General features: G+C 38.9%; 1 protein-coding gene across 1 annotated transcript; it reads right to left on the minus strand.

Annotated features, from left to right (window-relative positions):
* Window positions 1-14,655: 14,655 nt before the first annotated feature.
* LOC149263017 (uncharacterized) lies at window positions 14,656-117,232 on the minus strand. The gene is made up of 9 exons (XM_089425588.1): window positions 116,673-117,232; window positions 116,450-116,562; window positions 17,546-17,663; window positions 16,977-17,038; window positions 16,760-16,811; window positions 16,454-16,565; window positions 16,255-16,353; window positions 16,024-16,132; window positions 14,656-15,835 (listed from the first exon to the last, which is right to left on the minus strand). The coding sequence occupies exons 1-9, from the start codon at window positions 116,804-116,806 to the stop codon at window positions 15,051-15,053; spliced, it is 1,584 nt and encodes a 527-aa protein (XP_089281714.1). The 5' UTR covers window positions 116,807-117,232; the 3' UTR covers window positions 14,656-15,050.
* Window positions 117,233-144,179: the final 26,947 nt, after the last annotated feature.

Genomic DNA, 144,179 nt, shown 5'->3' on the forward strand with positions numbered 1-144,179 from the left:
ATCACTATGTATTGAAAACAACCCCACTCAATCACAAAGGTGGTCTTACTACAATCCTCCAACACGATCTTGATCTGATGGTACCCTGAGAACCCATCTGTGAACGAGTAGCCTTCCTACCCTTTAACATTCTCCAGTACCTCGTCTGTAAATGGCGTAGGGAATGGATCATGGACGCACACGTCATTCAGCTTCCTCAAGTCTGCGCATATCTGAATTTCATCTTCCTGCTTCTTTTCTTGAACCACCATGGGACTCACCCAGTCTGACTCCATAGGTTCAATGATCCCAGCTTCCAGCATCTTACCCAACTCCTTGCGCACCTTTTCTTTATACTTGGGATTTAATTAGTAGGGGTACTTCTTTACTGGCTTGGCATCTAGCTTCAAAGTGATCTTCATGATGCCCATATCCCCTACTATTCCTTTTAGATCAAAGAACTTGGTGGGAAACAAGTCCTGATATTCGCGCAACAGCTTCGCGACTTTATCAATTGTATCTTCATCCCAATAGTCGCCTATCTTCACAAACTTCGGTTGCGCTTCTGATCCAATATTCACTTGCTTGGTGTTTAAAGGCTATGATATATCAGGGATTTCCACCTTAGGTCCCTCGAATTTGTGTTGTCCTTCAGACTTAGGAATATTTATTGTTTTTGGATCTTCTTCACCCTCCTCTGCAGCCACATTATAACATTCAAGCGCATGGCGCAGCTGCGTACTCCAATCTGGTTGTACCAACTCAACCGGATCTTCAAGCATTTTGAATATCGCAGCTTTGATCTCTTGGAAAGCCTCATCTACACACTCAAACCCATCTTCAAAGATGAAAGTTAATAGAAAGATCTCCTTCAGGATATCCCATTATGTCGTCCTGTGTTGCAGCTCAGTTTCCAAATACTAGTTCATTGGGATGGTGTCCAAAGTATGACAAAATATGTGAACCCACTCTGGCTGTGGTTCTTCTCCCCATGCTTTCGTCCATCACACCAAATTCTTGTGCGGATCGTCCTTCCCTGTGTATTTCTCCACCAAGCAGGTATTGGCGTACCCAAACCTCAACTTCATCATTCTTTGGTACTCCTTCCAATTGGTGAAGTTTTCCTTATGCATACCCCACCAACGGGCAGGCATAGCTCGCAACGCAATATCTAGAGCTTGGAACTAATGTTCCTCTAGTACATCCCTTTCAAACTTATCCAAAAACAAATTAACATCTTCTAAACCATCATAATAAGGTAAATTCCGTACCTCAATAGATATGCATCGAAGCGACTTTGTAAGCCTATTACAGTGCAGCGATGATACTTCATGTAGTTGATTCTGCCAATGCTCAAGCTCCTCATTAGAATCCGAAGTGCAGGAACTATCCCTATCCCACGTGATCCATCCATCTGCAGTGGGGTTGATCCAGTCCTCATCGTACGCAGTGATCTTATAAATCTGATCAAGGTCATCTTCTTCTTCATAATCGCGGATTGGTTCAGTATATCGTGCACCCTCAGTCGGATCCAATGGAACAATAACCCTGAGCTCCTTCCTTTCGAATGTCATTCTGCACTTTTTTAGATTAATGACCACGTCCATATCAAAGGCCCAATCGATTCCAAGTAGTGCAGGGTAATGGTTGTTGTCGTCGACTATCTCGATCACTTCAAAATCAGCTAGAGCGCTTGCTCCTTCAATATCTATCGTTACCCCATATAGGCACCCCATAGGAATGATCTTTTACTGGTTCACCATGCGTATCTAGATAGGAGACCACTATAGCGTAGGTCTCCCCATTCTCTCCCAAGTTTTCTTTGGAAAAACGTTTGCATCAGATCCCAAATCAAGAATTACATGATCCATTTCGTACTCTCCAATTTGCGCAGTCAGTCTCATCTTGTGACCGGTTCGCTTCTTGCTTTTTCCCACTTTGCGTACTATGCATTGTTCTCGAAGAGGTTTATTTTTACCCATACAGTTATCTATTAGTTCCTATAGCCCTTCTACCACCTTCCTATCGCTTAGAAGCTTCATGCAAGTCTTCAAAAATGTCGCTAACAATGAAGGGTCTACGTCCTGCACATTATCTCTTCCTCCGAACTTTCCCTGACTTCCTGATGTATAATGTTCCACGAAGCTCTTCTTAGCCTCTATAAAGGTTTCCTTTGATTTCCTTAAATCGAACCCAACTTTTTTTCAGAATCTTGTGTACCCATCCCTCAACTTTTGGTTGCTTCCCCTTGTCTTCTACAGTGACGATACCACTTTTCCTAACGATATTAACATTAGGCTCATCTTCGCAAGGTTCTGATCGCATCATTTGTATATTCTGCGTAGGTGTTTGGGTCTAAGTCTTCTTTTATTGCATCTTTGCTATAAGTACTGGGCAATCTTTTATGATGTGGTCAAACTGCCTGCAATACTGATAGGACAGGTGCGTCAGATTCTAACAGTCGCGCAAAATGACCTGCTTCCTCACAGTTGTAACAGATAATCTGTTCATGACCCCTTCCAGCTCCTCCTCCTCGCCCTCTTCCTCGGCCTTGAAATCCTCCGCCCGTCATGGTTCCGTCCTGATCTTGAGGCCGATTTTATGCTTGCATCCAATACGTAGGGGTCCGCTCCATCATTAGTTCATAACTTCGATATTTGCGCTCATCATGACCTATAGATTTATAGAAAGTGAAAAAAAAATGTTGCGGGGTCTGTACAAACTTTTGCAGAAGATGACAATTATTCGTCGAGTGCTTCCCAGAAATTTGACAAATAGCGCACCACAATGCTACTCCTGCACTTGGCCCAGCGGTATTTTTTGGCTTCAAAGGGACAGGGCCTCCCCCCATAAGATAATTTTGATAAACCGAACAATGGTCCTTATCGTGGCCATGGCCCTTGCATTTCAAGCACCAAACTTCTACGCGCACCTCCGAATGGACTTCTTTTCCCTTCTTGAGGCTATGTAACTCCATATGTAAGCTAGCCAATTGTGACTGAATCTGTTGCACCCTCAAATTCATATCTTGAACGGGTGAAGCCTCCAATCTCATGGAAATATCCAAGGCTTCATCTTGCGTTCTAATTTTCTGTTGAGATAGTGGCAATCTCAGATGAGGCAATAGCGAAGTAATGTACCAGTCTTTGTGTTGATCATTTGTGATCCTCATATTAGACTTCTGAATCAGACACTTCAGTCTTCGATCAAAGTCCCACGCGGACTCATTTACCCTTTGTTGGATATTTTTGAACTTTGTCACTGATTGGACTTGTGATTTAGGCTTCTTAAACTTATTGTTTAGCACTTTTTGTGTTTCTAGCATAGTCGCATTTCGTTTACCCTAACAAAAATTGATATACCAGCTTAGCACTATGTCCTGTAGCACTGTAACCAACTACGCTTTCTTCATGTCATCATATGTAATTTGTTGTTCCTTCCATACAACATCTGCTACAAACCATAATTGTTCATGGTCTTCAGTACCTAGACCCTTATACACAAGCATCTTCATCGCATTCGCCATGTTGAATGATGGAGGTGGAGGCAGAGATGTAGGTGTGTGAGGCGGAGGTGGAGGTGGAGGTGGAGGTGGAGGTGGAGGTGGAGTGGATGGATGTGGTATCCCTGTGATACCCTGACTCACATTCTGCAGCGCACCTCGTGGCGTCTTCAGAATACATTTTCGCCATCACTATCATACGATCCCAACAGCAGACTATACCCAGCACCCGAATCTAGGTTCCTTCTAAATGCTCTTCCACTTCACGTAGTCCCAAACATCAATTCAAAGGCATAACCCGCTTTTCGCACAATAACATTTTAATCCAGGTCTTCAAGGATTTCAGGTACTTACCTCTTGGCCCCTTAAAAAAAACTTGTAATATGCTTCGCTATAATTGGTGGACGTATCGATCGCGAACTCGGTAATGAATCCTTCCAAAATACTATCGATCCAGTAATCGACAGTCCATGCGATTTTAATTTTTTTCTGAAGCCTCTAAGTGCTTCACCAGTTCTAGGGTCCACATAATAGGGTCGTTAAGTTTCCATGTAACCTGACTATCCGCCAATTTAGACAACCACTCGTGTAATTCGCACAGAAACTAGCAAAAGAATATCTCATGTCGTCTGTGAAGAGGTATCTATTCAGCCACTCTTCCTTTGACAGACGCGAATTCTTTCCTGGGCTGCAAATGCATGTAGTTTTTTATCTATCCACTTTTCAATCTCTTTCTTAGTGGGAAACCACTTATCACACATCCCTCAAATAGATCTCGGTCTCAGCAATAAAACCATTTTTTGGATTAAGGGATTCTGACCCAGGTTCATAGTTAGTTGCGCCAACCAACAAAAACCTAAATTTTTGGCCCTTTCGGAAACAACCCGCATAGCGCACGTTGCAGTCTCATCCTAAGTAGTATTGGGGGATGACAGAACCAGGTTTCTGCATCCAGAGGTCAATGTGATGGGCTTATGTGGTTCCTAGGGCTTATTCCATCCTTCATGAACCATAACCCTTAAAATATAGATCATTGTTGTAACTCGCAGAAACATAATCTAACCCTTCACGAAGAGCTTTAAACATTCATAACATCATTTAAATGAGTTGATCTACTACTTTCACGCATCAATTAAACGTTCATTCATCTAAATTTAGATAACATAGTGAAAATATAGAAACTGCATAAGTAAATACAGATGCACATATACATAATTATAGCTTCAAAAACAGTCATTATTGATATAATCTTTCTATTACAAACTCTTCTTCCCTGCGCACTCAACTGCAGGGGTCCGCGCACTCAGCCTATGTACTTACCAGGTTCTTTGCGCACTCATCAGCAGGAGCCTTCCCCTTCGCCTAAGTACAGGAAACAGACTTCCCTGCCTTAGCTTACTTTCCCATACAATGATCTTCTATTCTAGTTCCTTTCTAGACTCGCTATGACTCCTCTATATATAGCCTTCTCTTTTACAATACCATGGTCCGCGAACCATGGGCGGGTCACAAAACTCCATATCTCCTAAAAAACTAAGGGACTAAAGCCCCTTTTGACTCCTATGACCTTCGTGCTCTGCTCCCTCAAAATGCGGAGACTTTATAAGAATACAAAAATTAATTACAAAATTTTACCCCAGGGGACCTTGTCCCAACAGTACTATCTCAGGGAAGGAATCTATTATATTCAAGGAAGATGTCTAACTCAATCAAGGATGAGAAAAAAACTTGAAGGAGCCTCTAACTTCAGGTCCTGGAAAAAGAGGATTGACATAATCCTCGAAAGGAACAAGGTGTTGGATTTGGTAAAAGGAAATGTAAAGAAGCCTACACAAGAAGCCAGTGGTGCCGACAAAGTGAAATTCAAGGATTTAGAATCGGTGGCTGACTCTGATAGTAAAAGGGATAAAATACAATATTTTCCCATTCATAGCTAACATTGATCATGCTCAGGAAATGTATGAATCCTTGTCGAAGTTGTTCACTATTAAGAACATTGGTCAAGTACCAAGTTTGAAGAATGAGTTGAGGACTATGAAGATGACCAAATAACATAGTGTGGCAACCTTCTTTGTGAAGATAGATAGACTTAAGTATGATCTCTTGTCCATTGATGAGATTGTTTTGGACAAAGAACTGGTGATCACTGCTCTATTAGGATTTCCACCCTCTTGGGGTGCATTTGTTGCAGGTCTCAACAATTGGAAGGTAGCTCCTACCTTTGAATAAGTATGGACCGCCTATAGTCAAGAATAACTCCCAAAGATAAGTATCTCATGTATTTTCAGTTTTGGGTTCATGTACTCATTTAGTTTTGATTATATTAAAATACTAATGACCTTTCTCCCTGTGTTTTCTTGATTAGGAAAACATCTGCAAGAAGGAGGATCTCTGAAGACAAGGTTAGTCAAGAAACAAAGGTATGCTTTGAATACATTAATTGAAAGCATTATTCATTTGATGATCTATTACTAATTTTGTTATGACTAGTTGTATTGAAACTTAGTGATTCTTGTTTGGGTGATTCATCTCTTGATAAATCTACCCACCCGACTCTTAACTGATTTTGTAGAACCCTAGACAAGTTCTGGAAAACCCTAACCGAAGGGTATGCTATTGTCAATATTTGAAACCCTAAACTGCTTAGGGATATTCTGAAATGCTAGTTGAAGTTTTATTGATGATGTCATGTTTGGGATTTTGGTATGATCGAGAAATCCTAACTTGTTAGGGTTGAGTGACAAGGTCTAAAATCTTGGAACCTTTTGAAGTTTTGGCAATGTTGGGTTTGCTATGTTTCTACATTAAAACCCTAGCTCATTAGGTTTTGGTGGAATGTGTGAGCAAGACCCTTATATTGTCTTAGAAATGATTTCCTTTGTATGTGTGTATTTTTCTGATCAAACCCTAAGTGTAATCAAGATGGTTGTGTGTCTAACTCTTATTGATCATTGTGAAGATGGGTTTGCCTATCACATGATATGAAACATATTTAAATAGTGATGAAATCTAGACATGTATAGATGTGTCCTCTTGGTTGAATCCTAGGTTGGTCTAGGTCGGATGTATTCATGTTGTTGGACATATATGCTTATATATGGTTATGAATTCCTATATATATGTGTGGACCTAGTCATTGATGGTCATAAGTCTTAGGATTTAATGTAAGTCCTTGTCTGAGATTCTAGGATGATGATATCTGGAAATCGAGGGTGTTGTGGCTAAACCCTAGTCAAGTTAAATTGTCTAGTATGTGTGATATAACAATATGAAATCTATTAAGTGATTGTTGAAAATAAAAATCTATGGTTTTACAGTTAAATCCTAGTAGTGACATTGTCTAATGTGTGTAATGTAACAATCTGATATCTATGTATATAATGATTGATGAGATGGTGGAATTCTAGGGTTTTGGAGTTAAACCTTAGTCAAAGTAAAATCTCTAAAACATGATGATTTGAGATCTATGTAAGATTGTTGAATTTGTGAAATGGAATTCTAGGGTTTTGGAGTTAAACCTTAGTTGAAGTATAAATCTCTAAGATATGATGACTATATGATAATTTGAGATTTGTGAAGAGATTGTTGAAATTTGAATTTTTGGTTGAATCTGATGATTGCTTGGAAATCTAGGGTTTGCTATATGATGTAGTATGGTATGTCATACCTTTGGAAGACACGTTGAAACTCGAGATGGAATGAAAGTTGTTATGAAGAACTCTAGGGTGTGTGACAAAAGTCCCTAACAAGATGTTGAAGAGTATATGTCTCTTGTTTGAAATTGAGTTTGGCATCTAATATGTATAAAGTTGAAATGCTTATGTGATTTTGATATGGCTAACATAATTTTTTTATAGATTTGGTTGCACTTTCTATTTAAATTGTGCAGGTACACAATCTTCAATATGGTGAAGATTATCATTGATGTGATAAGCATGATGGGGATGATAATAACTCTGATGAAATGGTTGGAAGGCACGAAAGATTATTCGATGATGAAAAGAAGTAGAACTCCCTAAGTTAAGGGGGATTCTAGATGAAATCTCCCTGGGTTAATAGGGAGCTCGAATGGAAGGAATCTCCCTAGAATAAGAGGATGGTTGAGAATATCCCTTGTATAGGAATCATTATATCCTCTTCGTTTAAGAGGGAGTGACAGATATGATTCTCTGCTTCATGTGTCATGCACTAGACCAGGACTAACAGTCGTAAGTCTTAGTGAGGGCCATGAGTAAGAGAAGGAAATTGGAGAATGAATTTTGAGGTGTTGCTGAAAGAAGGAAAGCAAGATCTGATTGAAGAATATGTTGTTGCATATGAAGTAGGAAGAACAATGTATGATTGAGAAATATTCTATCAAAGATTCGGTTGATAGTCCTACTATGGAAAGTTGAGAAGCAACATTTGTTGTTTGGTAGACGTTGGAGGTTTGTATTTGATTATGTACATGTGAAAATATTATTGATTGGGGTTGTGTTTGTATAGGTGAATCTCTCAAAGGTTTTAATAGCATGTTGGTTGCCAATCAGTTTGATTGGGAGAGATTGGTCATTATTGATCTGCTGGATCAAGGGGTTTTGAGGCTTTGTGAGTGAAGCATTGCCTTGGAGGACATTTGGCCGACACGTTATGTTGATGTCTAGAAATTTGAAAGGTGGTGTTGATTATTGAGCTCTATTTTGATACACACCTGGATTTTTTTTGGGTTGATAGTTAGCAAGTAAGCCTCATGGTACCTAAAGGGGCTAAAAGGTTGAGTCCATCTTAGTCCCACTTGGATAGATTGCCCTGGTCAGGAATCTAGTCCATGGCATTGTGGTGCCTAAAATTTCTTCATGTTTTCATATAGTTTGAGATCTTCCATTGTATATGTACATTATGAATACCTCCCTAGTTAAGAGGGGTTTTATAAAATGTAACTATGTTCGGTATTCAATAATGTACTTAAGTCATTATGTAATGTACTTGTCAAAAGAATAAAGAAAAGAATTATTATTATTATTATTGTGACTTATTAAAGCATGGGTTTCATGCTTGGGTCACCATGTTTTAGGTCAAAGTCCCCATTGATGACTTCTATGATTTATTATGAGTCTATAGAGTTATTGTACATTTAAAGAGACCCATCTTAGGCTTTTGAACCATGTAAAAAGGTTAATTATTGAGTCAAATATGAATTATGTAACCTATACACCATGTCAGCCTAGAGAAGATCAAGTTGGCATAAGGACCCTATTCGATCCCACAAGAAGCCTATAAAAGGAAGGTCATCGAATTCATTTGGAGCATCATTCTCTCATCAAGTTCGAATTCTCTTGTAGTTGGGAAGAAGTGCGAAAATCTCTTGTTGTTGGGCAGAAGTGCGAAGTTCTCTTGTAGCTGGAAAAGGTGCGAAGTTTGTTGTCGGGAAGCTGAAGTGAATTCGAGTTTGAGGAAGTCTAAGGAGACAAGGAAAATCAAAATTTTGGTGTTTCTCTCTCTCTGTTTCGTGCCCTAGATTGGGAGATCGAAGTCTTCCAAGTTTCACTATTACCGGAAGTTGCCAGTTGTTGTAAGTTGCTGCATAGTCAAAGTTGCTAGGAAGAGGTCGAAATTCTGGGAGGTTGACTTAGTGTAGAGGGAAGGTCTAGTCTTGGTCTAGGGTGAAGAGTCTCAAAGAATAATATTGAAAGGAAGCATTATCTTGACTGGTTTTCCCCTCAAAGGGGGTTTTTCCTTGGCATGTGCCTACATCTGGTGTCTATTATTTTATGTGATGATGATTTTGGTAATTTCTTGATGAACTAAAGAAAGAAGATATCAAGAATCGTAATAATAAGAAACACCACAAGTAATTATAAAGATCAAGAAAATATACTATTGCCTTTCTGATTTTCTAACATAATCAAGGCCCTCACAGAGAATCCATTAATCATGAACCTGTTGAATCTCCAAAAGCTCTTGTACCTAAAACTAGAAAGAGACCTGCCTGGCTAGAAAATGCATTGAAGGACGTTGAAGGACATGTTGTTGCTCGTGGAACCTTCAGGGAAACCAAAAATCCAAAGATGTATTTTGGTTATACAACCTTGTTGTGCAATATCATTGAATCTAAGCCATCCTCCTATGAAGAGGTTATTGAAGAAAAAGTATGGAAAGATGCAATTACTAAAGAGTATCAATGCATATTAAAGAATGATGTTTGGGAAATTGTGCCAAGACATGAAGGGAAGTTTGTTGTGTCTTCAAAGTGGATCTATGAGATAAAGCATGTTGTTGATGGAAGTGTTGAAAAATACAAGGCTAAATTTGTGGCTCGTGGATTCTCCCAGAAAGAGGGAGAGGATTATGAAGACACCTTTGCTCTCGCTGCTAGGTATGCATCTATTAGATATGCTATTGCTCTTACATTTATTGCAGGTTGGAAATTGCATCAAATGGATGTCAAAAATGCTTTTTTGAATGGGGTCATTGAATACGAAGTCTATATTGAATAACCTCAAGGTTTTTAGGTCCATAATAGAGAGACACATGTTTGTAAAATGAAGAAGGCCATGTATGGCCTAAAGCAGGCCCCTCGTGGATGGTACTCCCGCATTGATGGTTATATGTTGAGCCTTGGCTTCAAGAAGAGTGATGTTGATTCAAACATGTATTTCAAAGTTGTTGAAGGTGAGCCCCTGATATTGTTGTCATATGTAGATGACTTGTTTTTAACAAGAGTCGAAGCACTGATTGTCCAGTGTCAGAGGGAGTTGATTTCCAAATTCAAGATGAAGGATATTTACCTCATGCGTTACTATTTGGGACTGGAAATTTTGCAAAATCCTGGTGGGATTTTTGTAGGCCAAGGAAACTATTTTATTTTGATTCTTCAAATATTTGGTATGATGGACTGCAAGTCCATGGATACTCCTATGGTGACAAATTTGAAGAAGATCTAGGTCAGTGATTCTAACTCGATTGATCCAACAATGTATCGCAAATTGATTGGCTCGCTAAATTATCTTGTGAACTCCAAGTCTGATATTTGTTATGCTATGAATACATTGAGCCAATTCTTGGTTTAGCTTCATCATGTACATTGGGTTGCAGCTAAACACATTTTGAGATACTTGCGAGGTGTATGGTGTGACGTATGCTTCTAATGGTGAATGGAAATTGTATGGTTTCTCTAATGTTGATTGGGTTGATAGCTTTGATGATAGAAAGAGCACCTTTAGATATGGTTTTAGCTTAGGCTCCATTATGGTTTCATGGTCTAGTAGAAATCAAACCTTTATTGCTATGAGTACAGCTGAAGCTGAATACATTGTTGCTAGTTTAACTTATTGTGAAGCTATATGGTTTCGAAAGTTGTTCTATGGTTGTTTGATCAAGTGTTGGATTTGACCATCATATATTGTGATAATCAAAGTTGTGTAAAGCTTTGTGAGAACCTGGTTTTCCATGACAGATCAAAGCACATCGAAATAAAATATCACTACATCAGGAATATTGTTCAAAGAAGATTTCTGAGGCTCGAATATGTCCCTAGGTTATTAATGTGTTTGACAAATTCGTTGTCCTAGATGAAGTTTGGTCATTTCATAGAACAACTAGGTGTTGTTGAGAACCCCTCTTTGAGAGAGAGAGGGAGCACTAATCACACAACATCATGTTATGTACCATCTCATGTAGCATGTGTGTTGTGAGACCTTATGGTTTGGGAGATGTATTGTTAATTCCACCTATAGGTTGTGTTGTGATACCTTGTGGTCTAGGAGATGTATTGATGATTCCTCCTGTAGTCTATGTTGTGAGACCTTGTGGTCTGGGAGATGCAGTGATTTGTTGATTCCTCGCTTAGGTTGTGTGTTGTGAGACCTTGTGGTCGGGGAGATGACTTGAGATATAGTAGATGTTATGTATATTTCCTTATAATGAGACTGATGATCTCTCCCTTAGGCTAAGTGTTGTGAAACCTATGGTTTGGTCGAGGAGATTGGTCTTGACAAAGAGAGAGAGACTTGGATTGTGATCTCTTCCTTAGGCTTTGCGTTATGAGACCTGTGAACTGGTCGGGAATATTGATCTTGAGAGAGAATGAAAAACTATTTCCCTACCTAAGAGGGAGTGTTGAAAATTTGCATAGCAATGGTCGGTATTTTTATTTGGAAACCATGAAGAAAAACCATAATTATAAATTGAACAAGTCTGCCTCACAACTCTACAAGTCGGGCCCACTTAGGGCTAATTAGCCCTCCTCACACTCATTTATATTGGGCATCGTTGAAAGTCATTTGAAGCACAATCACCAAGCAAGTTCGATTTGCAATTCAACGAGAGACACCACACATGCAAAGGACAGAACGAAGACTCTTTCAGTTGCGTTGACATTTCTTCTTGGAGTTACGTTGATCACATTTGACTTGGGCATTTTTGGTATCTATTTAACTTCAATTCACATCATCTTTGGAGGTCAAATACTTCATAAGTACATTGATTATTGTAGACTTTGATTTTGCTCGTACATTAGGATGTTGACTAGATTTGACCACATTCCTTAACTGTGGGTTTGATCAGAGTTTGAAGACCGGTACATTGACTTTTTGTGAAACTATTACAGTGGACCAGACATTGAATTTTCTCTCTCCTATTGACTGGATTTTGACTTAGGACTGTGTTGAGGTCAGATTTGAATTTATTGGAATACTCTCTAATGTATTATTGAACAAAATCTCTCTCATAAGAAAAGACTAATCTCTCTCATAAGAAAAGACTTTGGTTGGGTTTTCCCCTTGTGGGTTTTGCCCTGGTTGTGAACCTAATTCTTGGTGTCTCTTGTATATTGTCCATTGGTTAGTGTGATCTCTATTTACTGCTCTAATTGAAGAATTGTATGGTTGAATTTTTTCATGTATAACTACTTGATGATTGGAAAGTAAAATAAGGACTGTTAATTTCATTAGAAGTAGTTATAAATTGTGAAAAAACTATTCTAGTTTAGACTTTTCTAGAAAATCAACACTCAAAAGGAAAAATTGAATTTTAAATTTTGGTTTATGATTGCACAAGAAGACCAAGTCGACCCTCCTCCCTGTCAAGTCAGTTCAGCGCTAAAGAGGCACCTATTCGGCCTCCAAAGAGACTATATATAAAAGGACACTTGATCTCCCTTGTGGAGCAGCTCACATCTAATCATGATAAAGTATATTTCTACTTCCTTATGCAAAGAAGGACAAAGAAAAGGTTGAAGCTAGAAGAAGAAGAAGAAGAAGAAGATCTCACAAGTGTGGAAAATGATCTCACACGTGTGACAAGACACGGCTAAAGTAGTTGTGATAGTTTCTGTGAAAAAGTATGAATTTACAATGGAAGCGAGAGACTTTAAATTAGCCTTTGAATAAGCTTTCAAGCTATTGTTTTGGAGGGTTGACTTGGCTTCTTGATGGATTGTTGAGGTTGTCTTCTTATTGGTTAGTTTGAAATTCATCATGAATGGATGTCTCTCTTGTTGACTTAATTCTATAAGGAAAAGTTGTTGGGATTTTCCCCATGTGGGTTTTCCTAGGGTAAGTCTTTTTATGATCCTCTAGTATTTTGTTATATTGTTGAAGTTCTTTATGTAATTGTTTTATGCTAGATAATAAATGTAATAAAATATCAATCTAAGATAAACATGAAAAACAATTATCAGTTTAAGACTATTGAAAAATCAACAAACCCTATATAATTCGCAAGAAGCCGTTTGTTTTGAAGCATACTGTATCTCTTTTCACTCTAAAAGCACTTTGCATCTCAAGAGATTTGATCCCTCTCGGCGAGATTTGATCCCTCTCAACACTTGGTAGAACGAGAGTTGAGATGGATCTAGGCTTGTTTTATTATTAATTATCATTATAATTATTAATTTTGCGTTTTTATATTTTATTTTAATTTTAATTTTAATTTTATGTAATTTGACAAGTCAAAATGCTTTATTGAAAATTATCATTATTAATTATTTTTTATAATTTTATTTTATTTTTATTTTTATTTTACAAGTTAATAATATTCATGGTAAATATGGGTGAATATCCATGGTTAAGAATCTTGACATATTGTATGTTTATTGTAAGTATTAAGTTTTAATTTAAAAAAAAAAAATTATAAAATTAAATTAAAATAAGATATTTTATTTTTTTATTTTGAAATGAGTTATGGTCTCCCATTTTAAGCTGTTGTGGTTCATCTTGTTTGAGTTATAGTTTTTGGGTATGTGGTATTGATCAGCCATGATATTGCCCATGGTATTGTAAGAAAGCCTATTTAGAAGCTAATAATATCCATGGTAAAATGGAGTGAACTTTCATGGTTAAAAATCTTCTTATATTGTAAATATTAATTTTTTATGTGCTTATTAATTAAATTTAAATATGATTACGAAACCATTATTTTAATTTATATGTTAAAATAGACGTTATAAATTATGGTTTTGATGTATGTGGTATTGAACAACCTTTATTGCCCATGGTATTGTAAGAAAGCCTAGTTAGAAGCTAATAATATCCATGGTAAAATAAGGTGAATATTTATGGTTAAAAATCTTGTTATATTATAAATATTGAACTTAGGAATCTTATGGTTAAGAATCTTGTTATCTTATTAATTAAATTTAAATAAAATGGATGTTTATTTATAACTACTATATTATATGTTATATATTATATATGTATCATGATGTATCTAAAAATTATTAGTTTTATTAATAAAAACAAAATTACAATACAAAAAATTAAATTTAAAAACAATTTACATCTGAACTCTAACATTTAACATCTCTACACATCTATTTTATACTATGCTATAAACAGCCTCTCAATACACATTTAACATCTCTACACATCTATACACATCTATTTTATACTAGCCTGTAAAAAGCCTCTCAATACAATTACTAATTATTATTATTTATATTATTTATTAATTGTATTATTCCAATAACAACCGCACTTCTTTACCAAGTAAATAATACCACTGTTCTTACATCTTATCTCTCATGAAGCTGTTGATAGACTCATTAGAGTCGCAGCTAGTAAAAAAACAAATAAATTTTGTTTGTTGGTACCCCGAGAACCAAGGGAGCCATGCAGGTATGCCACAGTGCTATTCTTTTATACACATTGCAATATTTGTCTCACAAATATATGACAATAGATGAACATGCATACAGATATAAAAGCAATTTTGGGCAGATGTACTAATTATGGTTGTCATATCGCGACTACTGGACAACAAACGTGGAAAGAGCACAATTTTGGGAAAACGTTGTAATTATGATTGCCATGTTGAATACTAGAAATTGCAGAAAGATCATTCCTACCTAATGATCATATCAATAATCACTAGATTAGCTCAGCAATCTTAACTCGTTAAACATTGATGCAAAGAAATGACAGGCATAAGACTGATATCACTCCGGGAAAATGAAGACTACCAATAAGTTCCCTTACTTGACATTCAACAAGAAGGAAGTTCAAGATTTTTGTGGACTTGTAGAGACAATTTTAAATTCTTGTATCAAGGAATGGTGGCAATGAAAAGACTCAAAATGATATGTAAAGAACACTCATGAAATTCTGTGCCGATTGCATTTTCTTCCAATTCTTCTACAGCACCGAAAACAGGCAGCATTTACACAGTCCTTGGCACCTTTGTCATGACAGCCAGAAGATGAGCAAATAAATGATCCAAAAGGTTGTCCATTAGAAATGTGCATATTTGGCACAGTAGCACGAATATGTGATTGCATTGCTAATGGTGGCATACCGAAGTGACCTTGTGGTGGCAGAAATATCCCAGACCTATGTGTCCACTCTGCCATAGAATTTGAATGAATTGGTAGCAGGAAACAGTTATTTGTAACTGGATTCAATGGCATCCAAACTGAAGATGGGTTTCTATGGTGGTCAAGTGTTGGCCTTCTGATGTTTGAACCAAATTGACAGTTCTCTGCATGATGAAACTGGCCCAACCTCTGTGGCTCCGCATGAGCAAGATACTGATGCGTAATCTGACTTCTAGAGGTCACCTCCATTTGTTCATTATGTACTTGATCACGAGCAAATCTTGGTTTGACATGATCATTACCGGTATTCCTAAATTGAGTCGAATTTCCAGCCACAGATGGATGGGAATCTTCTACAGGCCCTTCACGAGGATGAGGAGGACGAGTAGTGTTTGGGCGTCCACTGTTTTTCTCTCTGTTTTTTTCTTCCAATGGCCGTTGTGTCTTGCAGTTTTCTTTCTTATTCAAAACACGGTGCTGTGGAGTCTTCTGGCTGTCCAATTTCTCAAGTCTGCGCCGTTTCCAAGGTGGTTCAGAGATATAAGAATTTTGAGAATGTTTATTACCTGCCCATTGAAAATAAATCAGCTGTGTTTCATTCCAATGGAAATTAAATGTAAAATAAATGAACATGATAGTTGACTATCAAATACCAGAAATAAATAATCAAACAACTGTACTAACACATAATTACAAGAAGTTCAGAATGGAAAATCACAATTGCCTTATCCATATCACAAGCAGAGTCACAAACCTTTGCTTCCACGTTGTGCCTTTGCAGTAGCTCTAGTACTTCTAGCTTCATCCCCCCTTGCATGCTTCTCTGCCAAAACTTTTGCTCTTTCCGTTTCATTTGGCCAAGGCTACAACAGAAGCACATGAGAGTAATTTATATTGACTTCATACAACATTGACAGAAAGAACAGGGGAAACAACCAGCAATTGTAATTGGAAATTTAGAAGACTGAATAAGCCTGCTAAAAACCTGGCGATAAGTTTGCAAACGGTACAAGTTGCGTCCCTTGATAAGCAGTGGATACAGTGGAGGCAAGGCTTTTACACCTGTGCTCCAGAGGATTTCAACCTTCTCAACCAAAAGAATCACGTGTCACTCCACAGTTGAAAAACTAGCTATGATGTTTATTGACTAACATTTTTAAAATGAAAGCTGAGAATCTTCTTACAGTAAAAGTATGCTGCTGCTTGGCTGCACCATAGCTATCCTTCACAATTTTTCCTGCTATAGTGCGCTTGCCAATAGGAGTTTGTGCTCCACCCCTTGATGCTAGATCATACCTGCTCAAGAAAAGCCAAGGAACTGTAATAGATAAACACGGAGCCATCTAAAAATGATAAGCACTTGCACAATGATTAAGGTTTCCTAACAGAATAGTACTTAAGGAAACACGGCAGGTGCAGCTCAGTTATTCACACAATGAGACTTGCGAAATAAATAAAATATTCACTAGAGTCGGATGGGATGTCAATACTTTTCATAGACCTTCTGTGAGAATAAAACAATATCACCAGTACAAACATCCCCTGCACAGTCAAAGCACCGTCCTGATTAGAATTCTTAGTCAGCTTCACACTAGTCACAACTTGCAAGAAATAATCTCAATCACTCAAATAACTAAACAACATGAGTTTGAAACTTCATAATGCAAAATCTACGTATCATGATAATATCGGACAAAGAGACCATACCCCTGCAATTGATGACAAATGATGACCTTGGATACAAGTTTTGACCACATCCATCTTTCACCCTGCAAAAGTGACAGTTATTAGCAAGTACGCACTGTAAAATAACTGAAGTTGATGAATCAAACAAATCGTTAAGTTATTGAATTATAAGATTCTCAATGTGTAATCGCAGGAAGGAAAATAATGTTTCAGCATTTACAGCTTCGTTTATTTTACACAATATAGTTGCAAAGTTGCAAACTAGTGTGTGACTAAGAATCACTAATATGTGTGTTTCTCCCTAGATCTGTTGATGACAGTTCACCACTTAGAACCGTTTTCCACTGTTGGTTAAGATTAGCCAGGTTTAAATCTGTCTATCATCAAACTTATTTCCAGCTTTGTGAATTGCACTGAACCAATTCCGATAACACTGGATAGTAAATTCATGTTTATTTTGAGCATGTTCAATTGGTTTTTACTTCACCCCTCTTGTTCACCAAAGGAACTAATCAGATAAAAATTTGACTAGCATAGCTATATACTAAAGTAAATCTTCAATACATGGCAGCAGTGATAAAGAGACTTACTTCATATGCTCATGTATGCGCTGTATACAAACTGATTTAGAGCCAGTTATCCTCAGTCCATGCTTTCGTAAATACGCCTTGCATTCATCCAATTTCAATCCATTCAAATCACCCCCCTCTATTGCACATGAAGTCAATAACCAATAAGCCATTCGACAACTTATGATTCACTTATTGCTGAAAAAAACTATACTTAATAATAAATAACTATGACCTATCTTTCAACCATGGAGTCTGGACATAGATTTTCCTTGTTAAGTTAAGACAAAGAACCAAAGCAAAACAGCTCTCCCACAAGGACCCTGACATGTTCCATGGCTAGCATGCCAGCTTGAAGAACACATCTCTTGTTTGATGTTACACAGACCAAATATACTTAAAGCATGTCAAAATTATCTAGAACAAAGAGATAGAACTCCAGATGTTTCTTTGTTATTGGAAGAATAATGTTAATGTACAAATCCATGGTCTCCAAAAGATTCATTTTAGTGAGGTACCAGAGGGAACCTGTCAAAATTAGGGAAAAACAAGCACAGATATTGATAACTAAATAAAGTCAAATGTTGAAAAGATTTCCAAGTGTGCTTTGGAAATATTATTTAACCCTTAACCTCATACATTCACAGATGAAAATGCTTACAAGAACAAGTTCATTCACAGCCATATTTCAAACAAAACTAGAACCTCTATTCCTGCCACATCTGTTGATACTGAGAGTAAAACCTATATAGATATACTGAAGTCTCCGTGGAAAAACCAAAAAATAAAATATAATATTGCATTCTTCGTTGATCATTTGATTTAAGTATGGATATGCTTATGCTTCTGATCTATTTTCATCTTTCTTCATTATTTCTATTCCTCAATTCAGAACTTTTAACTTGATAAATTTAAGTAGTAATATTAGGTTTGAATATTGAACAATAAACCATTTATGCTTTTTGAGGTTTTTAACTTACAAATATTAACTTGTGATGTGAAGCCTGTTGACTAAGTGAGTTTCATGACTACTTGTGAAGTCTTCTCACTCTATGCAAAGGGAGCAAAACCCTCTGAAATCACAAGCTTAGACCATATGTTGCTCTGATACAAATGTACAATGAACGAAGTAAAATTCTCCCTTGTATATGCCAAGCCATTTCTAGAAGGATCTAATATATCCCACATACAGTTGAAGGGGACAACGGGGGCAAAGACAGCTAATAACATCTAATCATGTCTCCTTAAAGGGTACACGAGGAATATTCCACTCCATAATATATATATATATCATAGGTGACATACAATAGGCTTAATATATGATAAACCTATTTAAAATACATAATTAAATCCAATCACTAGTGTAAATACATCATGTGTCCATCGAAGGTAATGGTGACCAAGTCCAAGAACGCATCCTCGATGCCAACAAGAACCATCTATCTGAAGCATAAACAAGTACACCATCAAAAACAGCGAACATATGTCACGCATTGCCTTCCAAGCAACCATGGAAAGCATCATCGACCTCTTGCAATGTGTTCATAAAGCTCATCAACCTCTTGCCAAGCACCGACTAAGCCAATCAATCCCTCACACAACCACGAATCTTGTGCACAATTCCAACCCAGCAGTAACTTTCAAAGTGTGTCAAGAATAGAGAAGCAACTATGCCATAGCCAAAGATCTAAATCAAGCAAAGGATTGAAAGGGTTACTTTCTCTTTCTGAACCTCAAAGACCAACTCATCCTCTATTTTTTATATATGGGATATTCTTTGAAGATGAAGACAAGGCACAACGAGGGTCTCAAAAAACCAAAGCAAATGTTTTTTTTTAATGGGGCAATTAAGATAGGCAAAGAACTTAAAAATCTGTCACTTGGCATCAAAAACCTCAAACTCCATGACATCTATAGCAGTATGAAGACTAAGATCACCACCTATAACCGATCTAAAAAGGCATCTTTTGTTGAAGGAAATGTAACTAGGTTCGGTCTTCATAAATGTACTTTTGATATTTGTATTTATTCAAGAAAAGAAATATCATTTTTATAATATATGTCAATGAGTTTCTTGCTCATTGAAGTAGGTCTAGCACATGTCAAAGTGCTATAGGTGAGTCAAAGAGTCAAAAGAATTATGTTGAAGACCTTAAGGGTATGTTACATTATGTATATTTATGTATAAAAGTCAAAGAAGACACCTCCAAGCAAATTCCAGTCTCCTCCTAGCAAAGACACCATCAAAAGAAGCAATGGCACCAATAAAAGCACCTAACGCAGCAATGAAAGTCAAGTTGGCCTAAAGGAGGGGCAGTCCTCTATATATAGAGGCTGTCCACTCCTCTAAAGATAGCGAAGATGATCTCTGAAATCAGCGAGCAAGTGCAGTCAAATAAAAGGTGGAAAAGTGGAGTTTAAAGGAGCCTCTAGAGCAGCGAAGGAGCAAATATAACCGAAGTGTAAAAGACTGTTTTAGGGTGAATTGCAGCCACACGTGTGAGGAATAGAAGGGCTGACTGCGGTCACTACAGCAGCAACATTAAAGTTGCTCATCTATCATCGTTTGGGCTTCAAACTAGGCCTCCTATACAAGTGAAGAAGGAAGGACCTCAAGCAAAGGAAAAAGGAACCATAGAACATCAGCAAGAACTCTCACATGTGTGAGTATTAGGGCTGTAGTGCTGTCACACTTAGCCTACCGTTATACATCAAGAAGGGACTCACCTGATCAAGAGGAGCAAATAGTATTCTTAGTTAAAGGATATCACTAAAGATAAGTATCTCTTCTAGAAAGACTACTAATAGTGGAAGGAAGAACGAAGTACTGGAAGGAAGACGAAGTTCAAGGAACAAAGTGCTGGAAGAAGGTGGACAAAGTGTTGGGAAGACATCGTGCAGAGAAAAAGGAAGGACTTGACTTGTGCTTGGAGGATCTTCTAGTCAAGGGTCTAGGGTTTGGCATTGATCAAGAAAGAAGCTTCAATAAGAGAAAAGTTACCAAAGGGTTTTCCTCTCAAGAGTAGAGAGGTTTTGGCCCTGGAAGAAAGCCAACTTCTTGTGTTCTTGTTTTATGTTTTGATACCAGTTTGATGAAACACACACACATGCATTAATAAGCAAAGAAGAAGATTAAGCTAACAAAGACAAATTGTAAAAAGATTTCACAAATTGTTATATTGTCACGAAGAATCACTCTACATCTAATTGCCCTAGATTCTTCAACATGGTACGGAGCTAAGGTGAAACATCAAGGAAAGGGCATCTAAAGAACACTCATCAAGGAAGGACATCTACAAAGTTGAAGCATCAAGCCAAGAAGTCTCTATCACATCAAGGACAAGAAGCTCTGTCATCTATCATTCATCAGAGGAGACTACAAAGCTAGAAGAAGAGCCTTATATAAAGGCACCTACAAAGAAGAGCAAATCAAAGAGTGACCTACATCAAAGCCACAAATTATCAAGCAAGTCTCATCATCAAGCAAGCCCACTTGGAGAAGACATCTCGAGGAACATCAAGATTCAAGGAAAGCAAGTCATCAAGACTTCAAGGAGAAAAGAAGTCAACTACATTTCAAAATCTATCAAGTAAGTATATGTCCCCTTCTAAGTATACATCAATGACTTTTTGCAAGGAAAGTAACAAATTGGTAGGTACCAATAACTTTCTTGCATGGAAGAAGAGGATTGATTTGCTTCTCAAGGAGAATGAACTTCTAGAACATGTCAAAGGGAATATCACTATCCATACTAAGGAACAAACCCAAGCCTTAGCCAAGTATAATAAGGATGAGACAAGAGCTCAAAGGATTATAATAGAATCCATCAAAGACTCTCATTCCTTATGTCTCCAAATTTGAGACATCAAAAGAAATTTATGATAAGCTAGTAGAGCTATTCTCGGTATCCATAGTCAGAGAAGTGATATCTCTAAGAAATGAATTGTACAAGATGAAGATATCAAAGGAAGGAATAGCTCCCTAAAAAGATCTTTGAAATGAGAGATCAACTTCAAGAGCTTGGGGAAGTCATGTCTTACACTGACAACTGTAGTACTCAATGCTCTACCTGAGGATTGGGGCAACTTCACATCAAGCATTTATGCCAAGAAGGAAGCAACCACACTCAATGAAATGTGGTCTCTATGCAAGAGAGAGGAAACCAGACTTAAAGCAAAGGAAGATGTGGGATCAAAAGAGCAAGCATTTGCTTCCATGGCCAAGAGAAAGGGAAAATTTGGTCCACAGAGAACAAACAACAAAGATATGTCCAAAATCCAATGCTATGGATGCCAAGAATATGGACACTAGAAAAGGAATTGTCCTAAGCTTACGAAGGACAACAACAACAAAAGAAAGAGGGAAGAAGCTCACATGACTCAAGAGGTGAAAGAAGAAGAAACAAAGCAAAAGAAGGAAGATCCTCCAGATCTCTACTATGATTAAGTCAAACTCTTCACGTCAAGTCTTCTTTCAAGGTTTTGAGTAGGATAGGAGCATGTAGGAATAAAATAAAAAGTGCATGGATAGAAACATCTTCTAGAATCTAGAAGCATGAAGTACATAGAGTTCTAGATACTCATGAAGAAGTAGCATTTATAATGAGAACAAAATGCATGGTTAGAAATATCTTCTAGAATATAGGAGCTTGGTAGATATAGCTCAAGATATTCATGTAAAAGGAGCATACCTAGTATAGGACCTCATTCACGATGAAAGAAAATTGATCATGATTAAGAATCTTAGAAGACCTCCATCATCAAAAGAAAAGAAACATTTGCAAGGCAAGGGTCTTTAAGATCCTATGATGAATCTTCAAAAGAAGGTTCATGAACCAAAGCAGATGTCTCACTCACTGTGAATCCCATTCATGGGATTCAAGAAAAGGATGATTTGCAGGCAAGCTAAGATGAAACAAGGGCCACACCAACGACAACCAAATGAAGCTAAGATGATCACAGGAGAATCAAGATGAGGTATGTATGCATCAAAGTTTAGTCATATTATCATATGTATATTATTGAGTCATGAAAACAGTTCTATAGCATGATCAAGTATGAAAGAATCTCTTTCACCAAGGACATGCTCGAAAGCATGTACTACAATGCAATAAAGGTCAACAAAACGATATGATCACATAAGGAGTGTAAGATTGCTGACTAGAAGCAAGAAGAAATGCTGACTAGTCCAGGAAGCAAGCAATAAAGAAGTGCTCTCACAAGAAGCATAAGGTGGTTGACCAATCTATCCAAGAAGAAGCAGATGAAGAAAGAGATCAAGCATGTGAAGAACACCATGATCACAAAGAATCACTATCTGACAGAGAACCATTGAAGATATCTCCTGAAAGAAGGCAGGACAAAGGAAGAAAGGACCATTAACACCTATGAAGGCCTTGGAGATATGAAAGATGCAGATAACTAATTCTACTCTACAAAGATGTCATGATGAAGAAGCCATCCAGCAATAGCACCATTTAATGTTGAAGCAAGATCAAGATGAAGTCATGATGGGCTACTAGGTCGAAGCATGTAAACAAGCAACTACAACGAAGCATCCATGAGAAGAGTTTTCCGAAGCACAGAGAGATGACAAAGGAGTAGCCAGATGACAAGAAAACCTGATGTATGACAAGAAAACCACTTTCCACGAAGGAAGCAATGACATGACAAACCAAGAAGGAAAGTGATAGATGGATGGTGCCCAACCTAGAAGAAGTTTGAACAAAGACTTCATGACATCAAAGAAAGGAAGGAGATCAAGCAACTAAAGGACCCACGAAGAAGAAGTTGTTGATGAATGAAAGAGTCCCTAGTTAAGAGGGAGCTTTGACAAGTCCCTAATCAAGAGGGAGTTTTGGATCACCCCTGATTACAAAGGAGTGACGATTGTGTTTTTCCTTTTCATGTGTCGTGCACTAGACCAGGACTAACAGCCGTAAGTCTAGATGAAGGCTATGAATGGAAATAGAAACACAAGATAGACACAACATTCTTGTCTTCACTTGGGAAGAAAGAATGGGAGGATTGGGTAATCATCTGGCATCCAATACACTTTGAGGATGTGTAGGGCATCCAAGACAATGACTAAGGTGTCTATAAGTCATTGGTCTCGCCAACATTGTGCTCTAATCCATTGAGAGATAGAGTTGTCAGTCAAGGCCTTGTTGTGGAAACAATGTTGGTTATTATGATGCTATAACAGATGGATTGCAAATTCGGTTTCTCTTATGTGAATTCTTCAAGATTGATAATAGTCAAACACCTTGTAATGTTGTATGAATACCTCCCTAGTTAAGAGGGAGTGTTGAAGGAAATGTAACTAGGTTCGGTCTTCGTAAATGTACTTTTGATATTTGTATTTATTCAAGAAAAGAAATATCATTTTTATAATATATGTCAATGAGTTTCTTGCTCATTGAAGTAGGTCTAGCACATGTCAAAGTGATATAGGTGAGTCAAAGAGTCAAAAGAATTATGTTGAAGACCTGAAGGGTATGTTACATTATGTATATTTATGTATAAAAGTCAAAGAAGACACCTCCAAGCAAAGTCAAGTCTCCTCCTAGCAAAGACACCATCAAAAAAAGCAATGGCACCATTAAAAGCAACTAACGCAGCAAATAAAATCAAGTCGGCTTCAAAGCAGCAAGTCAGCCTAAAGGAGGGACAGTCCTCTATATATAGAGGTTGTCCACTCCTCTAAAGGTAGCAAAGATGATCTCTGAAATCAGCAAGCAAGTGCAGTCAAATAAAAAGGTAGGAAAGTCAAGTTTAAAGGAGACTCTAGAACAGCGAAGAAGGAGGAAATATAACCAAAGTGTAAAAGACTGTTTTAGGGTGAATTGCAGCCACATGTGCAAGGAATAGAAGGGCTGACTATGGTCTCTACAACAGCGACATTAAAGTTGCTCATCTATCACCATTTGGGCTTCAAACTAGGCCTACTAGGCCTCCTATACAAGCGAAGAAGGAAGGACCTCAAGCGAAGGAAAAATGAACCATAGAACATCAGCAAGAACTCTCACATGTGTGAGTATTAGGGCTGTAGTGCTGTCACACTTAGCCTACCGTTATACATCAAGAAGGGACTCGCCTGATCAAGAGGAGGAAATAGTATTCTTAGTTAAAGGATATCACTAAAGATAAGTATCTCTTCTAGAAAGACTACTAATAGTTGAAGGAAGAACGAAGTGCTGGAAGGAAGACGAAGTGTCGAGGAATAAAGTGCCTGAAGAAGGTGGACGAAGTGTCGGGAAGACATAGTGTAGAGAAAAAGGAAGGACTTGACTTGTGCTTGGAGGATCTTCTAGTCAAGGGTCTAAGATTTGGCATTGATCAAGAAAGAAGCTTCAATAAGAGAAAACTTACCGAACGGTTTTCCTCTCAAGAGAAGAGAGGTTTTGGCCTTGGCAGAGAGCCAACATCTTGTGTTCTTCTTTTATGTTTTGATAGCAGTTTGATGAAACACACACACATGCATTAATAAGCAAAGAAGAAGATTAAGCTAACAAAGACAAATTGTAAAAAGACTTCACAAATTGTTATCTTGTCACGAAGAATCACTCTACACCTAATTGCCCTAGATTATTCAACATCTTTGTGGTGGGAGCACTACAAGAAGGTCAAAAATACTAACGAGAAAGGTGAAAATGGGAGAAGTTCCCAAAAGACTTTATGTGAAGTACATGTCACAACACTAGTATGAAAAAAAGATTAATAAATTCCACAATCTAAAATTGTGAATGAGAGAAGACTAGAGAGAGAGAGCTTGAAATAGACATGAAGAATTTCTGGTATAACAAGATCATGTGATCCCCAAATTGTTGGTGGAGACAATGAGAAGAATCATTGGTGTAAATACATCATGATTCCATCAAATTTAATGAACAAGACAAAGAACACATCCACGACACCAACAAGAGCCATGCACCATCTACCAAGAACTAGAAACAATATGTTATGCACCACCTAACAAATACCAACCAAACACCTCAACCTCTTGCCAAGCATCCATTAAGCACATCAACCTCTTTCCAAGCATCCAACAAGCACATCAATTGCACATACAACCACGAAATCTTATGCATAAATCCAACCAGAAAAACATTTCAAAGAGCGTCAAGAATCCAGTAGCAACTATACCATAGCCAAAGCTTTGAATCAAGTGAAGGATGGAGAGGGTTAGTTTGTCTTCCCAAACCTTTAGACACTCATCATCTGATTCCAATATGGGATCCTTTGGGTATGAACCAAGACATCATATCAAGTAGATTTAGAAAGCGTGTCTCGAAAAACCAAAGCAATTGTCTTTTATGGGAAATTAAGATGGGCTAAGAAGTTGAGTATTGGTTTCTTGGAATGAAACATGTGAAACTACGTGACATCTATAACAATATGAAAACAGAGATCACCATTTATAGCATGTCCATAAAAGCATCTTTGCATTGGGTAGATCACAAGAAAATCAAAAAGATTAAGAAGAAAAGACTGAAATAGGAGAAGTTCCAAAAAGACTTTATCAAGAAGCACGTCATAACACTACTATGCGAAAGAGTAACAAATTCCACAATCTAAAGCAAAGGCAGATGTTTCTAAATGAGCATGAATGAATATTTATGAAACTAAAGTACATCACCTATATCCAAGACAAAAATTTTAAGCTAAATCGCTTTCTCAGTATGTTGAAGCCCTCCTACACTAGTCATATCCAAATGATACCACCGGAAACCTTAGCAGCAGCAGTTCAAAAGGCATAACAATATGAAGAACAACACCATAATAGACAAGAGCTCCAAAAGAAATAGAAAGACAAGCAGAAGAGAGAGAGGAGACCTAAAAGGATTACAAGTTATCCTCTAAACAATACCAACAAGGACAGTGGTCATCATCATCAATCAAGAACCTGCAAAGCAACACTAAGCTAAAATTTGGGATCTACTACCATTGCAAAGATTGTTGATTGCAGTAGAGAAGTATGGGTCTTGCTTGCCTAGGCACCAAGGGTAGCAGAGGGACCCACAAGACAACCACTTTGCAAAATATTAATTTATTTAACTATTTCCTAAAGTTAGATTTAGGAAAAATTTAAAATCCTAAAGTCAACTTACGATTTAATCTCAGAGCTTCATCAAGATCTAATTTCAATCGTTGAGAGCGTTTGTGGGGTTTGGGTTGAAATTACATGACGAGATAGAGCAAAGAAGTGGCCAGTTCATTGGGCACAAGCAGTAAGTATCAGATCATCGAAGGGAGAGACTAGAGTTTCAGAAGATCACAGAGTTTCAGCGACCAAGAAGGAGTGATCGAGTGAAGGCCGAATTGCTCTAACTCAGACAGCCTCAGTGCATCCATTCAACTCACACGTGTGTGCAGAGAGACAGGGTTGCGCACAAATAGGCCGAACTGCGCAACCACACAGCAGAACGAGTGCACAGGAGTTTGATTTTCCTTGGGGAGTTAATCAGGATGTTTTTGTGGTGAAAGGGAAGTTTTCCCTTGCTGTAAATTTTCTGAAGAATTACCTTTGACGAAGATAATAAAAGACACACATAGTTTGCAGGTTTTCCCCAGAGTTGGGATTTCTTGGGTATATCTTGTGTTCATGTGTTGAATGTATTTGTCTTCTGATTTATTTATTTTTGTCGTGCATGCTAAGTTAGAAAACTCAGTGTATTTGTAATTTAAGATTTCAGAACAATAGTTGTTTGTATTTCTGGTAGCACACTTAGAAATTTGCAAATCAGTTACTGGGTTTCAAGGAAATCTAACATGGTAGCAGAGCGTAGCCTCTGATTGAAGACCAAACACGGATTTTATCCTCGGGAACAGGTTTTGTGATTCAATGGAAGCAAGTTCACCAATTCGATTTGATTGCTAGGGTTTCTAGGAAGTGCAAATTGGCAGTATGGCATATCAGGGCCTCAGATTCAAGGATAGGTTGGACGGTGCGTCCAACTTCTGTTCTTGGCGTGAGAGGATTGTCGTGGTGCTGGAGGAACAAGGGGTGTGGGAATTTGTTGATAATTTCACAGTTGCACCCCATGATCCTCAACAGTTGATTGTGCGTAACCGACGAGATGCTAAAGCGAGAAGAATCATCTTGGAGGGGGTCAAAGACAACATTATTCCTCACTTGACCGCCAAGAAGACAACCAAAACCATGTGGATTGCCATCATTGGCATCTATCAAGGTTCGAGTGAGGCCAGGAAACTAGTGTTAAAGGATAAATTGAGGACTATCAAAATGTCCAAGTCTGATTCCATTCTGTTTTACCCAATGTTTTAAAACTCCGACTCCAGTTCGGAAACAGTCGAGGGTTAGCTCTAACTCCGACTTTGACTCGATATCGACTTGGCCGATTTGATTTCAATGACTCGATCATTATAAAAAATACATTAAATATTTATTTTTTTATTAAAAACATAATTTTAAAGATTTTCATTCATGTTTCCAAACACAAAGCTTTAGAGTATAGAGAGAAGACAACATATGATCAAACTAGGCTCATGAATATATCCATTAGATCAAAATGGCACCCACTGCATTGTCCAATACATACATAAATGATGATATAGAGATCAAAACAAAAACACATAACCAAGGAGGCTAGAAATGGCCTCTACAGCAAAAGTAAACTGCAAAACATCACTAGTCACCAGTACTACTGGCTACTGCTAGAGGAGCCAACATCATCTAGCTCAGACTCTGAATCAGAGTCAGATAGGGAAACCCATGGCTCCTCCTCATCATCATCTCCAACTGCAACTGTAGCAGTAGTAGTGGTAGCACTAGCAGGCTGCGCAGCAGCTGCACGTTGAGATAGATGAGATATGCACTTCCGTCGTGGCTGGGTAGAGGAAGCGCCTGCAACTGGAGGACTTGGGGCTGGGCCTGAGGCTGGTGTTGTCACTCATTGATTTTTTAGTCACCAGTTGCTTCAAATGCCCAATAGCAGTGAAGTTTGATGCTAATTTTTGGGCCACATAAGCTATCAGAGCCAGATCAGACCCTCTCCATTGCATCGTTCTCGAAAAGAGCTTTCCAGTGGTATATAGAAGTCCAAAAATGGACTCCTGGAGCAGAAGATAAAGCATTTTGAAGGTCTACCTTGGAAAAGCCCAGCAAACCAAGAAAATGGCTAAGTATGGAGGGTAAATCACAATCGGGACCCGGGGACAAATCGCAATCGCTAATCAGGCTTTCTGGTGGGCAAGGAATACTGGCGGGGTGCGAGAACAGCAATCGACCCAGGGACAAATCGCAATCGCTAGTCGGGCTTTCTGGCGGGCAAGGAATACTGGCGGGGTGCGAGAACGGTGATCCGTCGATCGCCGATATCGCATATCGGCTATCAGCGGGTCCGGGCAGCACATTTATCGCAAATCGACTATCGGAGGGTCCCAGGTCCAGGCAGAACGTTTTATCAGCGGGTTTCAAGGTCAAGTGCCAATATCGCAGATCGGCGATCGCAGGCGCAAAGGGGTGCACACCAGCGCAGGGCCAAAATCATCGTCAATCGTCGATATCACGGGAATTGCTGAAGAACTGGGCTTCAGTGTTAAATCATCAAGGGGTCGAGAAAACCAAATACAAAGGAAAAGCTTTACAAAACAAGGGTCTGGCTCTCCCCTTCTCTCTCCTCCACGTGGTGGCCTCTGATTGGTCCACCGAGCTAACATGGCAGCTGACGTCAGCAATGACATGGCACACATAGATGATGACGTGGCGGGTGGACATGTGTCACATGTTTTTGGTGTTTTTAGGGGTCCTATGGGGCTATTGTCGAGTGCCACGTGTCACCACTCACAAGTGACACGTGGCAGTGATGACGTCAGCGTGTTTATTGGCAATCGGCGGTTCCTGATTTCAGGCTTATCAGTGATTGCTATTGCAATAAGGAAAAGCCTCGGATGCGATATATTATGAGATGTGATCTATAAAGACTTCGGGTCCGGGAAATCGACTGATGAGGGACTTCTGCGATATAAAGAAAAAGGCCCCCCGTGTAGTTATTGAGAGCTTTAGCGCCAAACACATGGGCCTTTGGTTCCAGCCCCCGGTCGTATAAGGAAATTCATAAAAGGGGTTGTCTTTAGGAGCCTAAGAGAAAATCAAAAGTGCCCACCTGTTTGTCAGTTTTAAATGATTAAATGACCCGCGGCCGTGGTGCACTGATAGCGTTGTTGCAAAGATTAAATGGGCGAATGGGTCGACAGCGGTGATATTAAATAAGGCATGGCGCGGCTGCAGATCAGTATGCGCAGGATTCAGGAAGTCTTAATGGCACGGCATGGTGCTCCACTCTGTCATTAAAAAAATGACCGCTTGGGCACACGACTCTCACACTCCATCACTTCTCCACTGAACAGCTCACTCAAGCAATTAAGGCATAATAGAGAGAAATCGGTCGAGCAGCAGCGAACCACCTCAACAACAATGAGAAGCATGATGATAGTAGGGACGTGGCTAAATCAAGGGCTTCCACTGAAACAACAAGGGGACACCTCCTCCTTCCCCTCTCCATTTTCTTTCTCTGTGCATTTATCTCTGTTTATTTCCAAGAAAGGGATTTGATCCCAATTGTAATCTTTTTGGGGCAACAGAGCCTAACACTAACCGAGACAACTAGTCTAGCATGACAGCTAGGGCTCAAGCTCAGATATTTTGTAGACTGTAATTCCAGCTCCCCCTCCTCTTATAAATAGGGGGAAGCAATATTATACAGAGGTTCCGGAATTTCTCACCCGAGAGGGCTAAACTCTGTGATACCATATTTTGGCTCATAACTCTGTAAGTGAATGATTGTTATCTTAGATTGTATTACTTTACACAGGCAGATCTTTAGACTATCACAGAAATGGTGGTGATTCCTCCTTCTTAGCATTACAGTATGTTTTTCCTTTTGTTAATTCCATTATGTTCATATTCTTCTCTGCATGTGTGCTACAATAGCTGCTAGAAATTATTTCATGCTTCCTTACAGATCCATGTGTATTGATTTATTAATGCATAATGCATGTATGAAGGGTTGAAGTATATCTTTAAACTGTTCTATAAGAATCATAGCACCCATCTTCTCTCCAGTCCATTAATTTTGCGTGTAACTCAAACAAGTGTAGAATTTCCCATTGCTTATAGCTCTATGTGTTCAATATAGAATTTTGGATGTTTTGGGCTCTATATGATGAGTTATACTTTCTCCTAATCCTCTTTCATTTACTCAACAAAGCCTATTAAGTTGTAATCCCCTTTGAAGTAATCGGCCTTCATTGTTCTATGTGATACTACTAGGAACTGTGTGTGTGAGGGGGTACCTGAAATCCATAGCTCATACCTTTGGAGGAATGAACCAAGCCCCCTCATTATCTTTCAATACGTGACAATTGGAGTGTTGCAAACCCCTCGCATATACCTTACAAGCACTCCTCTATTTAAGATGTCCTAGGCACTGGTCTACAATCAACCCAGAAGCTGTCTCTAGGGAGCTTTCCTTGCCTCTTGCTACACTTGTGCTACATGGTGCAAGATTTAGCTACATCTGGTACAAGTGGATCTGCATTCAACTGAACATTTTCTTCAACTAATGCCTCTGTCTGTAAATCCAAATCAAGATCCTCATCAGAATCAAACTCTGTTGGATGACTCTCCACTACCCAATCTGATGTTGGATGAATATCTTCCAACACAATGGGATCTGAATCAGATCTTTTGTTCAGCAATTGGTTGCATCTGAGCCGGAGGTTGTATTGGACACAGACTAGATCATTTAACCGTTTTTAATTCAAACGGTTTCTCTTCTTCGTGTGAATCCTCTCAAAGACAGACCAATTGCGCTCACAACCAATAGCACTGCAAGTTTGACTCAAAATACGAATTGCAAACTTTTGCAATTGAGGACAATGGCTACCAAATGCCTCCCACCATTGTGCTGCAAAAAACATAGTTGTGTAATGAGTTAGCTCAACAAAATTACAAATTATATCCAACTTTGAAATTATAAACAATTTAACAAAATAAGAATTTGAAAATTGAAATTGTTTGTTTACCTGGCTCATATGCTTCCCTTGCAATCCTTGCTAGGTTCTTGCCAAAGGTACCTGTGGCTTTGCTGAAACAAGTGATCTGTCGATGTATCTCTAGTTGATCACTCTCCATAGGGACCATGCGATCAATGCAGTCAATCAATCCATCTCTAACCTCCCCACCCAAAGCTCCTGCCTCCAGATCTTTATAATGATACCTTGGGTTCAAAAAATACCCAACTACATGTATAAGGCGATGGAGTTGATTGTTCCATCTTTCATCAATGATTACCCAAATGCCCATACTTAGCCACTCTATCCTTGTATGTTGTCTTTATTTGCTCCTTTGCTTGATACATAGCCTCATAAATGAAGCCCATAGCCAATATTTCCCCATCCACCAACCGCAACACCTTAACCAATGGCTCAACAACCTTCACAATCTTTGCTGCCTTTTTCCAAAATATTTCTTCATTAACTTTCTTTTTCAAATCTTTGTCATCCTCTTGGTGAGACCAATGGATTTCATTCCATTCATCACTAGAAAACAACTTTTGCAAGTTTCTATGTTGGGAAAGCAAAGATTGCAATGTCAAAAAATGAGTTGCAAATCTAGTGATGGCAAGCCTAATAATATCCCTGCCCCCTGTGTGTTTCCTCATCAAGCTTAAAATCCATGAATGATTGTAGATACATTTTGTTATGCTTTTGGCATGCTCTATAGTGTTCTTGACCCAATCTAATTTGCCAATATCCTCAAGCATGAGGTCTATGCAATGTGCAACACATGAGGTCCAAAAGATGGTTTTGTGTTTTTCCTCTAACAGTTTAACAGCAAGAACATAATTAGAGGCATTATCTATGATGATTGGAACAACATTAGCCTCCCCCACCTCCTCAAAAACCTCATCCAACAACTGAAACAACAATTGTTCATATTTTACACTATCAAATGCATCAACTGATTTTAGAAACATGGTTCCCTGTGGGCAAAAGATAAGAAAGTTTATGATGGTACGATTCCTTTGATCAGTCCATCCATCTGACATGATGGTACATCTTGATTTTGCCCATGAGCTTTTGAAATCTTTCAAATACTCATCAATGGAGGAAATTTCTTTTCGCAAACAAGACCCCCTTAACTCATGCATACTAGGGCTTTGAAGCCCATTCCAACAACAAATACTGCATCAAACATAGGCTCATAATATGGTGAACGGGAAGCATTGAAGGGGATATAAGCATCATATCATCATCTAGCTATGTAATCACAAGTAGTCTCCCTCAATTCTTTCTTCCAATGGTCATCTCAAGTGGGTTGCATATGACTTCTACTAACTTGAGGACCATGTGCATTTGATGGAGAGGAGGGTGTGATAGTGAAATAACTTTTGATATTCATATCACCCTTCTTATTTATTTTACCCTTACCCTTCTTTTCTTGCATGGACTCCAAAGAGGAACAAACATAGCGGAAGGGGTTGGATGCATTAGTACAAGGGATAGATGAAGAGCCCTCAAAATCAAAATGGGGGTTGGAAGCCATCATTTATTGTATACTCCTCTTCCTCCCAATTTCAGCCTCTATTTCTTTTGGCCTAGTTTTTTCTTCTTGAAACTTCTCAAAGTTATTTAACAACTCCTTCCTAATCTCCCCAATTTGTATTGATAGTGCTTCACATGGAGTAATTTGGCCTCTAATACCAGCCAAGTGTTGTTTCAGCCTATGAATGCCCACAGGACCCTCCTTAATTTTTCTATGACAAAATTTGAAATACATTTGATTATCAACCATTTCAGCATATGCCCAAGGAGCATCTTTCACTCTAGGAGCCATTTTTTGACTTGGAAATGAAAGGAAAAAATATGAAAATGAAAACCAAAAAATAACATTGCTTCAATGTTCATTTATTTTACAAAAAAGACTCTTTTCAATTTCCAGATTTGCACAAAAAAGTAAATAAGCAAAAACAAATTTTAGAAGTGAAAAAAAAAATAGCTCTAGGCACAAACTACCTCCTCAATGTTACTCCAACAAACCAACTCCTCAATGTTGCTCCAATGGCTGCCCAAGAAGCTCCTCACTGTTGCTCCAATGCTTGTCCAAGACTCCTCACTGCTACTCCAAAAACAAACTCCACAACTCTTCACAAACTCCTCACAAATTCTCACACAAATGCATTGAGATAGTTGTGAGGAAATGAGAGAGGTTGGGTAGCTTTTATAGGGTTGGGAGAGGTATATTGACCTCAAAATCACCCTAAAGAAAATTAGAATTGGTCGTGCGGTCCAATGTTTCCCCCAAAAGACCTCGTTGGTCGTGCGTGTGCGTGGGTGACCAAGCCGGCCGATTTGTTACTGAGTCGTTTGAGTTAGTGACCGACTCATCCGACTCGGTAACAAACCGGCCAGTCGTTCCTTCATCCACCGAGCCGACCCGACCAAGCCTTGGCTGGATCTGGCTCGGCCGAATCGGAGTCGGCTCGGCCGTTTCTGAAAACACTGGTTTTACCTCACCAAGTTTACCTAAGTGAGAGAAGAGTTGGTTGATGTGGGTGAGAGTTCCAGGTAAGGATCTGGTGAATTTTTCCCTATTAGGTTTCACCAAATCATGGCAAGCCTTCCCAAATGGGATATGTGCCAAAGAAAAGATTCCATCCTAGGAGTGATTATGAGGTGATTGTGTCTAAGAAGAGATTCATAGACAAGCTCAATCTAGGTCTTTTGCTGAGACCAAAGAAGATGAAGAGAACTTTGCCCTAGCCAGCAAATGGGGAAAGTCAAAGGGCAAAAAGAATTGTTGTGGTGGAGAGTCAAACACCAAGGGTGAGAAGAAGAAAAAGGACCTCAGCAAGATCAAGTGCTTTTCATGCCACCAGTTCGGGCACTATGCTACTAAGTTCATGTAATGTTCCTATATAGGAATACAAGTGATATAAAGCAAATAACCTGTGTAGCAAATTATAAAAATGAAATACACATTGAACATCCATAGAAAAGCTGCAAATATGGAACTGGTGAGCCATTTTATTACTTTTCTGAAGGCTAAATACAATGGAAAACAAGATGGTGCACCTGGGCTTGTCTCAATGGACAAGCATGACCAAACCCAGGTGAGAAAATGGCTGAACTAAAGTTTGTCCAACTGTTGCACCAATCTGCACTACGCTACCCCAGAAAACTACCTTTCTGCTGAAGTTCGAATAGCTGGAAGGTGCACTTCTACTGCCCAGAAAATTATGTGCTTTGAACCCTAGAATCCTTGGCCTAAATCCAGAAAAACCCACAAAGGATTTTGGTTGGTTTAGACTTCTGAAATTCGACCCCCTTGGAGCCCAACTTCCGCTGCAACTGCAAAACTCGGCATGTTGGAAATTCCCTGTAAATCCTCCCGGAAACGGTCCCAAAGGGTTGGGCTAACCTCTGCTATCAAATTCCTGACTTCCCATATGGGCTTTCAACCTATGGCACCTGCTCCTAAGCTTCACGAAAACTGTTGGAATGGCCTCTACGTTGTCCCCTAGCACAGCGATTTGAACTGCTAGAATGTTGGCTCTGCTGGTTGTAAAACCCGGCAAGGATGTTGAGTTATTGCTGCTATCTCAACCATCTAACTCTCCCGGCAAACACCTCATCTCTGATGGCTCCTAGCTCCCTCTGCATATTCTCCAACTGCCCAAAAATACGCACTCCATGCTCTGCACTGAATAATGGTATTGTCTCGCAACCCTGGAACTCCTGAAAAACTTGTGGAACTACCTCTCTAGGGCAAGCACGGATGTTCCCCCAAAGTAGAGGTTGAATCTCTCGCTTGAGAGATTCGTGGCTAAACAGTCGGTTGACTCAACTAAACTGCAGAGCGAACAGTCAAGTAGTTTTGTTTGCAAGATGTAAGAAGGAATCCCAAAATGAGAGTTGCTCCCTCCTTATAACTCCTTGGGTCTCCCTAGCCTCATGTGGGCCCTTCTATCCACCTATTCGACTTTCCCTCCAAGCTATTCGAATGGGCCAATTCGAACTCTCATGTGGGTGCCCCCCACATTCCACTAGCAACCAAATAAAGTCAAATTGCCTCCTAAGTCCCTAAGTCGAAAATGATGGGTTCTCTTCCTTAGCCAAAATTGTGCAAAATTGTGTAGCAGCACCCTGTTAAAAATGTATTTGAGAAGGGACATGACAATCCTCCCCTCCCAAATGTTGCTTGCCCTCAAGCAACCTCAAAGTTGAGTGTTCCAATATGTGCTCACCCTCCCAGGTGGCATCCTCATCCAGCAAGTTCTTCCAATGCAGCAAGAACTCCCTGATGGTCCTGCTCCTTGATTTCCTTTCCCTGCTCTCCAAAATGGCCTTCGGTTCCAAAACCAAGTGGCCCTCATCATCCTGTGGGGTTAGATCAGCTATTGTTGTCACCTGTTGTCCCAGCACCTTTTTAAGGCATGAGATGTAAAACATTGTGGATTCTACTCCCCAACTTGTCTAATCACCCGGTAGGGCCCATAGAAGCGTGGTTGTAGCTTCTCGACCCCCTTCTACTTTAGTGTGGACTGCCTATATGGCTGCAACTGGAGGTATACTAAGTCCCCCTCCTCGAAGTGCCTCTCCGTCCTGTGTCGGTCTATGTATAATTTCTGTTGATTTTGGGCTATCACCAAATTATCCTTGAGAGCCTTGAGGATATCTTAGCTCTCTTGGACCCAGTGTTTGACCTTTGGGGCCCGGTTGTCTCCAAAAACAATGTCAGCGAAAGATGATCCATCATATCCATATAGAGCACAGAAGTGAGTCATACCAATGGACATGTGGTGTGTGGTATTGTAGCTGTACTCGCCCAGATGCAACCACAGAATCCAAGCCCTCTGCTAATCAGTCACGTAGTTCCTCATGTACCCCTCCAGTCACTGATTAACCCTCTAGGTTTGACCATATGTCTGAGGATGGTAGCTGCTGCTAGGAGTGAGCTCAGTGCCTACCAATCTAAAGAGCTCCTGCCAAAAGCCTCCCATGAACCTGTTGTCCCAGTCGCTCACTATGTTCTTGGGGAGCCCATGCAACCTGAAAATCTCCCGGAAGAACAGTTCTGCAACCTGTGCAGTCATGTATCTGGTGGGGTGAAGAAAAGTGGGCAAATTTGGTCAACTTGTCAACCACTACGTAGATGCAGTCCTTCCCCTGCACTATGGGGAGCCCTGTGATGAAATCCATAGAAATACTTTCCCATTTCCCCTCAGGGATGGGAAGTGGTTGTAGAAATCCTGCGGGGTGGATCAGTTCCCCCTTGTTCCTCTGACATGCCTCACACTCCCGTACGTGCGGCAGCATGTCCCCCTTGAGGCCCTTCCACATGAATCTTTCCTTAACTGCTATATAAGTTTTCTAGAACCCATGGTGCCTGGATAATGGTGAACCATGTGCTGCCTAGAGCACCCTCTCCCTCAACTGCAAGTTGGGTCCTAAGAAAATGCACCCCTTGTAAAAGATGACCTCATCCATCACTCGATAACGCTCATTTGCATGGGTACCCTCCAATACCTCGCATGCCCTCCTGTCCTTGGAGTACTCCACCAACAGCTAAGCCTTCCAATCATGGCAAATGCTCATGAGGGATAACCCAACTGGCCTTCGAGATAGAGCATCGACCACCACCAAATCCAAACCCTCTGCTGACCGGTCACGTAGTTCCTCAGGTACCCCTCCAGCCACTAATTAACCCTCTCGGTCTGGATATATGTCTGAGGATGGTAGTTGGTGCTAGGAGTGAGCTCAGTCCCTACCAATCTGAAGAGCTCCTGCCAAAAACCTCCCATGAACCCGATGTCCCTGTCGCTCACTATGTTCTTGGGGAGCCCGTGCAACCTGAAAATCTCCAGGAAGAACAGTTCTACAACCTGTGCAGCTGTGTATCTGGTGGGGATGACAAAAAAGTGGCCAAATTTGGTCAACCTATCGACCACTACGTAGATGCAATCCTTCCCCTGCACTGTGGGGAGCCCTATGATGAAATCCATAGAAATACATTCTCTTTTCCCTTCAGAGATGGGAAGTGGTTGTAGCAATCCTACGGGGTGGATCAGTTCCCCCTTGTTCCTCTGACATGCCTCACACTCCCGTACATGCTGCAGCACGTCCCCCTTGAGGCCCTTCCACGTGAATCTCCCTGACTACCATATAAGTTTTTCGGAACCCCTGGTGCCCAAATAATGGTGAATCATGTTCTGTCTGGAGTACCTTCTCCCTCAACTGCGAGTTGGGTACTAAGAAAATGCGCCCCTTGTAATAGGTGACCTCATCCATCACTCTGTAACGCTCATCTACATGGGTGCCCTCCAATACCTCGCATGCCCTCCTATCCTTGGAGTACTCCACCAACAGTTAAGCCTTCCAATCATGGCAAATGCTCATGAGGGATAAACTAGCTGGCCTTCGAGATAGAGCATCAGCCACGACATTGTGCTTCCCCTACAAATACTCTATATCAAAGTCATAGGCCTGCACCTTGCTGACCCATCTCTGTTGCCTGTCATTGAGGCCCTGCTACCCCATGAAGTGACGAAGACTGTTGTGATTAGTCTTCACTAAAAACCTGTTGCCCACCAAGTACTGATGGAATTTGGCCTATGCATGCATGATGGCAAGCATCTCTTTGTCATATATGGAATATGATAGCTCGTGTGGTCAGAGCTTCCGACTCTCGAAAGCAATGGGATGCCCCTCCTGCGACAATACTACTCCAACTCCTACCCTGGATGCATCACACTCCATGGTGAATGGCTGGGAAAAATCTGGAAGTGCCAAGGCCGAGCAACCACTCATCACCTCCTTGAAGCAGTCAAAGGCAACATGTGCTCCATCAGTCCATGTGAAAGCCCCTCTCTTGGTCAAGTCGGTCAAATGTGCTGCTAGCTGTGAGAACCCCTTGAAAAGCTTCCTGTAGTAGGTGAAAATGCCCAAGAAGCCCCTCAACACAGTCACATCTCGATGTATTGGCCAATCTCGAATGACTTGAATCTTCTCCTCACAGACCTTCACCCCATCAGCACCAATGATATGTCATAGGTAGAGCATCTCTGTCAAACCAAACTCGCACTTGGAAAGCTTGGCAAAAAACTGTTGCTCCTCCAGAATGCGAAGTACCTCCTCCAAGTATTGGAAGTGCTCCTCCCATATCCGGCTGTAAATCAAAATGTCATCGAAGAAAACTAGCACGAACCACCTCAACTGTCCCCAAAATACAGGTTCATGCATGACTTGAAGGTGGCCGGAGCGCTGGTCAATCCAAATGGCATGACCAGGAACTCGAAGTGCCCATAGTGGCACCAAAAAGTTGTCTTAGGGATACCCTGATCTGGCAGTACCCTGAACACAGATTGATCTTAGAGAAGTACTTGGCTCCTCTAAGCTCGTCCATCAACTCATCTATGCCAGGAATGGGGTACCGCCGTACCGGTTTTTCAGTGTCTTCCAGTTGAGCGACAAGTAGTCAATGCACATCTGAAGGGTTCCATCCTTCTTCTTCACCAGTACCACTGAAGAAGCAAAGGGACTGGAACTTGGCCTGATATGGCCCAATGCTAGAAACTCCTAGATGGCCTTCTCTATCTCGTCCTTATAGGCCTTAGGATGCCTATAAGGGGTGGTGATCACTGCCTGCACACATGGCTCCAACTCAATAGTGTGCTCAAATCCCCTGTCTAGTGGTTGCCCTAGTGGAATGTCCCCAAACACCACTGCGTACTGTTGTCCTCTGAGATGAATCTAGGTTAATTAATCATGTCAGAGCATCTATATGTTTTGTTTGTTTTAAAGTTTTTGGATGACCAATGTTTTGACCAATTTGAAAACAGGTGCTTAAACTTTAACACTTGCCAAATAGAATGAAAGGGTTGTTTATTTGTCTAAAATAGTTAATTGATTTTAATTGAGTGAATAGCAGAATCTTAAAGAATTACAAGCTACTAAATATTCAAACAGAATATTTAATTGATTATAAGAAGGAAAGCAGGTAAACAATGTTTCCATGGTCAACAGAATGTATTTAATCTAATGCAGATGGGTGTGACAATTTATTTATATAGAGGAGTTTATAATAACAAACAGTTTTATAAACTAATCTCTAGTTATTGTTTATAACTTCACAGGGGATTTAAGATGGATTGATATTCAGTTTGATCTTACCCAGATTTCTCCATAAAGACTTAAATACATGAAGAAAAACATAATGAAATGAACACATAAGAAAAACTTACAAGAAGACAAACTATTTGAGGCAAATTCAGAATCCTTTCATTAATTTGAAGCAAATCTCCAACTCGATTACAATTCTGCTTTGAAAGCTCATCCAAGGGTTCAACCCTTAATAACTTGAAGGAAGAGTTATTTATACAGAATGAAAGATCTTCTAGAGACATTTTAACAAAATACAAAAATAGTACAAAATTATAGGAATTCTAAAATTGCTTAGTGTTGGCACTATCCTTAAGGAATCTGTTGGTGATCTGGTCCCCAAAAAGTGTTGCCTAGGTGTCTCTCAATTGATGATGAAAGTTACTCGATAATTTCACATAGGTGATCCCACCTATCTTTACTTGGTATAGAAAGATTAACCAACTTCCTATAGACTTCATCAACCTCAGTATACTTTTCAAAAGTAGGCTTATTAACAAAAATGTGTTTAATTTTATGCTTGATTATGCTTGATGATTAAAGCTTCTGACAATATTCCTCCAAACTGATCAACCTGTCATTTGGTGCCACTAATCCTGGTAGTCCTCTCTGGTTGAGTAAGTTGAACTTGAAATGAAACCTTTGGACAATAGTTTTGAAGGCTTGGCACTTGGTCTCCAACTGAGTCATGAGATTCTTTTTCTACAAAACCTTCTTAATCTCCAAAATAGTTTCAATCCTATCCACAATTTGAATCTGCTCCAACTCGGCTCTTGTTTTTGAATTTAGAACTTTAATCGTGTTTGTGGCTTCACTTGGTTTATCCTTAAGAAGTTCTCTAACTTCTTCAATAGATGTCTGGCACCTATTTATCAGCTCAACCTGTTCAAAATTAATTTGTATGGAGAGCCAAACTTCAGTTATAGCCTCACTGATGTCTTCCCAAATATTTTCCTTGGCTTGGGCCAAGGTCTGAGCCATTAATGACTCATTTTCCAACTCTTCTATCCTTCTGGTCAATCTATGGGTCTTCTGCATCTCTTCAACATAAAGAGTGTCATTTTTAATCTTCTGAGTCTCCAGATTCTTAAATTTCTTGTGAAGCTTTTCATTCTCTTGTCTCTGGAGAGACAGCTCCTGTATGACTTTGTTTAAATCTCCTGTTGTTGATGTAGACTCTGCTGATGTTGATTCCCCTGCTGTCCTTGACACTGTAATAGGTATAGTTGTAATTGGAGCTATGGCTACTTGAGCAAATTCCTCTTTTTCTTTAAGCAATTTCTCAATTTGCTCTTCCATTGTCTTTATCTGTACATTTTGCTCAATGATCAACTTGAGCATTTCTTCTGTGTTGCTCACTTTTTGCTATCTCCTTGGTTTGAGCATCCTCTTTATTTGAGGATTGAATCTGCTTCAATACCTGTTGATCTGGTATTGCAAATAAATGATCCTACTTGTGACTTGATTTTGAACTGAGATTTCCTCTTCCCTGAAATGAAATGAAGTTCATCCATATTAATCATTTGCCTAATATATTCCAGAGAGAAAATTCTCATTGGAACATATTTGGGCAATTTGTATGGAGCTAGTTCACAGCCATACACTCTAATCTATGTATAATTCTGGTAAAGATACCAGTCCCCTATCTTGGCTTGGTCACTCAGATGCAGGATCCTTTTGATTTCTGGACTGATCCTAGGCTCGGTCTGGCTGCTGAGAATCTATGCAACTGGATGAATAAAACAGTCAATGAAATCTGAAAACTTGAACTCAGTTGAGTTCCTCCTGATCAATGAAGTCCATTGTGTGACTGCTTGAATCACTTGTTGATCATCCTGCTTGTGTAAAGTTATAGGCAACCTGTCTCCCTATTGAAAAAGAATCATATGCACTAGCACAGAGGAATATTTAAATACTCCTTCAGTAGTAATTTTCATCAATTGTTCATGCATACTTTCAGCCAAAAATTGACTGTAATTATACATGAAAGCAAGTTTGTTTTCTTTGGAGAATATGGATAGATAACCTAAGATAGATTCATCTACCCATTGATTTGTTTGGTAACCTAACAAGCAAGAAATTAAGGAAATGATGTGTTTAGCTCTCTCAAGGAACATGGATGTTGGATAAGGAGGGTTCTTTTTAGGAAGTTCAACATCTTCTGGAAGAAAGATCTAAAAAATTTGAGCTCTTTGGGGGAAAGTGAGCTTATGGTATAGATCCATTAAGACAACAGTGGAGAAAAAGCTAAGGGAATTATTTTCAAGGATAAGAAGCATCTTATTGATAGTTTCAGGGGTGATGGATATCAGAATGTCTCCATTATGAGCTACCACAGTTCTCTGTAGGGGATTGTACTTAGCTTGACACCACATGACTAAGTCAGGAAAAAGATGGGTCTGAGGAAACATGTACATGGGCAATAAAGATTCCCATAAGTTGATTTCATCTTCAGAGTCCTGGTAAGTCTGCTTTAACCAATGGTGCAATTCAAACATGTCGAATTCACACTCTGTGTCTGTAATTTTGAAGAACTGGTCAGCTAAGGGAATGTGATCAAGGTCTGGGGTATCAGAGACTTTGGGATTTTCCTGTGATGAAGTTTGACTAGCAGAGGGCTGGTCTTTTCTTTTAGGAGCCATTATTTGCAGAATAGGAGGAAGAAATAACAGAAGGTTAGGGATGAAAATACCTGACAGAGAAGAGGTTTCGTTCTGAAGGTAAATTCAGTTATGCCGCAGAGCAGAAACAAGGAACAGTTGAACTTTAGGAAACCTGAATAAAAGACAAAGCGAGGGAAAATCGCGTAATGGGATAAGGGGCTTATTTATAACAGATAATGCATTATTGTTAAAGGGAAACCATTACTGAACGGGAGGATTTTCATTTATGACCAGTGAGAGAATATAACGGCTAGAAGAAACGGATAGGCAGATAAACTGCAACAAATATGGACACGTGGAGTGAAATGGTTGGGGATTGGAAGGCGCAAGAAAGAGAATGATGTTGGAGGGATGACGTACGTGCAAAGTGGGTAAGCGGATTTCGGGGGGGTAGTGGTAAGTGGCAATGAGCAAGGGGTTGCGAAGTGAGGAGGGAGTGACACGTTGCAAGGGGGCCGCGTGAAGGAAAACTACTTTTCGGATCCCCCCTGCAATTATCGCGCAACAGTGGAAGGGGATGCGAAATGGCTTCCTCGTCGTTGATCTGGGCAGGGAAGTCGATCACCGTCCAAAAGTGTCAACTGCTTAGTGCTTGGCGACAAAGTTGATTTGTCGTTTTTGACTTTGGCTTAAGACATAATAAAAGTTTAAATTAATACAAAAATGAATCACCCTTAAGAGGTAATTATCTACTAATCAATCCAATCTTTAATCTAGTATATCTCTTGGCCAAATTTTGAGAATGTTAGACCAAAAATTTATTCTATTCTATCCTATCTAATAATGTTTTACCAAGATTAAACAATTTGGTGAACTTATTCTTTATTCTAAAACGTAAATTTAAATGATTTGATCATGATTAAACAATATGAGTCAAATGAAAACAACGGGTTGTGGCATTTAAATAGGCTGCACACAAAACCTTAATTTATTACAATGCAATTTATTTCTTTGAAGTAGCATTTAAACAGGCTCACTTGTACAAATTTTGATTTTCTCTTGATGGGGTTCATTTCATTTCTTTTTATTTTCTATTTCTTCATTTTCATTTTTTTATATTCTTTATTTTTTTATACCCTCTTTTATAAATAAAAGCTAACTTATCAAAAATAAAGGATGTTACAACATTGGCTCCAACTGGGGACTGCTTCCTCCTGCAGGGTGCAGATCCATGTGCCTTCTCCTTGGGCTAATGGGGTCTCTGTTGAAACAAGTACACACTACATGTAAAATAAACTCTTCGGTGATATACAATGATGAATGAATGGGGAACCTCTCAATACTGAATGTAGTGCTTCAAGTATTTCCCATTGACAGGCAATGAAAAATATTGTCCTTCCAAATTCTGCAGGATGAAAGTGTTATTACCCTTAACCTCAGCAATGCTAAAAGGTCCATACCAGAGGTTATCAAACTTTCCATGTTTTCCTTTGTCTTCTCTTCTAGCATCCCATCTTAATACCAAATCACCTTCCTTAAAATCTCTTTCCCTAGCTTTTCTATCAAACAAACTTTTCATTTTGTTATGATATTTCTGAAGCTTGTAATGAACTTCATCTCTATCTTCATTAAGTTCTATAATCTGATTTATTGTTAATTTTAGGTATGTTCTATGCTTGGAGCAATTTATTTCAATTTTCACAGTTAGCTCAATATCTTTTCCGGATTAGCAATCACATTAGCATTAAAGTAAACTGCATATAGAACATAAACATAAATCGCAAAAGACAAGCCAAGACAAGAAGACACAAGATGTGGCGCTAGCCAGGGACAAACCCCAATGTGGGGAAACCCTTGATCAATTGTTCTTATATGTTCTTCAATAGTTCAGCAGAGAGAGAGAGATAGTACGTTTACAACAGAAGTCAACACTTTGACTTATCTATATAAGAGCATAGATCATCTCTAAGAAGATGATACATGAGATCAATTGAAGACATGCTGCTTCAACTGATTCTCCAAGGTGACTCCTTCACCTATCGTTGTGCTGCATTTCGTCATCATGATGCACCTCACAGTGTTGCACCATCCTGCACCCATCATCACTATGTTGCATCTCATCATGCTTCATTAATCATGACTGTACCCATCACTATACTGCATTATGTGCCATTGTTGCACCATGTTGCCATACTGACCTATGTGTTGGTTGCATCTTGCTTGCTTGTTGTCCCTAGCATGCTTGCTATTGCATGTTAGTTGTCCCTTGCATGCTAGTTGTAACATTGCATGCTTGGTGTATTTGCTGCTAAGTACCATACAACTGTCCCAATGTTAGTTAGTTGTCCCTTGCATGTTGCTCTCCTTCGGAGACAAATGCTTTGGCTGTTCCAACAGTTTCGGCAATTTCGGTGTTCCCGGCAGTTCCGGCAATTCCGACTATTCCCGGAACTGCCGGGAACAGCCAGAATTACCAAAACTGTCGGGAACTGTCGGAACTGCCAGAACTGTCGGAACTGCCGGAACTGTGGGGAACAGTGGGAACAGCCGGAACTGTCAGGAACTGTCGGAACTGTCGGGAATAGCCGAAACTGCCGGAACTGTCGGGCACTGTCGGAACAACCAGAGCATCTGTCTCCGAAGGAGAGCAGCATGTAAGAGACAACTAACTAACATTGGGGCAGTTGTATGGTACTTAGCAGCAAATACACCAAGCATGCAATGTTACAGCTAGCATGCAAGGGACAGCTAGCATGCAACAGCAAGCATGCTAAGGACAACAAGCAAGCAAGTTGCAACCTACACATAGGTCAGTATGCCAACATGGTGCAGCAATGGCACATAATGCAGTACAGTGATGGGTACAGTCATGATTAATGAAGCGTGATGAGATGCGGCATAGTGATGATGGGTGCAACATGGTGCAGCGCAGTGAGGTGCAACATGATGACGAAATGCAGCACAACGATAGGTGAAGGAGTCACCTTGGAGAATCAGTTGAAGCAGCATGTCTTCAATTGATATCATGTATCATCTTCTTAGAGATGATCTATGCTCTTATCTAGATAAGTCAAAGTGTTGACTTCTATTGTAAACGTACTATCTCTCTCTCTCTCTCTCTGCTGAACTATTGAAGAACATATAAGAAGAATTGATCAAGGGTTTCCCCACATTAGGGTTTGTCCCTGGCTAGCACCACATCTTGTGTCCTCTTGTCTTGGCTTGTCCTTTGCGATTTATGTTTATGTTCTATCTGCAGTTTACTTTAATGCTAATGTGATTGCTAATCTGGAAAAGATATTGAGGTAACTGTGAAAATTGAAATAAATTGCTCTAAGCATAGAACATACCTAAAATTAACAAAGAGGGAGTTGTGAAACTGCTAGGCATGGAGCAAAAGGTCCAGCAAATAAGGTGCCTTTGCTTGGATGAGGTAGCTTCGTGTAGATCGCAGGTTGATGGTGAGATTGTATTCTCGTTAGGTTGTCGAGTTACACATCCAACAGAGGAGCCATGTGCACATGAGGTATCTGACCCAAGAGGATAAGGACATTTATAGAGTTGAGGTGTGGTGGTTTAGAGTGGATTAAACCCAGTGTTCAACCGCAACTCGGGACTGACTTTGGAAAGACGCAAGATCAGTAGCAACACTTTCTACGAGGAAAAGCAGAGGGATCAAGTGAAGATTGTGTAGGCTCAGAGGGAGTCTAGCTTCAGAGGGAGACTGCAAAGGAACAGCAACCGCCCAATGGAAGTATGAATCTTCAGGTTCAAGAGAGTGGAGTTTTCAGCCCATGCAAGGACAGTCACGAACCACGTGAGAACACTCATGGTGTTGCAGGGAAAAGTCATGTTGCATGGGAGGATAGTCATGCACCATGCAAGACAAAGCTTGGCCAAGTAAAAAGAAAACGTGGCATATGTGAGAAAAGACATGGCCATGCAAGGGAAAGTCATGACTCATGTTAGGACGGTCATGGGCATGCAAGGAAAGTCATGGAGTAGGAGATTTCAAGGTGTGAAGGAAATACCTTCCTCACTAAGAGACAGTATTAGAAATTGGGTAGCTCGGAAGGTATTTCTAAGTGGTGAAAACCCACCAAAAGTTAATTTGCTAGGACAAGTACCCAAGTGGTTGGGCTTTGACCCAAAGTTGTGGGCTTGAGACCCAGGTTAATTAATGGTTTAATCTCATTTGTTGTTGAATGGTAAAATAAGGGTTTCTTGATGGACAAGGAAAACCCCCAAGATCACTCACACAAAAGTATTTATAAGAGGCCAAAGGAGAGACCTAGGTACACAAGTGGAGGACTTTCACTTGTGCAAAGATGAAGCCTAAGGGACTTACCTGCAGATTTGCCTTAGAGGAGTTGCAATAGAAGGAAGAAAGTCATATATGAGTGCTGGAATGTCAAATCTGCAAGAAGAAAGTCAAATCTAAGTGTTGGAAAATCAGATCTGCAAGAAGAAAGTCAGATCTGAGTGCTCGAAGGTTAGATCTGCAAGAAGAAAGTCATATATGTAATCTGAAGAAGCAGAACTAGTAGATCGAGAAGCTATAGTGTGATTGCAAAGGGACTAGTTGCAAAGGACTGCAAACAATCTAAGGGCCTTGAGCGGAAGGCACTAGCTCGGGAATGCATTTGATTTATAATTTTATTGAGCATATTGAAGATCTAAAGGATCAGATCTCAAGCCATGGATCAATCAAAGGACAAAATGTGTATTTTATAGTATAATATGATACTAATTTGTATTAGGGTTTATGAAGGGCCATGATCCTTGGAATGGGAGCCCTAGTGTTTTCTTATTAATGGACTAATAAGAAACGAGATTTGGGCTCATATATTCTTGTGTAATATTATTGATTTCTCTGTTGATTTGTACTGCTATGCTAAGTTGCTAGTTAAGGGCTCCTAGTGTGTTTATGCACTAAGTTTAGTCATAGACATGATATAGGGCCTATGAAAAATTAACAGGGTCCAGCAAGCTCGTGATGAGCTTGTAGTTGTTGGGGAAACTGTGCATGATTCGGAGCTGGTTAAAGTTGCTCTGAAGGGGTGCATTTCATGATTGGAGTTGATTATGGGATGACTTCACCCAGAAGGAAATTTGGGAAAACTCATTAACCGAAGGGCAGTGAAAGGGCAGAGAAGAAAAAGATGAGCTTGCTCTTTTTGCACAAGGGAAAAAGCGCAAAGCGAAGACCAAGCAAAACCAGTGAGGAGGAGCATCTTCACAGAACAAGAAAGAAAAGGACATGAGCAAAGTAAAATGCTTTGCTTGTTGTAAGTTCGGGCATTTTGCCAGTCAATGTACTAACAAAAATAAGGGCAAGGGTTGTTGAGAAATCTATAGGGCAATATTTAGAATAAATTCTCTTATACTTGATAATTGTTTGTGATGTCTTTTTATTTTTTCTTACTTATTAGGTTCTTCTCTTAATTTTATGTTGTTCATATCATCAAACAGCGACCAAAACAACAAGATCAACAATACACAAGAACATAGGATATAGGTTGCAAGAGAGGACCAAAATATCTCCACTTGTGAGGAAAGCCCACAAATCTCTTATCTTTTTATAGATCCTTCAATTAACGAATTCCAAGACCTCTGAATCAAGACCAATACCCTTCCAAGACCAAGTCCGACCTTCTTGACGATGTGCTTCCTTTGTCCAAGTCAAACCCAGTCAAATCTCTTCCAGCAGCACAACTTCAACCCCCAGCTACAGAATTTCGGCCTCTACTGCAAGTCCGAAAGTTTTGGCCCTCCCAACAACAGTTGCTTCCACATCTGTGAGCTTATTTTGGGCTTCCAAGACTTCTTGAGACCTTCACTTGAGTTTCTCCTTCTTTTAGGGCTTGAGGATGACCTAATGAGCCTTCCTTCGACCTTCTTTTTGCACTTTCTCCAAGTTCAATCTTACAGCAACAAAACCCTAACCCAGCAATAGAAACCCTAGTCTCCTTCCTTCACACGTGTGATGAGAGAGAGAAATAACCCAATCACTCGATCTTCGTCCTTCTTCTTCCTTCGCTAGCCTCTATCTTCTTCTCCTTCACTTGACGAGAGAATGATTTGTGTCCATAGGAGGTCGAGTTCCCTCCTATATATAGGCTTCCAAGGTGGACGAAGTACCTCAAATTAGGTTGACTTCTTAGCTGGCAGGCCGACTTGGTCTTGGAGGGTATTTTAACACTTTTAAATACAAAAATAATTATTTTTACAAGTTACAATGTGCCCGATGGGGTCTTCAACATATGACAATGACTCTTTTCACTTCTTGACCTAGGACAAACCCTAGAAGCACTCAATGGGTGCTTGACCTATAAAATAAAAGACCTTGAGCATGAAACCCATGATTCAAAATAAAAATCAAAAATATTCTTTCATTTTACAATATACAAGAATCAAAAGTACATTTCATATTTATGAAGACCGAACCTAGTTACACATTTTTCAACATTCCCTCTTAACTAGGGAGGTATTCATATATGTTACATAGACATTCTCAATCTGAAGAGATCTCATAAGAAGAGTCAGATTGGTAACCCATCTGTTTAGCATTATACTATCCAGCATTGTCACATAGCAAGGCCTTGACTAACAGCTCTATCTCTCCACAGGATCAAAGCATAATGTTGGCGAGACCAATGACTAATAGACGCCATCATCATTGTCTCTCAAGGCACATACCCCACCCAGCTGTTCACAGGGTATGTCCTTCCAAGACTATTCTTATCTTGGATTCCCAATGCTCAAAGAATATTGGTCATCTACGACTACTCTTATCTTGGAAGCCCTACCTCATGCTCAAAGAGTATCAGATGCCGTCAGATGCTTACCCAATCCTCCATTCTTTCTTCCCAAAGTGAAGACAAGAATGATGTGTCTATCTTTCCCTCTCAACTAGGGAGGATATGTCAATCAGTCCAAGCTTGTCTCCCAAACACACAAGCTTCTTGTTAGGAAGAGATTTTTTCAAGATGTCAACTACCTGTTAATCAGTGGAGATATACCATAGTCACAACACTCCATCTTGCACCAGCTTTCGAATGTAGTGATACTTGTTATTTATATGCTTTGTCTTTCCATGAAACATTGGGTCTTCAGACAACCTTATACAGTTGTTGTTGTCACAATGTATCACTGTAGCATCCATTGGTCCTTCAAACAAATCGAATAGCAGCTTCCTCAACCAGACAGCCTCTCTGCTTACTTCATAGGTTGCAATATATTCAACCTCAGCACTACTCAAAGCAACTGATTCTTGCTTTCTGCTCATCCAAGAGATCATGGAGGTTCCCAAACAAAAGCATCCTCCAGTAGTGTTTCTTCCATCCTGTTCACTGCCTCCCCAATCGGAATTTGTATATCCAATCAAGTGGACATCATTCCTCTTATCATACTTCAGGAAGTAGTGGATTGTTCCTTGCAGATATCTTAGTATATGCTTGGCTGCTATCCAATGATCATGCTTGGGCTCTACCTGGAACTGACTGAGAATATTCACTACAAAACATATGTTTGGTCAAGTATTCACCAAGTACATCAGCGAGCCAATCAATTGTCTATACTTGGTCAAATCCACAGGGCTTGATTCAGAACTTCTTAGCCTTTTCAAGTTTGTGATCATGGGAGTAGTCATAGGTTTGCAATCCATCATGTCAAACCTCTTCAGCATCTCAATCACATACTTTCCTTAACCTAGATAAATCTCATCAGGTCCCTGCCAAACTTCAAGTCCCAAATAATAGTGCATCAACCCTAGATCCTTCATGTCGAATTTTGTTGCTAGTTGCTTCTTACATTCTTGGATACGACCTTCCACACCTGTCATGAGAAGATCATCCACATATAGAAGAATGATTACGAGCTCATCCTTCACAACCTGCAAACACAAGTCTCTCTATTTTTGACCTCAAATCCCAAGGGTTGCTCTACATAGACTTCTTCATCAATAGTGCCATTCAGAAATGCAATCTTGACATCCATTTGATGGATGTTCCATCCCATTGATGTTGCCAAAGAGGCCAGTGAACGTATAGTTGTATACCTTGTTGTAGGTGCAAATGTCTCTTCATAATCGATGCCTTCCTATTAAGAGAAGCCCCTAGCCACAAATCTTGCTTTAAATTGATCAATACTTCCATATGTTGCATTTTTAATCTTATGGAGCCACTTGGAAGTTACCACAAATTTGTCTTCATGCCTCGGTATGATCGCCCAAACTCCATTTTTCATTATTGATTGATACTCTTCATTCATGGCATCTGTCCATTCTTGATGTTTGACAACCCCTTCAAAGGTGTATGGTTCTGCTTCTATTAGTTTCATCATATAGGTTGCATACCCAAAATATCTTTTGAGCTTCTTACTTTCCCTAAATGTGCCTTTAGCTGCTCCATGTCTCTCTGCATCTAAAAGAGTAGATTTCAACCAATTAGGTCTCTTTCTACTTTCAGGGATGACCACAAGTTGCACGGGTTCACTGGGACCTTCATCTTCATGATTTGAATCTTCTTCCTCCCTGGTATCTTCCTCTTCAAATATAGGAAATTCTTCGTCATCAGCGTCTTTTGATTTTCGAATTCAAGCTTCTGTGATCCATATCATAACATAAAGAATTTTTCGGAAGAAATCACATTGAAGATTTGGGTCGACGCATTTCGAACCAGCAAGTGTGGTTCATCTTCAGGACACGATGAAGAAACAGATCCAGGAAGAGGGTTAAATAGGAAGATAGGTCAACCTAACAGCTAGAAGAAAACAGCTATGTTTGACTATGGGAGGGAGAGGGAACAGATTTGTAATATTTAATAATAATAATATCTAATAAAGTTCAATTCATATTTATTTAATTTATTTAATTATTTATTTATCTGATAATATAAAAATACAAAGGATTCTTATTAAACACCTATTCATAAAATATAAATGTTAAACTGTGAATATATATTAATAATCTATGAATAGAAATTAATATAAAATTGTATATTAGGGTTTTATATTATTATTATTATTATTATTATTATTCTTTATTTATTTATTTATTTATTTTTAAATATATTTTTTAATTTTTTTTCAATTTTAAAACCTCATGTTTATAATAAATAAATTTACATATAAATATAGTTAACTTATTTTGATTTCTTAAATGCAATACTTTCATCAAATATCAAATCTCAACTAACTTCTATTTGGTGTCCTTTTATATAAATCCTATATGTCTTTGAAGTATACTATAGCCAACAAATGTTCCCTTCATTCTTGTAGGATCCAACTTCTTTCTCTTATCCTTCGGTATGTGAATATAGACAGGATAGTAGAATATTCGAAGAGGGTCCACACTGAGGGCCCACACTTGGTTTCTTCCCAATGAATACTTCCTCAGGAGTCATGTTGTCTAGTGATCTGTGAGGACTTTGATTTTGAATATACACCACAGGCTTTGTTGCTTCACCCCACAAAAATTTTGGGAAATCTTGATCATGTAACATGGCTCTTACACTTTCTTCAATAGATCGATTCTTTCGTTCTACAACTCCATTTTGTTCGGGATTGTATGGGACTATTAACTCCCTCTTACTTCCAAACTCCTTACAAAAAGCTATGATTTCCTTTGAAGTATATTCTCCTCCATTATCAGACCTCAAAATCTTTATTCTTCTTTCTGTAAGGTTCTCCACTTCAGCTTTGAATTATTGAGATTTGATGAATACTTCATCCTTGGATTTCAGCAAATAAACCCAAGTTTTCCTGGAATGGTCATCAATGAATGTCACATAATATAGACGACCTCCAAGAGACTTTGTAGACATAGGACCACAGACATTAGAATGAACGAGATCCAAAATTTCTTGACCTTGAAGCACTGCTTCCAAATGGTCTCTTGACATTTTTACCTAATGCACATCCCTTGTATACTCCTTCATGATCCTCCTTGAGTTCGGGATGCCATTCACCATTGAATTTAGATTTGGTAATATTTTGTAGTGAAGGTGACCAAACCTTCTATGCCAAAGTTCACATGGGCCTACTTCAATGTGAACCAAATCTTGAGAGAGGGGAGTCAGCAATCTGTAGAGTCTTCCTTCTCAAATCCCAATTATCTTTGCATTTTCGATGCTAGAGTTTTTATCCCATACTACAACCTTTCCATCTATAAAAGCGACTCTATCTCCCTTATCTTCTAGACATCAAATAGCAAGTAGATTCTTTTGCAAAATTAGAGCAAATAAGAACTTTGTTGAGATGAATACTTCCTCCATTCTATAGCTCCAGCAAGGTTGATCCAATTCCTCTTACAGGATAGCTCTTCTTGTCACCAAGCTCAATGGAGTAAGAAGATTTCCCTCTTGATAAGGTCTTTAGTTGCTTGTGCTCACCAGTCATATGTCTTGATGCTCCACTGTTGATCACCCAAATGTTCTCATCTTCAAATGTGCCAGTAAGAGCTGAGAACAGTCCTTCATCCTTCGTAGATGTCTTGGTCATATCATTCTTGATAATTAGGCGATTCCACAATGCCTTGATGCCCTTCTTGAGATGACTTGCTACCTTCGAACACTTCTTTAGAAACTTCTTCAAGGGAGTAGTGATCTTCATCATGCCCTTAGCCAACCTTAGCTCTGATACCATGTTGAGAAATCTATAGGGCAATAGTTAGAATGATTTCTCTTATACTTGATAACTGCTTATGATGTATTTTTACTTTTTCTTACTTATTAGGTTCTTCTCTTAATTTTATGTTGTTCTTATCATCAAGCGGCTACCAAAACAAGAAGATCAACAATACACAAGAACATAGGATATAGGCTACAAGCCAGGGCCAAAAAACCTCTCCACTTGAGAGGAAAACCCACAAATATGTTCTCTTCTTATAGATCCTTCAATTGATGAATTCCAAGACCTCTAGACCAAGACCAATACCCTTCCAAGACCAAGTCTGACCTTCTTGATGATGTGCTTTCTTTGTCCAAGTCAAACCTAGTCAAATCTCTTCCAACAACACAACTTCGACCCCCAGGTACAAAATTTCGGCCTCTACTGCAGGTCTGAAATTTTCGGTCATCCCAACAACAATTGCTTCCACACATGTGAGCTTATTTCTGGCTTCCAAGACTTCTTGAGACCTTCGCTTGAGTTTCTCCTTCTTCTAGGGCTTGAGGATGACCTAATGAACCTTCCTTCAACCTTCTCTCTGCACTTTCTCCAAGTTTGATCTTGTAGCAGCAAAACCCTAACCTAGCAACAAAAATCCTAGTCTCCTTCCTTCACACATGTGATGAGAGAGAGAGAGAAATAACCCAATCACTTGATCTTCGTCCCTCTTCTTCCTTCGTTAGCCTCTTTCTTCTCCTTCACTTCCTTGATGAGAGAATGAATTGTCTCAATAAGAGGTCGAGTTCCCTCCTATATATAGGCTTCCAAGGTGGATGAAGTACCTCAAATTAGGTTGACTTCTTAGTTGGCAAGCCAACTTGGTCTTGGAGGGTATTTTAACACTTTTAAATATAAAAATAATTCTTTTTACAAGTTACAATGCGCCCAATGGGGTCTTCAACATATGACAATGACTCTTTTGACTTCTTAACCTAGGACAAAACCCGAGAAGCACTCAATCGGTGCTTGACCTCTAAAATAAAAGACCTTGAGCATGAAAACGATGCTTCAAAATAACAATAATAATTTTTATTTCATTTTACAATATACAAGAATCAAATGTACATTTCATATTTATGAAGACCGAACCTAGTTACACATTTTTCAACAAGGGTAACACTGCCAATGCAGCAACAACACAGATGGAGGAGATGGTCACGAAGGTTGAGAAAAACTCTGCCTTAGTATCTTGCCATTCTGGAACCTTCACAAAAGGTGTTTGGTTCACGAACAGTGGGGCATCTCATCATATGACAAGATCTCGAGACCCTTCACCAACATGACCAAGGAACCCAGAGATGTAAATGTGGAGCTTAGTGATAAGGCCAAGTATGCATTCAACAGAACTGGGAGTATCAAGTTCCAGATGGACTCAGGCAGTATCATGGAGGTGAACGGGGTGTTATATGTAACAGGTTTGGAGAAAAATACCCTTTCAGTTTCATCCACGGAAGACAGAGGACTAGTGGTCAACTTTACGGAACGTGAAGTGGTTGTTGGCCAAAGGGGACCAATTTCAGTAAAAAGAGGGTGATTGATAGAAGAGAGAGGGATCTCTATCTATTGAAAGGGCAACCGGTGAAGGCTCTCATTCATGAGAGTGAAAACCAGAGTGAGATTTGGCATAGGAGGATGGGGCACCTACACTACAGAGCTCTTCCTATGGTGCAAAGGATCGTTACTAGTTTTCCAGAGATCCAGGTGGAGCAGGATGAAGTGTGTAAAAGGTGTGGGCTTGGCAAGCAAGGGAAGGTTGCATATCCTCACAATGAGACCAAGTCAAAGGGCATGTTATACTTGGTGCATTATGATATTTGCAGTCCTATGTCTGTAATGTCGAGCATAGGGTCTTTATACTTTGCGACGTTCATAGATGATTATTCCAGGAATACTTGGATCTACCTCCTAAAGACCAAGAATGAGGTATTCGATCGGTTTCAGGAGTTCAAGGCCCTTGTGGAGAACCAAACAGGGAAGAAGATTAAGGTGTCCAGATCGGATAATGGGGGTGAGTATACCTCTAATGCGTTCCAAGATTTTTGCAGTGAGGCAAGGATTAAGGAGGAGCTCACAATACCTTAAAACCCTTAGCAGAATGGGGTTATTGAGAGGAAGAATAGGACCATCATGGAGGCAGCGACAGCAATAATCTAAGACCAGGAGTTGCCTATGTTTATGTGGGCAGATGCATGCAATACAATTGTGTACATCTAGAACAAGAGTCCTCACAGGGCATTGGAGGGCGTGACTCTTGAGGAGTTGTTTACAGGAGTGAAATCAGATGTGAACCATTTGCGCATATTCGATAGTCAAATTTATATCCATGCTCTTACAGAGAAGAGGACCAAGCTAGAGACCTTATCTGAGAGAGGCATGTTTGTTGGCTACAACAAGGTCTCAAAGGCCTATTGATTCTACATTCCAAGACAAAGAAAGGTGATCTTCAGTCGGGATGTCAAATTTGATGAGGGCAAGACCCTTAGGAGATCTCATCAAAGGGAGCCAGCATTGGTAGAGGAGCAGGAGCGAGAGGCTCTTAAGGCTAAGCAAGGACCAGGAGAACCAACAGGGACACAAACAGCAAATTCGAAGGATGAGTTGGATATTCCTTCGAGCTCTACCAGAAGTAGGTCGAGATGGGTTCAGTAGACATTAAGGGATGCTAAGGAGCTTGTAGGCTCCTAGCAACACTTTCAAGCAGAGCAAACCACCGACTAGATATTCAAGTTATTTGGCACCGATGAGCAACATCAACGAGTCTGAGATATCCGCTTTTGAGGAGGCTAAAAGCGAGCAAACCTAGACAAATACCATGATAGAGTATAACTCCATGATGAGTAATGATGTACGGGATATAGTGCCAAGACCAGAGGGAAAGTTTGTGGTCACTTCTCAATGGATCTACAAGATAAGCATGCAGTTGACAATAGTATCAAGAAGTATGAAGAAAGTTTCATGGCAACAGGGTTTTCCCAAAAGGAGGGAGTAGACTATTGTTGATTTTTCTAGGGCAAACAAGCTAGAAATAATTTTCTTCCACAGATAACTACTTCCAATGATTAGTTACCATTAGTTTCACATAGCATTCATCCAGTATCATTACGCAGTTATACAAAAGAAAATTTCAACCAATAAACATGAAAGAGCAGTAGAAAAATAACAATGAAACAATGAGACAAGAGACATGGAATTTAGGCTTGAGGCCAAGGCAAAATCGACAAGGGGAAAACCTAGAAATATTTCCTTATGAGAGAGAGAATTCAAAGTTCATCGATACATTCAGAAATAAGACATTAAGATAACATCTAACCAGAAATTAAGAGCATCCACAAGTCCTGAGCCTCACTTCTAAAATTCGGCCTTCTCCATCTCCTTCCTCCGTTAGAACAAAGATAAAACAATAGATGATTGATGTATCAAATGAGAGGGAGAGTCTCATATTTATAGTCTTCCAACAGGGGCGAAAAGGTGCCTCAAAGGGGCCTAGCCAGCTTGATCAATTTTGGAGGCATAATATAAATTTAAATTTCTATTTCTTCACAGGAAGAAAATACCAACAATGGCTACTATATTTCAAACAACGAGGAGACATTTGCACCCGTCACCAAATATGCATCTATTAGGGCAATTATGTCCATTTTGCTTCAAAGATGGGGTGGAGGATACATCAAACGGATGTGAAGTCTGCTTTCCTCAACAGGGTTATTGAGGAGGAGGTGTATATTGAGCAGCCTCATGGTTTTGAGGTATATGGGAGAGATTCCCATGTATGTAGGTTGAAGAAGGCCCTTTATGGGTTGAAACAGTGTCCGCATGTTGAAAATTGTAACTAGGTTCGGTCTTCTTAATTGTCATTGTACTTATGTAATTATATATTTTATGTAAAAGCCAACAAAAAATAAAATCAAGCATGGGTTTCATGCTCAAGTCAATTTGTTAATTAGGTCAAGCATGTTTTTCATGCTTCTAGGGTTTATTGAGTCAAAATAATATTTGCCATGAGTCAAATTATTGTATTGAAGTCAAGTCCAATTTGGACTTTGAAAAGAAAGTTGAAAAAGAATTTTATTTGAGCCAAAAATGTCAATTTTGCCCCCACAAGACCGAGTTGGCCCTGCCTAGTCAAGTCATCCCTAGAAGTGACCCATTCGACCTCTTGGATGTGTATAAATAGAAGACAGTTTGACCTCATTTGGAGCATCTCAAGTAAGTTCGATTTCTGTGAAAAGAAGAGAGAGAAAATCAGCAAAAAAGTCAAGAAGAAGAAAAAAAGTCAAAGGAAAGAGAGCGAAGGTCAAAGGAGGAATAAATTTGCCCTTAATTCTCTCTCACATGCAAATTTTTGTAGCAGTTGTCAGGGTCGGAATTGCAGACCTAGTTGCAGGGGCCGAAATTATGTTGCAGGGGCTGAAAATTTGTAGTTTGGCCGAGTTTTGAAGGCGTTTACTACCGATGACCAGAGTTGAATTTGACTTGTTGGAGAAGCTTGAAAGGAGGGTTAACTTGGGTCTTGTGGGAAGTCTTGGTCTTGGTGTTTGGATCTTCGAATTCTCACTTTGATCTAATTCTATAAGAATAGAAGATTTTCTGGGTTTTCCTCTTGGAGGGGTTTTGCCCTGGCTTGGAGCCTACATCCTGTGTTCATTGTTTTTTTGTGATCTTCATAGATTATGGTTTTGGTAATTGTTTGATGAGCAGAACATAATAAAAGTAAGAAGAAGCCAACATATAATCACAAGCAATTATCAAAGTAAAGAGAAATCAATCATAATTGTTGCCCTAAGTGATTTCTCAACATGGTATTAGAGCTAAGGTGAGGAAAAGGTAGCTTGAAGATCACTCTTATTAGCATAAGGGGAAGACTTTCATCGAGAACTACTTTGGAGGACATAAGGAAGGGCTTGAGGAAGAAGGTTCATCACTCATCTTGAAGGAAGACCTCTACATCAACTATGCATCTCTCTCTCTCTCTCTCTATCATTGAAGGCTCTTGGTTACTCGTCATCTTTTGAAGAAGATCATCATATTATTGATCTCTCACTTGGAAGCTCTTTGATCATCATCCATTTTGAAGCTCTACAAGAAGATATGACTTAAGGAGCATCATCTACACTCTTGGAAGCAACATCATTAATCTTTGAAGCAGCTTAAACCCACCATTGTACCAGCCATCCTAGAAGTTATCATTCTAGGACATCTTTGAAGTCTCTTGGAAAGTCTTGGGAGCATCAAGACATTTAATAACATCATCATCAAGGACACTCATTTGACAAGTACTATATTATTTTCTATGTCTTGACCTTCAAATCAAATGACTTCACTCTGTAAAGAAGGCAACAAGCTCGATAGGTCATCAAACTTCCAAGCATGGAAGAGAAGAATAGACTTGATGCTTGTAGAAAATGAAGTCATGGACTATGTTCTTAGAAAAGTTACAAAACTAGAGAAGGATAAGGCTCAAGAATGGGCCAAGTATTCTAAAGGAGAAATTAGGGCTTAAAGGATTCTCCTTGAATCCATCAAGGATCATCTTATTCCATTCATTGCAGATTTGGGTACTTCTAAAGCAATCTATGATAAGTTGGTAAAATTATACTCAGTCAGTAAAAGAATGTTGAATCATTAATTCAGAATGAGCAAACAGCTCAATGATAATACAGAGATATTTACAATAATAGAAACATCAGGTTTCTATGTAGAATATGGAAACAATCAGTTTCATCTAAGAAACTGCTAAAAGAATAAAAATAGCAACAGCTAAAAGAATGAGCATTAAATACTAAATAGAAATATTCTAATACCCTCCCTTAATGATCAATCTATTTACAACACCAATAGACCCTCGGAATTTTACAAATTTATCAGGACCAAGAGGCTTGGTGAAAATGTCGGCGGGCTGCTCTGTTGTGGGAACATATTGCAACTGAACTGAGCCGTCTTCAACCAGCTGGCGAATGTAGTGGCAATGAGTTTCCACATGCTTTGTTCGTTCATGAAAGACTGGATTCTTGGCAAGTTTGAGCACTCCCTGATTATCACAAAACAAAGAAGTAGGCCCTGTCTGGAAAACATGCATATCTGCAAGCATACGTCGAAGCCAAACTGCCTCACAGGATGCCTTAACTGCTCCCCGATACTCTGCTTCTATTGAGGAGAGAGCCACTGCCTGTTGCTTCTTACTAGTCCAAGTAACAGCACCAGATCCTAGACTAAACACATACCCAGCTGTAGATTTACGGTCATCAACCGAACCTGCCCAGTCAGAGTCAGTGTAGCCACTGAGAATAGGATTGGAACTGCGAGTATATAAGAGGCCATAATCAGAAGTACCACGCACATATTGTAGCACCCGCTTTGCTGCTATCCAATGATCAGCTTTAGGAGCTAACATGAAGCGGGAAATGTAGCTTACTGCAAAACTGATGTCAGGTCTGGTAGCAGTAAGATAGATGAGACTGCCCACTAATTGCCTGAATAAAGTTTCATCCACAAGGGGAGAGGGTGATTGTGCTGAAAGTTTGAGCCCTGGTTCCATAGGAGTCGTGGCCGGTTTGCAATCCTGCATTCTGAACCTTTCCACAAGATGTTTGGCATACTTGGACTGAGAGAGAAAGATCTGATTTTCAGTCTGCCAAACTTCAACCCCCAGACAGTAATGAAGAAGTCCCAAGTCTGTCATCTCAAAAGTTCTGCATAGATCTTGTTTGATCCCATGGATCAAATGTGCAGAGCTGCCAGTAATGATAAGGTCATCCACATAGACAACCACAAACAAGATATCATCACCAATATGCTTGATATACAGGTTTGCATCAGATGGGCTCTGCTGAAAACCCTGAGTCAGGTACTGATCAATTTTCATGTACCAAGCCCGAGGAGCTTGTTTCAATCCATAGATTGCTTTAGCTAACCGACACACTTTCTGTTCTTGACCAGCAACCTTGAATCCTGGAGGCTGCATCATGTAGACTTCTTCTTGGAGATCACCATTTAGGAAAGCACTCTTTACATCCATCTGATGAACTTTCCAATTGAACTGAGCTGCTAGGGCAAGCACAAGCCTTATGGTACTCATCTTAGCTGTAGGAGCAAAAGTCTCCTCATAGTCGATGCCTTCCTTCTGTGAGAACCCTCGAGCCACAAGACGAGCTTTATACTTGTCTATGGTTCCATCAGCGTTGTATTTCACTTTATACACCCATTTGCAGCCTATGGGCTTTTTTTCGGCAGGAAGATCAGAAAGTGTCCAGGTGTGATTCTTCTGAAGACTCTGGAATTCGGCTTCCATAGCCTGTTCCCACTCAGATGTACCCTTAGCCTCTGAATAGGTTTGAGGCTCAAAAATACTGTGTAGGTTAGCCATAAGAGCAAAATTGACTGTAGACTGTTGTCTGTTCTTATGTCTAGAAGTTCTACCTTCAAGGAGCTCATCATCCCGGAGATCACCAATGGTTTTAGCCCACCATTTAGGCCGAAGAGTAGAAGAACCAATATCAGGAGTAGAGGAACCAATATCAGGAGGAGGTGGAGAAGACTCAAGAGCAATAGGGGCAGCAAGGGGAGGGTTATTTTCTGGAGGAAGCTCGGATAGAGTATTATCAAATACTGATGCTACATCATCCCTCCCATCAGGTGGACCGACCGGAAGAAGAACACTGTGAGGCTGATCCTCAGAACACTGCTCAGAAGAAGAAGACTGAAAGAATCCTCTGTCTTCATCAAATACTACATCTCGACTGAAGCTAAGACGACCAGTGGCTATATCTATCAGCCTATAGGCCTTGTGATGATCACTGTAATCTGTCATCATGAGTTTCTGGCTTTTGGAATCCAACTTAGAGCGCTTAGCAGGTGGAATCCAAACATATGCAACTGAGCCAAATACTTTGAGGTGACTGATCTTAGGCTTACGACCAGACCAAACTTCTTCAGGAGTCTTCCCTTTAACAACCTGAGTAGGTGATCGGTTAAGAAGGTAAACAGCAGTAAATACTGCTTCAGCCCAGAATTTGTCTGGAACACTCCTGTGTTGTAACATGGAACGAGCCATTTCAACAACCGTGCGGTTGCGACGCTCGACAACACTGTTCTGCTGGGGAGTGTAAGGTGTGGTTAATTGACGTTTGATGCCATGAATATCACAGAAGTTGGCAAAAGCTGAGGAACAAAATTCCCCCCCATTGTCGGTCCTAAGGGTCATGATATTACAACCAGATTCTTTTTCAACTAAGGTTTTAAACTTCTGAAAGGTACTAAGAGCATCAGATTTATTTTTTTAAAAAATACACCCACATCTTTCTACTGAAGTCATCTACAATAAGTAAAAAATATTTGCAAGCAGTGATAGAAGCTGTATTCATAGGACCACAAATATCAGCATGAAGTAACTGAAGTACCTTAGATGCGCGCCAAGATTCTCCATCTTTGAATGAAGACCGATGTTGCTTTCCCACTTGACAGGCGCTGCATACCCCCAACTGCTGAGTCTGAATATCAGGTAATCCTGACACAAGTCCCTCCCGAGAGAGCTGAGAGAGATACTGCATATTTAGATGCCCATATCGCTGATGCCATAGAGTGCTGATGGGAGAGACACGTGCTGCTAGAGCCACTTCTGGAGAGTCACCGGTGTCAAGTAGCCTGTATAGACCATGGTCCTCTAGGCCAACAGCAACTGTTAGACTGGTCTCCCTGTCAATGATGGAGCACTTGTGTGCACTGAACACAACATCAAGCTGAGGACAGATAGCAGATTAATTTCCATACCAGGAACATAGTATACATTCAGAAATATGAGTGTGCGTCCACCAGACTGAATTTGAACTGTACCCCTGCCAGCTACAGTGTACTTTTCACCTCCACCAAATACCACGGAATCACTGAAAGGTGAGAAGTCAATAAACCAGTCACGCCTGTGAGAGAAGTGGCGTGATGCACCAGAATCAATGTACCATGCAGAGGAAGGAACATGTTCTTAAGACCTTTTAGCCATAAAGGCGTAAAAGGCAGAATCTGTCTGCTCGGAATGTTCTGCAACATTTGCTGTCTGATGTGGCCCTCCCTGTTTCTTCTGTTCAAAAGCAATCCTCTGTCGGCAATCTTTCTTCATGTGACCGAACCTGTGACAGTAATTACACTGCACACTTTTCTTCCTAGCAGGATCAAAAGGCTGAGAAGAGCCTTTCTGCTGAAAGGACTGAGAGGACTGGTATTTTGCAGCAAATGCATTTTCCGAGGGCACTGATGAAGCACCACTACCAAACTGTTGTTTCCACCGATCCTGCTGCAGAAGTTTGGTACATAAATCTGGAAACTTCAGATCAACATTTGTGGTCGTAATGTTGAGTGTTTCTATGAAGTGTTCATAAGATTTCGGTAGACTTTTCAGAGTAATGACTACCATATCTTCTTCCTCCATGGTCCGACCAATGGCTTCGAGCTGATCTCGAATGTCTTTAATTTTGTTGAGATGTTCCTGTAAAGACATATGTTCATCCATCATGATGGAGAACAACTGATTTTTGAGAAAAAATGCTCTGCTTTTGTCAGATGTCTCGTGCAGTTCTTTCAACTGTTGCCAGATTTCGGCAGCTGTCTTGCCAGAAGGAATCTGTGGTAACTGATCATCAGCGACAGAGAGCTTGAGAAGCATAACAGCCTCTCGATTTCGATCATCAAATTTATCTTGATCGGTACCAGCTGTACTGGGACGAGGCTCTTTGCCCAAAATGAGCTGATCAAGATGCCTGTATTCAAAAATGGTCAGCATTCTTTGTTTCCAAATGTTATAGTTGCTGCCATTAAAGCGTTGATTTCCTTCTAACATCAGATTGGTGAGCGTGGCCATTTTCCCGTTTCTCAAGACACGAAACACAACAAAGGACTCTGGCACGAATTTCAATGCAGATGCCGGCTGATCCGGACAAAATTTGGACAGATGCTGGAAACAAATTTCAAATCTGCTGAAAAAATGAAGTACAAAAAACTTCTGAAAATTTTGAAAATACAAGCTGCTGTCCGATTAAATCTGAAATACCGGCTGTTTGCAGTATGGATGCTCTCTATGGTTTCCGCTGCCTTTACTAATCCAAAGTCACCTCTTTCGGACCAAGAAATGTTGAACCGATAGCTGAAGAGGCTGACTGTTGCATAAAAAAAAACAAATTTTGCCGACTGTTACAGCTGGAGAAAGCCGCTGTCACAAATACATCGATGGTGCAACGCCACTAAAGGGAGAGACTGCCGCAAAACGCACACCAGAAATGGTTACGTGGTTTGTAATCGGATTTGTGGTAGCCGCCGAAAATGACCCACGATATTAAACAAAACACTGATAGCAAACCCCTCCGTGTACAGAATTCTGAGATAGTCAACAGGATCACACGTTACGTAATTCGTAGATTTTGGAGCAAACAAATAATTCGAAAGCGGTTTCACGGTCCCGATCTCGTCCACGGTGCGTGCTGCCACGATCTTGACATCCAATTTCAAACCTTTGGCTGCCTCCAACCACACATGCTAATGCGATTAAACTGTCACATTCAATCGAGTAGGGTTTCGATTCTTGCAAAGCATGAAGCTGGTCTGGAATGACTTCCCCGTCGCCTCTGATCTTTTGTGCGTGCTGCGCTGTGCCACGATCCCGTCCAATTTATGAAGCGTTTATCACGATGAGCAGAGACACAGAAAAATACGACAGAGAATACAGATTTAAATGAGGGATTTAAATGAAGAATACGACAGTAACTCAAAGAAAGAATCCAGAAGCAGAATCCATTTCTGTATCGAGATAGACGACTGTAAGCATTTATCACAGTGAGCAAAGCCGAGGCTAAGACTCAGTGAAGGCTACCTGGCTTACAGAGGGCTCGACCTTAGAAAGGAATGAAAGAAAGGACTCAAGAAATTAGAATGCAGAGAGAACAATTGTTCAGGAAATTAGGGCTCTGATACCATAAAAGAATGTTGAATCATTAATTCAGAATGAGCAAACAGCTCAATGATAATACAGAGATATTTACAATAATAGAAACTTCAGGTTTCTATGTAGAATATGGAAACAATCAGTTTCATCTAAGAAACTGCTAAAAGAATAAAAATAGCAACAGCTAAAAGAATGAGCATTAAATACTAAATAGAAATATTCTAATAGTCAGTACCTCAAGTCAGAAAATATCTTTAAGGAATCGACTATACAAGACAAGGTTATCGAAGGATGAAGACTTGGTTTTGTATTTTATGAAGGTTTCACAATTGAGGGATCAACTACAAGGACTTGGAGAAGTTGTTTCAGATTCAGAATTAACCACTTGTATACTCAATGCTTTACCCTCAGAATGGAGCAGTTTTGTATCAAGCATATACTCTAGAAAGGACACTCCAAGCTTCGATGAGTTGTGTTCTCTATGTATTATAGAAGAAACAAGATGGAAGGCCAAAGATGACACCAAACCCAATGAAAGGTCTCAAGCTTTTATTGCTAAAACAAAGAAGAGTGGAAGGTTTAAAAGATTTGAACCTCATCAAAGGCAAAGTAGAAGTAACAACAATCAACCACGTGGAAGACAAGATATGTCCAAAGTACAATGCTTTGGATGCAATGAATACAGACACTGTAAAAGAAATTGTCCTAAGGATCCTCGAAATAAGAAGAACAATAAAAGGAAAGAAAGGAGTGAAGCCCACATCACTGAAGAAAATGAAGAACCAGAAAAGAAGTTGAAGAATGAAGATCCTAAAGACCTCTACTATTGAAGATCTCCACTCTATCAGTATGTTTTTCCTTTTATTAGAAAATGGCAGTTAAGACAGCTTGTACAGTTACTTTTGTAGAATAATTATGACATCATGAAAAGAAGCATGTAGTATTGGAATGTTTAGAGTCTACATAGTCAGTTATTGGAAGCAGTCATCTAGCAGAACAAGGATAGAAGGATTTGGACCATTTAGCTACTTTACAATATATGCACTTCACAGTTCATGCAGCTACTACTTGGCATCATGTTATAGAAGCAGTGATTAAGCAGAAAGGGATCTCTAGGGTCCATTGTTAGAAGAAGGTTCTTCATCATATGAAAGAACTATTGTGACATGGCAAAAGTATATTCCACCTAGAAGAAAGCAAGCATCGTAGAAGTTTGTAGATAGTCGAATTGCAGAATGAAGGCATGATTGAAGCATCTCTCATCTTAGGAAACTCATCATAGACATTATCTTTGAGGAAAGAAGCAGTTCATTCAAAGAATCCATCCAGATGAGTATAAGAAGAAAGAGGTATGCATATAGTAAATTCATATCTTCAAAAAGGTTTTTGTAGGAAGAGTTGGATGCAGAAATTACCTGGAAGTATGAACATGACATGGTTAAGATTAGTTGAAACAAGAACTCTTCCATATGGTTATTCGACAAATAGAAGCATGATATTGATCAACATCTGATATGATCCCTTGAAGAACATAAGATAGAAATGACAATTTTAGAGGGAGCTGTGAAGACCATGATACGATATTGAAGCCTGATTCAGGAACACATTGCTTGATAAATAAGTAGCATGAAGAAGAATTTTAGTACGATGGACCATACAGAGGTATGTTGACCTCAGAGGGAGCAAGAAGCAGAATTTGACATCTTGACAAGAAATCCATCATGATTTGGTAACTCTAATATTGATGATTTTGTTTGAAAATATGACTAGGCTACCTAGAAGAACATATTGCAGAAGTATGGGCTAGAAAGAAAGCAATTATACAATTGTTTGATTTAACTCAATTCAAAGAGCATGTAGATTAGACAACACTGGTAATAGCAAGAAGAATATATGGCAAAAATATGTACTAAGGCAGCGAAGGTAGCAGACACAAGATGGTTGGTCATGTTGATCTAGAAGAAGTTCACTTTCCCAGTTCAAAAGAAAGGGCTACAATATGTAGATTGGTTTGACAAGATACTTATGATGACAAAGATACTACAAATGATCGTCGATGGAAAGTGTTAAGTAAGATGACGAAAACCCAGTCACGAAGACAGATTATGAAGAATTTGGATCTACAACATCTAGGAAGGTCGAAGCTCAGGAACGATATGATGATGCAACAAGGAGCCCTATAACTACTACTTAAATATCTCCACAACAAAATAAGCAATTGATGAACAAAACAAAAAAATCTTATGATTGAAGTCTTCATGATTAAGAGGGAGTGAGGATTACCTCCCTGATTGAGAGGGAGTGATGAGGGACACCATATTCTCCATGTGTCATGCACTAGACTAGGACTAACAGTTGTAAGTCTTAGTGAAAGCACTGGTAGGGAGATTGGAGGATTGGATAAGCATCTAGGGACCGATATTTGGAATCCAAGATAGGAAGTAGTCCCGTGGACCAGCACTCTTTAAGGATTTGCCAAGGTAACCAAGATAAGAGTGGTCGAAGAGGACCAATATTCTTTGATGATTTGAAATCCAAGACAAGAATAGTCCTAAGGGCATACCTGGTGAACATCTGGATGGGGCATGTGCCTTGTGAGGCAATGATGATGATGTCTATAATCATGCCTCCCCAGCGTTGTGCTCTAATCTAGTGAAGAGATAGAGCTTGTCAGTCAAGGCCTTGCTATATTGCTATGTTGACAATGTTGGTCATGATGTTGATGCTTAAGATGGCTTATCAAACTGACTCTTCTTATGACAATATTTCAATTTGGGAGTTTCCTTGTACCTTGTTATGTAATTATGAGTACCTCCCTAGTTAAGGAGTGTTGAAAATTGTAGCTAAGTTCGGTCTTCATAATTGTCATTGTACTTATGTAATTATATATTTTATGTAAAAGCAAAAAAAACAAAAAAAGCATGGTTTTCATGCTCAACTCAATTTGTTAATTAGGTCAAGCATGTTCTTCATGCTTCTAGGGTTTAGAGTCAAAAGAATATTTGTCATGAATCAAATTATTGTATTAAAGTCAAGTCCCAATTGGACTTTGAAAATAAAGTGGTAAAAGAATTATATTTGAGTCAAAAATGTCAATTTTGTCCCCAAAAGACACAGTCGGCCCTACCTAGACAAGTCGACCCTAGAAGTGACCCATTCAACCTCCTGAATGTGTATAAATAGAAGACAGTTTGACCTCATTTGGAGCATCTCAAGTAGGTTTGATTTCTGTGAAAAGAAGAGAGAAAATCAGCGAAAAAGTCAAGAAAAAGAGCAAAAGTCAAAGGAGAAAGACTGAAGGTCAAAGGAGGAATAAATCTACCCTAATTCTCTCAAACATGCGGAATTTTGAAGAAGTTGTAGTGGCCGAAATTCGGTTGCAGTAGTTGAAAATCTATAGTTTGACTGAGTTTTGAAAGCGTTGACTACCATTGACCAAAGTTGACTTTAACTTGTTCGAGAAGCTTGAAAGGAGGGTTGACTTGGGTCTTGTGGGAACTCTTGGTCTTGGTGTTTGGGTCTTGGAATTCTCAATTTGATCTGATTCTATAAAAAGAGAAGACTTTTTGGGTTTTGCCATGGCTTGGAGACTACATCCTATGTTCATTATTTTTTTGTTATCTTCATAGTTGATGGTTTGGTAATTGTTTGATGAACAGAACATAATAAAAGTAATAAGAAGCCAACATATAATCACAACCAATTATCAAAGTAAAGAGAAATCATTATCAACCCTAATTGTTGCCCTAAGTGATTTTTCAACACTACACGCATGGTATACTAGGATCAATGGATATCTTCTTAGTTTTGGCTTCACCAAGAGTGAGGTGAATCCCAACTTGTACTATGTACTCATTGAGAGTGAACCGCTCATCTTGGTATTATATGTGGACGATCTCTTCTTGACAGAATTGGAGAATCTCATAGAGATGTGCAAATTCAACATGAAGGACATTGGCTTGATGCATTGCTTTTTGGGATTGGAGGTGTGGCAGCATCCAGGAGAGATATTCCTTGGGCAAGGCAAGTATGCGGTGGAGATCTTGAGGAGATTCAAGATGGAGGATTGCAGGCCTATTTCTACACCTATGAATAATAACCTGAAGAAGTTGAGCACCTCTTAAGGTGAATTAGTAAATCCCACACCATATAGGTAGCTAATATGTTCCTTGATGTATTTGGTCAACACTAGGTCGAATATATGTTTTTTGTGAACACACTCAACTAGTTCATAATGGAGACAAGACAGGTTCATTGGGTGGTAGAGAGTGTGCGCTGAGATACCTACATGGCATAGTAGACTTTGGAATGAAATATGTCAAAGCTGGAGGAGTGGGTTTGCAGGGGTACACAAATTTTGATTGGGCAGGGAGTGTGGTGGATAGAAAGTCCACATCTGGATGTTGTTTCATCTTGGGATCAGCCATGATCTCATGGTTCAATACGAAGCAACAATCAATCGCACTCAGTTCAATAGAGGCAAAGTACATGGCAGCAAGTATGGTGAGATGTGAGGTAGTGTGGCTTCACAAGATGCTTGCAGGGTTATTTGATCTGCAAATGGGGCCAACGATGATCCACTTTGATAATTAAAGTTGCATTAAGCTCTCTGAAAATCCTATGTTTCATGACCAGTCCAAGCATATCGAGATTAGATATCACTTCATCAAAGACAAGGTCTAGAGTGGTGATGTCAGATTGCAGTATATTTCTATAGACGAGCAGGTGGCAGATGTTATCACTAAGCCTCTAGTGAAAGGTGTTGCAAATGTAACTAGGTTCAATCTTCATAATTATCATTGTACTTGTATCAACATGTATTTCATGTAAAGGCAAAAAGAAGAAAAAGAGATTTTATTATTTTCTAGTCAAAGCATGTTCTTCATGTTTCTAGGGTTTATTGAGTCAATAAGAAAATTTGTCACGAGTCAAAGTCCCATTTGGACTATTTGTAAGAAAAATAAATTTTATATTTTGGGTCAAAAGAGTCAAATTTGTCACCGCAAGACCAAGTCGGCCCTCCAGATGGACAAGTTGTCTCTTCATATGGTCGAACAACTATATATTGGCAATTGTGTTCCACATTTTGGCAACCAATTCGATCTTTGTGCAAGAAAGAAGAAGAAAATCAACGAAGTAAAAGGAGAGAGAGATCAAAGTCAAAGGAGAGAGAAAGGTTTGTTTTTTGCCTTAATTTGTCCACACATGCGAGATTTTCTATCGTATTTTAGACCTTGGTACAGGGCCGAAATTACAGGGCCCGAAATTTCAGGAAGAGGCCTGTTGTCACATAGAATGTCCAGGCACCGCGACAACGGCTCAGATTGGGGGCTGTCACCCTAATCCCCAATCTCTCCATTTAAATTGTCTCCCTACAACAAACTAAGGGGGTGGACCCTACAAAAATGGAATAAAGGAAGACTAGTTGGGAACCAACCAGTCCGGGAGACACAGTTGAGCGACCAAATACTTGTTTAGATCTAGCAAGACTTAAATGATTCGATTTATACAATTGATACCAGTGCCTTGTGGAGTCAACTATCTTACTAAGAAAGTTAGGACCAAGTACATGATGGACAACTGTTACTAAGGAAAATGTTATTATGATGAAAAGAGATGTACGTTGCGATTAGCAAAGGGATGAGTGAGTAGTCTTGAGGTAAAATCGTTTAAGATTCAAGTACTAAGTATTGATTAACTTTATGACAAGAGTACTTAATGAAATGAAGAGACAATCTTATATAAGACAAAGTGCCAAATATCTCAAGTGTCAATAAGATACACAAGATATATGCTCTTAAAGAAAGATGACTAATACGCCAAAAAATTATAACAACCACAAGCCAATAATGATATTAATGTCAAGAAAGAGAACTAGAGCAATTATCAAATTTATTCTTCAATGACAATTACTTGAAAATTCCAAAACTACTTGACAGATATTCAAATAGCCCAAGTTTTCTATTAGATCCAAACCGAATGCAAGTCTTTTCAATGATACTTAGCTCAATAGATTTCAAAATATTTACCATTCACCAAACAATAAAACCTTTCGGAAATTTAAAATATTAGACTTATTTGTTCCAAGTGTCTGAAATGAATTTCCTTTAGGCAATGAGCTTGTGTATATGTGATTTAGAAACTTAGAAAATAGGAGTTTAAACTTGGATTTTATTGCCAATAATTGTACCAAAAACTTGTTGACCTGAACTTATGCAAACAGTGATCCAAAAGCACTTATTTTCAAAGATTAGATTTAGGACAGCAACAAATTCTCTAATGACAACGATAAAATTAAAATGTCAAACTAAGCCCAACATGTCAAACCAATTATGAATTGTGTTATGAACTCACATCACTTGAAATTTCAGAATTTGATCTATGGCCACCAATATGTTTCAGTGATAAAGAAGAGCGGCAAAAAAGACTTTATGACAACAGGGAAATGCTTGCCACAATCAAGAAGATCACCCTTCTAGATTCTGATGACAGTTACTTCCACAACGTTATCAAAACTCCTAACTTTCAGAGAATTGTTCTTTAGGACAGCAGTGAATTGTTTAGGACAGCAGCAAACAAATGTTATGACAGCAGCAATATGACAATGAAAACAGTAAGCTATCAATGCTATCTTTATACCAAAAAAATTCCGAAAATTTTCCAAACTTGCCCACGTGAATTATCAAAAAAATTCAGCCAGTTATGATGTGATTTCCAAAATTATATCAGATCTGATATACTTATTACAGTCAACAATTAAAATATGAAATAGGCTTAATGATGGATTTCCAACTCAAGAAATTAGTTCCTTAATATATTAGACAACTTAGGAACTTATTTTAGGCTAACCCACATGAAATTTTGCCATCATTAGAAAGGTATATGATTGTTATAGCAAATAGTGAGGAAAAATAGGGTTTAGAGATCAAGCCCTTAGGCCCTAGGCCTTGAAGATCACTTATGGGGAGGGGAGTGGCGATCGACCAACAGAGACTAATAATTAAGATGAGCAGACAATAGAATAAAGCTTTGGTGCATTCGAACTTACTTCTGATTAAATTCGAAGTTTCCTAACCAGCAGACCTGAGGTAGGTGACTTTTCCTCAACCGAACATGCGTGCACAACACGACCTCTCTCCACGGGTCTTCAAGAATCAAAATGCCTTCGCCTTACAGCTCAAGGTTCTTTTGGAATACAGAAATTGTCCTCAGACAGGCGGCCCAGTAGGCTTCGATATTAATAAAAACAAGCAGAATACATAAAGCTTATTACAATAAGAGATCTCAGAGTTCTCTGTCAAGCGATGATCTTGAACTTCTGCAGACCCTTTCTTATATAGACTTCCTAACTTCTACTGTTCAAAAATAAAATGACAAAACAGAAATAATTGAGGGTCCTATCGGCATATTTTCCGCCGATGGTGTCTACTCAACTTTTCTGGTACAAAGATTCTATCCTATCCTACCAGGGTCCCATTGGACTCCTATCCGAATCATAGTCATAATCATAATCAGAAGAATCATGTGCTGGCTCGTACTCATCGAGTATCTTCTTGTAGTGGCGTTCCATCAGCCGGTTGTATTCTTCATCGATATCTGCTTCTGGGTCTTGAGCATCTGTCAGATTATCTTGTAAAGTAGATGATAATACTTTTCCTTTGGCATCTTCATCTAAGATTATTGTCCTCCTAGAGGTTGCTTTTGAAGATTCTCCCTTTTCCGTATTTGTCTTTATCCTGTGGAGGCCCGGTTGCTGAGGTGTGTACATGGCTTCCTGTTTTTCCCACTTGTTAAGAAAAGGTAAAGCACTGATCTCGATGTCTAGAAAAGAATCTTTAAAGACATTTCTTACTGTGGGTGATCTTTGTACTGCCAATTCGATGTCGTTTAAGAGTTCCCACTTAAAAATTTGAAACATGTTTGTGGAACTTTCTATAGCATGTTGAACCCATGATCTACAATTATCGCTCATAAAATCTTTATGCTGCCAGCCTAACTCGAAAATCATGGATGTACAGATTCTTTTTGAAATCATCAAACTTATTATATGGATGACATTGCTATTCCAATTAGGTGAGAGAACACTGATAGTTACCAAAGCCTTTTGATTAACCACAAATTTTAGTACTTTGGGTTCTCCCTGTAAATCATCCATTTTTTGTAGAATCTGTATTTTTTCTCCCAGCTTTAAATTTCCAAATTCATGGAACCAACCAGCATGTTGCTTAATCATTTCTTCATTGTTGCTAGTCTCGATTTCTCTGATCCTCTCATGACTGAACACTTGTGCAAACGGATTAGGATCAATACTTTCTCTTAATCTGAGACTGTGAAAATCCCAAGGGGATGAGAAAGTTCTGAGATATTGCATCGTCTGTTGAATGCACTGAGATATCCTGGTAGTTGGCTTTTTTCTGCAGAGGCCATCTTTGATCTCCCAATCAGCAAATCCTTCAAATATCTCGTATTGAGGAAAGGTGTCGTTTGCTGCATAATTCTCATCGAACCTTTGCAGGAAAGAGGCTTCTAATTCTTCAAAAATGTCAGGGACTTTTAAAGATAAAATAAATTTTCCTAATTCAGGTTTTATAGGAATTTCTTCAAGATCTAGTAGTTTTGCTCCTGTGAAAATGCTTAGAGCAAAATCAAGTCCTCCAATGAGCTGATAAAAATTTAAAACTTTGAGGGTCCAGATCATTTTGTCAGTGTATTCGCTAGACCAAAGATCAGATAAACTTCTAAAAAAGAGTTTTATCTTCATATTAGGCAAAGGATATACCTTTACCAGAGTATCGTCTAGGCCCAGAGAAGTACCTATATTCTTGGACTGCCATGCTTGGCATTTTCTTATCCAAGTATTTCTTCTCAGTCTCATTCCTACAACCTTTTTTATTTCTTCTGCAAGGTGGCTTGCATGTCCTTCAAAAATTTTGAATCTATCAACAAATGTAGAAAAGTTGTCGTCCTGTGGACCTTTACCTGGAATGGTAAAGCACGAACCTGTACAAGTCATGAATGCTTTATTCATATCCCTGGTTAATGAATCTGTTAGAAAATTTGAATTACCTGGGATCCACTCAACTTCAAAATCAAACTGTTGGAACCAAATCTGCCAAGCAAGAATTCTTCCCTTTGCAATCTGTCTTGATATCTTGGCCGATAGAAAATATTTGAAATTCTTAGAGTCTGTTCTGATCAAGAATTTTACGGGAGTAAGATATAACTCAAATCGTTGTATCCCGTTGAATATAGCCAATGTTTCTTTTTCGGCTATGAAATAATTCTTTTGACTGGGTGTAAATTCACCCGAAGCATAAGCACAAAGTTTTTCTTCACCTTTCTCTTCACCTTTCTCCCTTCGTTCTAAAAGAACGGCTGCCCAAAAATCTAGAGAAGCATCAGTTTGGAGTATAAGCAAACCATCACCTGGTGGCTAGAGCTTTGGCAGTTGTTGGCATTCTGCCTTCAATTGTTTAACTGCTGATGTTGCTTCTTGTGACCATCCCTGTTTGAGATGTTTCATGATCGGTGCTATTTTCTATGTCAGATTTGGGATATACTTGTGGAGATAATTCAGAACTCCTAAGAATATTTGAATTGTCTTGGTATCCTTCAGTTCATCTGGAAACTGTGTCAATTTGGTTAATACATGGGGTTGCATTTGAATCGCACCATTGACAACATTAATTCCCAGAAAATATATATTGTCTTGAAATAAAGACATCTTTCTTTCTGACAAAACTATACCATGCTGCTGGACTTCTTTTAGAAAAATTTCTAAATGCTCTAAATGGGTTTTTACATCTGGACTATGAATGAGGATGTTGTCTATATATGTAACAATGAAATCATATTTAGCAAAAATAAAATCCATTCTTCTCTGGAAGAATGCAGGGGCATTTTTCAAACCGAAGGGGACAACCTTCCATTGGTAAAATCCGGCTGGACAAATAAAAGCAGTTTTATGCCGGTCTTCTGGCTGGATCTGAATCTGATAATACCCAGACTTCATGTCAAATTTACTGAATACCTTGTTGTGCTGAATTTTTTGCATTATAGTCTCTGGCCTTGGAAATGGATAGTTAAAGCTCTGAGTGATGGCATTGAGGGGTTTATAGTTTATCACCATTCTAGGTTTTCCCCTAACTATCTCAGAATGATTCCTTACCAGAAACGTTGAGCAAGCGTAATGGGACTCGCTTGGCTCAATGAGCTGCATCTGTAGCAATTCTTTTATCTGTTTCTTTATTTCCTGCTCATCTGAGGGAGTGCAGGGAATCAGCTTTCCTTTGACTCCATTGTCATGCAAGGTTATAATTTCTTGCATCGGACTTTCTGTTTCCCAAAACTGTTGTGGGTTTTCCGAGCAACTTTTTAGAAGTCTTTTTTGGATATCATCTTGTTCTGTAGACCAATTGGGATCTATGCATGCCAATTGTTTTGTTTTAGATTCTGCTCTTGCTTCATAGAACTGCAGGACTTCCTGCCAATCATCAGAATCTTTTAATGGCTTTCTGGCTCCTACTCTTTTCTGGCTATTTTCATGTCTTGCTTCTGAGTTTGCAATAAATAACCTAGGGACAGAAATAGCTTTCTTTTTTAAATTGATAATCAGCTTATCTTGGCTGATTGTCACTGGAAGCACAGAATTTAAAAATGGCATTCCCAACATTAAACTAGCTGAGGGATCAAAATGTTGTATTGCAGAGATCTTAACAATACTCCCTCCAACTTTCAAAGAAATATTGTCTACATAATGAGTTAAACTGACAGATCCTCCAATGGTTTCTGAAACCAGTATATTTTGTAGTGGTTTCCACAGAGATTTAAATAAAGATGGTCTAGCCAAATTATTAGATCCACCGGTATCAATGAATGCATCTACAGATATCCACTCATTTCTTACTTGAACTTGAACCGGGATATAAATAAGGCTATTAGTCTTGACTATCTTTTTTAACAATGTATTTTCTTCTGTTCTCGTAATCTCTGGTTGTGGAAGACTGGTTGAGGCTGTTGTTCTTTTCTCAAATGGGCAAAAAGCATTTACTTCAGGAAAAGGTAACAGAGGTTGCTTACCTTTTTGTATCAACTTCTCTGACTGCTCTGACTGTGAAGTTACAGATTCATCATCTGAATCATCTGATGTTTCACTAGTGATTTCAGTGTCACTTTCTTCTTCACTGTAATGGTTTTCTTCTAAAAACTCATCGTCAGAACATGATGGACAAATATTCATCTTTTGAACATTTTATTCTTCTTCTACATCTGATATTTCAGTTAGAATATATACATCTGAAATATCATCTTTTGACTCTACTACTGACCAATCATCTTGAAACTCTTCTATATCTATACAGGCTTTAAGCTTACTAGATGAATTCTGTGGGCACTTACATGCAAAATGTCCTTTTTTACAAATGAAACAACAGTTGTTGTTTCTGGGTCTTGATCTTTTCTTTAAAAATTTATATCTACGAAAAGGCTTTCTTGGATTTGAGACTTTCTTGGGTTTAAATCTACCATACCTTTTTGCTTTCTTCTTCTTTCTGAAAGGTGTCCATGGTAGCATTATTTTGCAGACATCTGAACTAGGTGTGATGTCATGCGCCTTCTTCTGCCAGCATAAGTATTTAACTTTCTCTGTAACCCTGAAAAGAAGGTCAACCCAATAAACTTGATCTAGTCTTTTGTTCTGTACATCTAGATCTTTCATAATGAGGTCTCCTAGGTTGCCTGGTAACTTTGACAAAAATGAAATTTTTTGAGCCACATCATTTGAGAGATTAGCTTTAAAAACCTTAGCCATGAAATCTTTACTGAATTGATCAAGGTATTTCAGATCTTTCAATTCCATTCGACTAAGATCTGTTATTAGTTGCTTCTTCTCATCAACTGGTTCTGGCACGAACTGTGTTTTTAGCAACAATTCCAAGGTGGACAGTCCGGCTTCCATAACGGCTCTTCTTTCTGCTTCGGATGGTCCCATCCACCAATCATAGACTATACCAGTCATGCGTTTTTCTGCTAGGACCATGATGGATACATTATCCAATTTTGTAGTAACCTGCATTTGATACAAAGCTCCTATCCAAATCCGGATTGATTCTCCAGGGTTTGAAGAATTATCTAGATCTAAGATATAGCCACTAGTATTGGCTGCATACAGGTCTTCTTCAACACGAGGGTATTTATTGACTTCTTTCAAGATGTGCGCCTTATTCTGATTATTTATAGATGGCAAAATGAAAGAAGGGAATTTAGAGGCAGCTTGTTCAAGGGTCATGACTTCTTTCTTTGACTCAAAAGGTTTATCAGTTTTGTATGTCTCTCTTTCACTGGTTAGCTTTCCAGTGTCCTTAGAAGTACCCTCTTCTGCACTAGTTGCAGTTACTGCTTCTTTTGCCTCTTCTTCTTCCTCTAGATCCCAATAATTGGGTGCACTCATATCTATATGAAACTTTGGAATTTCTTTGGCCTTCTTATGTCTCCTTCTTCTCCTTTCTTCTTTCTCTAGCTTCTCTGATTGTTGCTCATCGTAGAGCAATTTCAGATTTGCATTTATCAGATCAGCTTGTTTGCCTAAGTCATCTAGAACATCTTCTGCGTGAGCACACCAAGTGGTTAGATAGTTACCTATCTGGTATACTTGGTCCATGTCATTTGGATTCTGTGAATTCTGTTCTAGTAATGGGGCACAGTCAGCTCTTGTGGGTGGCTGTCTGGTATTGGATGAAGAAGTACTAAACTTTGTTTTAGGTGGCCACTTTCCTCCTTTTACAAATCTACGATTTGCAAATTGAAATTCCTCTACAGGTGGAGTAGTATTGACATATGTTCTAAACATTTTATTTACAGCAAAGAATGGTTTTTCTTCTGGTATATACAACTGGTTTGTAGACAGCGGTGTACTGGTGGACGAACTAGGCTCTTCGGGTGCAAGAATATGGCGATAGAAAGATCTTCTTCCACTGACAGGAATTGGTTCATTTTCTAAGATTGCTGGTAGCACATGTTTTTCTGGCATAACTATTGGTCGTGGTATTCTTGGTCTGTTTGGAATGATTCTAACACAACCATCTGAGCATGCTATTTGAGCTATCTGTAGCTGCCAAAGACTTATATTGAATGTACCAGTCACTAGGCAAAGCTTCTTTGTCATAATGAACACCTTCTACCTGTGCATTGCTTACTCCTACAGCAACACAATCTTTTAACACTGGTTGTCTTAACTTAGGATGTACAGTATTTGTTAACTGAAATGAGGTTTGGACTATCACAGACAAATATTCACTGTCTTCAACCATTTCTAGACCTTGTACTCCAATCAAGGCTTTCCAACAGTCTTTGAGATGAATATCAGACAAACTAATGGCATAGTCTGGATAGATAGTGCCATGTTGACATCCCGAGGATAGGTTTCCCAGTATGGTTCCAATTCGGGCATGTTCATATACATTGTGTCTGGTATCGAATAGCTCGGCTATACAGGGAGTATTAAGGCCATGACGGAATAATGGAGCTAGTCCAATTCTGATTCCCCCAAAGTGCAAATAGAAGAATCTCTTTTCAGCAACATATTTTCTAAATTTTTTGATTTCATCTTCAGAAAACAAATTTAGACCTACAATTTGTACAGATGGACCTTTTATCCTTATTTTCAATTCAACTTCTTTGAGATAGACCTTTCTGGACAGTTTGAACAACATCGGTACTGGATAAATTTCTTTAGAACTCAACACGGGAGGATTCCAGCTTTCTAGATCTTCTACCTTCTCATGTTCTACTAGATCAGATTCAAGAGATCTATTATCTACTTCAGAGATAGAACGTCTGTCTATGGTTGAAAAGGATCTCAAGAAATTGGTCATGTTGAACTCTTACAATCTATTCCAGAGATTGAATAAAGCAGCGTTTATTTACTCAGCACTCGTAAAACAAGATGCTTTTCAAAGGCTACCTGGCTAACTTCAGGCTCTGTTTATAGAATGTATTACATCCAAAGAACGAGGTATGGCTCTAATACCAAATGGAGAGGGGAGTGGCGATCGACCAACAGAGACTAATAATTAAGATGAGCAGACAATAGAATAACGCTGCCCAAGTTGCTAAAATAATTACAATACCTGAAACACAAATTTTTACCAATTTTTCTGCAAAAAATCACCAATGATCAACTTCAGGAAATTAAATATTTAGATCAGAAATGGAGCAAGGGGAATCTAGGGCGAATGAGAGCTAGCACTAAGCCCAATAGGGCTAGAGTTGGGCTAGGACAAGGTAGATCTGGGCGTAGGAGCCCCAAAGCTTGAAACTCTTTTTCTAAAAAAAATATTTTGCTTCAGATCCTCAAATTGTTGCAAACTCTTTAATGGTTGGCCCTGCAAAAATATTTGGGACAAAATCTTGCCCTCCACGGCCTAGATCTGTCTCAAAACCCCTAGATCTCCTTGAAAAAATCTTAGATCTAAAAATTTCCTTGAATGATTTTTCAGATCTATTCCCGCAAACAATCTTTGAGCTAAGATCTTGCCCCTCAAGGTCTAGATCTGGCTCAAATCTGAAGATTTCCTTAGTTGATTTCTCAAATCTATTCATGCACAAGTGAAAAGAGAAAAACCTAATACCCAATATGTACATAAATAGAGATAATCTCAAAAACCCAAGTGTTAAAATTCAAAATTATGTTATAAAATTCGAGAACTACACAAGTAAATAACAAATCTATACAAATAATTTACAGATCTATACAAATCATTTACAGATCTATCAAATCTGAGGAGTATAAGTCTAACTCCGCTCTTAGATTTGATAACCTAGGACTCTTAATAGCCAGATCTATCAAATTTTCCACACAAAAAATAGATTTTTTAAATTTAAAAAAAAAGGTGCTAACTCGAAACCCTCTGTGTTTCACCAACAAAATCTTATGATAAGCTTGGAGCTAATTTAGCTAGGCTCTTTAGAAAACAAAGATCGAGAGTTGGTTGGTCCAACTGAAGACTTCCCCTAACGCCCGAGGATCTAAAGATTTCCTTTCAAAACTCAATCCAGCCATCAAAAATAGAGCGAGAAAATAATAATAAAATTCAGACAAATACAGATATCTGCTATTACATTCAAAATTTAAATTATTATTCAAACCCCATCGACTGAGCAAAATACCTGTACTCAAATCACTCTTCAGAAGCTATTATCAATGGCTTTAGAAAAAATTATACATGAAATAAACAAATAAATAAATAAATAAAAAATAAAAAACATCTTACAACATTCCCATGAAGAAGAGTAACACTAGCAGAAATTAACCCCAAAGTCTTTCTTTATTATCCCGAAAAAGATTACACCAAAGCTTTTCGCTAAGCACACGACTCAAAAGTCGGACAGACCGACTAACAAATGACTTCCTATTTAAAAATAAATCATCCACGGCTAGTTCGAGTGATCCTTGTCAAAGCAATCTCGATCGTTGATGAAAATTAAAAATTCTTTTAATCTCATCTGTCGAAATATTTAATTCTCAAGGAAATTCGAATTTTTTAATTAAATGTATTTTAATTAACTAAAAAATTAATTTCCCCAAAAATTTGACTTTGACTTAACCCCAGGGATCAAAAGTTTAAAATTTAGCAAAACAATTAATTTACCTTAGTCTTAGGACCTTTTAAAATTTTATTTTTAAGGACTGACGAATTTTGCCTTTGAAGAATTTAAATTTACCTAGGACCTAGAATTAATTAAATTTATGGCTTAGAATTTAATTAATTTTTTATCATAAAATTTAATTAATTAACCTATGAGAGAATAAATTACTTTTCCAACCCTAAAAACACTTTACATCATAATTTTCATATTTTTTACATCACAAGGGAGAAAACCCATTTGTAATAGACCTTCACGGACTATCCATTTTTGCGACACAAATATCATCCAGCAGACCAAGCAATTTGTAATATAAAATAACCTAACCAAATAATTAGGATTATTCCCAAATCACTTTTACATAGACTCGATCTAAAACACTAAGCCTCGCCTAAGATCCTAGCGACAAAATCCATTCCAGCTTTGGGGTAAGACTGGAGGAAAACCCTGTCGACCATCCAAGAATGGATCAATGAGACAAAAAACCTCCCAAAATGGAGATCGTCACTAGAAAAGTAGGTTTACCTAGGTCGTTATATACATGACACGGATCTGCTGAGATTATTTACATTATACACATGCAAAAAGAGTTTACATAACATCTTGGAAGTCACGCTGATGATGATAGCAGGACGGCATGGACACATCGATCAAGTGCTATCCCATTTGCGATAAAAGGGGGTGTACTGCTATGGGTCATTGACACGTAGTGGTCAACAAGGCCAAAATTTTAGGAAGTGACTAGAATTCAGAGATTTTACTAGCGTTTACTTTTGCTAACTATGATTTGTTGAAGATGGCTTGAAAGATGGCTAACTTGGATCTATGTGGCAATCTTGATCTTGGTCTTGGGTCTTGGATATCTCTCTTTGATCTAATTATATAAGAAGAGTTGTTTGGGTTCTCCCCCATTGTGGGCTTTTGCCCTAGCTTGGAGCCTACATTCTTTGTGTTCTTTGACTCTTGTGATCTTCATGGTTTATCTGTTTTGATAATTGTTTGATGAAGAAAACATAATAAAAGTAATAAGAATCCAACAAATATGCACAAGCAATTATCAAGTAAGATAAATCTACCCCAATCTTCATGCCTATTGATTTCTCAACAAAAGGGAAGTTTGCGAAGTACCGAGATAAGCTGGAGATGGTGGAGAATCCCTTCCTTGCCAGGAGGGAGTGTTGATGTGAGTGGTAGCTTCGAAAGGTCTTCTACATAAGCTTGGTGTCCTAGCATGTGGAAGACATTATTTGCCTCTTCTAGTGATTTATGTCTTCTTTCCTAAATCTAAATTTGGAAAAGTACAATAATAAAAGTAAATTAATTATTGTGGACTATTGAGTTATTTTCTAAGGACAAATATTATTTAAGTGACTTAGAAATACTCTCAAACGTTGATCTCCAAGATGGTTCAAGAAGGAAGATTAGGGTTAGGGATTTGGACTCAATGAAGATATAAAGGAAGCCTCGCAACGAGGTAAAGACACACGAAGAGCACAAGTTGCGTGAGTGAGTCATCATTCAGAGAAAGTGATTTTCTCTAAACGCAAGTGGTTCAGTGGACCAATTCGCAAAGAACGAATAGGGAGAGAGGGTTTGTGCAAATTCAAGAGGGCCAAGTAGGAGGAGATTGCAAGATCGAGTTGTCGGAGGGTGATTGAATTTATCTGGAGGAGGGTGAGTTGTTGAAGGGTCGAGTTTTCCCTAGTGTGCATCAGTGGCACGCAAAGAAGGTGCAGGTTCAGTTATTAGCAAAGTAGTTGTGCCAAATTCTCCAACCCGATTTCATCCAGAGGCTGAGTTCCTTGGGCCATCGAAGCCAAGTTACAGGTTCCGAGATTTTGTATTTTTCCTTGTATCTATGTGGATCAAAAAACCTAGATTTTCCAGAATGAAATGATGGAGAATTGTTGTGGGTGATTTTATTTTTGAATGTGTGATTGATATCTCTGTTTATTTCTGTTGCAGATATTTAATTTTAGAAGTTAAAAATAACAATGATTTTATTTTTCAGTGATTCAATACTTATTTGGGTAAATAAATAATATGTTGGTGATAAATTAAATTGTCATAAGAAAATCAATCTGGCTGGTATTAGAAATTTAACAAAAGGAAGGGTCGAGGGCTTGCAAGAGGACGGCCCTGTTTCTGAGTAGCTCGCAAGCTGAGGCAGAGGGGTTATGCAGTAAACAAAGCAGGTTTTTTGGGTATATGCCACAAAAGGAAAAGAGTCATGCCTATAAGGGTCAGGCCTTGTCTGCAGAAAAAGACAGGAACCAAGGGATAATTAGAGCTTGGTCGAGGTCTATTTAGGTCACCAATGGTGCAAAAGGGCCAAACGAGGGCCCCAAAGGAGTGAGGTCGATGTGTTTTATGGGTCTATGGAAGCCCACCTGGTGTGACCGCAAGTGAACAGTCGAAGTTGTTAAGGTAAATTGAAGCAAATAACGGTTTGGTGTCTACATAAGTAGGGCCAAGGGGCATGTAGATGCAACTGCAGGCAAGAACAGAACCCACAAGTGTTGTTGTGTTTGTTGGAGGTTGGCAGAGGGCTAGTCGTGGAAGGAAAAGCAGGTCAAGGTTTTAAGGTGATAGCCTCATCTGTTAAGGAAGACCAGAGGCCTAAAGGACCAGACCTAGGAATAGTTAAGAGAACATTGTGATGTTTGAAAGGGCTAGGAAAGCCCTAAGTAACCACAACAAGGATTTTAGTGGATGTTGTAGCAAAGAGACACCTACAACAGTGATAAATGGGCAGATGAGAGCCTAAGGGACATGGCCTCAACCCTAGAGATTTGGTCAAAGGGTTTGACCTAAATTTGGGCATTTTCGCTTTCGAAGGAATAATGAGAAATCAGATTTTGGCAGTTAAATTTCGTGTATTTTCCATTGTGCTAGCTGTTTTAAAGTTAGCCATTTTCAATGTGTTCATGTTTTGTGAAATTGCCAAAACATAGACTAGACCTCGGGTGCATGGAATTCTAACATGGAAGGCGTCCTACCTTGGAGGAAGTTACTAACCATTTGGAGACCGCTCTTGCATGAGCTATATTTAAGAGCGCACTCCACTTCTTAGATGATTTATTAAAACTTTATGGAAGAGCAAGTGGTCAAATGTCTTTACTTGGAGAGCTATAAGTAAAAAGAGGACATGTGGCATGAAAAGTCCTTCTAAACCCTAAACCGATCAAATGCACATGGCTTTAAGGGAATGAGTTACCCAAAAAAATGACAAGAGGCAATGTGGACCTCTTCAAAGCATGTTATCCAATTAAAAGCAACCCTTGGAGAATAGAACTATAATATTAGGGTTTTCTACTATATAAATATTTTTTGCAAGAATGGTTGAGGAAAATCTATATAATGTGTCTACATCTTATTTGCAAAGGGTGATTTCTCGTGGAGAAGAAAACATTTATGTGAATGTTTTGGATGCTAAGGTGCTTTGGGCGTCTACATCTTTCTAAGGGTTGTTGTAATTGTGTAAAGGCATCATTTTGTATTTGCATATACTTCTTTGTTGTAGTATGGCATTTGTTGTTTTACTGTGGCCTGTTGCTTGTTGAAAATGTAACTAGGTTCAGTATTCATAATGTATATTTATCATTTACATATTTTTTTATATTTTTGTCAAGCATGTTCTTGATACTAGAGTCAAAAGAAATTCATTTTGAGTCAAAAGAAAAATTATTTGAGTCATGCCCCATTTGTGTTGAAAAATGTGTAACGAGGTTCGGTCTTCATAAATATGAAATGTACTTTTGATTCTTGTATATTGTAAAATGAAAGAAAAATTATTATTGTTATTTTTGGAGCATGGGTTTCATGCTCAAGGTCTTTTATTTTAGAGCTCAAGCACCCATTGAGTGCTTCTAGGGTTTGTCCTAGGTCAATAAGTCAAAAGATTCATTGTCATATGTTGAAAACCCCTTCGGGCACATTGTAACTTGTAAAAAGAATTATTTTTGTATTTTAAAGTGTCAAGAAACCCTCCAAGGCCAAGTCAGCCTGCCAGCAAAGAAGTTGGCCTAATTTGAGGAACTTTGTCCCATTGGAAGCCTATATATAGGAGGGAACTCAACCTCCTAGAAACACAATTCATTCTCTCATCAAGTGAGCGAAGAAGAAGAAAGAGGCAAGCAAAGGAAGGAGGACGAAAATCAAGTGTTTGGGCTATTTTGTCTCTCTCTCCTCACACTTGCGAAGGAAGGAAGCTAGGGTCTATGCTGTTGGGTTAGGGTTTTGCTGCTGCAGGATCGAACTTGGAAGAAGTGCAGAAAGAAGATCGAAGGAAGGCTCATTAGGTCATCCTTAAACCCTAGAAGAGAAAGAAAGTCAAGCGAAGGTCTGAAGAAGCCTTGGAACGCTGAAATAAGCTCACATGTGTGGAAACAACTGTCGTTGGGAAGGTCGAAAATTTCAAACTTACAATAGAGGCCAAAATTTTGTTGCTAGGGGTCAAATTTGTGTTGTTGGGAGAGATTTGATTAGGTTTGACTTGGACAAGGAAAGCACATCATCAAGAAGGCTACACTTGGTCTTGGAAGGGTGTTAGTCTTGGTCTAGAGGTCTTGAAATTCGTCAATTGAAGAATCTATAAGAAGAGGAGATTTACAGGTTTTCCTCTCAAGTGGAGAGGTTTTGGCCCTGGCTTGCAGCCTATATCCTATGTCCTTGTGTACTATTGTTCTTCTTGGTTTGGTAGTTGTTTGATGATAAGAACGAACATAATAATAAGAGAAGAAGCTAATAAGTAAGAAAAAGTAAAAAGATATCACAACCAGTTATCATAGAATGAGAAATCATCCTATCTACTTCCCTATAGATTTCTCAACAATTGGGACATTTAAAAGAAAGAAAATTTTAAATTTTATTTTTGAGTCATAAGACCACAAGATAACCAAGTCGGCCATCCTTGGACAAGTCTGCCTAGCCCTTCAAAGTGACACCTATTCGACCCTCCTAGACAGTGATATATAAGAGACAATTTGACCTCTTGCAGAGCACATTTTTCATTCATCACAACAAGTATCTTCTGGACCTAACGAAGGAGAAAGAAATCTGAGTCAAGAGAGAGAAAGGCAAGTCAAAACAAGGAGAATTTAGCATCATAGACGGAATCTTTGATTTCTACCAACTCGCACATGTGAAGGACGAAATTCTATGAAAAGAGGCCGAAATTTTTTTAGTTTATTACATGCCGAAATTCGGCCCTAGATGCAAGTCTGAAATTCTAAAGTTTGACCAGATTCGAAGCAATTTGACCAAGCGTTGACTTTGACTTTGGAGGTGACTTGGAGGAGGGTTTGGCTTGGCATTTTGGTGGCAGTTTGGTCTTGGTTTTTAGATTGGATATCTTTCACTTTGATGTGATTCTAGAAGGAAAGGATTGTTGGGTTTTCCCCTTGTGGGTTTTGCCCTAGCTACTAGCGTAATTTCTAGTGTCTCTTGTCTCATTGTGATCTCTATCTTTCTTGAATGTAAGAAGTAATAAGAAGACATCTAATATTCACAAGTAATTATCAAGAAGAGGAATTAAGTGACTAGACTACATTGCACTTGGTTTCTCAACATGGTATCAGAGCTAAGGTGAAGGAAGGAAGCTTGAAAATCACAATTTGTTGGTACTCTTGGTTGAAGACATCCATGTAGCAACTCTCTCTCTCAAGTACTCTTCTATTCTCTAAGTCCAATACTTCTGATCAAATGGCATCTATCTGCAAAGAGGGCAACAAGCTTGAAGGTGCATCCAATTTCAAAGCTTGGAAGAAGAGGATTGATCTAGTCCTTATAGAAAATGAAGTCATGCAATTTGTTGAAGGCAAAGTTCTAGCACTAGATAAAAACAATTCTCAAGAAGTGGCCAAGTATAATAAGGGAGAAATTAGAGCGCAAATGATTCTATTTGAATCCATCAAAGATCATCTCATCACATTTGTTTTAGAATTATCTACATCCAAGAAAGTTTATGATAATTTGGTGAACTTGTACTCTATCAACACGACAAGTCATAAGATATCTCTAAGAAATCAACTCAATGGAACAAGGATGACAAAGGAGAACAGTGTAGCTTCATATTTTCTGAAGATATCAAAGATCTGAGACCAGCTTCAAGCGGTTGGTGAAACTATATTTGATTCAAAAATTATTATCGTTGTAATCAACGCTTTACTTGAAAATTGGGATGGTTTTGTTGGAGGCATTTATGCTAGAAAGGAAACTCCTACTTTTGAAGAGTTGTGGCCGTCTTGCACTCTAGACGAATCAAGACTAAATGCCAAAACTCAACCTCATAATGAATACTCTCAAGCTTTTGCAACTAAATCAAAGAAGAAATTTGGATCTCAAAACAGGAATATCGGTAACAGGTCTCAAGGAAATAGAGATATGTCCAAAGTCAAATTCTTTGGATGCCATGAATATGGACACTACAAGAAAGATTGTCCTAAGAACCCTAAAAACAACAAGAGGAAGGAAAGACATGAAGCATCAACAGCTGAAGATGAAGAAGCTCCAAAGAAACCGAAGGAAGAAAATCACAAGGATCTCTACTATTGAAGATAATGAAGAATATGGTTGGTGCACATAACAATAATCATACATCCACCCTTGCACCAAGTTTGAAGTAAAAGTTTACTTTTCATTTATTTTTTGTGTTTAGAAGATGATAGTCCGAATAGAACCTATTAAGGACAAGATAAGCTACGTAACCTATGAGAGCTAGTATATATGGGATTCGCAAATAGAAGTTTGTGTAGATTGATTCAAGGGGATTAAAATTAAGATGGAGCTCTTGGTCACCTATAGAAAGAGTCAATCCTTTGAAGAAGGTAATCTTATAAGAAGAAGCCTCGTTGACTACTAGTAGGAATATCTATTGATTAAAGAACGCAGTTGTATGATAGAAACTCTTGTGTCTTCAAGAAAAGAAGACAACCATGTCACGAATATTCAAAGGAAGCTAACATTTCTCTCAAATAAATAAGGACTACTGGTATATGATGAAGGCAGCCAAGGTTTTAGAAAATAAAAGAAGAGCAAAACAAAAAGAGTGTTAAGAATTCTATCAGTAATCAGTGGTCTACTTGTCCTTGAAAAGTCAAAATCCAACTTGCAACATGTTAGAAATCTTATGACGATTCTTCCAACCAATAGTTAACAAGATGTTCCCTCCAAATTCTAGTGAAGTTGATTCAAACTTATACATCAAAGAATGAGCCAATAATATTACTATAATACTTAGACAATGTCTAGTGCATAGCACTTCGATTTAATAGGAAGCAGAATTTTGCAAGTCAATGGCGAGGGATGGTAGATGGAAGAAATGAAAGGAAATAACAAAAGCGTGTTCTTGAATATCGGAGGAGCGTGCAGTTTGAAGTATGCATTCATTAAAGAAGACAAGAGCTAGCACACACTAGTTGGCAACATGAAAGCAGGACTTGAGAAGATTCTCTCGTTAAAAGGATATAGGAATCTCATGATTATAGAAGACCTTGTAGTTTGGATGATTCAAAATGAACTCATGAAATTGAAGGAACAAGGTATTGCTTTCAAGATGGAAGCAGAATGTGACATGGAGAATCTTGAATTGATTCACTACTACTTGGGAGTTAGCAAAAATTGATGAGACTTTCCTTGGTAAAGGAAAGCTTATGATCAAGATCCTCTAGAAATTTAGAATGATGGATTGTAGACCTATGACAACTTTGGAGAGTCGTGATATTATTGATCCATCATTATATTGATAATTGATTGATTCCTTGATACATTTAATTCGAGGGTACATTGATTGGGTTGGCAGTAATGATGATGAAACATGTATTACTGATGGTTGTTTCTGCTTGGGATTTGTTAAGGTTTCTTCAAGAGCATGAAGCAGAATTCTATTGCATTGAGGAGACAAAAGATATGGAAATTCATGCAGTTAAGGAGATTGGCTTTGTAAAATGTTTGATGGAATTTTTTATGACATTCTAAATTCGACCGTGATACTTTACTATATGAAGATTGTCAGAGAACCTAGTTTTTCATGGAAGGTTGAAAGCACATTATGATTTGAGATGTGATGCAGATGGCAGTTATTACCCACCACTAGTGGGTGGCCCCTATAAGAAAAAAAATCTCCTAGATTTGTCTTCATCCGACAACCAACAGCCCCTTGCAGCCACCTGATAGCTCGATGTGCAGCTATTCTCCACCACCTGAGCTAGGCATTGTGTGCCCCCGCTCACCTGTTATGATTGTATGTTTGAAGGTGGGCCATCCAACCCCAAGGTATGATTTTTCATTATGTAATTGGGTGTTTATGCTTGCTTTTCTTGGGCACATTTGGGCATGGATTAGTGGGGGGATGCGGCGGAAAGAATGGGTTTGGACTATACTCTTGTTCCCTTACATCAACTTGGGGGTTAATCATGTATCATAGTCCTGTGCGATCTCCTTTATTGGAGACTAGCTTTAGGAGTGGCATTACATGAGAAACCTTGAATTTGGTTGCGTGGTCTCGCTTCCCAACACCATATATCTCATTCCCCTCCGCTCATTACAAGCCCTTTTTCCCCATCTGGGTCCACATTTTTCCAATGGGTCCACAAGGTGTTAGCCTCCCCCTCCCCTTGTCCACACCTTGGGTCGGGCCTGGAACGATGCCTCGTAGGTTTGATGCAACTAAAAAGAAAGATAAAAGCATAAAATGGCCACAAACAACAGGAAATGTACCACAAAATGCAAAAGATAGTCGGGACAAAAGAATTTAGCACGTGTACAAAAGCCAAACATGAGCTCTACCCCTTATCTTTATGGTCATCACCCTAGTTTCTAGGGCCCCTATGAGTGTCCCCCTACATCATTAACGAACCCATGATTGTCCCAACCCCTAGTGGGTGAACTGCCTCACCTTAAGGGGGTAATCATTGCTACATCTTACACATCATGCTCTCATCTCCTGGAGCCTCGATCAGTAAAATGAAGATAATCAATAAAAGGCAAAAGGCATATGAAGAAGGGTGGAAAAACAAAGGTCGGGGTCACTCTACGATTGCTCCCTCCTACATTCATACACCCAAGGTGAGAGCCTCAGTCATAATTACCCTTGTACCATGCATGTGGCTTCGAGCCTTCCCTCTTGCCCCCACTTTGTTCCATCATCATTTCACATGAAACCTGCCATTTGATTGATGTACCATGGACATGTCACTCCCTTAAAGGTTGAAACCACCTAATAGGGTCCTTTATTAACCTCTCTTGCCAAGGAAGGTAACAAATGTACATGTTCAAAGCCCATTTGGAAGGGCATGCCACTATGAAGTGTCCATTTTTGCCCCTAATTAGCAAGCTTATTTACTTAATTGTAGTAATGAATTATTGTTCTAGAAGGTGAGGGGACGCATTGGATCTTATACAGGATTGCAAATGGGTTTTCATCTTGGACTTGGCCTTCCTATATGGGATCCCAGCCCTCGAAAGGGTCATAATGGCACTTGTAGGGTGAGCGTTGAAAGCTATGGGCCTCTAGCCATGCAAAGCATTGATTGCCACACCATGGGCTTCTTCAATGCCACCACATTGCTTGTTCATGCCCCAGTGATACAAAGATGATGATGCACTTGGACCACGTAGCTAGCCACACATTGCACTCGACACTTGGCAGTTGATCCAGGGCCCAGAGGAGGTTGTTTCTTTCGAGACATGGGAGGGCATGTGTCATCTTCTAACCCTCATTAATGGAGCATCAAGTTGATCTTGAGCCACCTGGAGACCCATGAGACCAATTTGGAGCGCATAGAGCCCAAATTGGAGTTTAGAGATGTTTTTCAACATTTGGAGGGCATCTCCCTCTTATCCACTATTTTCTAGGCCCTCACTCTCACTTTTGGCACATGAGGCCTCATCGTTGCCCTTTTAGGCCTCCACGTCAGCCTAGCATGGCCCTAAGAAGGATAATTCGACTGGTTTTACAAGCTATCATGGTTGGCTTGTAACCATGGGTGGGTTTCTATACATTTTAGGCATAGGAGGGCCTTTTACTTTTGTTTTTGAACTCATATGTCATGTATAAATAGAGGAGGCCTAGCCTCTCTCAAATCATGACACTTTGGGTCTTGTACTTCTCTAGAAAAGAATTTGGACCTGCAATAAAGCACGAAATTTGGATGTCTTTGATGAATTATGATGTTTGGATAATTTCACTAGCATTCTTGGAGCTTCTTTTTGGCAATTTGTGGATGGATATACTCTTCTTTGTCTTGTAAGTGTTATATGATGCTATATTTATGTTTTGAAAAATGTCTAATGCATGGAAATTTTTCTCATGGTGATTAAATGTGCCCTAATTAATGTGAATTGCTTGAACCATTGAAAACTATTGGAATTTTTCGTGTGTTACTCATTAGCAAAGAATGAATGAATGTTCCTAAAACTCCACAAAAGAGTCATAGAAGTATAAAAATCTAGAAGTCGTTTTGTTGTTGCTTAAATCTAGCGTAGAGAAATTCCTTTTAGGTCTCTTTCAGGAGCAAGCTACCATTTCATGGTTCATCTTGACTCCATTTTCTCCCAATAGGCAGGCACTGGATCTAGAATCCTTGGTGATCACATTCTACTTCAAAAATCATTCTCAGTTCACCTCTTTCTCTTTCTTTTCCTCATCCCTTCAAGGCTAAGGAAGCCTCTCTAGGGCTTGGTGTGAAATTCTCTAGAGTGCATTTTGAATTCAGATTTAATCGACCACTTCTATAGTGTCTCCTCTAGGCATTTGCAAATTTTGAACAAATTTCAATGGTGGAATCTCAAGAAAATTGATGCCCTAGATATCGCACCAAGTGGGAACCCTTGAAGTTGCCCTTAAACTTAGGGATTCCTTGAAGGATTGTACTTTGGTAGTATATCATTGAAACCTTTTCTCTTGACTATCATGACCTTGGATGAACTCTTATCGCGTCAAATATCTCAACCCTAGGTCTCATATAGTATTTCTTTCAAGAGGTTTTTCGTGGAAAATCTTACTAACTTCTCCTAATACTCATAATTTAATTGAACCTTTCCATTGAATGAGCCCCCTTAACTCACTTTAAACCTATCCTAAGAACATCTATCACAAGTGAGGGATATTGGGTCTCCTCCCATCGGTGAAAATCCGAGAAGAGAAGGGGACATAGGCTATGGTGAGAGTGGGCCTTTGTCTAAAGGTGTTGTTGTGCCCTCTAGCTTTAGCCTATTTACTAAGCCTGCTAGTTTGTGTAGCAACAGGAGCCAAGAAGCTACAACAAGATCTCCACGGATGAACAGGTAGCTAATGTAAGGGAAGTATGAGTACTTCTGAGACAAGCTTGGGCATTTGGATTACTCCCAATTTGAGAGGGAGTGAGGATGGACACCAAGTTCTCCTTGTGCCATGTACTATGGCTAGGACTAGCAGTAGTAAGTCAAGTACATGGGCACAGATAGGGAGAATGGTGGATTGGATAAGAATCTTGGACTGACATTCTTAAGTCATGTACTGTGGCCGATTAGGATTAACACCCTAAGTCAAGTACATGGACTCGATTAAAGAATGGTCTGGTGGACTGACATTTCCTTGTGACAAGTAGGAAATGGTCCTATGGAGGACATACTCTGGTGAACCTAGGTGGAGTATGTGCCTCAGAGAGGCAGTGTGGTGTCCTATTGAATGCCTCCCAACATTGTGCTCTGATCTAGTGGAGAGATAGAGCTTACTTTTTAAGGCCTTGGTAATTTGACAATGCTAGTTAAAATGATGTTATCGTTAATGATGCTTAACAATCTAAATCCTTTCTTATATGAATATTTCAACTAGAGAATGTCCTCATAAGTCATTATGAATACCTCCCTAGTTAAGAGGGAGTGTTGAAAATGTAATTAGGTTCAGTCTTCATAATGTATATTTATCATATATATATCTATATATATATATATATATTATTTTTGTCAAGCATGTTCTTCATGCTAGAGTCAAAAGAAATTCATTTTGAGTCAAAAGAAAAAACACTTGAGTCATGTCCCATTTGGACATTTAAAAGAAAGAAAATTTGGATTTTTATTTTTGAGTCATAAGAACACAAGATGACTAAGTCATCATGGCCCTCCAAAGTGACACCTATTCGACCCTCCTAGACAACTATATATAAGAGAACTTTCGACCTCTTGGAGAGCACATTTTTCATTCATCACAACAAGTATCTTTTGCACCTAACGAAGGAGAAAGAAAGTCAAGTCAAAAGAGAGAGAAAGGCGAGTCAAAACAAGGAGAATCTAGCATCATTGACCAAATCTTTGACTTCTACCAACTCGCACATGTGAAGTGTTGAGAAATCAAGATGCAAGCATATTAGGATGGTATCTTTGTCATGGTAATTACTTGTGAATTTGTTGGCTTCTTTACTAATATTATTATGTTCTCCTTTCATTAAGCAATCACCAAAATATAAAAAATGAAGATCACAAGAAACAAAGAACACAAGATGTAGGCTCTCCAAGCCAGGGCCAAAACCCCAAAATGGGGAAAACCCAGAAAAATTCCTCGTCTTATAGAATCAGATTGAGACATCCAAGACCCGAGACCAAGACAGTCCTTCACAAATGCCCCAAGTTAACCCTCCATTCTCTGTCATGTTTTGACCTCAATATAGTCGACTAAATTGTCACAAGTCTATCCTTCACTGCCATGTCCCGCAGGGATACTCATCCTTCATGTGGCTCACATTCCATAGACTTTATATTCCTCTTGAAGCTCATATATTATCTCAGAAAATAGTCCCAGTGGCTCGCATCATTTTCACAGAAATCCAACCTCAAGAATTCACATTCTTTCTAGGTCATATATCATAGAAATTTTGCATCTTTTCAAATTCTTATACAAAGAATTCGCATCTCTTGCCACAAAAGGTTATCATGTTTTATCATAGAAAATTTGCATGACTTGTCGCAAAAAAATCGCATGTCTTTGTCACATAAAACTCGCATGACTTGTCACAGAAAAACTAGCATGTCTTTGTCACAAAAACCTTGCATATCTTTCCACAGGAAGCTCATGTATCTTTCCTGAGGAAGCTCGCAAATCTTGCCTTAGAACTCCAATGAACTGATCAAAGAAACTCAACAAACTTGCTTGCCAAAATGGAGATGAATAAGTGCCAATATATAGTTGTTCGTCTATGTGAAGGGTCACGTCCTTTGGGCAGGCCGACTTGTCCAACTAGAGGGTCGACTTGGACTTGTGGAGGATAAATTGACTTTTAGATACAAGATAAAATATTTTTCCCTTTTCTTACAACGAATCCAAATAGGAATTTGACTCAATGACTCAATAAATCCTAGAAGCATGAAGAACATGCTTAACTAATGGAATAATAATAATAATAAATTCTTCTTTTTCATATTTTTGTTTTTTACATAAATTACATACAAGTACAGTGATAATGATGAAGACCAAACCTACTTACATTTTCCAACACTCCCTCTTAACTAGGGAGGTATTCATAATTCTCTAACTGGTACAAGGATACTGTCAAATTGAAATATTCTGATAAGAGTCAGGTTGATAAGCCATCTTCAAGCATCAACATCATAACCAGCATTGTCAAATTGCAATATAGCAAGGCCTTGACTAACAAGCTCTAACTCTCCACTAGATTAGAGAACAAAGCTGGGAGGCATTCATTTGGACACCAACACCACAGCCTCTCAAGGCACACACCCCATCCAGATGTTCAGCGGGCATGTCCTTCCAAAACTATTCTTATCTTGGATTCCCAATCCTCAAAGAATATCAATCCTCTTCACCAATCTTATCTTGGATACCTTGTCCAATCCTCAAAAAGTGTCGGTCCACGAGACTACTTCCTATCTTGGATTCCAAATCCTCAAGGAGTACTGGTCCCAGATGCTTATCCAATCCTCCATTCTCCTTCCCAATGCCTTCACTAGACTAACTATTGTTAGTCCTGGTCTAGTGCATGACAAATGGAGAATACGGTGTCCCACATCACCCACTCTCAACCAGGGAGGATATCCTTACTCCCTCTCAACCAAGGAGACATAACCATAAACCTTAGCTTATCTCATACTTCATCAATACATCAACTACTTGTTCTTCCATGTAGATATAGTTGTAGCTGTAGGGCTCCTTTCTCGCATTAATCACACCTAAGCTTCAACCTTCCTCGATGTCAAACATTTTACGGAGTTAAATTCTTTCACATTTTATCTTCATGACATGGTTTCTCGACTCCTAACAGCGTCACGTCATATCAAATTTTGACCTTTCTAGATCTTGTCAATCATCAAACAACTTTTTCATCAAATGGCTCACATGTGATCTTCAAGGAGCCAAACTTCCTCACAACTGCTAGCACATGTCTTCTACTCTTCACAACAGAGTTTTGCCTCATATTCTTCAAAGAGTCATATCAACGTTCCAAATATCAATTTTGCCCTCATGATTTTCCAAGCCATCAATGGTGTTATCCACATAATCCATGTGTTCCATGATCAAACCAAGCAGCTCTAGGTCCAAAAAATTATCTCAACTGCTATCTTACCAGCCTCTACATTACTTTTGTAATATGTCTTTCCAGGGAGCCAAATCATATCTCAAACTTATCAACAATATCGGTGTTACCAAATCATAATGTCCTCAAGTCAAGGTGTGGGATTCTTCATGTCAAATTCTGCTATTTGCTCCCTCTAAGGTCAACATACCTTTGTATGGTCTATCTCATATTGCAACAAAGTTCTACTTCATGCTCTCCAACTTTCAATAATCAATTAGGAATGAACCAATCGGCAAGCTTCAATATCGTATTCTTCAAGGTCTTTACAACTCCCTCTTTCCATCTGAGGTTAGTAAACTTTTTGCCATCTAATAGTCTTCTTTGATGCATACATCAAATTGCTCCTTCACAATCTTCATGCTATGTCGTGTTCCTTCAAGTCTTTCATCTGGTTAGTCAAGCTTTATATAGAACTTGTCTTGACCTATAACCTTGGTTAGAAGACTTATGAAAGAACAGGGAGACAAAATATAAAGACAATAGCATTAGTAATAATCAAGAAGATGTTAAATACTTATCTCTGGAGGAAGGTTGACTCCCTCTTAATCTTGGACCCTTTTTCATCAAACCTTGTCTTCACATCATCATGATATAATGCCTTTCATTCTTAAGAACTAGGTTCCTTTTCCTTTTACAATGGAAACAATTAGTTAGGGTTTCTATTTCTAGATTTCTTCCTTTTATTCCATACGTTGCTAGGTTTTACAAACCCCAGATGCCAAGACTTGTTACTTACAAACTGTAAAGTTCTACAACCACACAAGAGAGTTAGTTGCAAAACCCTAGATACTTTAAGGTCTTCAAGATCTTGTTACGTTAGAAATTGCAAATTCCATGCAAACCCTAGATCCTCCATAGTCATCAAGATCTACCAATCAAGAATTGCAAAAGTTCTACAACTACACTAGATAGTTAGATTTGCAAAACCCTAGAGTCATTATGACAACCCTTTTATACCAGAGATCTCATTCATAAGAACATAGTCCTTATGTGCAAGGGCTTTATATTGACTATTACAAGGATTTTGTCATAAACCCTAATTTACCAAACCCAACGAAAACTAGGGTTTCTAGACATCAACAACAAACCCTAAAAGGCTAGGGTTTTACCATGACATTCCTAAACATAAAGAGTAGGATTTCAACAACAGATCTAAACTTTATCAATAAACCCTAAGAAGATTAGGGTTTCATCATTAGTATACCCTAAGCATCAAAAGGCTATGGTTTTATTATGAACCCTAAGGTTAGGGTTTTATCAAAACAAATGAGATTAGGGGTAGATTCAATGTAGCGATTAATCTCCCTAACAAGAATCCTTATGATTCGAAACCCTAGACACGAGAGAGTGAATCAAGTTTCAAAATGAACATACCTTCTTTTGCAACAAGTTAAATCAAATCAAAAATACCTTGAGTTGTTATTTAACAAACCTTGTAGAGTTTCTTTAGCAACAAGCCTACTTTCATGACAGAAGTTTTTTCTTGAAGTTTCCTCCATAATCTTTGTGTATTCCTGCAAGCTTTCCTACCAAGAAAAATACAAAGAAAGGATTATGAGTATGCAATACAAATAAATCTAGGTGTGTGGAGGAAATCAAACATGAAAGAGGAAACAAAGAACAATATACTTATCTTTTGGTAAAATGGTGAAGGCTCCCTCTTAATCCAATCTTTCTGAGGGATACCTACAACTTATCAAAACAATTCAAGAACTTCTAACAAGAAATATTAGATCTATGAATTCTAGAAATCAAAACATAAAAGAAAACATTACAAAACGTAAGATAGAAGGATATGCAAGGCATGGCATCACTAAGTGACTTTAGAAAATAAGTCTTTGACTTTGAATCCTACAATCTTGTTCTTCTTTGATGGAGCTTCATCAGCGATAGTTGCATGTTCTCTTTCTCTCCTTTTATTCCTTGGATTTTCAAGACATTGACTCTTGTAATGTCTCATCTTATAACAATTGTAGCATTCAATTTTTGATAGATCGACCTTCTTCTTTGGTCCTTCGAATTTCTTATATCCTCCCTTCTTCTTGTGATTAGCAGAGTATGCATTGGAGGTGTTGTCGTCGTCTTCTTCCTTCTTATTATTTGCTAATGAGATGTGGGCTTCTTCTTGACTACAAGCATTCCACATTTGTTCAAAGGATGGTGTGTCCTTCCAAATACTAATACCTTATGCAAAAGAGCTCCATGATTTTGGTAGACCTAATAGTGCAGAAATCACAAGTTCCTTTTCTGGTATAGCTTCATCAATGGCTTGGAGCTCATCTCTTATTCGAGAGATCCTCACAAAATATGAAGATACAGTATCATATTTTGTCATCTTCATTATTCTTAGTTCATTCTTGAGACTAACTATTTGTCCAATGTTCTTGATGATGAATAGTTTGGAGAGAGCTTCATACATCCTTTGTGTAGTATCTATGTTGGATATGTAGGGGATTAGATTGTCCTTTACTACATCGACAATTAGATTCATGGCTAAGATGTCAGTTTCCCTATTCGTTTCTTTTCCTGCATCATCTGTTGGTTCCTAAACTTTCCCTTGAACAAATTCTAATACTTTATGTTTTGCAAGGATGAGATATATCATTTTCTTCCACGCTCTATAGTTGGTGGCTCCTTCTAACTTATTATTTGTCTTCATTGAAGTTGCCATAGATTTTCTAGATGTAGATTCTTCCCTTCTTTCAATAGATCTTCAAGTTGCCTTTTTCCTTCTCCTCTTTTACCTTAGCTCTGAAACCATGTTAGAAAACCAGAAAGGCAAAAAGATGTTCTTGTCTTGACAATTACTTGTGATATACTTATGTTCTTATTTATTTTCTTTATATTCTTCTTTTACGTTCTTCTCATCAAGCAATCATCAAAATAAAAACATGAAGATCAAGGACATCAGATATAGGCACTCAACCGAGGCTAAAACCCCTATGCAGGGGAAAACCCAGTTAAACTCTTCCACTAGTAACCTCCCAAGATGATGAGCAAAAACTAGAATTCAACTTTTGTCAAACTGCTTCAACCCAGCTTCAAGTCAAAATTTCGTTCCCCAACTTCAAAATCTCAGCCCTACTACAGCCTTGCAACTTCGGCCCTCCAACAACTTTAGAATTTCACGTGCAAGTCAAAGGAGAAAGAAAATTGGTCTCCAAACTTCTTCGCTAGGGTTTTTCTCCTTCTTCCAAGAATTTCACACTCTTTTTCTTCTCCAATAACAACATATCAAACTTGTTGTGAATGTGCTCCAAATGAGGTTGAGTTGTTACCTTTATACACTGGATTTTGCCTCCCAATTAAGCCATCTTGTCTAGGTTGAAGCCGACTTGGTGGAGGCCTAAATGACTCAATTACTTAAAAATAAATTTCTTTCTTGATAAACAAATCCCAAGAAGGGTCTATTACATGATGATATGGACAAGGACTCTTGACATAAACCCTAGATGCCTACAATGGAGGCTTTGACCTATTAATCATTGACCCAAGCATGAAACCCGTGCTTTAATAAGTCAATTTCTTTTACAATAAAATTCATTTTTCTTTCTTTTGACAAATACACTACATTATGACTCCATTTAATTATGAAGACCGACATTAATTACATTCTTCAACATGAAGTCGGCCATAGTTTTGGGGTAGTGTCAGTCTCTTCATGCAGCCCTAGACTCCCACTTTTGATCTAGTAACGGCATCAATCTCCATGGCTCGAGTTAGGTAAGGCTTTTAACCTTCCCCTACATTTTTGGAATCTTCCATCGCTTTTTTTGTTAGGAATGCATTAGGAAAGTTTTATTTGCGTAGTCCTAAAACTGAAAAAATTTATAAGATTATTTATGCCCAAATATGTGTGGAGATGGACTTCAACAAGGGTTTTCCAGCTGGCCAAGATTTGTTGGGTTGCGCGTCCTGCAGACTTGGAGCGAACCGGCGCGCGCATCTTGCAGCTGACCCGATCTGCCCGATCTCGGCCTTCTGAACCCTACGTTTCTGCATGCAGTGGCTGGCAGATTCATGGACCGTTTTGTCGGATTCTGACCCTCCTGCTCCTGGGATTTAAATCAATGGAGGGGTTGGGCTCTCGTTAGGCGCTTCCCCCGCTTTCTCCGCCGAGATCACCAGCTGAGGCTTTCGCCCAACTCCTGGCTGGCCTCCCAAAGAAGAGAACAGCAGATGCAACGAAGTTTGTTAAAAAACTAGATGATATTCCGGTGATCTCTCTACCTCCAGAAACCCCGATCCAAGTCGCTCTGTCGTTAGCTGAACGGGCTCTCATCGGCCAGTTTACAGGTCTATGGTCGTCTCCAAAGTCCACCGAGAGCTGGGTCAATAGAAACTGGGCGCCGCTAATCAAAGAAAATGTCACCTCATATTTTCTGTGGAGAGGATTTTTCCTATTCGAATTCACATCAAAGGAAGACAAGGACCTGATCTTCCAAAACGGCCCCTACTTCATAGGCCCTAAGGGTTTGTACCTGAACAACTGGACCCCGAACTTTGATCCGACAGTTGATGTGCCCAAAGCAGTCCCGGTATGGGTCAGACTCCCAAATCTCCCAGTGCACTGTTGGAATCGGGACTCACTGAGACATATTGGAAATGCCCTGGGGAAATTCATAGACCGGGCAAATAACAAAGATCAATACGACTGCGCCAGGATCTGCGTAGAGGTTGATCTGGAGGTGGGATTACCAGAGGCCATCACATTAAAGGTCGGAAGTTGGACGCATCTACAAAAACTGGATTATGAACAGCTGCCCTTCAAATGCCGGAAATGTCATGTTTACGGACATTTCGCCAGAGATTGCCCGACCAACAATGAGACTGGGCAAGGGAAGGAGGACGGATGGAACCAAGTCAAGAGATCCAAAGCGCATCCTAAGAATCAGAAATCGAGAGGCCCTACCGGCAAAGGACCTCACCAGACTACTGCTCACCAGATCCCAACCAAGACTGCGCCTGAAAACAAATTTGACCCTCTGAGTTCGCAAACAGAGGGCACCCAGGAGATCGAGCTTCAAAAAGAGACAGAAATGGTTCAGGAGACCGAGGTCCACAAAACAGCTCCTCCAGGAAAAGGTACCCCCTCAACCTCCCCCAAAGGAGACAACACTGCAGATCCCAAGGACAAGAATCTAGAAGAGGAAGAAGAAGAACATGAATCTGAAGAATCAGAAGAGGAAGGGGAAATAGGAGAGTCCCAAACCTCAGTAAGAAGATCTACAAGAGGACGGAAAACGGACAAAGAAAAAAGGGAGCAGGAGACCTACAAAGAAAAACTACAGGGCAGTCAACCAACCTTGGAAAAATTGCTAGCTCCAAAGTCAAAGATGCTGAAAAGCCAGATCCAAGGCTCCAAGGGAGCCCACCGGAAACACAAATAATGAAGATCATCGCCTGGAACTGTAGAGGTATGGGGAGCAAAGCTAAGGAAGAAGCTATCAGAAATTTAATCAGAACAGACTCACAGAGACCCCAGATATACTTCTCGTCCAGGAGACAAAGTTGGAAGACACTGTCTTCCTCCAAACAAGTAAGAAACTCTGGTACAAAAGTGAAGCAAGAGCAATCTCTGCCTGGGGAGCCTCGGGAGGAATTGGCACTTTATGGAACATGAGCAAATTTGCAATCCTATTTGAGGCTAGAAATACCCACTGGTTGCTGCTGAAAATGCAGAACCTAGTCACCAAAGAAATTTTTTGTCTTTTTAATGTTTATTCTCCAGTCAATGTTGGGGAAAAAAGAACTGTTGGGACTCCATAAGACAACAAGCAGATCTGACAAACATGGAGAATATTATAATAGTCGGAGACCTCAATCTCATTCTCCATTCTTCCGAAAAAAGGGGAGGCAGCATTGTACGAGATCCAGCAAGGGAATGGGTGGAGGACATTTTGCAGGACTGGGACATGTTGGATATCAAATCTTCCTCCGGTAAGTACTCTTGGTCCAATAAAAGATTAGGCCCAGGCCATATTGCTGCCAGGCTAGATAGATTCTTTATTCAAAGCTCCTTCTTGCTGCTAGGCCTAGAACCAAGAATGCATATCCTTCCTAATAGCATTTCGGACCATAAACCCATCAAACTAGAGCTTCTAGCTCATCTTGATTTGGGCCCTATCCCATTTCGTTTTAGCCCGCTCTGGATTAAGGAGCCAGACTTCATGCAAATTGTCAAGGATTGCTGGAATCAGTCGGTCAAAGGCTCGCCTTTCTATATATGGGAAGAAAAGCTCAGAAGGGTAAAGGGAGCCCTCAAAAGATGGGCCAAAACTCTATCTAATCCGGCTACAGACAGAAAATACTTGAAAATCTCGCTTGACTCCCACCAAAAGAGCATGGAGAAGGACATAATTACTAAGGAGGTGCTAGATCAGGAATCTCAACTGCAGCAGCATTACCACAAGGCTTGCCTAGCTGAAGAAGAATATTGGAGATTAAAATCCCGCAATCTCTGGCTCAAAGCTGGGGATAGGAACACTGCCTTTTTTCACAAACAAGCCCAGGTAAGGAAATGTTTTAACACTATATCAGAGATCAAAGAAGAGAATGGCATTCATAAAGATTTTGACTATATAAAGAAAACAGCCTTTCTTCACTTTCAAAGCTTGTATAGGGAGGACAAGGATCCGACTCAAAATTCAGATCTGCTAGATGTTGTACCCACTGTAATATCTCAGCAAACAAAGGAAACTCTTGAGGCCAAAATCACTAAAGAGGAAGTGGAAAAAGCCCTATTTGATATGGACCCGGATAAGGCCCCTGGGCCGGATGGCTTCTCAGCCAGATTTCTCCAAGTTTGTTGGCCGATTATAGAAAAGGACTTGCTAAAAATGGTGCAAAAATCTCAGAATATCCAGAAAATAGGAGGCAGCACAAATTCTGCCTTCTTAGCCCTTATCCCCAAGGAAAAAGGCGCCAACAATTTCAGCAGATTTCGTCCGATCTCTCTATGTAACACAGGATACAAACTAATCACCAAAATAATCGCAAACAGATTGAAGCCCATTCTTCCTAAAATAATCCCTGAGAACCAAGGAGGCTTCATTCAAGGAAGGCAGATCGTGGATAACTTCTTTCTCGTCCAAGAGGCAATTCACTCAAGTCTTCTCCAAAAAGAGCAAGGTATGGCAATTAAACTTGATTTAGCCAATGCATTTGATAGAGTAAATCATAGTTTTCTGTTAAATGTTATGAGCAAATTTGGGTTTGGAGAGAACTTCATTAAATGGATCCGGGCTTGCATCTCGGAGCCATGGATCGCCCCTTTAGTGAATGGAAGAGCCACCGACTTTTTCAAAGCTTCGCGAGGACTTAGACAGGGGTGTCCTCTATCCCCACTGCTATTTGTCATTCAAGCTTCCGTCCTCAGCTTCCTGTTAAACAAAAAGATGCAAGACCAAGACATTAATGGACTGTGCATTGCAAGAGGGGCAAAAAACATAAATCATGCCTTGTTTGCGGACGATACATTGCTTCTGGGACCTGCCACACCCTCCTATGCATCAAAATTCAAAGAGGTTTTGGATGACTTCAGTAAGGCCACCGGCAGTGCTGTAAATAAGAGCAAATGCCATATATACAGCTGGAACATTACCCCAAGGGTGTTATCTGATATTTCTAGACGCTTGGGCTTCGCAGCCTCTTCCTCCTGGTCTTCCTTTAAATACTTGGGATTACCAGTCCACCATAGGAAACCTACAAGCAAAGACTGGCTACCACAGTTGGAAAAATTCAAGACAAAAATTCAAAACTGGGGCTACTCTTGGCTAAATACTGCTGGAAAATCAGTTTTAATTAAATCAGTGCTACACAGTCTCCCACTATTCCAATTCACTGGACTTCTTGCTCCAGCAAACATCATCAAAAAAATGGAAGAACATATCCGGAGGTTCTTCTGGAAGGGAGGAAAGCAAAATGAAAAAAAATTCCTCTTATTAGCTGGGAAATCATAACTAAGCCGCTGTGGGAGGGGGGCCTAAAGTTTAAAAATCTCTGCCATCAGAATGTGGCAATGTCAGCAAAGCTCTTATGGAAAATCATCTCACCCAATCCGGGCTGGGCTCAAATCGCTCTCTGGAAAAAATACTTCAGGGGACCCCGCACCAGATGTCTGGATAACGCCATTCAAAGGCCTAACTCGGCCTTCCTGAAGATTCATGCTAAAGCGGCCCATTTAATAACAGCGCACTCGTTTTGGATACCTGGTAACGGTAAAAAAGTCAGCATCTGGAGCGATAGAGTCATGAATAAAGACCCGGTCGAAAGCAGAACCTCCCTCAGCATGCTGCGCAGCTGGATGGACAGAGAGGGTCTGCGGACGTTGTGGGATATCTCACTTTGGAACAACGACTCCTGGGCAGGGTGGAAACGGATCGATGCACCGGAGCAACTGTTAAACGATTGGGCCACGGTATTGGACTGTCTGCACGGAATGGCACCCGCTCATAGGAGGAAAAGAGCCCAGATAGGATGGGGAACGAGCGTCAAAGGCTACAAAGTCTCCCTTGGGTATAACAAACTAAATGAGAGACCATATGTTCCTCCCAACCCAGCTCCATGGCGAGGTGTATGGCGCACTCCATCGCTACCTAAAATCGATTTCTTTGCCTAGCAGCTCTGTCACACCAAAATTTTAACTTTCGACATTCTTCAGAAGAAAGGCTTTTATGGTCCTTCCATCTGTCTGTTGTGCAGTGAGAACGCAAAGTCAGCAGTTCACTTGTTTCTTGAGTGTAACTTCTCCAAGCAGGTATGGTCCTCTCTCATTCAGAATTCAAATTTCAAGCTCCCTGGCTCCATGGCGGATCTCTTTTCAACCTGGGCATCCAATTATCCGGGCCCAGCCCCTAAAAATCAAATCATCAAAACAGCGTGGGCAGTCCTTCCTAAGATCATAAGCTGGCAGATATGGCTTGAACGCAACAGAAGAGTCTTCAGGAATACAAAGCAGAACCACAGGATTTTAGAAAATAAAATTAAATGGCAAATCAAGGAGTGCTTGGCTGATATTAAAGATGACTCCAATCTGAGTCAACAGGACATCATTTGGGGATCGACTCTAGGTCTTCAATTCCAACCAGCAGTCAAAAACACCCCTATCATTAAAGACTGGCAGATAAGGAAATCTGAAAATGATCTTCAAGGCTGGATCAAAATGCAAGCAAGACATTCCCTCTTTTTCAACGCGACAGCAAAGGGTAATCCGGGCAAAGCTGGAGCAGGAGGAATCGTCCTAAATCCAATAGGAGAAAAAGTCCATTCCTATGCCTGGGGTCTTGAATATTCTTCCAGCATTCAAGCGGAGGCCTTAGCCCTCCTACAAGGTCTCAAGAGCCTCAAATAATTAAACATAAAAGAAGCCACCGTTATAGGAGATTCCCAGGTCATCATAAGCGCAATGGCTACCAAATCCCCAACTCTAGATCTTAATCTAGCAAGAACAATAATCAGAATAAAAGGCCTGGAAAGCTACTTTCAAGAATTGAGATATTATCATGTGCTGAGAAATAATAATAAAGAGGCGGACAGAGAAGCCAACAAAGCTGTCCTCCTCTCTGCCAGAACCAAGTTGAAAGACGGAAAAGAAACATGGGAACCCATCCCATAATCTGATCGCTGCCATGTTTTATTGTTGGATACTAAATAAATTTGTCTGCATCTTCAAGTGGGGGAAAATCTCCGAAATTGATTTCATGGACTCTTTAGCAAAAAGAAATCTGCAAGCTCTAGCTGTATTCTTAGTCACTGCAGTGAGCGGAAGCAGGGCAATGAGATTTCCAATGTAATAAGTTTTTCGGCATTTAGGCCAAGTTGAATACAAACAACCCATAACCGTTTCTGTTAAAAAAAAAAACAAGGGTTTTCCAGCTGAGATTAATCTGACAACTTCAAACTATGTTTGGGTCCAAATAGCTCTACTATGAAAATGTTCCAATCCAGTGTAGAGCATGCTATAAAAGTTAAAACAGGGCATGTAATTAAAAACTACCCCAAGCATTTATAGAACAACAAAGATTGAAGAAAAAAACGAAGGCCCAAATGGTGGGAAGGAGCTCAAGACAATCACTATACAGTATACAAAGAGGAAGAGCTTCAGGATAAGAAAGAACAAGAAGATAAGAAGGAAGTCGATATCACCAAAGAAAATGCATCAGTAGCCACAAAAACCAAGTAGGAAAAAACGCATGCCAGTGAGGATCCTTCACACTCAACAAAAGTGGAAAAGCAACAAACCCTTTTGGAAAACGAATCCCCTCATAAATCCACAAGGATTTTTGCTGGAAAAGCATCTTCTTGGGCAAATTAAGAAGATGAGGAAGAATTCAAAAATCACTTGTCGAAGAAAGGTACGCTAGAAATAGAAGAAAAAATGGGTTGGACACAAGTTGGGAAGAAAGGAAAAGGCATTTCACAAGGAAAACAAGAAGTCGAACTAAATCAAATCAAAAATAGTGGATAATGGAATGTAAATGTGCCTAGATATTGGGGTTTTTTTTGGAATATGTAAAGGTTTTCACCTTGTAACCAAATTTTCCTAATAATACAAATTCCTAACTATTTCTTTAAAAAAAAGAGTTGGTAGATCAATTCCTTCCACTTATCACAAGCAAGGACTTCTCCAAAGATTCCCAAACCTTGGCTAGGGCATCCACAACTACTACAAACCCTAACAATCATAACAAGGTCTAACAAGCCATCCCATCAAGATATGTTCGCCTCTCCAAGAGCTTGAAAACAAGCCAACATCACATGAATTGTCCAACCCTTACATCCACACTTGCATCGCAAGCTTTATTCTTCACTAGCATCACATTGCAAATCCCAACAAGGTGGTCCTAGACAAGATCAAAGTATTAGCGCAAGGTAATCTCAATTTCAAAGTTGGCAAGTCATAGAGGGGGAAATGATGGAAGAACAAATTGGGCAACCCCTCTTACTTTATGTAGTATCTTAATAACATCAATATAATAAAGTCACTAGCTAATTTGAATCAGTCCATACATTTTCAATATATTCTCCTCTTTAGTTGTTTACAAATGGATGGTCAAACATGCCACTGTTGAGGATAAATTTAACAAGTGGAATGTTTATTCCAAGTTTTCTACCAGGCTACTTAGGTTGAGAAAAATTTGAAAGGCCCCAACCAAACCCCAAAGAGTCATTATGCCTACTCATTAACTCTCTAGGGGTTGGCCCTTGGCTCAAGCCTTGTTAAATTTGACCTGGTCCCCATATTACACCTATTGGAATAAAATGGAAACATTCCTCTATTTGTTGTACTTCTATCTCAAACCTGGATTTTTCTTAGACTGGATGGTAGATATCTACATCTCTAAAAGTGTTGCCTTCTTTGGTTAAATAGAATTTATTTTAGTAAGATGGCTTTTGCTTGCTCTCTGATTTCCATAGTATACCGCAAATTCGATAACTAAGAGCAGCATTTTCTCAAAAGGCAGAAGAAGAAAAAACACCTTATACATATTATGTTCAAATCTGTCTTCTAATGAATATTTCACTGGTGTCTTTAATTTGCAATGCGAATTCAAATTTAGGTCAAGAAAGTTTGTGGGGCTTACACAACTCCATAACCTCATTAGTGACCAAGCTAATGCTCCTTACTAGGAGTAAAGTTCTACTCAGAGAGGGATCTATATAAGCAATAGGGTGTTAATTTTCGTTAAACCTAGCACTTGGTGAATTATTAACCAAGCAAATTGCAGATATATTGTACAACTTACACAACTAGGTTCTTAACATTCAGCAAAAGCAAAAATAAAATAACCAATCTCATACAATGACACACAGATTTTGCTCCATCAAAGTTTTTCATTAATAACCTAAACTTACTTGGGCTCTCATCCTGGGAGAATGGCCTAATTGAGGAATTACTTACAACCCTAGATCTAATCTGACTAATCAACCCTCCTTCGTTGATCTAGATCTCCTTGCTACCCTTACTCCTGTTGAGAATTTAAGGGCATTTTATTTATTACTAATTCTCTTACTTGATTACTACTTGTGTACATATTCTTATATTATCTTAGATCCTTATTATTGTGAGTGTTCAATACATCAAATAGCAACCAAAACAATAAGACTGTGACACAATGTTTAGGCTTTCAAGCCAAGGCTAAAACCTCTCCTCTTGAGAGGAAAACCCTTCAATCTCTTCTTATAGATATTTAGTTGATGAATACCAAGACCCTTGACAAAATTTGACTCAAGATTACCTCCAAGATGCTTGTCACTACCACCTGCACTATTCGGCCTTCAGTCCACAGTCTAGTATCTTTATGTCATTGCACTCCTTTAGATTTCGATCTCCTTATACCTTCATTGTCTTGACACAGTCCTCGACTTCTATTCTTCGGCTGCCACTGCTCTTCGCTTTACTATGAATATGTTATGACACAGTCTTGAGACAGTGCATTATATTCTTCGTTATACTGATGATGTTGGGAAAAACTTCCACCGAGAGATGATAGGTGTATATACAAGCTTCATTGAGGGTTATACGATGTGAATCCAGACTTCACCGAGACTTCCTGAGATATGTATCACTTTCGTTCACTATGTATTGCGTTACTACTTCTTCGTTGTCTTGTTTAGAGACGATCCGAAGTCTCCTTGGTGTAATGCAACATCACTTCTTATATATAGAGGTCAGCGTTGGTATATTAGGTCGACATGAGAGCCTTAAGCTAGGCCGACGTATCATACAAGGAGATCACTATATTTACGTAGCCGACTTGCAAGGGGATAGTGACACTCGTTATTGGAGAGTAGATCTTTTACAACATGACTTTTATAATACTTATGTTAAGACATAAAATCCTAAATATATCAAGAAGAAGTCTTTGACCTATGGTAAACACATCTTGCTCATGAAACCCATGATGCAAGGAATAATAATAATTTGTTTCTTCTTTTACATAATATTATAATTACAAGTCATAATGAAAACCGAACCTAGTTACATTTTCTTCAAAACTCCCTCTTAACTAGGGAGGTATTCATTAAATGGTACAAGGCTATTCAACACTAAAGAGATCTCATAAGAAGAGTCAGACTAGTAATCCATCTATATAGCATTATTATAACCAACATTGTCACATAGCAAGGCCTTGACTAACAGCTCTATCTCTTAATAGATCAGAGCACAATGTTGGCAAGACCAATGATGGTAGACACCTCCATCGTTGTCTCTCAAGGTACATACCCACCCTGGTGTTCACTGAGTATGATCTTCTAGGACTATTCTTATCTTGGGTTCCCAGCCCTCAAAGAATATCGATCCTCTTGCCTCCTATCTTGGATGCCCTACACATCCTCAAAGAGCATCAGATGCCAGATGATTACCTATCCTCCATTCTTTCTTCCCAGGTGAAGACAAGAACGTTGTGACTATCATGTGTCTACATGGCCTTCACTAAGACTTATGGTTGCTAGTCCTAGTCTAGTGCATGACACATTAAATGAAAAACACATCTATCACTCCCTTTTAATCAGGAGTGACTCAATCCAAGCTCCCTTTTAATTAGGGATTTGTCAGAGCTACCTCTTAACAAGGGACTCTTCTATACATCAACAACTTCTTCTTTGTGGGTCCTCCAGCTGCTTGATCAACTTCTCTCCTCGATGTCATGAAAATTAGTTGAGATTCTTCCTTGCAGGGCAACAGTAATCGATCACTTTCCTCCTTAGTTCATCATGTCATTCCTTTCTTCATGCAAAGTGTCCTTCTTCATATTTGGAACCTTCGTCATATGACTACTTTCTCATCATGCTTCTTCCATTCATCACATGAATGCTAGTTGTACTTGTATGTAACCCTACATGAACTTAACCAAGTATTATTCAAGAAATCAAAATATCATTAAATCAAATCGTACCTTACTAGGTGGCTCTTCATCATGACATCTTTCTATAGATATCAGCATCCTGCATTCATGTTGACACATCTTCCCAAAGATATATGTTGTCAAGGGTTTCTATCTTTTCCAAACTTCCATCAGAATCTTCATATCTTTTCGGGAGATTTCCTAGTCAACTCTTCTTGGTCTTTGGATGTTGATTGCTTTCATCATGGTTGCATAGCTCACGATCTCTTCCTTTCTCACACATTTCATTCTTTGGGGTTTCTAATCAGAGTTTTGTAATCGTAGTCAGCCACCTCATACTTTATATGAGGACATATTATGTTGATTTCATCTAGTGTGACTTATGCCTTTCTGCATCCTTTCAGAGGAGGAGATCCTTTTCCCTCGATCATGCTTCTTAAGATAGAAGTAACGATCCACATTATCTGCAACCATACGACATGACATTATAAAATTTAAACATAAGTATGCATACCTTATTTTACCATTAGGTCATCTAGGCTCCTTCCAGCAACTTCCTTGATTGAAGTGACTTCAACCCCTTGATCTGCTTCTGCTTCTTTTCTTATGTCACCATGACATCATCCATGAATTCCATGAGTTGGAGTTCTTGATGAAACACTTGCTTTCTCTCTAGATTAGTGAATCCTCTGATTAGGATTCTATCAAAGAATCTTGAGGATCTTGTATATCCTCATCTGGCAAATGTTTCCTTTTGACTTGATGTATGATGAGACTTGTCCTAGATGACTTCTTTCTTTCCTTCAATGTCTAATGAGGTTTCCAAGAGTTATGTCCTTCATGTTTGACTGTCATGGATTTTGTTCTTCATGATTCCCATGGTGATGCCACGAGCTCTTGCTCCTAATACTTTCATGATGCTACGATGCATCTTAATCTTATGGTCATATCTAAAGATTTAGGAACTTATGGTAGGACCCCTTTTTGTGAGAGATTTGTTGCTCCCTCTTTCTTTGGCCCTTTTCTTCAGCTTCCTCCATCTTTCCGGCGATATGAGCTTCTATTCACATTCTTTCCGTAGCATTGAATCTTATATTGTCTTTCTCTATCTAGCATAGAGACCACAGATTGTTGAATGAGGTACCCTTCTTCTTATCATCTTTCCTAGATCTCCCAATTGAGATCTCATGAAGATATTCCTTTGTTCTTAGATACCATTGCTTTTGTGTAGGTCTAAGTGATGTGACCTTCTTTACTATAATTTCAAAGAATATATCTTCTAGCATTTCATATATCTCTTTATGTCTCCTCTTCTACTACATAGGCATGGGAGGACCTTTGAGTGATTTCATATGAATCCTATGAGTCTCTTGATGCATTCAAGCACTGCTTGACCTTCAGAGACCTTTCCATAGACATCAATGACTTCTCTTTTCTATGAGGATTATGACAATCCTCCTTATTCTATGCAAGGACCTTTTCCATGAGGACTATGACTTTCCTCCAGTATTTCTATTTCCTTGCAAAACAAAGTCATTAAACCAAAAATTGATTAAACATGAAAGATACTTACTTGGCATGTGAAGAGGAGATCTTCACCTTGATGCTTCCTTTGCTTGAGTTTCCCATCACTAGTATCCTTTTATCAAGACTTCCTTGGAGACCTTCTAGCACCATGACATTAGTGATCTTGACATTACTGAAACTACTTCGTGACCTTGAGATCATTTTGACTCCTAATTCATCTTTAAGGTATTTGAGCATATTGTTGACATGCTAGTGATACTGCTATCCCACAAGTGGAATTTATCACACTCAGTATTCCTCGGAGTGCATCAGCAAACACCTACATCGAGCATTATCCAAACTATGATAGTGATATAGGGAGACTTATGTTCTGATCTGAGCATCATGCTATTCAAGATCTGAGATTGTGACAAGTATATTGTTATGACACTCTACTGAGACAGTGATGTATTTGTGTAGAGAGGCACTATATAGAGAGATTGTCTACCTTCTTTTCCTGAGTTTCTAAAAGTATAATTTATGTCGAGACAGAGAAGAAATGTCTCCTTCTATTGAGGACTTGTATGGAGTTAGCCAAATGATGGCATTTTCCCCGAGATCCTCAATAATTAAGCATTGTGAGTAATATTGAGATCACCATGCTTATGTAATACTTCATTGAACTGTATTTCATTATGAAGAATATTTGAATAATTATTGTAGTCACGAGATCATGTAGTATTGTTGAGATTGTCAGACCAAGAGCTTCACTGTAATCTTGAAATAGTGCTAGGAGGGAGACTGTGATTTCACAGCGAGATCATATCCCCTGAATTAGCACCAAATTCCTTTTGATGACTCGATCCGAGAGGGTTGACCGTCTTTGTGAAATGTATGCCAAGATGATAATGCCATAAGAGGATTGATCCTTACATTAGGTGTCCTAATATCACTGTATTGACTGCCCTTGACTGAACCATAGCTCTGAAACCATATTGAGAATTTAAGGGCATTTTATTTATTACTAATTCTCTTACTTGAATACTACTTGTGTACATCTTCTTGTATTATCTTAGATCCTTATTATTGTGTGTGTTCAGTACATCAAATAGCAACCAAAACAATAAGACTGTGACACAATGTTTAGGCTTTCAAGCCAGGGCTAGAACCTCTCCTCTTGAGAGGAAAATCCCTCAATCTCTTCTTATAGATATTTAGTTGATGAAAACCAAAACCCTTGACAAAATTTGACTCAGGATTACCTCCAAGATGCTTGTCACTACCACCTGCACTATTCGGCCTTCAGTCCATAGTCTATTATCTTTATGTCATTGCACTCCTTTAGATTTCGGTCTCCTTATACCTTCGTTTTCTTGACATAGACCTCGGTTTCTATTCTTCGGATGCCACAGTTCTTCGCTTTACTATGAATAAGTTATGACACAGTCTTGAGACAATGCATTATATCCTTCGCTATACTGATGATGTTGGGACAAACTTCCACCGAGAGATGATAAGTGTATATACAAGCTTCAGTAAGGGCTATACGATGTGAATCCAGACTTCACCGAGACTTCCTAAGATATGTATCACTTTTGTTCACTATGTATTGCGTTCTACTTCTTCGTTGTCTTGTTTAGAGACGATCTGAAGTCTCCTTGGTGTAATGCAATGTCACTTCTTATATATAGAGGTCAACATTGGTATATTAGGCCGACATGAGAGCCTTAAGCTAGGCCGACGTATCATACAAGGAGATCATTGTCTTTACTTAGCCGACTTGCAAGGGGATAGTGACACTCATTATTGGAGCGTAGATCTTTTACAACATGACTTCTATAATACTTATGTTAAGACATAAAATCCTAAAGATATCAAGAATAAGTCTTTGAGCTATGGTAAACACATGTTGCTCATGAAACCCATGATGCAAGGAATAATAATAATTTGTTTCTTCTTTTACATAATATTATAGTTACAAGTCATAATGAAAACCGAACCTAGTTACATTTTCTTCAACACCTCCAACCCAACACTCACTAAGAAGCCTCTCTCAATCACATGTTGTTGTAGTGTGTCTTTCCCATCTCCCTAGCCTTAATTTTATAACTGTAAATTGAGCTAAATCCCTAACCTTAGTCTCCGAAGTGATGGACAACCAAGATTAGACCTCACCTCACTTGAGATCAATAGTTAAGATTAAAACATATTCACTAAAGTAATTTTCTTTACTTTTCCTAAGTTTCTTTATCTCGACAATCCAACACAATACATGAGATTAAAACATATTCACTAAAGTAATTTTCTTTACTTTTCCTAAGTTTCTTTATCTCAACAATCCAACACAATGCATGTGTTTTTTCCTAAGTCAGACTTAGGCTACGTTACATTAGCAACTTGCTCACACTTGATCAAGGGTTCTAAGGAGATCTTAGGTGACTTTTGCACACCTAGACACTTAGGCATGTGAATAAGTACATGTCCGAGCTACAAACATCAACACTCCCACTCAGTGAGGGAGGTGCTTCTGCCACTTGGAACTGGCTCCAATCCTAGACTTGCATCTGTTGCCATGGTTACTCCTTCTCAACTAGAAGACTTCCTTACCATCATCCTAAAAGACCCACTCCCTATGAACTTGTTCCTAGAAGCCTCCTGCTCCTAAACATCCTATAAAGTCATCTCGTACCAAGAGACCTTCTAGACAAATTGGGAGGAATTTGTCAACTACTCCTCTCCTAAACCTAAAGGTTGACTCCCTCTAAGTTGCTCAACCTTTAGAGTTATCGACTCCCTGTTCTCTGTCACTACTCTGCTTCCTGTCATTGCTAAAATAGGTTGGCCCTTTAGCCTATACATGTTGCTCTCTCTAACTCCAATGATGTGGCCATGTTTAAGCTAGATCCCCTCGGTCTGATCAGTGCCTACTATCCTGGAATGCTACACCAAACCCCTTCTTCTCAATCATCAAGACTGAGAGCAAACTCCACCTAAGTTCCAAGCCCTAGCATCCATATCACACTTATGCTCACGTGCTAAGTCCTTCTAGCATTATTGTGGGTTTTTCTCGATCCTTTGAGACACTCGTGAAACCTTATGCCAATGCCCCGATTGGTACAGTCTCCCTCTCTCCCTCTAAGGTCTAACCTCTATTAATCTTGCTGGCAAATCTCGATGATACTTTCCTTTGTAGCTATCGTTGGTTGCTACAAGTTCTATCGACCATTATTAGGTCATGCTTGTCACAGTCGATCCCCTACCCAGTGACTTCTAAGTTCTTACTCGCCACTACATCCTACATTTACTTAACCATGCCCAAAGCAGCATTCCGCCTGCGGCACAATCCTTTGTGTTAGTCTCCTTATAGCACTCTTGGCACAATTCTATGCATCCATCCCCGGTTGCTCCAACTGGGCTACAATGGTCCACTGCCACTTTACCCTGAGTTGACTATCTCTACCCTTACTGCACCCAGCGATACTTTGTCAACACCAACACCACTCCGCCTGCGACCAAGTCCCATTGCATAAACCCTTATCTCAACTTGTCTCTGCAAGCCGATGTTTTCTACAATTGCATCTTTGACTCATCTGCAACTCCAACTCGACTACTCTGCCAACGGCTAGTTATCACATCCCAGCCCAGCTCTTTTTGACCCCAAACTATTTTCTGATTCCATGCACACCATTGTGACAATCTCTATTGGACATGCACTACACATACAATGCTTGTAATTTTCTCGCCCTACAGCTTGATTCTCTTTTGACGTGACTAATCCCTCTCACAAGCTGCAACTTTGCCTTTTACTTAGCCTGTTCTACTGCTCCTCTTGCGATGATCACATTTCTGATCCAACCAGCCCTGGTGTGCTACTTCAACTCATGGCCCATGGTTCACTCCTGTGTTGAGCGGTAGCTACCATGCTCTGCCCCAACCTCAATAGCTACTACTACCATGCTCTTCCCTGACCTCAATAGCTACTACTACCATGCTCTATCCCTGTACCTTCCTCAAGGGCCGACCCTATGGCCCTGTCCCCAACACCACTTTGCTAGCGACCCTAACACCCCTACATCTTGTCCTCAGCCTTTCCAATACTTCATTTCTCTATCGATCTTCTACAGCCTGCAACCATTGTCAACAGTTGTCCCTGCGTTAATTCTTCGCTCTGCCAATGAACTTTGGTCGACAACTACTCCAACGATTGGTGATTATGCAGGTGACTGCAACCACGAATCATACGAAGCATGGCCCACACCTCTTTCATGGTTTATCGCCCTTCTAACCCTGCCTACTTATCTTCTTTTTTCTCCCCCAACACTTGCACACAACCCTAATGGCAATTGCCTTCCAAAATTTGGTGTGGTGAGTAGGTGGCTCAATATATCTAGGCCCCTATCAGCCTATTCACTGCCCCTAGAGCACTGTTGGTCTCGTTTGCGAGCAACGTTTTCAGCTACTGTGGTGGTTGGGTGGCTCAATATGCTTGTTGGCCACCCACAGCCGCCACACTTTTTTAATATAATACTCAGCCCAAAAAAAAACATCTTCAGCTCTCTTGCGCAACCAAAAAAAATGTACAGTGGTACAGATTTGTACAACAAATCTCCTTCGACCCTGAAAAACACAAAGAGCTAATAAAATAAAATAAAATTGTGCCTTGTACAATCATGGCCCCGATGATCTTGTACGAACCTGGCTCCTTGGGCGATTTAGAGATTGGTTTTTAAAGATCTAGCTCTGATACCCTGTTAATTTCAGTTAAACCTAGCACCCAATAAATTATTAACCTAGCAAATTGCAAATCTACTAAATAACTTACATAGCTAGGTTCTTAATATTCAGCAGAAGCAAAAATAAAATTAAAAAAACCAACCTCATAAAACAACACACAGATTCTACCCAATCAAAGTTCTTCATTAATAATCCAAACTTACTTGGGCTCTCATCCGAAGATAATGGCCCAACTGAGGAATATTTTAAAACCATGGATCTGATCCAACTGATCAACCCTCCCTAGTTGATCTAGATCTCCTTGTTTCCCTTCCTCAGAACCAACACTTATTGAGAAGCCTCTCTCAATCTTGTGTTGTTGTAATGTGTCTTTCATATCTCCCTAGCCTTGCTTTTATAACTTTACATTAAGCTAAAACTCTAACCTTAATCTTTGAAGTGATTAACGACCAAAATTAGATATCGCCTCACTTGAGATCAATGGTTTAGATTAAAACATATTCACTAAAGTTATTTACTTTATTTTTCCTAAGTTTCTTTAGCTCAATAAACCAACATACTAATATGTGTTTTTTACTAAGTTAGACTAGCTAAATTACATTAGCAAATTTCTCACACTTGAGCAAGTAAGGAGATCTTGGGCAACTTCTACATGACTAGACACTTAGGCCTGTGCAAAAGTACTTGCCCAAGCTATAAACATCAAATCATAATGGATCTCATGAAAGTTCGCACCATAATCATGAATATGTATCTTCTAAGGTATGACAAAATTATCTACTTAATAACAAAGGCCTGTATGATGATTGATAGTTTATAATGTATTACTCTCCATAAAAATGTTAAATGATCAATCATTTGTTAAAGTTTAGACTTCAGGGCTTGTAAAACATAAAATTAAAAAGTTCCAAACGAGGCATCCAAATTCCAAAAATATTAACTTATCCCAAATTTGCAACCAACTCTCAAGAAAATCATTCTAAAAAGAAAGAAAAGATTGAAAGAGAAAAAAAAACCCATAATCATCGATTGTTATGGAGAGGCATACATGATATTCTCTTCAGTTGGGACTCTCTCAAGGTTTTGGGGGAAATTTGGATGGTCGAGACACCAATGCTACATACCCACTAGTGTAGATCCACCTTAACTCCAAATCTATCATGCACCAAGATGTATCAAATCCCTTGAGTGATAAACCTTTTTTCCAAGTTTTTTCAATTTAAAAAAAGTTTTCACCTATGAGGGACTTGATCCCAATTTAAACAATAGTTTCCACCTCTGAGAAACTCGATCGCTTTTTGCACACAATAGATCCGGAGTTTAAATTGTATTTGTGCTGGCTAAAACAATTTAAAGGTGTGTTGCTCGGTATGAGAGAGGCGTAATTCCTTCCCTGTTCAATATACAATATATATTACTAAGCAGCACACCTATAAAATGTTTTAACCATAAGAATATTTTTACTTTCAATTGCTTTATATATGTAATTGATATTGACATATTTTACTTAAGGTGGAGATTGGAATATTTTATTTATGGCCAACATTGTAATATTTGTTTGTTATTAAAGTTTTTAAAATGCCTCATGTCAATTCTATGTTGAGCACAAAAGGGATTACCAACTTCCTCATACTGGAGGTAGAAAGAACCTCTCTGCACAAGAAACTCCACTAGCAAAGTATCCTTCTTGGGAGCCCTCGTGCTGCCACAACTCAGCTTGGCCCTGTTTTGGCACTGACTCAGGAATGACTGTTGACTTAAGAGTTTGAGACATACCTGTAAAGTCCTTCAACTATGCTGCAAGGTAATCAGGATGGTCACTCTCCACTTCATGTGGAAAAGGAGATGACCAATGACATTCAAAAATTTGCCCAGAAAAAGGATAATAAAATTGATAACTTCTCAGTTTTAGATTGTCTAGCTAATCGGCGTATAAATTGTTTGATTGCCCTAAGATAAGATTGCGCAAAACTAGATTTAGGATATAGATCTCACGCACTGTCCCTACTTGCATGGATAGGTAGGGAAAAGGCTATTTTGGTACAGTCGTGGATTAGCATTTACTTTTAGAAGTAAGGGGGTGATAACTGTGTTCCTTGGTAATATAATTTGTCAAGTTTTTTGAAGAGGGAGAATACAAAACCCATTACGTTTCGGTCTCAATTTACCCTATCCTAGTTCATTTCCCGCACAGAACGGGCGAAAATTTAAAACATTTATGAAAACGAGAGAAAGAAGCTTACTAGCCAACAACTTGATCACTTTATCATATCGGGATTCTTCCGTTGCTGGATTCTTGGGTTCTTCTTCCACAGAGTCATGGTCAACTTCGTTGTCACTCAACTCGCTATCATCGCTACAATTACCCCAAAGTAAAATACGTTAAATTCACATTCAAATATACTGCAGTTGAGGGCAATTCCGGAAGCGATTGACCAATACTCTTACAGAATTGCAAACAATCACCTGGACGAATTAGCCCGGCCTTCGGCATTGTCTTTATCGTCAATATCAATAACATATTCTGAGCCATCAGAATCTCCATCGGATGAATCGGATGAATCGGAAGAAGAAACTTGAACCACCTCTGCATTCTCCATCTGATCTAAACCCTAACCCAACTTGTTACCGCGGATTTCAAAATAACACGAATTCAAACTGTTAACAGCAAAATATATTTGATGGGACGTATTCGCAGTGCTCATTGCTTCTTCCAATACAATTTTATAGCGAGTGGAGAATAAAATGAGCGAGTGGGGAATCAAATAAGGGGAGTGAAGAAGGGAAACAAAAATTCCAAGGCCGTTTGTTTTAATTTGTGTATTAAATTGGATCGGTAAAGGGACTGGTTCTTTGCTTGCCGGGTAAATCACCGACCAATCAGTTGTGGCCGTCTCAGCATGCTAGGTGGAAATAAGGGATCTCGGTTACAAAATGAGTAAGCGCTCTGCCCGAGCCTTTCTGCAATTCAAAATTCGCTCTCAATGCTATACTTCTCGAATTTAATTTTCATCATTTTTTGCTCAATGATCTCTTATGTGGCTATTTTCCGGAGATACATGCGCGTAAACGTGGTAATAAATTTCGAATGAATCAATATGGTTGTTTTTTTATTAAAGGTTTTTTATAATAAATTAAGAATAATTTACGTAATTAAAAAACAAAAGTTTATAGTATATATTGCATATACTTTTTTATAAATTTTGAATGAATCAATATTTTAATTATTTAAAATTGGTTTTATAATTATTAAAAAATAATAAATTTATAGTTCACTATGGTCTTGTTTGTTGGAAATTTGGCAAAGAAACTGCGAAGGTGTGAGAAGCCGTGCCGCGTTGTGTCACCGGTGAGCGAACAGTGGTGCCTGTTTGATTCACGAGCACAATCAATTACATTGCGATATTTGAGTGGAACGGCGGATGTCGGATTCCAGGTACACCCCTCCCCTTTGCACGAGAACGAAAAATACTTTGCATTCTCGTAGAGTCTCCACGTTTCTGTTTCCACCTTTACTCACATACATACACAAGAATTTCACGAAGAAGACGCTCTCCATTCACAAGAATTTCCACAGCTAGCTGAGACAAGCATTCAGGGAAAGCATTCAAGAAAAGCATTCAGCGACCCAAACCTAAGTGCAGCATATATACAAGACGATAGCAGATAAGTGGAGCAAGACGAACGGCGGAGGTCGCATTCTAGGTCGCATAGTTGCATTTTCCTATGAAAGCTCTAAACTCTAAAATGCAATTTTGCAACTAGTCGCAATTATGGTGGAAAGTAACAGCGACTTGTGAAGGTTGCATAGTCTCATTTTTTGCCAGATCGCATAGTCGCATTTTCCTGTGATAGCTCTAAGACTCTAAAATGCGATTTTGCGACTAGTCGCAATTATGGTGGAAAGGAACTGCGACTTGTGAAGGTCGCATAGTCGCATTTTTGGACAGGTCGCATTTTCCGGTGACATCTCTACGACTCTAAAATGCGATTTTGCGACTAGTCGCAAATATGGTGAACAGAGATAATGAGCTTGTCCACTGAGCGTTGAATGCTTGTTGTTATTTGGGGATATAGAGTTAGTGGAGTGCTAGGGGGATTTGATTCGCAGACGTTGGAGAAGGGGAGAGCTGGAGAGATCTATCTGTTTTTTCGGTTTTTATAAAGAGCCTGTCTACCTCTTACAGTGCAGTAAATAAACGTTATATATACCATATCTCCCTTCGACCTTGAGGAATCCCACGTATCAACGGAAATTATGCTCTGATGGCTCTTAATACTCCTTTGAATAATCTTTCATCGTTATCCTTGGATCATCATAGTTTTGTTTTCAAGATACATAGGTTGTGTGAGCAGAGCCGTGTGAGCAGTGTGATCAACATTGAGAACAGCAAGCAGTGAACAGTGAGCAGTGTGAGAGCAAGGAGTTTTTATGCAGCAGAAGTATCGAGTAGCGAGCAAGGAGCAGCGATAACCTGAACAACAAGGAGCAATGCGAAGTAATCTTGGCATTTTATAGACCTACATATTTCTCGAAACAGATTGGACGACAAATGCATTCAAACATGACAAAGGATAGAAAAAATTTTGAACATGTGGAGACAAATGATTTAGGACAAGTGAAAATTGCCTCATCGGCCAAAGCTGGGAAGTGGGTTTGGGTCAATGCCAAACAATATCGGGGCATTTTAAAATAAAGAATAGCCCGCCTAAAATGGGAGCAAACAAGGAAGAAACGGTCTAAAAAGAAAAGTACTCGAGCCCTTTGCAAAAAGCATTCAAACAAGTCTCCTCTACAAGCACGTGGCAACAAGAAGTCCAAAGGAAAAGCCATTGATAATTCTACCTTATATAGCCCCACATCCACACCTCTCACCTGGTCATCTGAGCTTTATGTGAAAGAATTGTTAAATGCAAAACAAAGGTTGGAGGTTTTAGAAGCTAAAGGGTAGGAAAGAGATCATAAAATTCATATAATAATAGCTGAGAACAAGGCTTTAGCAGAAAGCAATAAAGTTTTAAAAGAACAAGTGGCATTGCTACAGGAAGCTCTCCGGATAGGGAAGATAGAATGGCAACCCATGAAGGCGGATGTGCAAAACATAAAGAAATTTGTAGTGGAAAGTACAAAGGGGGTGAATGTGAAATCATCCCAGGATAAAGGGAAAATGATTGCCCAATTAAACAACCAAGAAGAGAATGCAAGAGAAGAAACGAAAGGAGATTACACCAAAGTTTCCAGAACTTGGGCTCAAATTATTAGCAATTCTGCTAATAAGGAAGGAGAAACAAATATTCAGGTTGAAAACATGCAAGACAACGAAAGCAAGGAAAGACAAAACAGGGCAGCAAACATGATTATTAAAGGGGTGAAAGACTACGGGAAAAATGAATGTACTCTTGACCTTGCAAGAGACTTCTTGAAAGACAAGTTGTTATGGCAAGGACAAATATGCCAAGTATGGAGGGTGGGTAAGTTTAACGGGGAGAGATTGCCAGGCCCATAAAAGTCATTATGCCTAGTTTGCGTGATAAATATATCATTCTAAGCAAGAAACATCTCTTGAGGGGTTCTCGTTTTTTCCTAGAAGAAGATTTAACTGTAAAACAACAGGAGGAAAGAAGGGAGGTAATTTTAAAGGTTAGGGTAGCAAGAGATGAAGGCAAGAGAGCATGGATCTATAAAGGAAAAGTTGTGATAACGCAATTTGGACCTCCTTCCGAAATAGAGCAGCAAGATGGTAATAAAGAAGAGACAGCAAATTCTTCAACAGGAAATCAGAAAGCAAGGTCAGTATGGGAGAGCAGGGACGAAGACTCAAATGTGGGTCTTGCATGTCAAAATAAATAGCAATCAAGTCATACCCAGGATTCCTTAAGATTAGTTTGTTGGAACTGCAGAGGTTACCCATGGAGACGAGGACCTAGGTTAGGGCCAATTGCGAAAGATAGAGACATAATTTGCCTCATAGAAACACATGAGCATGAAGGGTGCAAGACACCTATGTTTGAAGGATACTGGAAGATGGCAGTGTGGAACAAAGCAGCAGGGAATGGCATAGGGCACGGGGGTATCATGGTTTTAGTAAGGGAGAAAGAAGGTTGTCTCATTCAATTAGAAAAAGAAGACTCAAATAAGGAATTCATTTGGTTTAAAATATCAGAAAATGGAAACCACATCAGAATTGCAGCATGTTATTTTGCGCCGCAGGTTTCAAAAATCTACAGAGGTAGAGAACTTTACCACAAAGATTTATTTGCAGTCTTAAAAGCGGATATTGCAACATATTCGCAACTAGGTGAAGTCCTTATAGTGGGTGATTTCAATGCTAGGACTGCAAGTGAGCAAGTTAGCATACTTCGTTGTAAAGATGATTGTGACCCAATTTGGCTTACAAAAGAAAGTAAGCATCAGTGGGAAAGAATTTTAGAGGACAAGGGCTACAATCTCTTTGGTGAACAATTGTTTACTTTGTGGGGCCTTTGATTTAGTCATTTGTAATGGCTTGACTAGATGGGCAAAGTCCGATAATTTCACTTGCAATACTTACAATGGAGCAAGTGTGGTAGATTATGTAATTTGCTCGCATGGTTTGTGCGAGGAAATGGAGGAAGTTTTGATTGGAGGTCAGCTATGGGACTTGAAATCATATCACAAGCCAATTCATTTATGTTTCTCGTGGATTGGAAAGAAACAATTAGAGTCAAAAATTCAGCATGTCCCTCTCGATCGGGATGTGGAATAAGGCAGGTGAAGGTGGCAGGAGTGATTATGATCACGGAAGGATAACCGGATGCAACCACAGGTACGAAGCCGCCCTTCCAGCCAAAACAATGAATAGAAGGTCAGCACAAGTCTCAAGAAATTGGAGTGGGGGAGGTGGAATGCAGAAGATTAGTAGTATTGGTGGCGGTAATGGAAGAGTGAGAAGGTCGGCGAAGAGGCATTATATGAAGGTGGCGGAGTGTAAGAGAAGGGGTAATCTATGCAGGACGAAAGTGGAGTAGAGCGCAGTGCAGTCAGGAGGAGCCATTAAGGAGGTTAGCGATTCCGGGTATGTGAAACCTGAGACCCCTGCACCCCTTTTCTCTGTCACAGTAGGTAGAATGGATAATTTTAATTCATGTGAAGCCCCTGAAGACGAAAATGGCTCGAGCGAGTTCGCCCGCCCCTCTGCAATACATTGTGAGGGGCTACTGGGTCAGAATTGGGAGGGGATCCTTGATGAATGTGGAAATTGTAGCTGGGAGCACAGTCTGGGAAGTAACCTGGGAAACTATGGCAAGCAATTCACTGCAAAAGTAGAGGGGAAATCTGAAAGAGAGGATTCAAAAATTATGCCCTTGGCCCACCAATTGATCCGCATGACAAAGGGCCTTATACACTTCTTGTATCCGGATAATGGTGATCAGCGTCAAACCCAAAAAAATGACGGTGACTGTAGTAGGAACAGAGGAATACCCAAAGGGAAAATTGTAGTGGGAGACGTTGATAAGAAAATTAAAAAACTGATACCTGTGATTGATAATTGTCAACAGGAGAGGGTGGAAAACAGGATGGCATGCCCGGGTTGCGGCAGAGGACGTGGAGGCAGAGGTCGACCAAGGAAAGGGAGTCAGGGAAGCAAGCCAACAGAAGTCCCAAGTAACCAGAGCAGAGGGAGAAGGTCTACCCTGACAGCAGTCCAGGAAGCGGCAAGAGCTTACCGGGAAGGCACGAGTGAGGATATCCGCCGAATCATCCAAGACATGGAAACCAGTGTGCTGGAGGAACAGTCTGATTCCGAGACTGAAGACTGGGCGAAAATGATTAGTGATCCAGGGAATACGCGGGGAAGGCTGACTCTGTATAGGCAGTCTCTGCATATCTACTGGGTACTAAAATGCCTCCTGGCAAAGGCACTGGAACATGTAGTGAAAGAAATGGCGGAAATTGCAAACGGTATGCCAAATTTGCAGAAAGAAATGAAAAACTTCCAGGTCATCATGATCAGACAGAACAACAAACTGGAGGAGATGCATCAGCTGCTGTCTCGGATGGTTCGTACTAACCCAAGTCAGGAGGAACAAATGGATACTCCCATGGACATGGACCAGAATACAGGCACCAGAAAGGAATGATCCTCTTGAGGCTCTTATGTGGTTTTTGAACTCCTTATTTTCATAGTTTTATGCATGTTAGTAGCTTAATAGGTAGTTTCAGTTGTATAGTGCATATAGCCAGTATGGAAAGACTCGTTAAATTTTGTTCTTGGAATGCTTATAGCAAACTAAGATGGCCAACAGACCTGGTTTCCCTTTGGGGCAGGTTGAGGCCACCAAAACGATGTATATGGTCTCCTTGTTTATCATAAATAGAAAAGAAAGGCACTACCTACACTTACAAAAAAAAAAAAAAAAAAAAATCAGCCTGTCCAAAAAAATCCTCCACAAGGTAGAATTCTTTTGACCCCAGAAAATTGTAATACCTTCAAAATGACGCTAGAGAGGCTCTTCGAGAAGGAGAAAATTACAATTCATAGCCTTCATAGTCATGAATTAGCACATGTAATTCAATGCGCACTTGCAAAGTGCAAAAGAGCAAAAATTAAGAAGTCTGAAACAAATTGCTTTCATGTTAATGCTTGGTTTGACGAGGAATGCAAAAAGGCAAGGAGAATGTGGAAAGAGTCAAACAAGTATAACATAAAGCTCAAAGCTTACAAGTAGTTATTAAGAAAGAAAAAGGTCGATTTCATAGTTTCAAGGTGGGAAGAACTAATCCTCCTCAGGAAAAATAATCCCAAATTATTTTGGAAGGAGCTCCAAATGAAAAAGATACAAATTGAAAATAATATTACAACTTCTAAATGGTTTGGCTATGCAAGACAACTCTATGAGCAGGTTCCCAAAGTTGACCCTCCCCCATTCGTCAACACTGATATTGAACTCTTCACGGTATAAGAGGTAGAGATGGGTATCAAGAAGTCGGGTGTTGGAAAAGCAAAAGACTTAGATGAACTCCAAGCATAATATCTAAAGTGGGGCTCAAAGATTCTTGCACCCCACATTACAAAAATCTTCAACGACATCATACAACAAGGGCTCCCCACAAATTGAACAACTAGTCTAGCAATACCTCTTTTCAAGAGCGGTGACGTCAATAATCCCTCCAATTACAGGACCATCATGATAAACCCTTTGTTTGCAAAGCTATTTGGAAGCATGCTAGAAAACCAAATTAGCAAGTGGGCAGAAGAAAGAGATAAGCAAGCTAAAGGGCAAGCAGGTTTTAGACCTAAACATTCCATAGTTGATCATTGTATAACTTTAAGGCACATCATTGAAAAAGTTTGGGAGAAAAAGGAAGAAGTATTTTGTTGCTTTGTTGATTTCAGAAAAGCGTTTGACTCAGTTCCTAGGGATAATCTTTGGCACAGAATGGAGGAACTTGGCATTCCTAAACATTTGAGAGTCGCTGTGCATAGGCTATATGAAGAGGTGAAAGTCAAAATTAGAACTTCAATAGGCATTTCTGAAAGTTTTAGAAGCGATATCGGGGTCAAGCAAGGTTGCCCACTGTCTCCTACCCTTTTTGGTTTATATATCGACAAGATTGAGGAGTGGTTAAATTCACAAGGGGGTGATGGTATCTATTTGGGCAAGTTTGTTATAAGGCTTCTTTTATATGCAGATGACCTTATTCTGATTGTTAAATTGGCTCTTGGTTTGCAAGAGCACTTACTATCCCTTGAGCATTTTGTAGAAGTATGGGGATGCAAGTCAATATCAGCGAAACAAAATTAGTGGTCTTCTCTAAGAAAAGAAAACCTAACCAACATTAGTTCTACTTTGAAGGCAACATTTTGGAAGAAGTTGCGGATTACAAATACCTCATAGTTGACTTCAACAAAAATCTAAGCTGGAATGGTTGTAGACAAAAAAGAACTTTGGGGGGTTGGAAAGCATTTTATGCTTTTCAAAATAGGTGTAGAGAGGTAGAGTTATGGGACTGGAAAACCACTCAAACTCTTTTTGGGCTTCTAGTGATTCTGGTGATTCTCTGTGGTTGTGAACTATGGGCAAGTAGTACATTCGACATGCAATGGAGACAAATTGAGAAAATTCAGAAGCGTTTTATTACAAACAAATTTAAGATTAAAAGTGTAGTTCCTTATGATATCTTGTTAAGTGAAACAGGGACTACTCCTATTGAAGCAATTGCTATGGTGCAAGTCATAAGGTATTTAAAAAAAATGGGCAAATGGAAGAGGGTAGATGGCCAAAGGTTGTCTTTAATGATAGATTATGCAAGAGCAAAAAAATTGGATGCCACAAAATAACAAATGGTTTAATAAATGGGGTATTTGCTTGAACACGTGTCCCATAAACAACAAAGAGAGAAAAGTTTTCGTTATGGAAAGGTTCCACAAGCGAACTTGGGATAAGGAGCTAGGAAGAAAGAAAAATTACTATATTGAAGTGTTTAATCCCACTCATAGTCATCGACCAAAAGCATATATAGAGGCCAATATCTCTTGGAGCGCCAAAATTCTTATTGCTCAGTTAAGGACTAATTCTCATCAACTCCGTTGTGAAACAAGGTGCTAGAAAAGGCCAAAGGAAGTGTGGGAGGAAAGAGTATGCATTTTTTGTTCTTCCGAAAAAGTGGAAACAGAAAAACATTTCATTTTAGAATGTGAGGCCTTCAAAGACAATAGGGAAAGTTACGCAGATATGTTGGCAGCTATCTCTTGGGATAATCTATTTAGCGAGGGGTTCGTCGAGATGCTGGGAGCATTTATTTTGAAGCTTCACAGAAAAAGGACCGAATACATCAAGCAGATGAAGAAGCAATCTATCCCATAGGCTATCTTTAGCCTCGTGGACGTTAAAATAATTTATTTCTTTCTTTCTATATTTTGAATAAATCAATATTTTAATTATACAAAATTGATTTATAATATAAAAAATAAAATAGATTTAAATTAAATTTTGAATAAATCAACATTTTAATATTTAAAATTGTTTTTATTATTGTAAAAAAAATTATATTTTTTTTTTATAAATTTTGAATTAATGAATATTTTAATTATTTAGAATTATTTTTATAATTATAAACAAATACAACTTTGAATAAGGTGACGATCGAGAATGAGGAGGGGTGGTTTGCCACCAATCCACCTGGCTAATGAGTCAAGGACGTGCCAACATGCCCTCGACGAGGTTATATGCAAGCACGTGCGACCATTATGACTCATTCCTCTGATTTGATAAAGAGACGATAGAAAGCAGAAGGTGGTCAGTGTGAATGGTTAATGTGTATGGAGTGAGGGATCACTATGAATACTCTCACGTAGTTAATTCCATGTGCATAAGTAGAGGTTGCAGTTGTAGGCGACGATAAATAGTCTTCGGCAGGGAAGTTAGATGAAGATGTGGAACCTAGGACTGAACGGTTGTGGCCTTGGAACAACCATGTGAGACTACATTGTGTAGTGGAACCACACTGTGTAGTGGAACCACACTGTGTAGTGGAACCACACTCCTAGTTGAATGCACGTTAAGAAGTGACTACAACCTGCATCCAAGCTTTGTGATTTCATTTGGAAATAGATAAATACATGTGGTGCTTCAATATCGGCTTTCTTCAATTAATTTAGTTATCTTGTTGGATGATCAACGATGAATTTGGACAAGGGAGGAATTTGGTGTTGTTACCCCTTCTTCTTATTCAGTGGCTTTTGTTATCAGTATTAGGTCCTTTTTTGGTTAGTGGTGGTGCATGTCCTTTTCAGCTTGCGGTTCTAGTTCCATCCATTCCTCTTAGTTGTGTTAAAGTGTGAGATTAGTGTTCTTGGTGCGTTTTTAGTCATCTTGTCGCATGGTGTTGGGCAGCATATTAGTGGCTGAGGGTATTTAGCTCTTGTAATGTTTATGCTTTTTGTATTTAGTTAGTGGCTCTAATTCCTTTAATTTCTCTTGGCTATGTTTTAGTGTCAATGTGGTGCTCTTGGTGGCTGATCAAACAACCTGTGGCTTGGTGGTCGATCAAAAAACTTGTGGCTTGGTGGGAATTTGGTGGTTAGGGGAATTCAAGTCTATTTATGGTTGTGTATTACTTTTCCTGTCGGTGGCTCTAATTCAATTTATCACTCACACATTTGTTATTGTGATAGCTTAGTGAGCTTGGTGGTTTTCCCAAATGTCGATGGATTGGTGGGGAGTGGGATTTTGGTTACTGGGGGAAATTGAGTCAATATTGCTCGAACCCTTGGCTATCTTGGAACTCTTATTACTCGGTCCTTGTGTCAGTGGACAAGTGGCTCCTAACACTAGTAGTTCATGGTGGTCCATTGCCTTAAGTGTTATTTTTGAATAGATTGGGAAGTGGTTTGAACCTGGGTATCTAGTTGCTTGGTCTTCCATGCTGCGCCAATGGCCCCGAGCTAGAAGGGGGATTGTTTACTATCAACAGCGACCCCACCGAGGTCATACTCGCTTACACCATAAGATAGAGGTTTTTGCCTCTCGTTATTGAGAGCTCACACCAACCCATATACCTGAAGAACTCACCCGGGTGGAGGGGAAGCCTCTTCCCACAGTACCCCCTCTCTGACACTAAGGTTCTTATTGATTGGGATGGTTGGATTTCATATAGAAGGCATATGAGGTGTCGATTCAACCAATATATGCAGACAATGGATCTCTACTGGCAAATGAAGTTACTATTGGGGCAAGCTATTCTAGACCCTCATGAAATGTGCATGGACATTATTCACTCTCTTGAAAACCTGCATAAGCACTTGCAGGATCTAGATTGGAGGATGGAGAAGATAGAGTGATGCAAGCTGCACCTACATGCAAATTCTAATCCACAAATTTAAAAACCCACACAACAAGCACTCAAAACTCAAATATAATTCATTTAAGATCAAAATATTTAGAATACAATATTGGCCTCATTATCATTGGCCATTTAGTCATACTCCACACCTCTTCCACACTCACACACAAAAAAAATTAGAGCATCAAACTGGTTGCTTGGAATATGCATCAACGCAAGAAGCACACTACCTATACATTCATTTGTAATACTCTACCCAAAAATCCAAGTAATATGATATTTCGAAAAAATATATTACAACAAGATAGTTTTTTTCCTTCTCTAGTTCTCCATGTTAGCGCTTGAAATTTCACCTCAGGCTGAGAAAGGTAAACCTCAAGGCAACATCAAACCACTTAGCCTCGTAGCTAGCCCTACGGAGCTGGAGAGGGCTCTCTCCGGTCTATCTCGGTGAAATCTTCAATGGATGAGATGACCAATAGGGTAACACTGATTTTAGGCTAGTAAACTGATCAAAAAGGTTGATTTTGGGGTTTTTGGTGGCAAATTGAGGAATTGCAATTTTGGGTGCGGGGATTTGACACAGTTTCTGCAGGGGGTTCTTTGGGGCGAGGTAGGAGACTGTATTGATGCCTTTGATTGAGGTGATTGGATGGAAAAGACCGGTGAGGAGCTAAGGAGAGCAAATAATACTTTGAATTCTCCTTAAACAGTAGAAAACATAGAAATTAAACAAATTTAAAAGCAGAGCATGGCAAGCATGAATTCTTACTTTAACACTTCATTTGTTTAATATGCAGAAGGAAAGAAAGGAGATGAATCACATAACACACTTACAAGAACATTAAGAAGCACTCCATCAATACATGAAACCACAAGAATCCCAAAAAGGACTGCAAAACCCTGGTCTTCCTTAGCCAAAAATTTCAGAGCTACAAGTGAAATAATACAATGATAGCTTCTCCCTCAAGAGTCCAACCATGAAAATGAGCAAAAAAGTACATAATATAGATGATCTAACCTCTTTCCCTGCCTCCATGGGTCGAGCTCACTATCCTAGGAGCTGTTTCAACCACTTCTAAACTAAGCACTACAAACTAGGCAGTCAAAACAACTTGCCTCTATAAACTTGGAAACCAATTCATACATTTAATTTTTACCCTTTTCATAAATGAATCTTCTAGAAGAGTTACAAAAGGGTAAAAGTGTCTAAAAAGTGTCACAATTACATCAAAGAGGACCATCATTAACCTCAAAAAGTCAAACTGAGTCAAATCTGCGTTTTCTGGGCTGTACAGTGCATTTCTGGACAAATCTGCCTGACGGGTCGCGCCCCCCTGCCTGACGGGTCGCGCCCCTTTGAATTTGGAGTTCATTTTCCCTATCAAAAACCAATTCTCCCAAGACAGCTTTCTGCAGTTCAAAAAAGTGGCAGAAAGTCAAATTTTGCATGTATTTTGACCTTCTGGAGGCCCAAAACTCCATAAAAACTCAAGTCCATCCATGGGCATATGTAACTTTGCATGAAAAATCAGGAAATGCTGAGTTTTTGTGAAAAGGAGTTGCCCTGATGAAGGGTCGTGTGGGGGGTGAGACCCGTTAAAGAGCCAAAACCTGTAAATTACCAAAAAATGCCAAAATTACCCAAAATTCTCAAAAAAAAAAAATTGGGATTTGAGTTGTGGCTAGGCTATTGAGTGCCATGATCTTTGAGTGAAGCCTCAGCCAAGATACGGAGGGGATTTGGCCTCTTTCTCCGTTTTAGAGCCTCGGTCAACCGCCTTTGAAACATCTTCATTTTGGCCTTGCACACATGCATTCTTGCCAAGTAATGGTTTTTCATGTTCCTCAGCAATATCTTCTCTTGGTTGGCCTTAGCCAACAGCCTCTCCAAGTGTGCGTTCTCCTGGATGAGCATAGACTCTCGGTCAGCAGGCAATGGGTCACCGGGTCTTCTACGGTTCAAGGTTCGGTCACTACGAATCCTCCATAGCTCATCAAGTGCTTTCTCCTCCTCCAACTGTTTGTTGCGCTGCTCTAGGTAGGTGATGGTCCATTGGGCACCCTCAAATCTCCTCTGCAAAGCATCATTTTCAGCTCTGAGATGCTGAATGATCTCCTTTGCCTCTTGGCTAGGAGAACTGGCCTCAAGATCAATCACCTCAGTGTCTAGAACTTCTGATGGACCCTCATGAATCATGGGTTGTTTGCCCCTCTGTGCTGCCTGTGCTGGTGAAGGAAGCGAGGCCCCTTCCACCTGATGTGGAGATAACACTCGCTGAGCTGAAGATGAAGGCGAGACCCCTTCCACCTGTTGTGGAGATAGTACTCGCCTGGCTGCTACAAATAAGGCCCTTGGGCCTTTCTGATAGGTGACCAGAGGTGAGGAGCTGACATGTCTAGTGACAGGGATGTGATGCCGGTGTGATGGTCCTCTCTCCTCGTGAACAACCTCAGGATGTGGCTGTAATGGCGCTGTGAAAAACTCACGAGAGATGAACTCCTCCCATGAGATGCCCTGCTGAGTCAACTGATGCAATACTACTAGCTGAATCAAACCATAATGGTGAAGGCTCCTATACTGCTGTGCCGGGGTCTTCCTCTGCAACATGGGCACCATCCTCTGAATGTTCTGAAAGAAGAAAATCGGAATGTTCATCATCCTCACTCGGGTGAAGTGCATCAAAAGGCGAATGTGATATGAGTACACCTGTGAAAATCTGCCCTCACAGGTAAAATAGTGCATAATAAGCCTCATGATGGGAGCATACTCGCTCCGGAGAAACCTGAATGGAAAAACACCCGCCAAATGTCTCATGAATGGTGGCCGGACATAAGGCTCAAAGTGAACAGTATCTAGCATCTTGCGCTTATTCCACACCTCACCAACATTAGGTATCCCTGTAGCATGTGAGATCACCTCGGGTGTCAATGTAAAGTTCACCCCTGCAAGATTGACATGTCCATCATGGAGGTGTAAAACAAAAAGGCGGGCCAACTCTCTGTGGTGCTGAATCCGAGAAATCCTCTCACAGAACTCATAACAAGACATGTACTGAAAACAAGTGACTGCCATAGGACAGGCCTGTAACTCTGCTAAAGAAGTGGGCTCCTCTCGCTTATGATGTCCACCCTTACCACCCTTACGAGGCCTCCTCTGTACCTCAACCTCTGCAGATGATGAATGGTCATCACTTTGCTCGTAAGTTTCGATTTCTGACATAGTTTAGGAGCAAAGTGGACAAACTGTACTGCTGTCTCTGCCTGTAAAAAGTGCTGAATTCTATGTTGTTTCAAGGGGAAAAAGACATGAGGGAAATGTTAGGGGAGGGACCTTTTTACAAGGAATTGGGAATATATAAATATAACAGGGATTTTTTAAGGAAAATGTTGCAAACCATTATGCATATAGGAGTACATATTTAAAATCAGGGATATTGGGAAATCATTTGCAAAAATCATTGCATATGGGAAAAACATGTATGAAAGTGAACATATGGGGATATGAAAACATGCAGCATTAATAGGGGAAGATAGGGAAACATCTGCACAAAACTGCTGACATATTCACCAACATTTTCTATTGTTTACACATGCATATGGTAGAGGGAGATTAGGGTTTTGAATGCTTTGGGAGAGGGGTAGGGTTTACACTTTTAGTTATTAGAGAGAAGGGAGGGTTTGCATTTGATTTATAAAATAGCATGGGAGAAAAATAAGCATACATACAAGTGAGAGTGGAAAGGGGAAGGAGGGAAACAATTACAAAGGGAAAACACCTTGAAACAACACAAACCCTAGCACATTTTACCCATTAACATTACAGTCATATGAAGAGGTTTCACTTGCACAATTTCGATCATTAAAACATGTTTCATGATATCCACCAATCATAACCAGCAACCATTTCAAGTTTAGAACACCTACCTCAAACGAATTTATGGCTTGGAGAGCGTTTGAGCAAGTTTAAAATCGATTTGCAGGGAGACAGCTCGACGGGTCGCGCACCACGCCCAACGGGTCGCGCACCTCTGACGGGTCGCGCCCATTGTATTTTTACACTGTGGAAGACCCTCTGACGGGTCGCGCACCTGGCTTGACGGGTCGCGCACCAGTCCAATGCCCGAACTCGCTCTGTATTCACTCCTTTTTCTCAATCACTCTCTCAAACCTCTCTTGCAAGCGTCTAGGATGCACAATGAGAGTGATAGGAGGGAATTTGGGGTTTTTATAAGTTTCATTTGAAAAAAATTCATTCACAAACCCACTTTCTAATGTTTTCTCTTTGACACTTTATAACACTGACTTTTTGGTTTCTTTTGTCCTGAATTTGACTCATTGAGTGCTTTGACTTGATTCTTTTTGCAGGTAGATCATCTGAGGGATCTTGGCAAGGGGACCAGGGTTGCATTTTGTTCGCTGAAGACTTTTGAAATTTCATCACTTATTTACAAAAACTTGGAAAATGACCTTGGCTTTAAAAACAGAGTTTTTAAATCCAAGGTGAAGATTAGCTGTACCAGATAAGAAATCTTGAAGAAACACTTTTACAATCATCCCTCTGACTTGCTGAATACTCATTGACTTTTCAGACACATGACCCTGTAAACATATTTGACCAAAACCCTAGACCTAGGAAATTGACCTCAAGACAAGACAAGACAAGCTTGAAAGAGCTTAATGACTGAAATGACATGATCCAGCAATGCCAAGAGGGGTAAAATATACCAGCTCCTCCATCAGGGTTATGGCATGCCTAATGGGATGCAAAAATTGACACTGATGAGACACCTACCTATGCAAATGCAAAGAGTTTTGATCGCTGATGGAGGGCTCAAGACCGACTCTAACACTCCACATACTTAGTAATTTATAAAAACCATTCTAAATCTAAAATAGGATCAAGATCCATAATAAGTGGACAAGACCCATTATTTTAGTAACTAATTTGGAAAAATCAAAACTAAGACTACTTTTCTTTTCTTTTATTTTTCTATTTTTTTTCTCTAGCCTAATCCATAATATTCGACGATAATGTTTCCAGAGTTCAACTAATTATTACAAAATTAAAATCATTATATGAGGAATCCAACTTACTAAAAAAAAATAATAAAATCTAATAAGGTTTGTAAAAGTTTGTTGATGCTCCTGCATTAGACTCCTGAAGAAGAAAATATCCCTAGATTTATGTCAAGGAGATCTTTAACTCTTTTGTTGTAACTTGTCTTTGGCTGGAATTTTTCATGATGACTTAAATTTCCTCCAGCATCCCAAGATTCTCCATTAAACAAATGAAATTTATTTTCATATGCTCTTGGGAGCTTAGGTCGCTCAATTCTTCAGGCTAATTCCTTCATGAACTTCTTTGGAAGGACCCAAACCTGTACAGAAACCATTCTTTCATGCGCATGAAACAAACATGTCAGAATTAATTTGAATTTTTTTCTTTATGGTTCCCAAGGTACTTGTTTTGTTGACCGCTTCCATTTATTTTCCAAAAGATTCTTCATTATGATTGTCTTCATCTGGAATTTGGAGATTTTCACACATTAACTTCTCACTAGTTTCCAAAGCAACCTTCTCCTTGACATTCTTTTGTTGTTCATTTATTAAAATATCCTCATTCATAACCATTTATGCCATGGATATTCTTGGTTGATCTCTATTTTCTACCATAAACATTTCATTGATTATCATATTCTCATATTCATTGAACATATCTTGCTTTTTTGAAGACAAGTGATTTACCTCGATTACTGGTTCACATTCCTTGCATTCCGCTTCATCCTTAAAAAATTCTTTGTTATCCAACATTAACACTTTATTAGTGCTTACATCTTGTAATGGTAGAAGTGTATGTAATTTCCCATCTTTCTCAAAACTGTAAGTGTTTTGGTTTCCATTATGTGTTACGTCCATGTCATATTCCCAAGGCCTTCCTAGCAGAATATGGAAAACGTCCATTGGCAAGACATTACACACAATTTCATCTTTATAACTTCCAATTTGGAATTCTACCTTACATTGCTTAGAAACCAAAACTCTATGACCCTTTTGTAACCAAGAGACCTTATAAGGTGTAGGATGTGCTGTCTTCTTTAAATTTAACTTGTCTACCGGTTCAACCGAGACTAGATTATCTGTGCTACCACTATCAATAACAAGTTTGCAACACTTAGCTTTAGACTTACACATAGTTTTGAACAAACTCCTCCTTTGAGCTCGTTTCTTGGTCTCTTTTTCTGCTTGGATCAACACTCCTTTTAAGAGAAAAGATTCACCTTCCTTAGGAGCATTTACAATTGCAATTTGATCTCTATCCTCCTCCTTTGCCTTTGTAACATGAGCACCTCGTTGGCTTGTTAATCTATGCTTAGAACATTCCCAAGATATGTGTCCTAATTTTCCACAATTGAAACATCTGGGTTTATAATCTCTTCCTCGATCTCTGCCTCTGGAAAATGATTTACTTCCTCTCAAATCACTTTCTCTTGGTGTTTCACTACTAGAATTTCCTTCTTCTTCCTTTGGCGATTGAACTCCTTGTATGTCGTTTGTTATTTATCCTTTACAAGACTTCTTCCTCTACTCCTCAGTTTTACTTTTGGGAAATTTTCACTTCTGCTGTCAAATCTGCCTTATTTGCATCTTCCACAGTTTTCAAAGACAACAAGCTAATTTCATGTTGAATCTTAAACCTTAAACCAGTAATGTACCTTGCAACTTTTTCATCATTATCTTCTACATGTCCAACCCTAATCTTTAATTTGTAAATTTCCTCAAGTGTATTATTTAACAATCATATTCGTTTGTTTAAGTTTATGCAATTGCTTAAAAATATTAATACGATAATCTCTAGGTAAAAATTTACCTTTAAGTTTCGCCACCATCCTGTCCCAATCTTTAATTTTGGCTTTCCCTTTCCTCCTTTGTTTAGCTTTTACCTCATCCCACCATAGGCTTACATGTCTTTTAAGTCTAGTCATTGCATACTTGACTTGCTTATCCTTGTCAACATCCTCATAATCAAGGTATTTATTTAATGCATGTATATAATCCATTAACTCATCAACATTCAAGTTACCTTCCAATAATAGTACTTCCCTTTTTGGCCTAACAGACATCTTGGCAAACATCTTCAACATTTTCTCCTATGGTGTCTCCTCTGCTTCTTCCTCACTAGAAGCCTCTTCTTCAACATCACTGACATCTCCCATGTCAATTCCTCTTTTTGTGCAGCTTCCACAATTCTACTCACAAAGCCACATTTGTTGAAGCCCTTCCCACTCGTGCTCCCTGAGCTGCTCCTCTTAGATCTTCCGTAACTATTATTGTTGCTCTGATACCAAAAATGATACAAGTTGCAATTGCCTGCAAATTCTAATCCACAAATTTTAAAAACCCAAACAACAATTGCACTCAAAACTCAGATATAATTCATTTAAGATCAAAATATTTACAATATAATAGTGTCGTCATTAATTTTCATCGTTTTTTGCTCGATGATCTCTTATGTGACTATTTTGCAGAGATACATGTGTGTAATAGTGGTAATAAATTTCGAATGAATCAATATTGTTGTCTTTTTATTAAAGTTCCTTTTATAATAAATTAAGAATAAATTTCGTAATTAAAAAACAAAAGTTTATAATTATTTAAAATTGTTTCTATAATTATTAAAAAACAATAAATTTATATTATATTATATTATTTATTTTGAATAAATCAATATTTTAATTATATAAATTTGTTTTATAATATAAAAAACAAAATAGATTTAAATTAAATTTTGAATAAATCAACATTTTAATACTTAAAATTGTTTTTATTATTGTAAAAAATATTATATTTTTATAAATTTTGAATAAATGAATATTTTAATTATTTAAAAGTATTTTTATAATTATAAACAAGTACAACTTCAAATGAGGTGACGATCGAGAATGAGGAGGGGTGGTTTGCCACCAACCCATATGTCTAATGAATCAGGGACGTGGCAACATTCCCCGGCGAGGTTATATGCAAGCATGTGCGACCATTAAGACTCATTCCTCTGATTTTATAAAGAGACGATAGAAAGCAAAAGGTGGTCAGTGTGAATGGTTAATGTGTATGGAGTGAGGGATCACTATGAATACTCTCATGCAGTTAATTCCATGTGCATAAGTAGAGGTTGCAGTTGTGGGCGGGGGTAAATAGTCTTCGGTAGGGAAGTTATGTGAAGATGTGGAACTTGGACTGAACGGTTGTGGCCTTGGAATAACCGTGTGAGACTACACCATGTAGTGGAACCACACTCCTAGTTGAATGCACATTAAGAAGTGATTGCAACCTGCATCCAAGCTTTGAGATTTCATTTGGAAATAGGTAAATACATGTGGTGCTTCAATATCGACTTTTTTCACTTAATTTAGTTGTCTTGTTGGACGATCGACAAGGAATTTGGACAAGGGAAGAATTCGATGGTGTTACCCCTTCTTCTTGTTCAATGGCTTTTGTTATTAGTATTAGGTACTTTTTTTTGTTAATGGTGGTGCCTGTACTTTTCAGCTTGCGGTTCTAGTTCCATTCATTCCTCTTAGATGTGTTAAAGTGTGAGATTGGTGTTCTTGGTGGGTTTTTAGTCATCTTGTCGCATGGTGTTGGGCAACATATTAGTGGCTGAGGGTATTTAGCTCTTGTAATGGTTATGCTTTTTGTATTTAGTCAGTGGCTCTAATTCCTTTCATTTCTCTTGGCTATGTCTTAGTGTCAACGTGGTGCTCTTGGTGGCCGATCAAACAACCTGTGGCTTGGTGGTCGATCAAAAAACTTGTGGCTTGGTGGAAATTTGGTGGCTAGGGGAATGCAAGTCTATTTCTGGTTGTGTATTAATTTTCCTGTTTGTGGCTCTAGTTCAATTTATTGCTCACACTTTTGTTATTGTGATAGCATAGATTGAATTGTGGTTTTCTCAAAATTCGATGGATTAATGGGGAGTGGGATTTTGGTTATGGGGGAAATTGAGTCAATCTTGCTCCTACACTTGGCTATCTCAGAACTCTTATTAGTCGATCCTTGTGTTAGTCGACAAGTGGCTCCTAGCACTAGTAGTTCATGGTGGTCCATTGCCTTAAGTGTTATTCTTGAATAGATTGGGATGTGGTTTGAACTTGGGTATCTAGTTGCTTGGTCTTCCATGTTGCGCGAATGGCCCCGCGTTTACTATCAAGAGCGACCCCACCGAGGTCATACTCGCTTACACCATCAAATAGAAGTTTTTTCCCCTCGTTACTGAGAGCTCACCCCAACCCATATACAAGAGGAACTCACCCGGGTGGAGGGGAAGCCTCTTCTCGCAGTACCCCCTCTCTGACACTGAGGTTCTTATTGATTGGGTTGGTTGGATTTCATATACAAAGAATATGAGGCGTCGATTCAACCAATATATGCAGACAGTGGATCTCTACTGGGAAATGAAGTTTCTATTGGGGCAGGCTATTCTAGACCCTCATGAAACGTGCATGGACATTATTCACTCTCTTGAACACCCGCATAAACACTTGCAGGATCTAGATTGGAGGATGGAGAAGATATAGTGATGCAAGCTGCAACTACATGCAAATTCTAATCCACAAATTTAAAAACCCACACAACAAGCACTCAAAACTCAAATATAATTCATTTATGATCAAAATATTTACAATATAATATTGACCTCATTATCATTGGCCATTTAGTCATACTCCACACCTCTCCCACACTCACACACACAAAAAAAGTAGAGCATCAAACTGGTTGCTTGGAATATGCATCAAATAAATAAGTACATTGCCTATACATTCATTTGCAATACTCTACCCAAAAACCCAAGTAATATGATATTTCGAAAAAATATATTACAACAAGATAGTTTTTTTCCTTCTCTAGTTCTCCACATACTTAGTAATTTATAAAAACCATTCTAAATCTAAAATAGGATTAAGATCCATAATAAGTGGACAAGACCCATTGTTTTAGTAACTAATTTGGAAAAATCTAAATTGAGACTACTTTTCTTTTCTTTTGCTATTTTTTTTGTCTAGCCTAATCCATAATATTCGATGATAATGTTTCTAGAGTTAAACTAATTATTACAAAATTAAAATCATTATATGAGGAATCCAACTTCCTAACAAAAAAAAAAAAAATCTAATAAGGTTTGTAAAAGTTCGGTGATGCTCCTGCATTAGATTCCTGAAGAAGAAAATATTCTTGGACATCTGTCAAGGAGATCTTTAACCCTTTTGTTGTAACTTGTCTTTGGCTGAAATTTTTCATGATGACTTAAATTTCCTCCAACATCCCAAGATTCTCCATTAAACAAATGAAGTTTATTTTTGTATGCTCTTGGAAACTTAGCTCTCTCAATTCTTCTGGCTAATTCCTTTAGGAACTTCTTTAGAAGGACCCAAACCTCTACAATTGAAATTATCTTTCATGCGCCTGAAACAAACATGTAAGAATTAATTTGAATTTTTTTCTTTATGGTTCCCAAGGTACTTGCTTTGTTGACCACTTCCATTTATTTTCCAAAAGATTCTTCATTATGATTGTCTTCATCTGGAATTTGGAGATTTTCACACATTAACTTCTCACTGGTTTCCAAAGCAACCTTCTCCTTGACATTCTTATGTTGTTCATTTATTAAAATTTCCTCATTCAAAACCATTTATGCCATGAATATTCTTAGTTGATCTTTATTTTCTACCATAAACATTTCATTGATTATCATATTCTCATATTCATTGAACAGATCTTGCTTTTCTAAAGACAAGTCATTTACCTCAATTACTAGTTCACATTCCTTACATTCTGCTTCATCCTTCAAAAATTCTTTGTTATCCAACATTAACACTTGATTAGTGCTTGCATCCTTTAATGGTAGAAGTGTATGTAATTTCCCATCTTTCTAAAAACTGTAAGTGTTTTGGTTTCCATTATGTGTTACGTCCATGTCATATTGCCAAGGCCTTCCTAGCAGAATAGGGAAAACGTCCATTGGCAAGACATCACACACAATTTAAGCTTTATAACTTCCAATTTGGAATTCTACCTTACATTGCTTGGAAACCAAAATATGATGACCCTTTTGTAACCAAGAGACTTATAAGGTGTAGGATGTGGTGTCTTATTTAAATTTAACTTGTCTACCAATTCAACAGAGACTAGATTATATGTGCTACCACTATCAATAACAATTTTTCAACACCTACCTTTAGACTTACACATAGTTCTGAACAAACTCCTCCTTTGAGCTCGTTTCTTGGTCTCTTTTTCTGCTTGGATCAACGTTCTTTTTAATAGCAAAGATTCACCTTCCTTAGGAGCATTTACAACTACAACTTGATCTGTATTCTCCTCCTTTGCCTCTGTCACATGAGCACCTCATTGCCTTGTTGATCTATGCTCAGAACATTCCCAAGACATGTGTCCTAATTTTCCACAATTGAAACATTTGGGTTTATAATCTCCTCCTCGACCTCTGCCTCTGGAAAATGATTTACTTCCTCTCAAATCACTTTATCTTGGTGTTTCGCTACTATAACTTCCATCTTCTTCCTTTGGCAATTGAATTCCTTGTATGTTGGTTTGTTCTTTATCCTTTACAAGACGTCTTCCTCTACTCCTTAGTTTTTTTTTTTTGGAAATTTTCTCTTTTGCTGTCAAATCTACTGGATATGCATTTTCCACAGTTTTCAAAGACAACAAGCTAATTTCATGTTGAATCTCAAACCTTAAACCAGTAATGTACCTTGCAACTTTTTCATCATTATCTTCTACATGTCTAGCCCTAATGTTTAATTTGTAATTTTCCTCAAGTGTATTATTTAGCAATCATATTCCTTTGTTTAAGTTTATGCAATTGCTTAAAAATATTAATACGATAATCTCTGGGTAAAAATTTACCTTTAAGTTTCGCCACCATCTAGTCCCAATCTTTAATTTTGGCTTTCCCTTTCCTCCTTCGTTTAGCTTGTACCTCGTCCCACCATAGGGTTACATGTCCTTTAAGTCTAGTCATTGCATATTTGACTTGCTTATTCTTGTCAACATCCTCATAATCAAGGTATTTATTTAATGCATGTATCCAATACATTAGTTACTCATCAACATTAAAGTTACCTTCCTATCATGATACTTCCCTTTTTGGCCTGGCAGACATCTTGGCAAACATCTTCAACATTTTCTCCTATGGTGTCTCCTCTACCTCTTCCTCACTAGAAGCCTCTTCTTCAACATCACTCACATCTCCCATGTCAATTCATCTTTTTTGTGCAGCTTCCACAATTCTACCTGCAAAGCCACATTTGTTGCAGGCCTTCCCACTTGTGCTCCCTGAGCTACTCCTCTTCGATCTTCCATAACTATTATTGTTGCTCTGATACCAAAAATGATACAAGTTGCAATTGCTTGCAAATTCTAATCCACAAATTTAAAAACCCAAACAACAATTGCATTCAAAACTCAGATATAATTCATTTAAAATCAAAATATTTACAATATAATAGTGCCCTCATTAATTTCCATCTTTTTTTCGCTAGATGATCTCTTATGTGACTATTTTGCGGAGATACATGTGTGTAAATGTGGTAATAAATTTCGAATGAATCAATATTGTTCTCTTTTTATTAAAGTTCTTTTTATAATAAATTAAAAATAATTTAAGTAATTAAAAAACAAAAGTTTATAGTATATATAGGATATACCCTTTTTATAAATTTTGAATAAATCAATATTTTAATTATATAAAATTGTTTTATAATATAAAAAAATAAAATATATTTAAATTAAAATTTGCATAAATCAACATTTCAATACTTAAAATTGTCTTTATTATTGTAATATATATATATATATATATATATATTATATTTTTATAAATTTTGAATAAATGAATATTTTAATTATTTAAAATTATTTTTATAATTATAAACAAATACAACTTCGAATGAGGTGACGATCAAGAATGAGGATGGGTGGTTTGCCACCAACCCATCTAGCTAATGAATCGGGTACGTGGCAACATGCCCCGGAGAGGTTATATGCAAGCATGTTTGACGATTATGACTCATTCCTCTGATTTGATAAAGAGATGATAGAAAGCAGAAGGTGGTCAGTGTGAACGATTAACGTGTATGTAGTGAGGGATCACTATGAATACTCTCATGCAATCAATTCCATGTGCATAAGTAGGGGTTGCAGTTGTGGTCGGGGGTAAATAGTCGTCGACAGGGAAGTTAGATGAAGATGTGGAACCTGGGACTGAATGGTTGTGGCCTTGGAACAACCATGTGAGACTACACCATGTAGTGGAACCACACTCCTAGTTGAATACACGTTAAGAAGTGACTGCAACCTGCATCCAAGCTTCACAATTTCATTTGGAGATAGGTAAATACATGTGGTGCTTCAATATCGGCTTTTTTCAATTAATTTAGTTATCTTGTTGGACGATCGATGAGGAATTTGGACAAGGGAGGAATTCAATGTTATTAACCCTTCTTCTTGTTCATTGGCTTTTGTTAACAGTATTAGGTCCTTTTTTTGTTAGTGGTGGTGCCTGTCCTTTTCAGCTTGCGGTTCTAGTTCCATTCATTTCTCTTAGTTGTGTTAAAGTGTGAGATTGGTGTTCTTGGTGGGTTTTTACTCATCTTGTCACATGGTGTTGGGCAGCATATTAATGGCTGAGGGTATTTAGCTATTGTAATGGTTATGCTTTTTGTATTTAGTAAGTGGCTCTAATTCCTTTCATTTCTCTTGGCTATGTTTTAGTGTTAACGTGGTGCTCTTGGTGGCCGATCAAACAACCTGTGGCTTGGTGGTTGATCAAAAAACTTGTGGCTTGGTGGGAATTTGGTGGCTTGGGGAATTCAAGTCTATTTATGGTTATGTATTAGTTTTCCTGTCGGTGGCTCTAGTTCAATTTATCACTCAAACTTTTGTTATTGTGATAGCTCAGCTTGCTTGGTGGTTTTCCCAAAATTCGGTGGATTGGTGGGGAGTGGGATTTTGGTTACTAGGGGAAATTGAGTTAATCTTGCTCCTACACTTGGCTATCTTGGAACTCTTATTAGTCGATCCTCGTATCAGTTGATAAGTGGCTCCCAACACTAGTAGTTCATGGTGGTCCATTGCCTTAAGTGTTATTCTCAAATAGATTGGGATGTGGTTTGAACCTGGGTATCTAGTTGCTCGGTCTTCCATGTTGCACCAGTGGCCCCGCATTAGAAGGGGGGTCGTTTACTATCAAGAGTGATCCCACCGAGGTCATATTTGCTTACACCATCAGATAGAGGTTTTCGCCTCTTGTTACTGAGTGCTCACACTAACCCATATACAAGAAGAACTCACCCGGGTGGAGGGGAAGCCTCTTCTCACAGTATCCCCTCTTTGACACTGAGGTTCTTATAGATTGGGTTGGTTGGATTTCATATAGAAGGCATATGAGGCGCCAATTCAACCAATATATGCAGACAAAGGACCTCTACTCACAAATGAAGTTTCTATTGGGGCAGGCTATTCTAAACCCTCATGAAACGTGCATGGACATTATTCACTCTCTTGAACACCTGCATAAGCACTTGCAGTATCTAGATTGGAGGATGGAGAAGATAGAGTGATGCAAGCTGCAACTGCATGCAAATTCTAATCCACAAATTTAAAAACCCACACAAGAAGCAATGAAAACTCAGATATAATTCATTTAATATCAAAATATTTACAATATAATATTGGCCTCATTATCATTGGCCATTTAGTCATACTCCACACCTCTCCCACACACGCACAAACAAATTAGAGCATCAAACTGGTTGCTTGGAATATGCATCAAAGCAACAAGTACACTGCCTATACATTCATTTGCAATACTCTACCCAAAAACCCAAGTAATATGATATTTCGAGAAAATATATTACAACAAGATGGTTTTTTGTCAGTCTCTAGTTCTCCACATACTTTCTAATTTCATTCTAAATCTAAAATAGGATCAAGATCCATAATAAGTGGACAAGACCTATTATTTTAGTAACTAATTTGGAAAAATCAAAATTGAGACTCCTTTTTTTTTTTCTTTTTTGTTTTTGTTTTTTCTTTTCTTTTTTTTTCTCTAGCCTAATCCATAATATTCCATGATAGCTTTTCTAGAGTTCAACTAATTATTACAAATTTAAAATCATTATATGAGGAATCCAACTTCCTAAAAAATGAAATCTAATAAGGTTTGTAAAAGTTTGTTGATGCTCCTACATCAGACTCCCGAAGAAGAAAATATTCCTGGACTTCTATCAAGGAAATCTTTAACCCTTTTGTTCTAACTTGTCTTTGGCTAAAAATTTTCATGATGACTTAAGTTTCCTCCATCATCCCAAGATTCTCCGTTAAACAAATGAAGTTTATTTTCGTATGCTCTTGGAAACTTAGCTCTCTCAATTCTTCTAGCTAATTCCTCAAGGAACTTCTTTGAAAGGACCCAAACTTGTACAATTGAAAGCATATTTCATGCGCATGAAACAAACATGTAAGAATTAATTTGAATTTTTTTCTTTATGGTTCCCAAGGTACTTGATTTGTTGACCACTTCCATTTATTTTCCAAAAGATTCTTCATTATGATTGTCTTCATCTCGAATTTGGAGATTTTCACACATTAACTTCTCACTGGTTTCCAAAGCAGCCTTCTCCTTGACATTCTTATGTTGTTCATTTATTAAAATTTCCTCATTCATAACCATTTATGCCATGGATATTCTTGGTTGATCTCTATTTTCTACCATAAACATTTCATAGATTATCATATTCTCATATTAATTGAACAGATCTTGCTTTTCTGAAAACAAGTGATTTACCTCAATTACTGGTTCACATTCCTTGCATTCTGCTTCATCCTTCAAAAATTCTTTGTTATCCAACATTAACACTTGATTAGTGCTTGCATCCTTTAATGGTAGAAGTGTATGTAATTTCCCATCTTTCTCAAAACTGTAAGTGTTTTGGTTTCCAATGTGTGTTATGTCCATGTCATATTGCCAAGGCCTTCCTAGCAGAGTATGGAAAACATCCATTGGCAAGACATCACACACAATTTTATATTTATAACTTCCAATTTGGAATTATACCTTACATTACTTAGAAACCAAAACTTGATGACCCTTTTGTAACCAAGAGACCTTATAAGGTGTAGGATGTGGTGTCTTCTTTAAATTTAACTTGTCTACCAGTTCAACAGAGACTAGATTATCTGTGCTACCACTATCAATAACAAGTTTGCAACACTTACCTTTAGACTTACATATAGTTCTGAACAAACTCCTCCTTTGATCTCGTTTCTTGGTCTCTTTTTCTACTTGGATCAACACTCTTTTTAATAGCAAAGATTCACCTTCCTTAGGAGCATTTACAACTGCAACTTGATCACTATCCTCCTCCTTTGCCTCTTTCACATGAGCACCTCGTTAGCTTGTTGATCTATGCTCAGAACATTCCCAAGACATGTGTCTTAATTTTCCACAATTGAAACATCTGGGTTTATAATCTCTTCCTCGACCTCTGTCTCTGGAAAATAATTTCCTTCCTCTCAAATCACTTTCTCTTGGTGTTTCACTACTAGAACTTCCTTCTTCTTCCTTTGGCGATTGAACTCCTTGTATGTCATTTGTTCTTTACCCTTTACAAGACTTCTTCCTCTACTCCTCAATTTTTATTTTTGTGAAATTTTCTCTTTTGCTCTCAAATATGCCTGATATGCATCTTCCACAGTTTTCAAAGACAACAAGCTAATTTCATGTTGAATCTCAAACCTTAAACCAGTAATGTACCTTGCAACTTTTTCATCATTATCTTCCACACGTCGAGCCCTAATGTTTAATTTGAAAATTTACTCAAATGTATTATTTAACAATCATATTCCTTTGTTTAAGTTTCTCCAATTTCTTAAAAATATTAATATAATAATCTATAGGTAAAAATTTACCTTTAAGTTTTGCCACCATCCTGTCCCAATCTTTAATTTTGGCTTTCCCTTTCCTCCTTCGTTCAGCTTGTACCTCGTCCCACCATAGGGTTACATGTCTTTTAAGTCTAGTCATTGCATACTTGACTTGCTTATCCTTGTCAACATCCTCATAA

This window comes from Pinus tabuliformis, chromosome 6 (genome assembly GCF_031772625.1).
Source record: "Pinus tabuliformis cultivar Carrire ecotype Pingquan chromosome 6, CPIR1, whole genome shotgun sequence".
In the NCBI taxonomy this organism is placed as follows: domain Eukaryota; kingdom Viridiplantae; phylum Streptophyta; class Pinopsida; order Pinales; family Pinaceae; genus Pinus; species Pinus tabuliformis.

What these genes read in the sequence shown, in the direction of transcription:
- LOC149263017 (XM_089425588.1), bottom strand. Translation starts at nt 116,806, where the DNA reads ATGGAGAATGCAGAGGTGGTTCAAGTTTCTTCTTCCGATTCATCCGAT. An exon ending in TCACAGAAGGTCTATGAAAA is followed by an intron (nt 16,566 to 16,759) that starts GTATTGACATCC and finishes TTTCTTGAGCAG; the next exon opens with GTATGATCTAGCATCAAGGG. An exon ending in GTTTGCAAACTTATCGCCAG is followed by an intron (nt 16,133 to 16,254) that starts GTTTTTAGCAGG and finishes CTTCTGTTGTAG; the next exon opens with CCTTGGCCAAATGAAACGGA.